This window comes from Coturnix japonica, chromosome 3 (genome assembly GCF_001577835.2).
Source record: "Coturnix japonica isolate 7356 chromosome 3, Coturnix japonica 2.1, whole genome shotgun sequence".
Taxonomy (NCBI): Eukaryota; Metazoa; Chordata; class Aves; order Galliformes; family Phasianidae; genus Coturnix; species Coturnix japonica.
This window is the reverse complement of record NC_029518.1, coordinates 42,365,586-42,509,764: the sequence shown is the minus strand read 5'-3', so window position 1 is coordinate 42,509,764 and position 144,179 is coordinate 42,365,586. Positions and strand designations below refer to the sequence as shown.

At 37.6% G+C, this 144,179-nt stretch overlaps 2 protein-coding genes across 10 annotated transcripts in view; both read right to left on the bottom strand.

Moving 5' to 3' along the window:
• SASH1 (SAM and SH3 domain containing 1) overlaps positions 1-8,968 on the bottom strand; it is a 490,601-nt gene extending 481,633 nt beyond the window's left edge. The window contains exons 1-2 of one of the 2 annotated variants that reach the window (XM_032443944.1): positions 8,862-8,968; positions 7,519-8,535 (exon numbers count right to left, since the gene is read on the bottom strand). In XM_032443944.1, coding sequence (XP_032299835.1) covers positions 7,519-7,932 — 414 coding nt within the window. In that variant the 5' untranslated portion in view covers positions 7,933-8,535; positions 8,862-8,968. Of the gene's footprint in view, positions 1-7,518; positions 8,536-8,861 lie in introns of those variants that run through there. The other variant, XM_032443945.1, reaches the window with a different exon arrangement.
• A 25,491-nt stretch (positions 8,969-34,459) lies between these two features.
• On the bottom strand, positions 34,460-131,989 carry STXBP5 (syntaxin binding protein 5). Of its 8 annotated transcripts, none has more exons than XM_015858119.2 (29): positions 131,897-131,989; positions 131,185-131,546; positions 129,427-129,524; positions 103,027-103,108; positions 102,130-102,230; positions 91,462-91,596; positions 90,323-90,386; positions 86,775-86,858; positions 83,579-83,702; positions 82,145-82,223; positions 80,379-80,533; positions 79,258-79,330; positions 77,498-77,645; positions 76,988-77,055; positions 76,133-76,173; positions 74,076-74,296; positions 72,491-72,669; positions 71,131-71,256; positions 70,515-70,666; positions 63,363-63,425; positions 60,484-60,543; positions 60,326-60,373; positions 53,365-53,415; positions 48,386-48,625; positions 46,696-47,065; positions 44,715-44,880; positions 43,803-43,914; positions 40,783-41,003; positions 34,460-40,143 (listed from the first exon to the last, which is right to left on the bottom strand). In XM_015858119.2, exons 2-29 carry the CDS (start codon positions 131,335-131,337, stop codon positions 40,102-40,104), a joined length of 3,456 nt encoding a protein of 1,151 aa, XP_015713605.1. In that variant the 5' UTR covers positions 131,338-131,546; positions 131,897-131,989; the 3' UTR covers positions 34,460-40,101. The 8 variants fall into 8 exon arrangements, with proteins under 8 accessions (XP_015713605.1, XP_015713610.1, XP_032299173.1 ...); XM_015858124.2 differs by having other exon boundaries at positions 63,363-63,428; positions 131,897-131,988; XM_032443282.1 differs by lacking the exon at positions 60,326-60,373 and having other exon boundaries at positions 63,363-63,428; positions 131,897-131,988.
• Positions 131,990-144,179: the final 12,190 nt, after the last annotated feature.

The window sequence follows — 144,179 nt, the reverse complement described above, 5'->3', positions numbered from 1 at the left end:
TCATGTCATCACTTGTTGACAGTACACACATTTGTGAACAATTATTTTCAAGGATGAAGTACAGGAAGAGTAAAATTTCATCAAAAATCTCTACTGAGCACCATGAGAGCTCACTAAGAACTGCAACCATTGCCATCAAACCCCAGACCGGTGTGTTAGTATAACAAAAACAGAGTCACACCCCACTTTTTTTATGGTTTTGTTGCCCTCTTTTACATATTTTAATAAAAAACACTTACTTTATATATATTAACAATATATAATATGATAATATATAATACGTTACTAATGCCTACTAGACAACCAGGCTGGGAAATGTGGAGCCTAAAGGATGAGAGTTTGACAGTACAAAGAGTCACTCCTGGCAAAAACCTCTATCAAAAACCAAGGGCACTGATGCAGAATCGTTGTCCACTTCTAGATATTTACTTTTTGTTGCTCTATGGAGTATTGAGATCATGGCCACTTAGCCAACCTTGGGGAAAAAAAAATACTTAAGCTGTTCTTTATCCAGGATGGAAAGACAATCTTTTTTTTCAGGCTTTTTAATTGTTTTCTGAAACACACCAAAGTTACAAGATGCTTTTTGAGGCACAGACATCAAAACAGGACTTACTTTCTCCACAATGTTCCCACTGATGTCATATGCAGCACGATAACATCACATCCCTACCTTGAGGGTGTGAGTGCTCATGACAAATGTAGTTCATCTAGAGAAAAAAAAGAAACTTGTGGAAGACTTACATTTGCGTGCAGTTTTACCTTATATACACCATTTGTTCCTAATTTATAGCTATTGACAGGACAATTGTAAACGATTGTTTACTGGACTGCAGCCAAAATCCATGAATGTGGATTTCAGATATTATTTACCAAACATTAATTCCCACGTAAAGATCTATATTCATAAGTCAGCATTGCTGCTGTTCAATCTGCTAATGGTGATATTTAAAGCTCTGAAACATTTTGGCCTCTTTTTGCGTGCTATTGCTATATTTTCTGTCGCCATCTCCTGTTGTACAGCTCTTACCCATCACAATTACAGCTGGTAAGGGCAGGCTTGTTAGCTGACTTAAACTTGAACACTTCAAGCCAAAGTTGGCATAAAAAAAAAAGAAATCCCTGGCAAAACCCCCACTGACTTCACTGGGATTGAAACCAAGCGGAGGAGCAAGACTCCGTCAAGAGGCATGTATCACCACAATTCACATACTGCTGAGCTCGTGAGAACAAGGACAAGGCGTTATTTGAAAGCAGTTACAGTTGTGTTTCATTTGACAAACCACTCCTCTTCTGCTTTGCAAAACACTCAGAGGCGTTTGTTACTCTCTGCAAGTGGCAAAGCTAGCAGACTCCATGACTCGGTGCAGCGTCGGGGAAGGTTCAGCAGTTCTGCACCTCCTGCTGCAGAGCTGCACCCAAAATAACGCAGCACTGCTAAACAAAGCGCCGCAAGTACTTTTAAGACATGACAATTCCTGCAGCGCTTACAAGCAACCACGTTTGTCAAGATAAGCACATCAACATGAGATGTTGTGTTAGGCTAGACAAAGAGATTGAACTAGATAGCTTTGTCAAACACAAAGCAAAGTGTCTCATTCAAACTGACAAAGCAAGAAATGTAGAAGTTCCACCTACCAACGCAACCCATCCTGCCCTGCTTTGGGACAATCTCAAGACAGGAAGTGATCTCCTGCATCCGATGCAATAAATTCTCTGCTAACCTGCGCTAACATTACTCCTGTCACTTCAGACCACACGATGGCATTTTACATGGGTTCTATAGTACCTGTGGGTAGCCTCTGATCATACAGATGGATTTATATACCTTACTGGGTAAGGACTGTTCGTTACAATATATGCATATGAGGTATAATTAACAGGCAAAATTAACAGCATAATTGATTGTCATTATATCCAAGCTACTGTTTATTCTGATACTGCTTTTCTTACTTAGATCGTGGGGGAGTTTACATTTAATATTAACATACGGGCAAAGACCCTGCAGTAGTTGGTCCCAGCACTTCGCCTGTCTACAATTTTTTCATGTGACTTTAGCAACACTCTTCAACTTTCCTTCCACGAGGAAAATTCTTCAATCTAAAATGAGGGACATTGCTGCCCATATACACATATGGCAAATATGGTATGCTGGTATTGGCTATAAATAGAATGAACAGAACTAAAAACATGGCTCACGAGATTACTTTGTGAGATTTTGGCATTCCATAAACACGGTTGTGTAACAGCATGGGCTCAGTCACCCTACATATGGAGAAGACAGAAGCTCTGGGGGCGGCATCAACAAAAATCTTCCCGAGAAGTGTTTTCTCCTCAGAAAGGTTCACAACCACCAAACATAGATAAAACAAGACAATTATATGGATATTCAGGAGTGAAACTTGAGGTTTGACTTTCGCCCCAGTGGTGGTGCCCCTGTTGATGTGCAGCACATGCACGCACACATACCGGCACACATTCCTTTTTTGCCAGGGAATATTAGCTTAGCTTCTCCTCAAATATAAAGCCATATGGAGGCTGGCTGAAGGTGTTGCTGGTTGCAGGGGAAGGCAGCTCTTCCACCAAGCTCAGGACCACTAACTCCCCTTCTCCCCTGTCCAGCCCCCTGTGAAAATACACTAGAGGGCTGAATGCGCTATAAAAGGAGAGAAAATTATGCAAAGCTGATAGGGGCTTCTCTCAGGACTCCACCTTTAATACACCCTAATGGGATCTTCCTCCTCTCAAAAGCGAAACATAATGAAGCCCAGGAAAATTCGCATTCAACATTTTCAGAGGAGATTGAATACATGTTAAAATATTCAGGAACAATTCAAATGCAAATACAGCACAGTGCTGTGTTATCCATATTCTGCAACAATTTGCCTTAATCCTCTTGTTAGGGAGAAGTCCCTTTCCGGTTGTTTTTTTGTGAGTTTAATAAATCAGGACTTTGAAACAACTGCCCAATATATGAGGTGCCATATTTTCTTTAAAAATATATATATTATAATAATGGTACAAAATCAAAGGCAAATTCATTCTTTCTAATATAAAATTCCTTTTCACTCCCTGAATATCGCCTGTAGCTTTGCTAATTTATTGCCATGAAAATATTGTTACTACTTAATGCACTAGTACTTTTGTCAATAGGCAGCTTTCCCCAAGGCATATTTGAGAACGCTCTGCTAATCAGGGTTGATGCAGTTATTTCAAAGCAGCCAGGTCTTTAGAAAAAGGTTCATGTTTAATTCCAGTATGGGTGAGCGTTGCCATTTCTTCAAAGCACAATATTTTTAATTCACTGCATTCATTTCTGTATCTATCTGAATCACTAACTAAATTATCCAGCCACAGACTCAGTTTGAATCAGCGTGCTACAAAGCAGTACTGCTGGCATCTTCACCTCTTAGCAAATAACTTATACAAGATATTCCACATTTTGTAATGGTGAGGATTAAACAAAGATTTAATCAGAAACACAAATATGTGCTATACCATCAGCACGGAACTTAAAAATATATAGTTGGGCTTTTGGTGAGATAACTCACTTGGATCTGACTCCTTCCTTTTCTACATCTGCTTTAGCTCTTGAGATTATGACCTCAAATGCAGCTGAATTTCCAGTGCTTGTTTTCCAAGCATGCTGATAACCACAAACAGCACAGTGAGTGACAATGAAGTCACACACCCCTGCACACATCCCACCAGGGTTTTTATTCTCTCTAATAAATATGGAAATCTACATCAGTATAACTACATTGAAGCTAAGCAAATCATTTTAATTGGCGTGGGACCTTTTAATGAATGTATATTTTCACTCATTTTTAATATATTTGCAATTCTCTGCAGATTAAAATTGAATAAAATTCTTCAAGAATGGATCAGGCCATTTATTTCAATTAGAAATAGTAATGAAATTCTAGTAAACTATTAAATGTCACTTAATCTGTATTCAAGACAAATAGAATACTTAATTTCTCCTGACGTGTTCCACAACGAGGTACCCTCCTTGTCTTTATATTGACTAAAGCGTCGCTCCTCCGCTTTCCAAACACCACAATGACATTTAGTGACATTATTCCTGCTCAAAACCAGCACAGACAACCTGTTTTGCAACTAGCCCACCAAGATAAGAGTGCCTGCATGGGGTTGAAGGCTCCACTGCCTTTGTCCTGCTGGTTCAGGTCAGTGCTGAGCTCTCCTTTGTTAATCTTAATGGAAAAGCTGAGGGTTTGCTTTCTTTTTTTCCCTTCTCCCATCAGACCCATCCAGAAAATGTCTACATGTCAAAAGTACACTAGGAGTATTCCTACACCAGGCATAATTAGTTTCCTAATTAAAGACAGAATTACAACACCCAAGGAGAAAATGTTTGGGGATGACACAGACATTTCATTTGACTCTGGGTTGTTGTGTGAAAGGCATTGGAGCCCACCACTTCCACGCAAGGTTCCTTACATTCATGAAGCTTCTAAGCTGAACAGAGACAGCCAGCTTGAAACTGAAACAGAAGGCTTGGAGTATTAATGAACATTACCAACCTCGAACAAAATCCAGCTTCAGTGGAGTTCAACTCTGTAGCAACTCTATTCCTCGGTTTATATTTGCAAAACATAGAAGACTCAGTTTGAGGAAGTGAGGTCTTGTTATAATTCTCATGGAAATAATCAAGATGGCTTGCGATAATTCTCCCCATCTGAAGTCACCCACACACATGGCTTGAATTCAAAGCCTGCACATCTTTAAGAGATTTGTATTAGGCTGCGCTAAGTAGGTGTTACTCATTTCTTCTGGGTGTGATCAGGCTAAGTCAAGCTAAAGTTTACCTTGCCAATGCTTTCCTATCCCCCATGCTCTGTAGTTTTCATCAGAAAATACAGCGACAGCACCGGAAGAACAGCAAAAGGATGCTTTCAACATCTCAGCATCCACACCTAAAACCCATTTTCAGTCTTTTGACAAGCACACAGAAGGTTTCAAACAAGACAGAGGGTCAGCAGCACTTCCAGTTCTCAGGGACATTTTCAGATAAAACATCAAAATTGTCTGAGAACTACATAACTGAATGCAGTGAGCATTCTTCAGGAAACAAGGGGAATACATCTACGTACATATGCAGCCATTAACATACATATACACATGAGCATGCATCTCTTTTTTATGTTCCAGTCATAAACATCAGAAGGCTGTATGTCCATATAAGCCATGCAAGAAAGGAGAAGGCTGGTTAGCTGTGCAGTGGCACAAATTAAATCCATCTTCAGAAGTTCTATGTCTGGTGTCCTACTCCACACTATCCACATGACCATCTGTAGACAGATGTGCCCTTTAACAAATACATACAAAGAACTTAAGCTAAACCTCAAAACTATTCTTAATCTGATGTAGGGGAGAATCTACTTTCTTCTGACATGCAGAATTCCGTACAATGCATATTCTATATAAAAATCACAGAATTGTAGGGGTTGGAAGGGACCTCCAGAGATCATCGAGTCCAACCCCCATAAAATATATCATACGGGTTGAGGAAATTATAGCCACAATCTTCTAAAGGATTTTCTTTTAGAAAGACATGGTTACAATACAGTGCTTTCCCAAGTGAAAGAATAAAATATTTCATTTTTCTTGTTCTGCACATGAATAATGCACAGTGACGTGATCTTTTGGTATTCCCTTTAAGCCATTTTCAAGATGGATTGCTACAGTGGGTGGCATTCCCAATAACACATGTTGAGCAATGCACATTCAGATCTTGCCAGCCTTATGGTTTCTTACAACACGCTACAATGTGAAGTGCTTCACACCAAGAAGACGGAGAAAGTTTTTCTATTACTGCAAATAAAAATGATGTTTATATGCATTTACCATCCAAAATATATTGACACTGCAAGATGAACTAAAACAAGGAAATTAAGCTTAGTTCCTCCTTCTACTACAAAATGTTCCATTTAGGTTTAAAAAAGCTTTTTAGCGTTAAAGCTGAGTGACAATTTCTGTGTAAGATGAGCTTGCCCTGACAGCTCACCTGCACTACTATCAAAGCCATCAAATTAAAACAAGGTGAGCTAAAGAAGAAAGCAGTGCCTAAGATTTTAATTTCCTTGATGTCATACACTGGCATCTCTGGAATTTTATAATTCCTATAGAGAAGAAAGAAGGTAGTGAAGACAGGTAAAGGATTCCTCTGATGGTGAGAAGGAACTGGCGACTCTGAGCACACAAAGTTTGAAAGGAAGAATCGAAGCATAGTTCCAAAGGTGGGTGATGAGCCGTGGCTTCATTAATAAGCAAAAACTTTCACAGAAGTTTGTTTATGTAAGACAGGTAATGGCGATTTCAGTCAGACGTCCATCCAAGCAAGTATCACTTGAAAGGGAAAAGAAATCTCTTTGAAATGACACAGGAAGTTTCAGAAGATGCTGTACTTGGACTTCAAACATGCCTTCAAGAATGCTTTTATTAGACTTGACCACTGTCCTATCAGATTTGATTCACTGTTTCTGACAATGTCATCAGACAGATGTTTCAGGAAAAGGTGAACACAAATATCTCAGACCAGCTGGCTGCTTGAGAAGCGACCATTGGCCCTCTATCAATAAGCCCATAAAAATACAAGTCCTGAGAGCCTTTTTACGCTGTATGACTTATTATGTGCACCTCTACATTGTTAACTATGTTGGATTTCACTCATTATTCTTACATTCAGGTCCCCTGCTGCTAGTATTAATTCTCAATTTTAATTTATCGCAATCATCTCCACCAGAAACCAGGATCTGCAGACCTCTCCATCACTTTCCTTCCTTAATTTCTATTCTGAGGTTAAAAGTACCTACAATCTCAAGGTCAACCAAAGAATCAGACTTCAAATCATCAAAGGCAGCTTGGGTCACACAACAATTTGCTGACACGCTTCATTCTGAACTTTGAAGCAACTATATATCATAATACCTTGTGTTCTTTCTCAAACTGCTTTCTCATTCATGGCATTGCCTGTTTAATTTTATAGATACATGCCTTCCAGACCATGTTATTATTATGTTTTAAACTTTTCAAACATAACAACTAAATGAACATTGGGGTTTCATCGAACAGGGACATAGACTTTGGAGACCTCCACTTCTTTGCCTTCCAGCAGAACACGTCCTTGACATAAACCAACTTGCACCCAGAGTGTCTGACAAATGGTTTTGACATTCAGCAGTCACTACCACTCTTCAGTCAATAAATACAGGACGAGAAGTTGTTCCACAGGCCACATCACTGCTTCCTTCGAGAGCCACTTTTCCAACAAGAACCGACAGCACAGCGCTACCTTTATCAAAATACAGGAGACGCTATCGCTCACCAACACAGTGGAAAACTTTCAGAGGGAAAAACCAAAAACACCCAGAAGCTTATCCTGTCCATCCCTGCCCTCATGCCCCAGACCAGACTGGACCGGTGCCACGCTGGTGGGGATGCCCTGAGGTGCAGGCATCCAGCCGCCACCACCTCCCTTCAAGAGCCCCTTCTTACCTTGTTGGAGTAGGGGGGCTTGCTCAGGTTGATGCCGTCGCGGACCAGCTTGTCCCGGATCATGATCTTCAGTTTCAGCCTGGGGTAGACCACCGGACCCCCACGGCCAGGCCGGTGCCGGGGGGCCGCCCCGTCCTGCCCCGGTGGGCGGCGGGGCCCCTTAGCGGGAGGAGCGGGCGGCGGCTCCAAGGTGAAGTAGAGCCCGGCCGCTCTCTCGTCCGCCTCCCGCAGCCGCCGCACGGCTTCGTGGATGCGGCGGCGGTGCTGGGGCACGGCCACGCCGATGGCATCCAGGTCCGGGTCGCCGATCTGTTTGCAGACCTCCAGGTCGTCGTAGCCATTGTCGACAAAGGACTCGGCGTACTGGGGGAGCTGCAGGGTTTTCAGCCACTCGTACACTATGTTGGTGCACATGCTGCCTCCAAAAGAAGGACGAGCTTAACTTTCAGCACCGAAGCCAGCCTCCCTCTCGCCTCTCCTCACCGAAGGTAATAAAAACACCAACCAGAAACTGCGACGCGAGTCAAAGGACTCAGAATTAAGGTCAAGAAATCGACATCCACCGGGGGGAAATAAAAAATAACATCAAAACCTTAAAGCAGATCGGCAGGGCACTGCAAGCACCGCTCAGCGAAGCCCTCGCGCTTATTCCTCCTCTCCTCCTGTCGCCAAGTACCGCCGCTGCCTTCTTGCCACCGGAGACGGGCGGCTCGGGCGAAGGAGAAGCCAAGTGCAAGAGTGCATCCCCTAAATCCCAAATCGCTGCCGCACCACATCCACCCACTCGCACTGTAATTCGCAGCCGCCGTCTTTTTCCCCCTCTTCTTTTCGGTGTTAGTTTCTGTTCTCGTCCTCCCGTCTCACCTTCCTGCGCTCCCTGATCCCCGCTGTCGCTGTCTGGCCGCACGCTCACACCGGGGGAACCCCGCGTCGGATCGCGCACCCTCCCCCGCAGTGCAGGGTGCCGGCTGCCTCCAGTCAGCACACGGCGGCCGTCGCTTCCCTTTCAAACGGGTCCTTTCGGATCAGGAAGAAAAAGAAGGAGGGGTGGGGGGTTAAAGATAAGGAGGAATCGCTCTCACTTTCCCGAGTTACTTTCCCGCTGCCCTCCACCCCCTGGATACCGGGGAGAGACGCTCCGCCCGCAATCTGCCCCCCCAGCCCCGCTCCCGGCGCTGCCCAGCTCCATGCGGGGCGCGCACAACTTTCCCCGCTCTGCTCATGGTTGGGCTGGGGGCAGTGCTGGTGCTGCGGGCATCCTCCGGCACCGCCGGCGGCTCGGTGCTGCTCGCGGCAGGTCGCCGCCTTCCCCGTCCTCCCGCACGCCGCCCGTCCTCCCGTACCCCTCGGGCTCCCGCCTCGCCGCCAGCCGCTTTCCTCCGGCTCTTCCCGGCGCTCCGTTGCGCTGCCCGCCCCGCTGCCCTTCCAACTTTCCCGCTGCCTCCGGCGGGTGCCTGTCACGCCGCTCCCTCGGCACCGGCGCAGCCCTCGGGGGCGGCCGTGCCGGGACCGGGGCAGGGCGGGGGCCGCCCGCGCTCCGCTCTCCCCGCGCTCGCCGCGTACCCCCCGGAGCCAGAGGCTGGGTTGGCGCCGGGGCGGCCGCGGGACCACACGGCCGGCAGCGGCACCGGGTCCCGTCGCAGCCGAAGGCGGAGAGGAGCGTCGGGCGCGGGCTCTGCCAGGAGCCGCGGGAGGCGCTGCCCCCGCTCCGCCGACCCGGGGCTGCCCGCGGCCGGCGGAGGCGCCGCACGGCCCCGCCACGCTCCGCCCGCAATGCCGGGCTCGCAGCTCCCCCGCCAGGCCGACGCGAGAAGCGCGACTTGCCGCCCGCTGCCGGCACAGCGCTCCCGGCCAGAGCCGAGCCAGGCGAACTTACGGCGGGCAGCGGTCTGTGGGCGCTGTAGATCCTGCAGCCAGAACACAACGGGCAGAGAGATGCAGGGGATGGGCGGCTGGCCATCAGCGCCCCGGCCCTGTCAGGCTGTGCCACTGACACGGGACCATGGCTGGAGGTCAGCCGTCATGGCACCCATCCTGTCTCTCCACACCACAGGTGCCACGACACCGCTGTCATGTGGGAAGTTTTATTTGTTACTTATTTCATGTACAGCAGGTGGGCCCACACCTGTGCTCTGGCATTCATCGCAGTTCACCACGGATTTATTCAGCTCAGCAGCGTTCTCAGGCTAAGCATTACCACTGCACGGTGTTTTGAGAAAGTTAGATACTTACAAGTGGTTAAAATGCAGCCTCTGGGTATAAAGTATATGGCTTCGTGCTTTCATATGCTAAAAGGCGAGAAAGAGAGGAACGGCCTTTTATTCCTTTTGAAGCCTCCTTCCATAAGTCTTCTCATTCAGTACCTTATTTTCTTTCCAGGCCACACAATATTTCAAACCCTTTTCTCCTCCCAGAGCCGAAGATTGAAGCAGCAATTATCTTCTTTTCACAGACCCTGCCAAACTGACAGGAGCAGAGAAGTTAGCAGGGAGGTTCTGAGGACAGGAGCCGGAGCCGGTGGTGTGGGAGGAAGATAGGAAAACCGACTGCTACTGCCCCTATTTATTAGGCTTACTGGCATTGCATAGTGAATTATAGTGCTTCTGCATGCATTTTAGAAGGGTTTTAGAAGGCATTTAAGGTATTGCAAATGTTGTGCTTTGTCTGTGGCTTGGTAAACTGCGTGTCTCTGTCTGTAACAAGATCTTGAGCTCCTCTCAGAGCCTGTGTACACCCACAGGGCTGGAGAGATCAGCCCCAGGTTACAGCGTTATCAGGCTGTCTCTGGTTGTGTTTGTTATTGACTTTGATTTCACAAAATGAGTTTCTCTCATATTAAATGCAGCAGAGCTTCAGGAAAAAAATAAAATAATAATAATAAAAAAAAAAAAGTATGTCCAATCAAACATTTGGGGAACAAATAATGAGTCCTCTTTATATCAGTCCCTGGGAATGCTTTGGGCCTCATGAAATCTAACATGAAGGTTGATGTCCTCAGTGGCAAGGGGGAGGGCATCCTCAGCGAGTTCCCAGGCAGCACCAAGCACTGAACTACAGCATTGATCCAGCTGAAAGCTGAGAGTGTGCTAATTTCAAGGCCCTACCTGCCATTTGTATCGTATATATGGAAGTATTAAAATCAATAGGGTAGTAACACATTTAACAATATTTCTTCTAATATTTGCAGATTAATTTCAGTAGTGAATGTAGATGCTGTATTCCAGCTTACATGTAGCTTTTGGTTTCTGTCTGCAGTATACTATTTATATTTGTGCTATATACGCATGCTAATCAATATGTTTATATATTACAGGATGAGAGAATCTTTCCTCAATACATAAGGTTTCCTGACATACATTGGAGTTAGATTGTGCCTAAAGAAAGAGCTGAAACACAAGCACTTTCTAAATGAAAGGAGCACTGACTACTAGAAGGAATGAGATAAAGCAAACACGGGTAAATTTGCCTTGAAGTTCCAGGATAAACAACAGGGAGCAACTAGCACTTCACATCCTGGATTCTTTCATTAGGCATCATACCCAACTCTCATGCAAACACCCCTCTCTGGGCTATGAAATGCTCTGTGGTATCTACTTTCCAATGGATGAAGTGAGAGAGGATGAACCTCCCAGAGAAAATCTCAGCCGTGTTGTCCTAGGAAAGATGCTTAGCAAGTCAGATTTTCTTATCTGCCATGAGCAGGTGAGAACAGGGCACTCCTCCCACTTCTCATACTTTACCATTCAAATAAAGGCCTCTGCTTTCTGATCAAAGTTAGTCAAACCGCAATCTGACTGGAATGTATTAGAATTGTGTGGGCCACGGAATATGTGACGCAATGAGTTTAACTTCTGTAGTGCCTCATGTGACTGGATCATCTCCAGCACTTACAAACTCAGTCTTAACTTTGTTTTTCAAATTCAGTAGACAGTAAAGGTGGGAAGATATATTACAATTCACATTGATCATACAGGATTGCAGTGTTGCAGCCAGTATCTACATAAGCACATTTGGGGGGCAAGTCCAGAAATGTTTACTATCACGTTGCTAGCCGAATTTTTCTCATATAGCTAATTGGGTACTGGAGGGTAGGGACCAGATTTTTGCTTTTCAGTGTGAGTTTGTAATAGCTTCCAGAAAAATGGATAGAAAGATATTTCAGTCTTGTATCCAGAAGAATCAAGTCCAGATGAGATACACAGCAGGAAAATACTATTCTTTCTGATAATGCATTTTTGCAGGTCCACTATGAGGGGAAAAAAATGAGAATCCTCACAGGTTTCAGCATGTCAGATTGTATTGTTCATGTAGTACAACATAAACTCAATCAATGCCACAAAAAAAACCCATCATAGTTACTATAGTTTTGTTTAGCAAATGTAAAGGGTATTTTACCTTTACAACCAAATCATTGTTTTAGGTACCTTTTGAACAGAGGACACCCCATATTCATTCACTGGGTATGTTTTCATGTAATAAATGAAAATGGTTTCACCCGTGAGCATTTGTTCTGGAGTGTGTGCTATCAGAGTATATACTTAGCTGATAGATTACATTAGCAGGTAGATAATAATAATATTTGGTGGACTTTGCAAAGCCATCGTCAACCACTTTCTATGCCATGAGATGTTGTATATAGTCATTTTGCTTGGAGGCCACAAAGATGATGAGGGGTCTGGAGCGTCTCCTGTATGAGGAGGGACTGAGAGACATGGGGCTGTTCAGCCTGGGGAAGACTAAGATCTTACCAGTGCTCATTAACATCTAATGTGTGGGAGTCAAGTGGATGGGGTCTTGCTCTTTTCAGCGGTGCCCAAAGACATAACAAGGGACAATAGGCATAAACTGAAACATAAGAAGTTCCATAAGAACCATGAGGAAAAACTTTACTGTAAGTGTGTGACAGAGCACTGGAACAAGCTGCCCAAATTGGTTTTGGAGTCTCCTCTGGAGATGCTCAAAACCTGTCTGGACCCTTTCCTATGTAACCTGCTATAGGGATCCTGCTTTAGCAGGGAGTTTGATTAGCTCATCTCCAGAGGTTGAAGTCCCTTCCAACCCCTGTGATTCTGTGATTCTGTGAAATAAGAATGCAGCTGAAAGCTAACACACAGCTAGCTTACAAATATACTCAGAAATCCTTAGACATATTTATTTTTTCAGTATCTTTATCAACACTCACTCAATTTTTGACACATCAAAGAAGCAGTATAGGCCTTTGCTCCCTATAGCTAAGTACTTCATAGTGTTTTGAACCACCAACCGATGTATTTGATGGTTGAACCAAAACTAGAGCCAGACACAAGTATCTTGAAGAATAATACCCGTACAGAAGAACTAGAAGAATTTGTCTGAAAAGAATAAAGTGTAGCTCAGATATTTGCAAAGTTGTTCATCTACAAAAGTAAGCTCAGATTCACATACAGCGCAAGGGAATAGCACACGATTGGGTTGCAGTGAATGATGCATCGAGTGTGAGCTAATACTTCTGTAATTTTCTAAAACAACAGAAGCAAATTCTCAAATACTTTTCTAAGGTTTCCACTAGGACAGAAGGTGAATAATTCACTGCAATGAATGGAACTAACTGCTCATATACAAAGGTAAATATTTGAGGAACTGGGCTATTAGTTAAGGTAAATAGAGCCCTTTAGACTTCTGTGTGAAATAATGCAATTAATTGACAGTATTTGGAGTACACTGGCAAAAAGTCCAAAGGAGTGTAATGGTGAAAGTTTGGAAATACTCTGTGACTTTCTCTGAAGTACTGATCTTGAAGAACATAGAGCAAAAAAATGCTGTGTTCAAAGGACAAATTGCTTGTGCAAATTCAGCAAAGAAATGAGCTTAAGTATAAATGTTAGAAATTCAAATCTTAGTGTATCTCCCACCAGCTCTCATGAACTGCACTAACTAATGAATACTGACTGTCAAATACTCTGAAGATTGAATTGTCCTCATTAACAAAATAAATAAAAATAAGTCAGATGACCATTATTTTAAGTACCATTTTGAGGAAGGATGGAACTTTAGGATTAGAAGAGATGCCTGGAAGTCATACCCTGCTGAGAGCAGGACTAGCTTCAAAGCCGGATCATGTTGCATATGGTTTTGCCCGGCTGACTTCTGAAATCTGCAGGGACGGAGATTCCCCTTTCTCTCACTGGACAGTCTCTTCCAGTGCTGACCCGCTCTTGCCAGGAAGAATGCTGTTGTCCTTTCTGGTCAGAGTAATTGTGACCTTTGTCTCGTGTCCTTTCGCTGAGCACTTCTAAGAAGGGCTTGGCTCTACTTTCCCTGTTGCTTTTCCCCTAGGTACTGAAAGTCTGCAGTTTGGTTCCCTTTGCTCTCTTATGTCTAGCCTAAGCTTCCTCTCTTGTATTCTGTCAGTAGACAGACGTTTACAAAGATGCTGTTTGTGAGAAATGAAGATGTATTTAAGCAAAAGCTACATCGCAAGGGAAACAAATAGAAAAAGGGGACTGATGAAAACATTGCAATAAGGAATTTCATGTGAAATCTAAATGCAAGAAATGCATTGTTCAGGGAAACAGATGTATCAATACTTCACCTAAACAAAGCAGTCTTTTTATTTTAAAGGACCCCTTAAATATATAAAACCATAACCTCCTGTTATGAGCCTCTGATATACTCGTGATACCTACCTTTGTAATAATTTAATGCTCACTGAGTCAATCTAACCGGAATAAAAGAGAATCTATCTGAATGAAGCATTCCTGTTCTTTTTCAGTCATGAAAAGAAAGTTATTTTGTCTTTGAAACTGCATTTGAAACCAAGCAGCTACTTTGTTTACTGTTGTGCTCTCGTCTCCTTTCCCATAAAGATATGAAGACATTAATTTAAGATCAGGGCTATGATAACTAGATGACTTCATGAATGCAATAGAGAATCAAATTTAATAGGGATGGGAATAAATGTCTAAATCAAGGCTGTTGTTTCCCTTAGACCAAGTAACCAGAATTAAATCAAGCATTTAGCTTCTTTTTCCTCTTTCTTGCACAGAGCAGCCCATCCTGCAGTAAGTCTCTAACATATTTTTTGCATGCCACTTTCAACAGAGTTAAAACCGATCTGCACAAATAAGATCTTCCTGACCTTTCATGGCAAAGTCTCTAAAACAACAAAAAAGACTTTGTCTCTAGAAATGCATAGCGACTGCAATTTGTGCTGTATTCACAGTGCACTACAATAATTCAGAGTGAGTTTATATTTACAAATCTTCAACAGCGATCGATGTTCATTGCTGTTGGCCTTCAGGTAGGAAACAAGACTGGTGTGAATTTTACATTTACCTGCAATGTTTTACCCCATGCTGAATGGAATTTAAATTTAATACTTACTACATGTAAATAGAAAAAAGGAATGCTACATTATTACAAATAGTAGAGATCCTACTACTGCTTATGTTGTAGCAGTCCCTGGAAACAGCGGCACAGTAGATAAAAACTTAATGAACATAAACATCCTCACAACTTGCAGTATAGCACTTCCACATGGCACAGCCTTGGAATCGTAATGAACAAAAAGCTGAAAGCTTTGGTTTCTTGGATATTTACCGTGAGTTTCGGTCTCCTTTTCTGTACAGATGTTTGCATACCTCTCTTCATCAAGAAGAGCTCCTTCATCAGAGGCTTGTGCAGACCTTGAAACAGCAGTTTTTGTGCAGCTTTCAAGTTGTTTGCTTGCTTTTGTTCTGTTCTCCAATGAGAAATTGAATTTAGAGCGTACTGTTACCATCTAATAAAATTGGACTCACAGTCAGCAGAGTTATATGTCTTATACAAAATCATTCTGAAAACCCACGAACATCAGGCACCAGCTTTCCAGGACAAAAAGCATTCTGTGGAGAAAAGAAAAAGAGTTGAATAAAATGAACAGAAATGGATCCATCATTTCCAACTAGGCTGTACAGTTTGCCTTAAAAATTTTTGCACAGCTGTAATTGTTGTGGGGCAGGAAATGTGTACCATGGAGGGAGAAAACTTTCAACCCTTTGGAAATCATCCTGTCTTTCACAGAGGTTCCCCCAGTGCCCTAGGGTTGTAATGCAGTATTCTGATCCCAGGGGGAATTAGGAAAAACACCTGAGTTTAACATATGACTGTGTGAAGGGTGGAAGGGTGGAAGCACTGTTCCATCTTTCCCTTTTTATCTCAGGCTCAGCTGCTGTAGATGGATGGCACCAACACACAGAGCTTCCTGAATAGCACTTGAGATGCAAGACATGAGAGCTGGAGCTAAATGAGGTAGATGTCATCAAGAGCAAGGCAGAATTCTGTTTCTTGAGGCTTACTCAAAGTACCTCACATAGGAAGAAGTCAAATTGTTATTTGGTGGTTATAAGATAAAGGTCCCTGGAGCCAAGCTGTGCTGCAATTGCAGTCACAGCTTTTCTACTCACAGGCCTGAGCCCAGCATGTCAGCAGGACCTCTAAGCACCAGAACACTTGAGGAGGACAAGGAGAGTGAGGAGGAACCTTTGGATGTCAAAGGGTTCAGCATAAGCTGAGTAAGTCAGACCCTCTGAGGTGCCTCAGGTAGTGGTTTCTGGCTTTGAATGAAGGAGCCCTGATAGTGCTGAGATTCTGAAGAGGCTCCACCTGGGAATCAGAAAGCTCCTGCTGTGCCAGTTCAAAACAAAGATGGTAAAAAAAAATGCTTGGATTTACGCAAAAGCTCCTCTTCAAATAATCAATGTTTGAAAGAATCAAACATTTCCCTGAATTCCCCTCAGACAGTCACATTCTGGATGAGTAATGAGAAATTAATCATCCTGTCAGAGTAAACGCTGTGAGACCTTTTAGTCATGCTCGCCCCTTCCTCCATAATAGATTTTTGTCATTCATTCAGCTAAGTCTCCCTGAAGGCAGCCCCACATCCCAGTTCCAGCCTTTGATGGGGTCTCTTTTCCAGCTGAGCCCCCTCCCCAGCTCCCTGGCTTGTCAGACATTCATCAGGCATTGCAGGGACCCGGCCCACCGTGCCCACCTCACTTCTGCTGCCTGCACCCCACAGCACTGTGCTTTTGCTCTGTGAAGTCAGGCTGATCCTCTTCTTCCTGCATCTGATACCCTGCATCTTCCTGACACAGGCAGCTGAAGCTGGTACATCTAGAGGGGAGCTCAGTTGTTTAGCTATATAAATACAAAACTAGCAGAATATTACAAGATTGGGGGATTAACAAACAAATGTTCTCCCAATCATGAATTCATTTACATCAGGCATATTTTTGCTACAGTTGATCTAACAGTCTAATTAAAAATATAAAGAAGAAAAAGGAAGAAGCAATATGTGTTTACTATCCTTCTGAATGCTTTTTCCTTGCTTATAAAGCATCGTGCCAGATAAAAGAACCCTGAGTTTTTTCAGTTGTTCTGATACAAAATCTGTATGGGGTTTTATCTCCAAGGAACACATCCCATGTTATATCTTTGATGTACTATTCCTTAGTTTGTTTTTGCACAAACAGCAGCTCAGCAGAATGTTAATCTGTGCATTATTGTTTTTTCATTTCTCTGCATCACACATGTAATATCCACACACTTACAAACACTTCAGTTTGAGTGGATTCTCACCCATCTTTCATTATCAGCTTATTTGGAAGTGAATTTGGGTAAACTGCTGAGGTGCACAGACTCTTAGTTGCAGTGACACAGACAGACCTGAAAGGTTAACAGGTTAACGCCTGAACCTTTGATGGGGTAACACAGGAGAAAGAAGAGTTACAAAAGAAAGAACTTCTGAATTCAAAAAAATACAATCTTGGCAGAGAGACACTAGTTGTTAACCTTGGAAGTGTTGGTAGGGGGACAGAAGAAATAGTTTTTCCCTTCCAATCTTCTGTAAGCTTTCATATCAGTGGAACACGCACATTGGGAGTGGACTGTTATGTTTGTATATAAATTTGTACCTGAAAAGGGCTACATATTTGAGATGATCTTCATGTGTATTTCAGAAATGGCCTCACTGGCACCATGTTGGCATTTGTCAACATCCTCTTTTATATCACCGTGTCAAGTCAGAAAGATGCACTTTTAAGTGTCTGTCTCTGTCTTCAAAGCGTCAGACAAAGACTGTTTCTCAGCTGGGTGGACCAAGGATATTTCTGAGTTCCCAGTTGTCCAGGTGCATTCTTCAGCTGTGTCACAACCTCTTACCAGATCAAATTTTTGGAGCCTGGGGAGTTATCTGTGCATGGGTTCATAAGCTAAGAACAAGAGCCACACAAAGTGAGGACACTGACTGGAATGGCTGAGAGACCAGGACAGAGAAGCATGCCATAAAGCACACTCATCTTTTCATCTAACTGCACCTTTTGTGTTCCGGCCTTGCTAATGATTCAAGACAGGTTAAATCATGTTCTCAACAAGTTCAAGACTAAACTGGAATGAAGAGCAAAGGTTTGGTTTAAATCTAATATTAAGAAAATAAGATGTATTAGCTTAATTTGGATTAGTCAAATAGTAGGTTAATTCCTGTTTCATTCAGAACCAATTAAAGAGTTGCATAGAAGTTTAATGTATCTTTATCTCTGGCCATTCATAAAATCAGCATTGGTTCAGACTGGTCAGGTGAAGTATAAGAATTATTCCATGGAGATGTGCGTCTACTGTAACAGTAGATCTTTGGAAATGGCATTTTTTGAAGTCAAGTGAAACCATGATAGGTGCTAGAGATCAATCTTTGTGAACCAGAACAAACACAAAGGTGGGGGGTGGGGGTATCAGTGTTAGGAAAGAAAACTGTACATCTCTGGTCTGCCTAGAAATTCAGCCTTAATGCATATAAATGCAATTTGTTACAAATAATGAATTTGATAAATATTTTTAAATGAAATTTTGAAGGTGATTTTTGCAATGCTAGTTCATGAACTGTGGCTATCTTAGAAGCTGCCACTGAAATTCTGGAAGAGAACAGATTAAAACCCTATCTATCTTGCTCCTAATTGCAGTGTAAAACACTGATGGCTATTTATAGATGCCAGACTGAAGAAGATAGGACATTCAGATCTCTAAAGAGTAATGATGGAATGCCACATGGTCTTCATTTTGCCTCTGTCCAAAGTATAAATAGAAAACAGCGTCTGTTCCACTGGAAACCAAAGGCTGCTCTTTTAATATTGGCTGATGTGACATATGCTCCAATATGCTCTGCAGTTCCCCTGCTAAGACATTGCAGCAGTTATCGGTGAAATACTTGTTTTTCTGAAGTGCTAATTCTGATCACGGCTTAGAGAGAGCTTACTCTGTTAAAATACCACAACTGCTTGTGAGACATGGATTTTTTTTGTTTATTTGTTTTATATTGTAAAATAATGATGAAGAATAACTTAGCACTTTATTTACTTACTTTCTCTTCAAGGTGTGATGTCTGAAAACATGGGGAGTTGTACCCGTATTGGAAATATTCCCTCAGAGATGGCAGCAGTATAAGCAGTACCTGTCTACTTGCATTTAGTTTAATTGGGATGGTTAAATAGGGTTGGGATGGTTTAATTGGGATGGTTTAATTGGGAATAGTTAAAAGGGATGGCTATAGTCAGGTCTTATTACAAAAATAAAAGAGAAACCAACAACAACAAAGAAAAGCAAACAAAGAAATAAAAAACAACAGTACTTTGAAAGGGAATATTTACTCTAATTTTGGAGATATTTATTTCATGAGGGGGAGAGGCAAAGCTTCCAGATTTCCTCCTAGAAAGAACTGAAAGTGAGAAGACTTGCAGTAATCTTTCTTGATAGCGGTGCAGAATAAAAATGATGAGTACAAACTTCAGTGGCAATGTTGTTTTCAGTCCTTATTCCCGTAAGAAACAACCACAAATACCTCCACCGATTAATATTCAGCTATGCTAATGGATCAAAGGAGGTGACTGAGATGTGTAGTATTCTGAAAATCACGGAAATCAATGGATATCAGAAGTTCTATTCTTCCAGATTTTCAAGTGGGAATCTGACAGTTTGGTTAATTTATTTTCCTCTCTAATTTGCAAAACTAGCTCTTGCAAACAAAGCTGCTTGGCCCAATGTCGTCAGCAAATTATCTCAAGTACATCTTGAGCAGTTGTGCATATTTCAGCACAATTTTTCTTTGACATGAATCTGCAAGAAGAGACTTCTTCTGAGAGCTGTTCTTTAACAGGCACTAAAATATCTCTTGAAATAGAGGCAGACTTTTAGCCCGAGAAGTTCCTTTCAAAATGGTGCTAGAGGATTGCTACTGAGAGCAGGAAGAGGGGAGGCAACGTACACCTGGGAAACGTTAATGCACGTCCCTGCTCTGGAGTATTTTGAGAAGGATTTGCTTGCTCATTTAAGCAGATCTTTTTCTCCAAGTATTCCAGAGATAATATTGTTTTTAAACACTTTCTCGTCAAGTATTTCTCTCTGTTTAGCCATTATTTCAACATAGTCACACGGCTGCATATAGCATTACCAGAGAACACAGCTGATTGTTATTTGTGGTTTTAACAAGTTGAAGAGTAATTACACAAGAGATTTAAATCATTCCTAAGCGAACTCCATAATATCCCTCACTTATGTAGCAACCAATATGTTTTCAATCCAGAATATTCTGAAATCATCAGTATCTGATGTTTGAGGACACTTAATTTCATTTTCATGACAGATGGCTGTTTGAATGAAGGGGTAGCCGAGAGTGGGTAGTGGGATGTTGTTTTTGTTGTGGTAGTTTTAGTTGAGTGGGGGGGCTTAGTGTGGGCTTTAAAGAAATATGACACATCTGGTAGAAACTGACAACTGAATTTCTTGTTGCTCACTTGGAAAAGGTTAATGTTATCAGAGTCATTGTCACCCTGTTCAAATGGGAAGAAGAGACATAAGACTTAGAGTGGTCAGGTGCTAGAGTGGCTGCCCAGGGAGGTGGAGGAGTCGCTGTCCCTGTCAGTGCTCAAAAAGCATATGAATGAGGAACTATGAGATACGGTTTAGTGGCTTGTGGTAGCAATGGTAATGGGAGGACCGTTGGACTAGATCATCTTGTAGGTCCTCTCCAACCTTGATTTCCAAGTTTCCAACCTGATTTCCAAGCTTATATATGATTAGATTAGCAATTGTTTCTGCACTTCATTGACTTCTTTTTGAATGCCAGAACAAGTACCCAGAGATCCAAAAAAGCTACAGGAGTTGCTGTGTCTGTGGACACTTGATCCTGCCTATTGCCATGGAAGGCTACACAAAGCCAAGCCTTCCCCCTTCAGCTCTCCTCCTACGGGTGCTCAACGTTAGCATGGCTGTTTCTGGGAAAGTATAGAAACAGACATTACTGCTCCCCTGCCTTCCTGCTACCACAGACAGCCCCAAAGCCCTCTGAAAAGCAAGGGCTTGTCATGCCTTCATTCATCAATAATGACAAGGAAGTCCTGCTTGCCATTAAAGAACCTTTTTTATATTCTCGCTGGGCTGTAACAAGCATTTCAACTGTTCGTTTATGTTAACGTTGCAAGATAGGGTGTAACCTGGAGACTAACTAATTAAATGCTCTTTGATTTTGAGTGAAGTGTTTGGTGCAGTTTAGACAACAGAGTCTAATTAGCGCTGGATGTTTAATGGAACTCAAGACCCATGAAAAGCAAAAGGTGCTGAGATAAAGTCAGCAAGAGAGATGCGAAGATAAATGAGAGTAAAATAAACAAAGTAAAATAACCCTTTGCTGTGTTAGAAAAATCATTCCCACAGAACAATCCTATTTTAATTATGGAAAATTGATAAAATCTCAACAACTCAAATGTCCAGCTGCCCAAGGGAATATATTGGAAAGCTATCCAAAACACATGATGTCAGCATGCAACAGATTAGAAGTCTCACACTATCTCAGTGCATTTAATTTCTTCCAGGCAAACAATCTCCCTCAGTATTCTTACAAGGGAGTAAATACTCAGTTTGAGTTGCTTTGTGTATTATGACTCAGGGCATCTCAGCAGGAAATCAAATGCTTGCTACAGCAGCACCTTTTTCTGACAGTAAATGCAGCCAGTTGGTGGTCTTCCTTGCTGAGAAAAACAGGTATCTGACTTTCTACCTGTGTGCAGTTAAATCTTTAAAGTAATTGAATAAATAATCTCAGATGAGTCTAAAGTGTAGCTTGAAAACAATGAACTCTCCTCTCTAGGAGGGGATTAAGCTGAATTGTTTGGGAGTAAGAAAGTCTGGGTTGCCTCCCCAGCTACTATCTTCTGCCGAAGACCTGGGAGCAAGATATGCCAAAATCAGCACAAAAAGCCACAGCCAATCCAATTTTCCAGCACCTCAGGTTCCCAGGCACCACAGAGATAGTAGTCATGACCTCTTTACGCAGTGAGTTCATTTTTGTTCTAGTTTTTGTTTAGCTTTGCTTTGGTGGGGGAACTGTGTTTTCTTTTTCTCTTCTTTTAGGGCTTTTCAGTGTGTTTTTTTCCCCAATTTATTTCTACTGATTGGAAGAAAAATCAGCAGTGAGGTTGGGAGGCTGGCAATACATTATATGTTTACACTACCAACACCAGTCCTTGAATAGAAGCAATTAAAAAAACCCAAAACAATGCAGGGTAATTGTAGTACAACCACAGTTGCATTGATCCGACACCAGCAGCATGTCAGTAAGTGTGGAATTCAGCAACTGCTTTCTAAGAAATAACATTTGTATGGTGATCTGCAGTACCCTATCTGGTGGCATATTGTTCTCCATGGCCTTCCTTTGACTCAAAGCATAGAAAGCAGAATGAGGCATATGCCAAGCTGGACACCTGTGTGCAGGGGGCCATGCTTCTTGGAAAAGGCCTCAGTATGGTATGGCCAAGATTGCTAGGCAGAACTGGCCCTCCATTCCCAGGAGTGAGCTGCTCCAGTTGCTGATAAACTTGCAGCAGGGTTTCAGAGCTTAGCCTCACATGTGCTTGTACAAAGACCATGTCCCAACCCCAGTGTTCATGACCCAGGCCTCAGCTCCAACGTGTTGCAACCAGAACCTCTGGCACACCAAAGATCATCATGCCAAAATAAGGACAACTTTTTTTCTGCTGCACTGTGGATGTGTTTTCCTTCATGGGCTTCAGGTAAGCTGCTTCTTTGTGTTTGGACTGGCACCTTACGCTGTTACTGTGAAAGCCAACATCAAGCATTTGCTGAGCTGCCTTCTTATATCGCTGTCTGAAGCAAAGCATGAGTCACAACATCTGCAAGCCAGCATTTTGAAGTCACCAAGCTCCATGTCCTTTGGCCATTGGTACAGAAATGACTGACTGCCTCACAGCCCACCATAGGCAACTTTTACAATCTGATTTCCATGCACGTCATGTCAAGATGTGTGCAGATTTCCATCTGTGAAAGAGGCAAAAAAGATTGCTGGGATATTTTTGGAAGATTTTGTCAGATTTAGAAAGTCAGTTTTGTTTACATCTGCACTTTGTCTACAGGCATGGAACGTGGAATTCAGTTCAGCCCACTTCAAAGCCAGGGCATGAACTAACAGTTTACAGACTGGACATCTGTAAGGAAATGAAAGGCTAGCATATGTTAAATGAAACATATATATCATTGGTGCTACAAATGAGAAGCTCGGCATGCATAGAGTGTGCTTATATTTGTGTTTCAGTTTGTATCAGGAGTGTTCAGACTGAAGCAACTTGTACAGCTTATGATTTTAATTAACATGACTATTTAGTAATTGCTTGGCGGGCAGCACAGCACACCCTTGAAATGAAGGAGCTCGTTTCATTCTGTTTCATACTGAACCGAAATAGGTGCTCCAGAAATATGTGTAATGTGCTTTATTTGCTTACTGGAGTTCAGCCTAGGGGGTTAAAATGGATCTGGTACTGACTTGGGTATGGTCCGTTAGTTGGGTCTGTACTATACCACTGAATGTTTCTCTCTGCAGACATCTTTCTGGTGGGTAAGGCTATTATCTAATGCAGCTGTATGCTCAGTGGTTTTTCTCTCAGACAGTATTTTCACTTTCTGCACTCATCAGACTTGAAGCTACTACCATTGCAGAGAACACCAATTCAGCAGTTACAGCAGCAGGGTTTCATATGGAATGGTACAGAACACAACGTGGCACCATATGTTCCTGCCCTTCAGCGTCTCACAAGTATCAGTTAATTCTAGAAGGCATCAACACAGAAGCAAATGCTAATTAGAGACCTAGAGAAAGGCATGATATTAGCAGTCTAAATATTGGGGATAATTCATGCTATGTTTAGATGTACACGAAGGAGGACAAACTGAAGGTCATTTCACATTTAAGTAAAAAAGTGGTGATAGAATTCAGCCCTCTGCTTCCCCTCAGCTTGCTATGCTAGAGATTGCATGGTCAGAGCTAAATCACAGGAGATTTGGAAAAGAAGCTCATATTCAGTGCAGTGAACCATAAATCAGTGAAGATTCTCACATTAGGGGCTCATGAGCAAAACACTGAGCTGGAAGGAAGATACCTTCCCTCTGGAGTTTTGGGAATGAAAAAGAGCTTCATAATGTCACTGCAACATAAATAACACGTTAAGAAAAATATTTATGTATTTATGTAATTCCAATTATTTGGGAGAATATACCATTCTTTGTAAGTACACTAAATTTTGACTCAGATTTACCAGTCTTATAGGTTATTCATTCATAACTGCAAAACTTCTGTGACCACAAGGAAGAAGGATCTGATTTTAGGCTTAAGTGACCTTATGTTAAGTGGATAAATGACAAAAGAAAAGAGCAGAATTTGCTGATTTTCTTAAAGACTCTGAAGTACAGTGACTTGATGACAGGATCATACCACCAGCAGGAGAGTGAAAGTTGCAGTTGGGTCTCTACCTATGTAAGTCTGCAGTGAATGTAAACAACATAAGGTTGTTTACTACATTAGGACTAGAGGGAATAGTTTCAAGCTGCAGCAGGGGAGATTCAGGCTGGACATTAGGAAATATTACTTCTCAGAAAGGGTGGTCATGCACTGGAATGGGCTGCCCAGGGAGATGGTGGAGTCACCGACCCTGGGGGTGTTCAAGGGATGATTGGATGTTGTGTTGAGGGACATGGTTTAGTGGGAGCTATTGGTAATAGATTGGTAATGGATGATCCCTTAGGTCTTTTCCAACCTTGGTGATTCTATGATTCTAAGGTGCAAAAACAAAGTGCAGCTTTAGGAGTTTGGGTGTACAAAATTGTTCAAAGATCCCAGGCTCCCAGACAGAGCATTAGAACACCAGCAATAACATCCTCTCTAATTTCTGCAGTTGATTAAAAGAAAACAAAACAACAACAACAACAACAAACCAACGAAACCAAAACCAAACACAAACATAACTGCAAGTCTGCATTTTGAAAGGCAGTAAGATGAAGAATGATAAGAGTGCTTGAAGTCATGGAAGTCCTAAGTGATCATATCTTATCAAAATCTCTTGAGAACTTCAATCCTGTCAATTGCAACCTGTCAGGCCACTTCTACTGAAATACACAAAGCAAACATAATTCATATCCTGTGAACAAAAACAACAACAACAAAAGAGTAAAAAAATACCTACTGAATTTCCAGCTCCATTTGCAGAATTCAGCAGTTTTCTTTTTCTTCAATGCCAGTGAAGTCTGTAGAGACAATACAAGTGTTTCTCTTGGAGCAGGAAGTTGTGCCACTGGTGGCATGTCCTTGTCCATCAGCTCTCCTTTGTTTTCTGAAGTGGGTTAATACAGTACTTTAATTTTCTGTTTTTTCTCTGTCTGTGAATCTTTGTTGATGCTAGAGGGGAAATGCTGAAGAGCTAGTTCAAGCTGAGAAGATGAGAAATGCTGAAAACTTTAAGACTGGTTTTCATGAAAGATTAAATAAAAACAACTGGAACAACAAGACTACTGCTAGGTCTGCATTTCATCTGCTATTGACATGGATTAGTGCTGAGAATGAAGAAATTAAATGGATGAAGCTCAGAAATGTAGACAGGACCCTGGAACGCTGCTTGTGTAATTAGTTCAAATGAAACATGAGTTAATATCTGGTGCTGTGTGTTGTTTTTGAAGTCACAGCTGCTGCCTTATGAGGAGGGAGGTGAAGAAAGAGAGAATTAAGTATTGTTGTTTGTGCTTAATTTTCTGCAATAACACCAGTACTGTGAAATCGAATCCCAGCCCTAAAGCATGGCCTTTTCTATTCATATTATTTCAAAGACTGGGAATGGCACAAGGTCACCAAATCTCAAAAGGTATACAGAAAGCCCTTTAAGACCTTAAGAGAGAGAAAACATCAAAGTTTAGGTGCATCAAGTAGAGTATTCCCAAAGAATGCATCACCTCCCAGTTCTAAAATACTGAAAGCCACATGAACCTGTTTTGTTCCAAGATAAAAACTGAGGAATATTACCTGAACAAATACATAGCCACTATAACCAAAATGGAATACAATTTCCGTTGATTTTTGTTGTTGTTGTTGCTGCTGTTGTTGGTTGCTTGGTTATTTTGGGCTTTCTTTGAGCATGCTTTCTTGCTTTTCTCAATCCAGTGGCTTTTTGAAGACTTCACACCTCAAATCATCTAACTGAAAGACACACACAGCCTCATAGTGTCTAATTGTTGCCAATGGCAGTTTTACTGTTCACCCTAGACATCCAGGACTAATTTTCTTCCTTCTAAGTCATTTCCTTTGATCCAAGGACTCTAAAATTCCCTACACTAAGATTTATTGGTCTTCCGAAAAGGCAGATAATCTTCAGCAGTTTATTGACCACAGCCCTACTGTCCAGAAGAGAAGTGAATAGTCACAAAATGTCCAGATTTCACCTTCTCTTTTATTCATGGCCCAGCACAAAAGAAATGCCGAAAACTTTGGGGAAGGTTGAGCAAATTAGGCTTAGAGGTAGTTCTGCACAACATATGAAAACAAATCTAGGAGAGAGTAACACATACTGACCATGCAGTACAAAACAATGCAGATGCTCACAGTAATGTATTTCTGTGTTCTGTGTTTTGTCTTTGGAGGAAGACACTGGTTGTTCTTGAATGTTAGACAGCTCTTAAGCAATGAACACTAAAAATTTATTTGTGAGGATATCCTGCCCTGAGGAAGGTGAAATTCAATAGGAAGTAAGCATTTCATATTCTTTTCTTTCTGAAAAGACTGAGTTATTTATGGTAGAAACTCTGAAATGCTTAATCCCGACTAAGACGAGACTATCATATTTGACGAATGTTTGAAATGTTAAGAAATGGCACGAGTGGATTACTTGTCCATCAGAACTCTTAAGGTATTCTTCAGCCTTCAGTCTCACGGGAGAGTTTGTTAGAAAGGAGAGTAATGCCCCTCTGATCTGACTGACAGCTGGAAATGCAGCAGCAATTTTCCTGTCTAATTCAGACGGCTGCATGATAAACACTGTTTTAAAGTGAAATCTTTGCGTTAAATTCAGGATTACTGACCAAAGGAAACATGGTAGGCCCTGCCATTTTTATTTTATTTTTTAACAATTCTATGTCTCACAACAACTCAAAGCAAAAGTTTGATTGATCTTGTTTCATGAACATGCTGCAGTTTGTATTTGTCCAACATTTGTACGGTCCAACTGAAAACAGAATTGGAATTTGTATCCAAACAACAGTCCTAGCAATCCTAGCGAAGATATAGATGCCAGAGATAGGGGATAAGCCCGCAAAGCATGGTTAATAGGGCCCTGTCTGGAACTTCTAATCTTCCTGGCATGAGGACAGGAGAGATGAGGGTGTGACTCGAAGGTGTGAAGTACTGCAGAGAAAGCTACTGAGGTGAGCTGCAGGCAGAAGGAGGAGGATGGGTATGGCAGGAACAAACCTCTGGTCCTGTGGAGTTAATGGGCCTCAGCAGCACCTGGGGCACTGGGGCGAGCTGGGACAGCAGTGGTGGGTACAGGCACTGGCAGAAGACCGTGTGTGCATGGACAGGCAAGGAGAAAATACAGTGCACACAAATCAAACCTATTTTGTCTTAAGTGGCCTCGATTTTCACAATCCAAAACAGAAACTCCATCTGCTCCGACTTATTTGCGATGTTGCAGGCTAGCATAAAAATGTATAAGTCTTTTATGCATAAAACATAAAGGATTAGCATAAATTAACATCTGAACTTCAACATTCCTTCATAGCTGACTGTATTTCTGTTCTGGATTTGAAAGAAAAAAAACCAAACAACACTCTTTGTTTTAAGCCAAACTGTATTCCCTTAAAGGGTTTCTTACAGAATAAGTCTTGCTGACTCATCTGCCCCAAATCTCTGTGGCCTGAAGTAGATTAACTTTCCATTATGACATTAACTGCCATTATGTCTGCACTTACTGAATTTCCTAGAAACTTTTAAGTGCATGAAAAAAAGAAACGGTAAGTAGGAAACCTCCTACCTCTGATCTTGGATTAACAGATTTTGGGGGGAATATGATGGAAAATGGACAGCAGGCTGAGCTTGTCTATCAACGTACATGGGGTTTTATTTCCCTGGCTTTTAATTTGTTACAAACTTTGGTACACAATAGTTGCCATTAATTTAGGCATTCACAAATGGATGTGCACTTCTAATAGTCGAATGAATAATTGTCAGCCTTCCTGAGAGCACATAGGCGAGGGTGCAGTAGCCAGGATATGATAACATAGACTGGTAACAACTGTTTGTCAGTGGGCTGCCAACAAACCCTTCAGCCTGACACAGCAGAGACTCCACTGGTGTGTGTGATGAGAGTGGCAGTGCGTGAAGTGGACTGGAACCAGAACGGCTGCCTCTGTTTTGTAGAAATCAGAAGTAGCGTGGCAGACTGAAAACATTATGAGGCGTAAGGATCATAACGCAGCTTTGAGGAACAGCTCTAAGAAATAAAATTCTCCTCAGACAATTAACACGTCCAATTCTTGGACTGTTGCTCACAAATACTCAGCGCAAAGCAGCTGTAACGAGAGCCCACACACTGCCATTATCATGGATAGACAAACTGGGGAAAACTGTTGTTTTTTTTCATTCTTGCCCTACCGGGGTTGTATGGTCTAGCACAGAGTAGAGCATATATAACACCATGCCACAGAGGTCTGGCTCCAAACTACAAGGAGAATTCCAATAAAAACATAAAATGCCTGCACAGTCATTTTCTTGAGGTCACAAATGATCACTCTGCTTGATGTGAAGACATAATGCAGAGCCTCAAATCCTGGGGAAGGGAAAAATGGAGGTTACATAAAGTTATTGCTGTAATTGGCCTCTGAAAACAGATCCTGATTCTGTTTTTGCTTTTCAGTAATGATCTTTGATTGAGTTACTGCATGGTTTTGGTTTCTTTGCAGTGACTATGCCATGATGGAGGAAAACAAGCACTGAGGAGCATGGGCTGGTGGAGAAGGAAGAAGGAATGGAGCCAAGCTGGTGGTGACCCTGCCATTCCTTCCCTGTCCCCTGCCCACCTCCTCCTCTCACAGAGAGGGAGATGGAGCAGCTGTGATAACATTTAACTTCTAGGATTTAATGAGATCATAGCTCCATAGACAGGAGTCTTCACTACAGGTACATATTGAAGCATAGCGTCAGGAAGCCAAAAGCTGTGCTCTAAAGCTTAGCTCTCACTAATTTCAAAGAGCATCAAGCAGCCACATATTTGAGGACCTGGTCCAAACTGCGTTATGACATGGACCACAGCATAAGATGGAGCCAAACCCTAGGACTGTGCTGTTTTAAGCAGTGACTGTTTTAGTATACCAAAAAAGGACTGCTAACTAATTACTTCATAGTTGCTTATAATTAATCCACATCCTTTTTGCCTTATGCCAGATAAAAGCTCTCCATCAAGCCCAAAATTATGGAAATGCAGTTGGGTTTGCAAAGGGACATCCTGAAATGAAGCTTCAAGCTTTACAGAGTGTTGTACCTCAAGTATAATGCCCAGGCAGGCTGAAGTGGCAATGGAACACGTTATGAATTCTACTGGGCTCCAGCCATCACAGGGGACAAGATGTGATTTGTTAACATCTGCAGGAGCTGCTGTGGGAGAAACATGTCCGTGAGCTGCGCTCATACAGAAAGTTGGCAGAACTCCTGTCTCAGCAAAACCGCTTGAGAATAGAGTTTATCATAAGCTGCTGATGTTATATGCTATCATACCAAGGCACTGAAAGCCATTCATTTCTTCTTGAGAACAACTGCGGGAGATGCACCCGATGGCTGGACAGCCTTGCTGTGTAGGAGGGAAAAAAGTCATGTGCCTCTTTGTCAGGAACACAGAAGTAATTATTTGCACTTGTTCATTCTGGAGGAGAAAAACTGATTGTGAAATAACGAAACTAACGCATTTTAAATACTCGGTCCTCTGCAGCCAGAAAAAACGCTATTGCAAAAGCAGTTTCCAGTAGCTGAGATTTGTGAAAGACATTCAAGCCCTTTGTGAGAAAGTCCTTGGATTTACGCATCTAATCTTTTTCTTTAGTGAAAGAATAAGTAAGAACATTGCCTATTTAGCTGGATCTACATGCTTAGTAAAAACTTTATAGGTTTTTCAACTGGCTATTAGATTTAGAATGAACCCATTTAGGCATTGTTATTCTTCCCTTATCCTTGGCTGAAATACTGCATTTTGTTAATGCACGTGGCTGTTTGATAGGGTCACCACAACACTGAAAGAATAATTGTCAGAAACAGGGTGAATTATTTTCTCTGTGGTTTATTGTCACCATTACTGTTCTGAGAAGTGTATCAAACAAAGTTACCTAAATTGCCTCTGAGAACCTCATTGGAATGTGATGGATTTCTACAATTTAGCTGGCAGAACAGATTGCCTTGTGCTCCTAACACACTGCTGTGCTTCCTCCACCACTCAACTCTATAGACATCAGTTTTAATAAAGAGTTACAGTTGGGCTGCTTTGCCTTCATCACGGTCTAGAAATGGGCCCGTCAAGCACACTTGAAGTGATTTCTAGGTTTTTTTCTCAATAATTTTCCAGATCGAGAATAAAGATTATGCAGATGATTATTGCAATTTCTAAAAATGCTTTATAGTAACCCTCTGGAAGGGTTAAAATCGAATGAAAACAAAGGTATGTGAACAAAGTATACAAGTTAATTAAGTCCTGCAGTAAAAACTTAAAGAATATTCCCTCTGGGATGCAGTCATGTAAAAATGACTTTTGATTTTTACTGAATATCTTCTCTCAATATCCTGCCACATCCGCTCTCATTTGACTTGAGCACCTTTTAATGCCTTTTCCCCTTGAGATGCACCGCGTACGGATGCCATCTAAAAGTCTCCTTTCAGAGGGAGCAGAACCACATCTCATGACTGGAAAGGGACGTCTTCAGCGATCCTACCAGACCTGCACAGCCCTGCTCTCCCCACACTCAGTCACACGGGCTTCCTCTGAATTCGTTCTGCTGTTGTACAACATGTAATTTACTGTTGGTATTCAGAGAGGTAAGCTGACAGGCAGCCGCATGGAAGGGTGATATTTCTCCTCTGACAACACCAGGTGGAGTCCAGCACAGGAAACAACGTGGTATCATGAGATTTTTTTTCTGAATATGATGACTTCAGTTAAGTATCTTCCAGGCTCTTTTGGCTTTAAATCTGAATTTACCAAATGCAGCAGGGATACGACATTGACCCTTCACCTGTCAGTAATACATTTTTTTTTATCTTTTAATAACATACAGCATTGCCATGCTGCGATTTCAGGAAGCTCTTTGAGTAAACAAATCATATTCATTGCCTAGAGGTTAACGCAGCTTCCCGGAGTCTACACAGATTACAGATAAGCTAAAAAATAGGGTGGGAAAAGTTCTCAGCAGCAGCATTTAAGGGTACAAACACATGCTGGTTAGTACTAAGATTTAGAACTGTTTTGCTTTTTTCAAGGTTCAGTTGTTTATAGAATTTCTAGCACTGATTTCTTGACACCATTTGATCCAAACAGGGCAGGGTCACAGCGCATGGAAAGCAATCCCCTACAAATTCTGATTCCTTCTCTTTCCATCAGGAGATAGGAGGAGGTACACAGACCCAGCAGCAGCACCTCTCCCCATCCTGTGTCAGACACGCTGTAGCACTGACAGCTTTTGGTCTGGGCTGATTCTACGCTGCCGTGGGCAATCAGAATGAAAATTAGCCTTTTTCAGTTGAATTAATTGTCTCTATTTATTCTGCCTCCAATTCAGTTTTTAGTTATTATTTACGGGCTATTTAAGAAAGATTGCATCTCTTCTGCAAAACCACTGTCTTCAGCAAAACCGCTGTCAGAAATAAGAGCAGTCGTACAAAAACCTGAAATAATGCAGCATTTCTCATTGCAGTTGGATGTGCCTTCCATACTTAGTTTTTGGCTTGAAAAGAAAGCCATTATATTCAGATAATAGCTTTCCCAGCCAAAAGCACGCACTCATATGGAAAAGATTGACTGTTAAACTCTAGCAAAATCTGTAATCTCCACACAATGATATTTTATAACAGCAGCCTACTATAAGGCAGTTTGGTTTTGTTTTTAAAAACTCCTGAGAAAACATCGTGTTGAGGTGTCTGAAAACAACCCAGGAGTCCAAAGGCTTCTGACAAAAGCAGACTTGTTGAGTGCTAGAAAAGGTGGGGAAGAACGTATCAGAGTTGTGGCGATGTAGAAAACACTGTCATCTATGAAATCCTAATGTAGAGGAGCAGGGTAATCTCATTTTGTGCCATCCTTACTACTGGTTGTCCATAATAATTGCTAAATAATCCAGGGCTCCACTCTTTAAAGTCAGGTTTAGGTAAAAAGCCACATTACTTACTGCCTTAGTGATACATCTTGATGAATGCTTTCCCCTTTGCTACAACTCTCAGCCCCCCACTTGAGCAGCCCCTGTAAAAAGCATCCTCGAATAAACCTGAATTTTCCCACAAACACAAGTTAGCAATGAGGAGGATTATATGGTGCACAGTATTTCCAAGGGTTGGGTTCACCCAGGTTTTGATGGACCTACACGATGGTGTTGCTCCTCCTGATCCTGGGGATTTTCTCAAAGCTCAAGATGTGAGAGGCTGTGAGCAGCTCTGCCAAGATGGCCCTTGTATTGTGCACTGTTGCTAAGTTTAAATGGAAAACTAACAGTATGAGCTGGAGTGGTCAGAGAAAACAAGGTGCTTCTCAGGACTCTCCAGTGATGCTTCATATTTGCAAAACTTCAAGACCCAGCAAGCAAACCCAGGTTCCACTGTACTGTCAGAGCATCAGCTCTGTCCTCAGAAACCTCTTCCCATTGCCCTTGGCCAGTGCAGCCATATCCCTCCCTAGGTCCTCCCACTGCTTCTCACAATGCAGTTTCCTGCTCCCCTTCTCCCCCCTGCACCCCAGGATCTTAAGCCAGCCCAAGCCATGACTTGCCAGGCCTTCCCATTGTCCAGCCTGATGCCTCCCAACCTCCTCTTTCCTCTTGGCACCAGCCCTGCACAAAGGCCCACCTGTGTCCCTTGGAGGCAGAGGCTCTGGTCCAGATGTAGTGGAGGAGGCAGCAATGCCAGACTCTTTGCTCTGTCTCCTTGTGCCACACAGTTCATGAAGAGTATTTTGGAGATCTGCTGTATCTTCTCCTCCTGTGCTGTCCTTCTTTTCTTTTGTTCTTCTCAGCAGGAAGCATGAGCTGGTTGTCTCCATGTTGATTGCCTGTGCAGCACCCTGTGCCCCATTGGAGCTATAGCAGCATGCCAGATCTCATGTTGGTGCATAGCTATGCTAAACACCAGCATGGTATATATCTGAGTGCTTATTTTTTGGAAGCTTATACATAATTTTCTTGATCTGTATCACAGACGGTATGCATGTGCATGTCTGAAGATGGTAAATATAAACGAAGTTTCACATGCACAGTTTAGCCCAAAGTACCATGCACTCCTTGATCTCAGAAAACCAAAAAGCACACTAGTTGGTAGACGACCTGCTGACATTCAGACATCACCACAGCAGCCAGCAAACTGGAATTCTTATCTGGTGCATTGCTGGCTACATCAGTACTTGCCCCTCAGCACTGGACCCTCAGTTGTCCATTGCCATGTTGATACAGGAATTCCCAGCCTTGTCCCATTAAAGTCTCATGCAGAGTTATCCAGGGACTATTGCTAATAAAGAACCTGCATCTGCAATGCATCTGGAGTGGCACAGCTCAATACTAACGGGCATATCCTCTCATGTCAGCAGGGCCCAGATGCATTTCATTTAAAGTTATTAGCAGAACTGTCATAACATTTCAGAGAAGGACCAAGTTTTACACAACACTCATCAGAACCTGACTTTCTTTGCATCAAAGTGTTTTACTCTGCAGTAAAACAGAGTATTACTGCAGCCTCAGCTGGCCAATGCCCTTCCTTCTGTTGTCACTCCATTGATGCCATCTGCAGTCACACAGCTTCAGGAGGAAGTTACTCTTGCCCTGGTGATGGTGAAGGCAGAAAATTACTACAATTACTTCTGCGTAATTGGGCTGCTGCTAAAATAGATATACATATATTTAAATCTTATAACTCCATGCCCTATGCAGTTTAAGGTTCAGGCACTGGAGGGGAAGAAAAAGAGGGAGGCAAACCTTTGGCATCAGCAGACTTTTGACAAAGATGGCATTTTGTGTCCTCACTACATTAATTCATACAAAATCCACCAGCACTGAAGTATTTTATTACTTGAAGAGACATCATGAGATTAAAATAATTCCACTGAGGTGCAGCAACAGGTGGAATCTCAGGATGCATTTCAGAATTACTGTCCCAGTCTCCCTTCAGATTCAGCATCACCCAGAGCACATTTACAAAGTTCCTCCCCAAAATGGCAGACAAAATGTAACAGGGTTGCAAGCTGTCCTTGCAAGATGTTCCTATTATAAGGGATATTAAAACCTTAAGCAAAATTAAGACTTCTGGCAAGTCCAGAGTTACTGCACGCTCCTGACAGCTAGAGGGAAAAAGAAAAAGATTAAGTTAAACTCATTTCAGGAGAGATTTGAATAGTTTATTTTTGCCCAATCAGAGCCCTTCAGCATAATGACACATTCATATACACATATATGAACATTTTTTTTTTTCTTTCTGAAACATTAATGTATAATACATTTTAAATTTAAAATACCAGCTGCACAGGTATTTTTATTTACAAAAATATTCCATACTTAATTTTTTTTATTTTTATTTTTTTTTAACTTTCTTACGATGACATAGTTCAGTTCAAGTACATGTAAGTAAAATAACTCTATGCGATCTAACATAGTTGTGTTTGTAACAGTACAGTTTGCAGTTCATATGAAACTATATTTGTAGACAGATGGATTTGCAACCCTACCTAAAAATGCATATTCCAGTAATCACCCTCAGAAGAGCTAGTGGGGGCTCAGCAAGATTCAAAGGAAAATAAGTTGCAATGAACAAAGAAAAAAACATACATGTACACACTAAGATATACATAAACGAGAACTGCTACACTTCAAGCATGCTTACCCACAGGAGGGCAACGTTAGAAAAATTTACTGATTCTTCCCCTCCCCCCCCATGATGCTGGTACAATGAAGCAGTAGCATAACTAGAAAGCAGCATGTTTTCCTAGTTCTAACCACTACAGATAGCAGAGCTCAGGTCTAAAATAACGTAGTACTGCTTATTTACAGTTCTTTTTTTTTTTTTTTTTAAAGGGAATATTTAAAACATGTTCCCACACCCCACGCCCTTTGCGTCACCTATTAACTGAACGGTAGTGGTAATCCACATACAACTCCTTACGTATTTTCAACTGAAACAGTTTAACTTCTTGTTGTATTTTTTTGCCTGGTAATATGTAACTTAAGTACTAATGAAAACAAAAGCAAGTGTCAAAAAAACCTATGTCTGTATGACCTAAACATTTCTAGGTACATTACATGAAAAACCAAAAGGAATGCGGATTGACTCCTTTCTTTTGACTGCTGAATGTTTCCCTCATTTCTTCTTTGCTTAGACCAACATCTTTCAGCACATATCTTAAAGACTGTAAAAGGACACAGAAACGCAGTACACCCATTGGCTTGGAACAGTAATTAAAACAGATTATAGATAGCACATCTTCATAACATGCAAAAGAAAGGGAAACTGGCCCAGCTTAAACTGGCTTCTCAATGACAACTCAAATAAGACTAATGTGCTTGATCCACCTACCCCATACATATTGTTTTACTCCCTCCCCTCCAAATATCATTCCTTTTGTCTAGAAAGTATGCAAAAATATGCAGCATAGTCATCAACATCTGCCCAGAAAGACTTCAGTACGTCATGCAAGAAATTAGCTAGAATGAAGTAAATCCCACTGACAAATTACTCTGTAAACTTGCAGAGCTTGGCATGTCCTTATGTATCTTTCCCCTGTGCTGAACTTCAGCGGCCATCAGTATCTCTACGGGGTATGTGGAACTACGATGAGAAAAGGGCAGGGGGCACATCAGTCACAGGCTATAGGTTTGTTTGACACACGTTTGGAATACAAAAAAAAAAGTGATTTACGTGTAAAAAGCTGAAGTATAAAAGAAGACTTGTACGTGTCAAATGAAAGCTGTAGTGGACAAACCTCATGTCGATCTTTGGGAACTTAAGGAGTCCAAAGAATATAGCTGAAAATTCTTGCATGTAATTATTCAGAATTAAAAAAATTGATGTTCCGTTGGTTATCCGAATGCACCATCTTCCCCCTTTGTACTTAGGGAAATTTTTAAGCATGTTTGAAATGGGAAATAAAAATAGGTATGATCATTTTCTGCAAAGCAAAATGGGCTATTGGTTTTCATTGCTTAGTAGTTGTATCATCTCGATATGAGATATGAATGTATTCATAAGCTTAAAACAACTTCTTCTATGGATAATATACACACTTTAAGTACTTTGACTTAAAAATTGAACATAAGTCTTTTTAAAATTAAAGGTAGAAGTGTACATATAAAAATTATTTAAAACTAAAAGTATATTCTTAAGCAGTATGTATAAATATAACAGATTTTTATTGTATTATCTAGTAACAAATCTGAAAGTGTTGCAGTAATTTATAAACTCAATGCTGACACAGGATAAGTGCTTTTCATTAGATTCTATGTTGTATATACTTGTATATACATATTTGCTAAGAAAACACACATTCTAAATTATAGTCACATAATTAGCAAAGGTGCCCAAAAGTAATCTGCTCCAAACTCTTCATCGAATGTGTGTACTTATATACAAATAATGAACCTGAACTCCACAACTGTAGAAACAAAATTAAGGAATAAAATACCATGACTGAATTAAAGTGCAGGAAAAATTCAAGTTTAAATGTTCAGGTCAGATCAGTGCTATTCATTAAGCAAAAAGGAAATTAAAAGAAAAAAAAAAAGGAAAAGATTAAAGGAGAACAAAAAGGAAAAAGGAGATGAACTTGCTTCCAAAATCCTCCTTTGGATGTAGCTTTCTAACATCACCTGTCATGTAAATACCACCTCAGGCAAAAATCTTGGTATATAGACAGACAAAGAGCACAAGTATATATTACTACATATTATAACTGTTTGCCAAAGAACAAATCACTGGAGATGCCTGTGGTGTAACACTTTCAGACTTATTTGGAATACACACATATTTACACATATCAACATTCAGAAGTTACAATTTGGCAGGACTAAGGTGAAGAAAAAGCTTCTTCAGTTTACAGTTCCTAATGAGACACACTACATATAAACAGATAGGTAGCAGCAGTTTCTTACAGTTCCATCAAATAAAAATAAAAATAAAAAAGTAATAGCTCAATTGCATCTTGTAATTTTCCAGACACTCTAAAAAAGGTTTCACACAACTAAAATGCTAGCAAAAAAAAATAAATCAGGGGTGCTTCCGCCCCAAAAAGGATTTTAATGTACTTTGCTGTACAAAAGGTGCACCACCAAGAGCAGAATAAGATACGTCTATGATCAACTTCCTTCCACAGAGAAGGAGAAGGAAACATTTTACACTGAGATTGTATATAGCCCCTGTTATTGACCAAGAACCATTTCTGCATTCATCTCACGAGCTATCCTTTCTTTAGTTTTCATTGCCAGAAACATGTGCAACAAAAGATTCAACCACGATAGATTCTATAATTCCAAACAGACCTCTACTCTCCTCTGGCACGTGGTCTCTCACTGCCTCATTTTTTGCTTGCTGGTGGTCAACAAATGTATCTCAATGGGAGAAAGTTCAGTATGCTTTTCTTCCAAGCCAGGGCCATCTTCCTTTGAACTTACAAGACAATTTGCTTTTTTTATTCCATCTTCTCCCCCCAGAGATTAATCAGACTAATTTTCCAGGATGATTCTGTTGTTCTGAAATACAGTTTTATCTTCACCAAGTTAAATAATAATCAGTCATCCCAATTTACAAATGTGAGAAAAGGAAGGATGCAAAACATCAGGTAGGGTGTTCTATTTTTGTAAATGGTATGACCATATTTTACCTGGACTTTAAACAAAATGGCATTGTTTTAAATATACACTGGACATAAAGTAGGCAGAGGCAAAAAAAAAATGTGTGGAAAGCAGAATTATTTAACCAGAGCTAACACTGCCTCAATAGATATAGTAGAGAGACATCAAGAAATCATAATGCTGCATGTTCAAATGGTGATGTTCAAATATGTTACGGTCCTTGAACAGCTCACATGGTATCGTATGCCCTCATACTGACAACAAAAATTCACTTACTTTTACCAAATGCCCTGATAGATCCTGATCTGTTGTGTGGCAACCCTGCCCACAGCAGGAGTGGTGATCAGATGATCCTTAAGGTCTCTTCCAACTCAAGCTATTCAGTGAAAGATAAAATCATAACCTTCATCAATTTGTGCTACAAAACCCAAAGTGCACTTGCTTGGATGAGTGACAAACTTTAAAAATGAATTAAGAACCACCATTAACTTTACTATTTGGCATCTTTTTATGTGTATTGTAAGAATCACATATCTGCAAACCTGAAAAATAGCTTTAAAATACAAACTATAGCCCATGTTTGGCTTGAGCAACATTTGGAATGTGTGTGAGGAAAAGCACACATAGAATGTGGTACTCGGACAAGCAGACTCAAATGATTTCAGACCATATTGCAAGGAATGACCTATGGAGTGATCTACCAGCTTCTAAGCATTCCCTTTTGTAAAATAAAAACAGTCAGTAACTGCCTCCTGCCTTTTTGAGGAAAACAAAGGCCGAATTCATTTTTGAAATGCAAACATTTATTTTAAAAGACCTCTGGTCAGCCCCACTGCTGCAGCTTCAGTTCAGCAGCCACTAACATGTTCACTCAGCTAAATTATTTACCTCACCCGACTCGATGATTATTTCACCAATTTCTGAAGTTTTAGTGGACACTTATTATTTGCCACATAACTAAAAACACTGCTTCAGAGACTAAATCCACACTTCAGGCAAGCTGCCTTTAGCATTTGGTGGGGCTGAGATAGGTACTTGTAAAATAGCTCTACAAGCAGGATTTAGAAATTGGCTGAACAATATCCTGACAATTATTAAATATTAGATGCTTGCCATTATTCATGCATCAGCACCTCCATGGTGTGTAAAAATGATTGAAAACCTGAGTACAAGATTATCTGATTTAACAGTAAAGGATTAAAGGGGCATCCAGAACTTATGTTTTAAGCAAAACTATCCCAGGTATTTTAATTAATGGCTGTAAAGATACATTCTGTTAAAGTTCTATAAAAATTCACAGCATGAATGGAACCCACAGCCAATTCTAAACATTACACAAACTGAACCAATAACTATTTTTGGCAAAAAGTAATATGTAACTAAACTAAAGTATTCTTACCACAATGAATATGTTACCACATTTCACAATGCACATCCATAACACAAATGAAAACTCCCAGCATGACACATTCCAGTCATATTCACTTGACTTCTTTTAATGCAAAAAAGGTGTATTCTCTTGTTTTGCACTTCACAGAATATGATGTGAATACAAGAATACTAGATCGGGGTCCAAGAAAAGACTATGCACAGGTCAACTATGTATACAATTTTCAACATGAAATCTTCCAAGCTTCCAGCTTTTCTGATGAAAGAAATGACAGCAAGCTTCCACTCTTCTTCAACGATAACAGTAAATATAGTGAGTCTTAGAGAGGGTAAGCCTAAGTCAGCTACTGTCCAGCAAGACAAACAACTTTATTCCAGCTCTTGGACCCCTGATTTATTGCCTCTCCTCACAGGGAGGGTGTAACACTGGCAGCAAGTACAACAGCACAAAAACTTTTGGCATGAGATATTAACACAGGATTGACCCTGAATTGCCCCTGCCCATCACACTACATTCTTCCTTTACCTCTTTTCCTCACATTTCAATTACCTGCTCTGTATTCCAACTCTCAGTTATCCAACAGTGAAGAAACGCTCAGGTTTTCTTTCTCATATATAAAGCTCCTCAGTTAAAGCCATGACTGAGGTAAAACAGTGTGTGATTTGTGCTAGGAAACAACATTATCCAATGTTGAATACTCCTTTAAATTTCAATGTTCCTGTCAAAATTAATGAAAACCAATATTTCTTCATCAGGACAAAATCAAACAACGTAATCAGTGAGCATCATCAGAATTGGTACCACTTCTTGTCTTTGTACTTCAACATCATCTAAAAAAAAAACCACAAAAAACACAACAATTTCTAATTAATGTTTCTATTATGCACCAAAAAGTGCAGTGATACAAACAAATTAGACATTTACAAAGCAGCATTACTGAACAGTGAGCATTTGGCATGACAAATTTCCTAATGCTAACATCACTGCTGATCTTCTGGCCCCTGAGAGAAAAACAATTTGGGGAGAACAGGAAGGTTTCACAGGAGTTGGGGGCATGGAAAGAGATCTGCATAAACACTCAATAGAGTAGCTGCTCTTTTTACTAACTGAGGGAAAAACAAACTTGGATTCATAGAATCTACATACAACTGGATCTTTCTTAGGAACCACAGGAATCCCACATGGAGCATTAGTTATCTAATTCAGTGGCAAATTCTTTCAGTGATGGGAAACAAGCAGCTCTTTTGGAAGTTTACACACTACTCAGATAGATGGCGTACTCTAGGCCACTGTGTCAAAAGACAAAGTTGATTACCTTAACACTTATTAGGAGAAATAGCTATAAATAAAATGACACTGTATCCCCTTTAGAGTTCTTTAAAATGCCTTTAAAGCAGATGTCAGTTACTTGTAAAGCTTACAGTAGTCAATCAGTGTAATGCTGTCAGTACAACATGCAGTGAAATTACCTCATGAGCATGTTTCGAGAAAGAATCAGCACTGTAAAGCATAGCTGCAGTTTTTTCTTCCAGTTCTCCTAGTTTCTGTCCTCTTTCATCCAGCGCCAACCGGGCTCGTGCTAATTCTCCGACTACACCAGATGCTGCTCCTTTGACGCCCTCAATACCTCCAGGCCCTGGAATATGCTGGGCAAGACTTCTTGATGCCTTCCCAGATGCTGATTCTCCAACTGGAGGCATTTTCAAGGCAGCAAAAAGAGAGAAGAAATGTTTCTTATCATTATTACATAAACATTAATGTAAATAATTTATTAAAAAGCTGTTTTTTTATGCATGTACCTCATCATAAGCATGTATATGAGCAATATTCATTACTCCGTTACTATTTAATCACATTGAGATTTTAAAGCACATTTCAGACCTTCCAGGCATGTTATATAATTTTTAATCTCATCGATACTCAAGTGTGAATTTACAGTGCTCACAAGAGCGGTGGCATCACTGTCAGTAACAGAATTGTATTTGCAAAACAGTTTTTAAATAATATAGTGTTTTAAACAGGGAGGGTGTTGTGAATTCAGCAAAGCAGCAGAACTTTGCTAATAAAAGCTGTGGTCAATTCTCTAAGTGCTCCACTGGTACAGTCAGAGAATATGACTCTACCAGCATAAGTTCCCTTTGGTGGAAGTTCAGTTTTAGATTCAGACACGGAACAATCACGTATTATGGCTCCATGTTATTAAAAAGAAAGTAACATACATAAGGAAAAGATCAGTTCATCGAAAAGTAAACACATAAATAGTAAACTGAACAGCTACCACTTTTGTGACTGTACTGACTACATCTCCTCTGCTGGAACATCAGCCACCTTGCTCAGTTTAGACACGTAATGGAGGTATCAATCTCTCTCAAGCTGAAATGTATACTCTACAGAAATTCTAGGAAAGGCCCCAAATCATCTTCTTGGGTGCTAAACTAAAACAACAAGATTTATTTTGTAATTTTGTCTCTTAAACAATGGAATTATAGTTTTTGTTTGTTTGTTTGTTTCCCCCCCCCCCCCAAAATCTAATAAGGCATGTTTTAACAAATCTTATTGAAGAAATTTCAGGTTTCTGATTTTATGCTTCTAAAAAGAAAATAAATTCTTTTCAACTAACTTTTCTGTTCTTGAGAAACATATCTAAAGAAATTTCATTTATTACAGGCAGATTCTGCAGTGATCCTCATGTTAAGTACTAATACTTTAAAGACATTTTCAGATGTCTCAGTTGTCATTAAACTCACTTTCAGGTCACAATTCATCCAACTTTTCTCCCTGTTCAGTATTTTCCTTCCGACAACTTGAACCAAAACAGATTTTGCTACTGAAAACCACTAAGCCTAAAATGGTTATGAAACCCATTTGAGATCTCCTTAAAAATAGATCAGAAGAGTCAACGAAATATGGTGAAAACTTGTAGTGATACAAAAAGGTAACTCTTAAGTGTGGTTTTCTTTGTCCACAAATGGGCAGTTTTTTCCTGTCCCAGTTATACTAATTAGATGTGTAACTTCTATATGTGGGTTTCTCTAATCGAATAACTTGATCAACCTTTCAAAGTATTACACATATACATTTATAAATGTAATATTTAAATTGGAAAATGTCTCTAACTATTTTATATATACAGACATACTCAAAATATACAGACATTAGAAATAAAGATTAATTTGTATCAGTTATTTTGATCTAAGAGGAAGAGGAGAGGAAGAGGAGAGGAAGAGGAGAGGAAGAGGAGAGGAAGAGGAGAGGAAGAGGAGAGGAAGAGGAGAGGAAGAGGAGAGGAAGAGGAGAGGAAGAGGAGAGGAAGAGGAGAAGGAAGAGGAGAGGAAGAGGAGAGGAAGAGGAGAAAGGAAAGGAGAGGAAGAGAGAGGAGAGAGGAGAGAGGAAGAAGAGGGGAAGAAGAGAGGAAAAAGAGAGGAAGAACAGGGGAAGATGAGAAGAAGAGGAAGAGGCGAGGAAGAGGAGAGGAAGGGAAGAGGAGAGGAAGAAAGGAGAGGAAGAGAGAGAGGAAGGAGGAGAGAGGAAGAGGAGAGGAAGAGGAGAGGAGAGAGAGGAAGAGGAGAGGAAGAGGAGAAGGGAAGAGGAGAGGAAGAGAGAGGAAGAGAGAGGAAGCGGAGAGAAGAGGAGAAGAAGGAGAGGAAAGGAAGAAAGAGGAGAGGAAAGGAAGAAAGAGGAGAGGAGAGGAAGAAAGAGGAGAGGAGAGGAAGGAAGAGGAGAGGAAGAGGAGAGGAAGAGGAGAGGAAGAGGAGAGGAAGAGGAGAGATTGCCAGGAATCTTGTTTGTTTAATAACAATATTTCATGCTGAAAAGGGGACAGTTCTATAAACCAATAGAAATTACATTATATAATGTTTAATCTGGCAAATATATGATTTAGTAAAAGTTCATTCACTTTTCCTTGAATGTAAGCAGATATTGCATACAACCACAACAAAAAGTTTATTAAATCTGTATTCAAAAAGTAATGAGAAAACGACAAAGCAATACAATTTTGGGCGCGTGTGAAATGTATCATACTGTGAATGGAGATCTAAATGAAATAACATACAATGAAAAATCATCTCTTTCAGTCCTGACACAAGTCAAACGATGAAAAAGAATCTAGGAAATTAACTGAAGTACATAATAGAGTTAATTTTTTTACTGTCCAAAACAGTGCTCTCTATAAACAGTTTATTTCCATTTAGCAGCATTAAAAGAATGACAGACAGTGCTATACACTTAAGATAAATAAGACTGGTTGTCCCGTTTATTGCCTTATCATCCAATTCTGAGTAAATGAGGTAAGGCAGTCTTGTGAGAAAACAGTAACAAATTTTCTACTATTGCTGGTAAGTTGTAGAATATCTAAAGCTTTAGAAAAGTATTAAAGTATTTCTCCTCATTTAATTTCTCAATTTCCTCTTTGAAAACTGAATGTCCAGTTAACACAGGCAATATCTGGATGGAAATAACAGATTAATAAAGAATTCAAAAGACTTACAGAGTTCTTCTCTGTCAAGTGACTGCGCCCCACCTCCAAAGAGGCCTTTGAAGAACCCCCTGTTTGGTGCTTCTGGTGTTTCAACAGGAGTGAAGAGCTCACCTAACATTTCCTTGGCAATGAAGAGATACAAGAAGGCATACATCATTTCACATACAAATTAATGGAATACTTTGTCACTATGGACATTTATTTTGTGGATCTGAATTTCAAAATGAATATGCTTTAATGCGCATCTGCCTTTGCAGTAGATAGTTAACACTGCTTAGGAAGTAAAAATAAAAAACTGTTAGGAAATCTGTCCAAACCATCTGTCCTGACATTTGCAAGCTTATAGCTCAGGAATATTTGCAAAGAAATGTGATCGAGCAAAGCTGTATTTTCACCTCAAATTGGGCAGCACTCTTGATCTTGTTCAGTTGAAACTGCATCTACAAATAGTAATATGCACAGGTAGCATCAAAGCAGAGCTGGCAGACTAATTCTGTTATATCCACCTTCTATACAACTTGCAGGCCGAAGCAGTGTTGAGAATCTGTTCAAATTGTTAGTATCCTGGCAACTTAATAGCTTCCTTGTATCTTAGTAATCCCAAATTATGTCCGTATACACCTCCAACAAAATTATTTGAACAAGATTTCTATTAACTGTGCATATTAAACAAAGATACATACAGACTAAAAAGGAAACTAAGTAAGACACATTCCAAATACAAGAGGATGGATAACAGTACAATGTAAGAGTGGGGGAAATGATTCACTCTGATTAAGACTTGGCAGTGAGCAAAATCAAACCATAAAAGCTGAAGCACTTAGTTTATGGCAAATATAATAATAAGCACTGTAAACTTAAAACTGAACTACTTGGACAACAGCTACGCTTGAAGACAGCAGATTTGGTTTTATTCATTACCTGAAGATTTTCACATGTTTCTTGACTGTAGGTGAGCCTCTGTATTTCAGTTGGTGAGACAAGATAGAGGGCTTGTCCATTATTGGTGAAGCAGAACGTTCTGGCTATTCGCATATTAGTGAGTGGCAGGTAATACACATCCAACAGTGGCCTTAAGCTTGGCAAACTTAAGAATTAAAAAAAAAAAAAAAGAAATGTAACAGGATGTTGCATTATTTTTCTCTTCATGGTCATACAAGTACTGTATAAAGAGGGCATCATTTAATACAACTAGGAAATCTGCAAACATAAATATGCAGTACTTAAAGGAAGAACCTCAAAAGAGAAACTCAGACATCTGTATCACAAATGCATTTCAAAGCATTATTTAAATGATACTCTGAGTACATAAATCTCAGGCACACTTAAAGCATTATTCAGTAATTACTAATGAAATTCTTTAATAAATATCTACTTTTTTCCCCCTTCATATACAGTTGCCTCTTCTCTCAGGTGACAAGTTTCTTCTTGACTAAAACTGAAACCCAAGAGTTGTCCTCAGGAACCCAGGGAAATATGCAAAGACAGCGCTTCCAAAGGAACAGAAAATTCAGTAAACTCAAACAGCATTCTTGTGAAGTTATGCCTGCCCTTTTTCATCTGACTGTATAAATAGAAAATGTATAAATATACGGTTTCTTTAAATAAAATGAAATCAGCTTAAAGCATTGTTTTGCTTACCTTGTTTGTTCTGTTTTCTGCATACATTACTGAAGTACTTAGTGCATTAAGCTACTGAAGAACAGATGCTACACATTCATTCTGTAATAACGCTCAAGCTGCCAAACATTTCTCTCCCTCAAAGAAATACTAAACGCAACTAAGAAGTGACTGAATGCCTTATGTCTTGATAAACAGAACCTTAAATGAACCCATACCTCAAAAATACTCCCTAGGAAATTTTTGTAAAAATAGAATTTACACACTAGCTGCAAATTTATCATCAATATATTAAGCAGCTTCTGCTGCTAAGATTCTTATTTCAAAAGACTAAAAAAGCAATAAAGGGGAATACTGAAACTGAAACTAATGATACAGAAAAAAATACCATACAAGCTAAACTAAGTTTCTTGTCTTCTGCTCTACTTCATAGTGATATTGAAATTTCTAAATGTTAGGCTGGCATTTTACAGACTGGGTGTTGTCCGATAGCAGGAGATTCACAAAGAAAAGGAAGAAGAATAGATAACATGACTTTAGTGGCAAGCTCTATGGGTAAGAAATAAAAAGCATAAAAAGCAACATTCTTCTGTAAGCACGCTACCAGTGATGACACATTTGCCCAGCATAAATCTAAAATAGGAATATTCCTAGGATTAAACTATGAAGAGTGAACTGCTTTGCCACAGGTCCCTCCCCCCACACCCTCCATCACTACTCAGAATGAAAAGAGCATTTGTAAACCCTTAAGAAGAAGGACAGGTAAAAATTAAATAAATGACACAAGTACCCTCAAAATTACTTCTTCACACATTTATACATTTATGGATTTTTTAATACTAGAATTGCTATAAATTAATCTCACTTTCGAGACATGAGCAAGCTACAGAACAAAACAGAAAGCTCAAGACATGACTGAGAAGCAGACAGGACTGCAGTAGCTGCACAAAAATATGCAGAGCTGTGGTCAGCTAAAGGTCTGATTCAGGACAGGTTTTTCCAACAAGGAGTAAATTCCTTGTTGAGACAATTTTCAACAGTTATATCATGTTTGGAATTATTTGTTGAATTATAGTAATGACTTAAAATGATAAACTTGTTCACGTGCTAAGGGCAAAATTAATAGGAATATGTAATCAAAATATTCAGCTGCAGATGCTAGAAGTTTATCAACACTGAACTGGATGCCCGTTTTATTCGTATTCTTCTGGAAAGAAATTCATCTAGCAGGAGACTCATATCATATATATATTCATATACATTACTATCTATTAGGTCTTACCTAAAAGCCATAATATGTCCATTGGCACAGAAACATGCAAGGCAAATACTGTTACTCAATGATACTATATCTCCACGAAGAACAAAAGAAGTCTCTGTTATGTTATGCTTATAAATACAGTTTTGGGATGGCAGTGAGATAACTTTTGCTTGCTTTTCAGAACATATCACTGCATATTGGTTTTCACTGATTTCCTGAGAGGATGAGGGGGACACTGAGACTGGTCGTCTCTTTTTCGATTTATCTTTTTCATCTTTATCTTCAGGAACATTATGTTCTCTCCAGGGTTCATGAGCAGGTGGGACTAAAGATCCAGTAGTATCCAGAAAAGCCATTCTCAAGATTGCCCCTTTTAGCCTCAGGATGGTTCCTAGGAAATATAAATTGAGAACATTTCTAAAACAGTCCTAAATTGTCATTCAAACTAAAAAAAAATACTCCCTTAACAAGCTAGAAGAATGAAAACTAAACTAGAGCTTAGGGTTATCTCTACCAAAATAGACTTAAAATCTCTGGACTTGAAGCATGTACAAGTGCATGTACATTCAGTAAATTATTAAAACAGTTTTCAAAGTTTAAATACATACATGCATACACTCCATTAACACCAACATAAATGTATACATTTATTAGGAGAACCAAGCCAGAATGCATATTTATATTGAATTCCAGTGTCAAGCACAATTCATTTTATTATCTCGAGGAGCGCACTGTGCACTCAGTATCTACCATAAATGCAATTAACAAGAATTTTTCCTTCAAAATGGGTTCAGAAACTGGCAACTTGTTTTCTTTTTCTTTTTTCCTATAGTTAACATTTGAATCCACTTCTCTCTAGCATAAAGCAAAAATGTTTTCCTTCTCAACTGCTTGTGTTTAATTGTAGGCTGATATATTTCTTTTTTCACTCATTTAGTCACACACAAGTAGTAACAGAAAAATTTATTAAATGCATAATAAATAATACGTATTGCAGCAGATCTGATGATTCAACACACTGTCCAGTCTGTTGCCTTGCCTTCAACATAAAACATTACCAAATCTGAATACTGTTAATGCAAACATGGTCTAGTGACCATATTGTTCACACCGTTTCTTCAAACAGGAGTGCAATTTTTCTGTAAAGCAGACCCATCATGCTCTGTAATGAAACTGTGGTAGTAAGAAAGGCAAAACTATTCCTAACAGTGTATTATTCAGTTTTTATTTTTGTTAAGGTATCACTGAAAAAAAAGAGTAATATATAATTATAACAAAATCAGTTGCTGTGTACCAGCAAAACAAAACAAGGTATTTCAGTAATTCAAAGGAACATTTCATCACTAATATTTGAAGTATTAAAATATATAGCTCTTATTTTTTCCACTATTCACTAAAATCTTATGTTGCAATTAGAAAATACTTAAAATGCACATCTCCATTGATCAATAATAGTCATCGGCTACACAAAAGCTAGAAGGTCTGCTTTTGTCAGCATATATAGTTCTATATTTTTATACTTTATGAGATCATATTATCAACTTGGCAACTTTAAAATTCTGGTTATAAAGCAAGCAACCTAGATTGTTAAACCTATTAGCCAGTACATACTAATTTCCAATTAATCCATAATTGAGAACAAGTTTATTAAAAAAAGCATGAATAACAACAATACTTGGCATTCTTGAGTGCCCATCTGCTTTGTACTCACCACTAGGAGAAACAATTACTGGCTGAAGAAGTCTTTGCTCTCCTCCTGGGGGTAGGTTCAGTACAATGACAAGCACTGTACCCAGGGTGGTACCGACCCACAGGCACGGAGAAGGTGATGTATCAGCTTTTCTTGTGAAAGTCTCACAGAAATGAAGAGCTGAAATTGCCTCACGTGACTCTTTGTCAATGCTAGTTACACTAGAACTCCTGGATCGACTGAAAGAGTTGTCTTTAACATCTGAAAATAAATCAGTATTAATTAGAAGAACTAAATATAGGAATTAAGAAAATTAAGATTTTATTTTGGTTTTGTTGTTTAGCATAGAATACATATATTATGTATCAGTCTATTGATTTTTATAACTATTTTATTTTCCCTTAATGATAGCTCCTTCTAATTCAGTTTCCACTATTTTATCCTGAACAAGGCATCCCAGATTTGCAGAGATAGCAATCAGGTTATTTCATGAATGACTTATCATAGAATGGACTATAGAAGGGACCTTAAAGATCACCTAGTTCCAACCCTCTGATGTAGGCAGGGCTGCCACCAACTAGTTCAGGATGCCCAGGGCCCCATCCAACTTGGCCTTGAATGCCTCCAGGGATGGGGCATCCACATTGTGGGCAATCTGTTCCAGTGCCTCACCACCCTCATGGTGAAGTTTCTAATAGCTAATCTAAATCTACCCTTTATTTATTTATTTATTTAAATATAGTTTAAACTCTCATCCTTTGTCCTGTCACTACATTCCCTAGAAAAGTACATGACATTTCTTATCTCAAGATAGAAGGAGCAGTTATCAATCATTAAGAGTTCTTAGAAAAACTCAAACAAGTGAATTACATACCTGTCTGTAATTTCCTAATTGACCAAGTTAAAAACCACTGGCTTCCACAAAGCATGATTTAATGATTTAATGAAGATATAACTACATTAAGACCTACAAAACATCCAGACAGACTGACAGTCTGTAATGATTCAGTATTGTCCCACTTCAGGAAACTGCCCAGAGGAGGTCTTGGGTTATTAACATACACCTGAATTTTCAATCAGAGAAACACTCAAGGCCACCAAACACAATTGGAACTGTCATGCAAAGCTGAAGATTTCTGTTTTGAATATAGTACAAGGTGGCACCAAAACTTTTCAGGATGTCTTATTCTTTGCTTAGCAAATAAGTTTCTCTTAACAGAGTGAATTCATATACTAACAAAAATCATCGAATTAGAAATCACGCTGCTCTATTATAGACATGTGCTGTGTGCACACGTGGCAATGCTTAATATATCAGCACGTCTGAAGCTATCTGTGCACTCTCCAATTAATGCTTGACTTTCTCAATGCATAATTCCAAAATTTTAGCACAATGCAATCCTTATCAGCACAAGTCTGATGCATATCACATAATGACTTCCTAAAACTAAGTTACTGTTTTGGATCTTTGGTTGGAGAATGGAGGCAAGCGACATTTCATAAGCAGGACTAATAAAGAACAACACTAAACTACATACCTAAAGTATCAAAATAGTAATTTCATTGAATGATTGCAGAAATTTCTACAAGAAATATCTAACTTACATTTGAAAAAGCATAGAACTTGATTTCAACTGACTGAATACAGACATCTAAACAAAAAACAGTGAATATCTCAGGAGAGACCCATCTTACTCCAACAGTGACAGAAAAACTCTTGTCCTGCTTACTTTTACATAGTTCAAATATAAAATACCAAGCATTAAGAAGGTCAACACTCAGATACTGATGCAAAGTTTACATATTTAAAACCAATGTCCAGAAAAAGAAGTCAAATCAAGTTAGAAATGGTGAAAAAGATAATTTGTGTTTTATAATTTTTCTGATGACCACAGCCTCTTAAGATGCTTCTTTAAGGTTTTATTTTTTTTAATTTTTTTTATTTTTAAACTTTAACAGATTAGTCACTCTGAATACACTAAACATCAGAATTTTGCTTACATTAAAATACACATTTTGAAAAGATTAAAAAAGCTTAGGTGGTCTCCAAATTAAGGTAAAAAACAAAAGCTGGAACATATTGATACATTCAGAATCAGAAATGCAACTCAACTGTAAACTTTTTGTGTAAAGAAAAGCTAACCCAAATCCTAGCAGCTTACTAGAACTTCAGGGTACCTGTGGTTTCTCTAATTCTATTCCTTTGACTTAAGATCTGGGAACACACTTTCTGTATGCCTTATTTCAGGTAAGATCCTTCCCCCTTTCCCAAGAAAAATACAATTAATGCAACAGGCATAACTTGCACATTTCTTCAGTTACAGCTGCTTTAACATCTGAAAAGTATGCATACAAATTCCAGGTGTATTGAAAAAAAACAACAACAAAAACGAACTGGCCAGACAATACAGGCATTGTGGAGAGTGAACAACCGATTCACAGAAGATAACGGAGTAAAAGGTTTGACTGCTTTAATGTGTATTTATTTACCCTGAGGTCACGGAAGGATCTATGGTTTGTTAATGGAATATTTTCAAATGAAGAGGAAGGAACAATGGTGCAATGGCTCACTACACACCACTTCATCAGAAGGAAGGAAAGATGAGGATCTTCTGAGCAAATAAACCAAAGGATAGGATTTAGTGGTAATGACAGTAACCAGCTGGGTTACAGCAGTGAAAAGGAGTGGTATAATGCAGACTGGAGTATGATGAAGACAACTTCTATTTTAAAAATTGGAGCATAAATGCAGAAGCACGTTTTGTTTTAGCCACGTAGGGAGGTAAGGAGTAGTTTAAAGATCTAGACAGAAAAGTGATTTCAAAGAAAGCACTCATGAAGGAGTGAAAGTGGTCAAGGTTCAAGAAGTCATGTAAAGAAACGAGAGAAAATGATGAAGATATTAAACTTGGGAGAAAGGCATTTCAGCTGTTTCCTTGAGCCAGTAGATATGGTCACATAATTAACCAAAAAGCAAAAGATATAATCAAGTTGAGAGTTACTGAAGAACACTATTGAAAAGTTATTCCACTAGGAGAAAAAAATACCGAATAAAATCAGACTATCATCATCTCAGGTTGTTATTTACAGACTTAAAGACTAGAAAATAAAACTTTTACAAGAACAAAAAGTGTTACTTAAGTGTATATAGCCACACGTGGGTATAGTCAAGCAAAAACAGTCAAATATCATTACAGTTAGATGTTAAAAGATACTTTATAAATACTCAATAAGTGAGTTGATCAAATAAAGGTTCCATTATATTATTAGAAAAAATCAGCAACAATCACACATAAAACACTGAATTCTATTTCTAGTCACTTACATTTACTGAAGAATTTCAAATAAAAACAAACAAACAAAAAAATAGCATTCAATAACATTTTTGTGCAAACATATCCCAGTTTGCAAAGTCTGACAAAATTAAACTGAAATCATCCCTAACCTGTCAGTGATGGGAGTGAGGAAGAACAGACACTGAAAAGACAAATAGAATTTCTGTGCTCATTGGTGTCAACAAAGCCATGGTTAAATCCTTCTAGATCCAGGCACAAGAGTTTCAGAAAGATGAAAAAAATTATATTGTCCAGAAGAATTATCAGAAGACTAGATTTAGTCAAGGTAAATTGGCAAAGGAGAGGGAGCTTAATTTCATAAAAACAAATAAATAAACAAACAAAAAAAAGCAACAAAACCAAGCACTTCAAACCTAACTGCAAAAATGAAGATTAGTGATATGATAGTAGGTAGCTTTCAGCATCTACAAAGATGTCTACCAAACAAATGGAGTAACAGTTATCTGTGTTCCTCGTGGAAAGGACAAGAAAAAAATCTGAATTAGTATGGGAATAAGGGAGACAGTCTGACTAACAGAAAATTTATTTAACTGGATATAAACCATAAACTTCATCTGGTATTTTTTTAGGAACTTATTTATTGGAGACCCATGAATCAATGAGAGGTTAAACTGTCAGACACTTGGATCTTTGCCACAGCAGTGGATTAAATGATCTCTGAGGGTTCCTTACAGCTTCACATTTCTATGAGTGGAGCAAGCTGTAACGTAAATCATGGTGGTCCAAATCTGAAGTTTCAGGATATTCCAATATCATCAACTGTTCTCTTGCTGATAGTGGTAATTTTCAAATGCATGTTTCTGCACCTACCAGTTTGAACCTGATCTGTATTCTACAGGGGCTGTGGAAAGGATTCTGCTGCAGAAGCAGCAGGAGGGAGATGTGAGAGGCAAAATGAAGCTTTCCTACTCAGGCTGCATCTACTGCTGCGGGTCTACAGCTGTCCCTGATCATCTCCAGAGAAAAAAGCTGAGGAGCTGCATCTGATCTACAAGCTGGCAGTCAACTTTTGATGACAAAGTAATAAAAATGTCTATTTGTTTGTATGTTTTAGTTATGCAATATCACGACCTTTAGCAATACAAGCTTCATAAATGAAATGCTTACTATGTAAAAAGAGTAATTAAAAAAAAAAAAAGAAATTCTCAGACTGGTCATCCATCCAGCAAACAGTTGTACACCATTTTCATTGATAGAAATGATCTTAATGCCATTAACACTTGTAAAAACATGTCCAACCTTTTAATGGACCTCAGTATATCCTCATTCCTAAATACTGTATAGTTTCAATTTGAAAAGTATTGGACGGCTTCAAATTGGCAAGCAATTTTCCTTACAATAAATTACCTGCTTATTCACACTTTTTCTATCACAGCACTACCATAAGAGTGACAGATGCCTAATAAAAAAAATCACCAAAACGCGCTAAGCCACATACAAGATTTGCAGGCTTACCTTACAATGACAGCAATGATGCTTTGTGCCAGGGAACCCCCCAAATGAGTGGAATTAAAATTTAAGTTCTACAGTTCAAATAAAGCAACCCAGTCACGACATTTTACATGCTCAAGGATTCTTACTTAAATGTATTCACATTCTGTAAAACAATTTCAGTAAATATAAAATACAACTCTGTAAACTTACCTAAATCAGGCTTTAACTCAGTTGGCAAACTTAGCTTCCTGGACATCTTTGCTGAAAAGTGAAGTATAGCCTTTTTTTAAAAAGAATAAACACAATTCTGCTGGCCTTCATTTGCCTCTTCCCAATTATTTAATGTATCATTGTTTATAACGTTAACTGCAGTACTTAACCGGATTTCTGCTAAAGCAGAACCTCACTTTCACAAGTGAGGCATGCAAAGTAGAACATGGAAACTACTGTAATCCCCAAATATAGCATTTTATTACTTTTGCCAAACTTCATTTCCCCTTAGGCATCTGAAATAACTTGATATATTGGATAAATTTTGCTTTGGCTCAAACTCAAGATTTATCTCTTCAGGTAAAAGGAGATAATGCAGCTCCTACAAGAATGTGCGCCGAAACTTTCATCAAGTTCACATCCCATCCACACTTCTGCCCTACTTCTTGATCAAACCTGAGATACTTAAAATGGAGAAAATAATACATTTTAATTACTCTAACATGTACACGTGTAAAATAAGCTAGTAATCTGAGATGCAATCTGCAATCTTAGAAGAACGAAGAAGTTATGAAGAATTTTAAAATGAGTGGCATGCAAACTCCTGTCACACTCAAAAAGAGCCACGTTCTGACAATACTGTGTGGAGATAAAGCATGTATCCAACATGCTGCTAAAACAGAGTCACTAGCAATCTTAATGCCATACGCCCCCCTTTCATCTTTACACCAATAACTACTGGAGAATGGAAAAAAATGATGTAGTCCAACAATAGAACTTGAATTTATTTCTTAGCCACATGCCTGAATTTTGATTCATTGTTTAGTTCTTCACTATCTTATAAGGGAAACACTTTTCTACCTAAAACAGATGTTGAGGATAGTCTCAGTTTAAGGAGTACCTTGTAATGTTTATCAGTCATAAGGCAGGATTGAATCTTTTTGCTCCTCTCATTTAAAAGTGGAATTCACTCATTCTATCTACCTGTTTAAACAAAAATAATTGTTTTCCACAAATTCCAAAAAGGAGTGTATGTTTCGAAGTTATTTCCACTCCATCATTAATGAAAGTATTTCACTGTATCATCAACTGTGCTCATCAATACTGCAAAGTCTAGTTAACTGAATAGTTGAACAGTTTTATTCCTGTCATATGTAATAAAAATTTGAGAGTAAGTCTCCAGAAATAACCTTCTCATTTCCTTCATGTGTCACTGTTACAAAGCACATCCTGGTCAAATTAAATTGAACTCAGACCACAGCGCTAGGCACATCAACATATTCTATCTAATGCAGTCAGAAACTGAAAAGAGCACTGCAGCTACATACATACTTCCTACCCTTATCCTTGCATTGGCTGCTGCCCAGCTTAATGATGAGCCCAAAACTTATCTTAATGAAGTTTCTGACAAGGATTGTTCTCAACAAGATTAAGTTCTGCTTCAGATCAGTGCTCAGCTGTGCATACAGAAAACTGTGGTACAATGCAGCAATAACGACAAGGAATCTTTCTTCCTGCTGTCAGCTATAACTTGCATCAGCTTGAAGAAAGATCAAGAAACCTCATCTGGAATCGTGAATTACAAGATGAGTGTTCCTCATCTTATGTCTTGTTTTGGACAAGTAAATTATAAAAGGCTGAGATACATAACAAAAGCTTAAGCACGCACACAAATTGAGCTACTTTTGTGCTCTTTGTTTTTGTTTTTTTTCCCCATGTGTGAATATAAGCAACCATTTAATCAGTTTGAAGACAACAGTGGTTGCTTCTGGCTTCTCAAATTCAATGATTTTAACAACTTGGGGGGGGGGCGTTGGCAAAAAATAAGCTACTTAGGCAAAAGGTAACATGGAATACAGGCTGGTAGCATTGTATTCCAAGACTCAGTCCTCACTTTTAGCATTCTACTCATTAGTGAAAAGCCAGCTACATGAACTAGGTTGAGGAGATAAAATAAATCTGCCCTTCAAATTTTTTTTTAGCAAGCACTAAAAAATGCTTTTTTTGCATTTTTTATATTTATGCTAATAGAACAAGAAAATAAATGAGTTTTTAAAAGATCATCACGGCTAGAAATTGTGAATATGTTATGCAGAGAAGTTACATTTAAAAACTCGTTAAAAACCTCAATTATTCAAACGTAAATATTACTACTTAAACCAGACCCTATTTAAATAGCAGTACTGCCATCTTGTGTTTAGACAGAAAAGTGCCTCAAAAAGCAATAAGAAAATACAAGTATTTCACCAGCTAAATCATTTTTTAACTAGCATTACTTGGTGTAACAAGTACCTTGAATGCATATATGTCTTACAGTTCACAAGTTTCAGAAAATTCAGTTTTTCCATGCCACAGATGGAAAAACAATATTGCCAGACATCACAGACATCATCTACATGAATGATACTTTTCAGGTGATGGAAAAAAAAACCAAAAACAACAGGATTGAGATCTACAGAGAACATTCTTAACATTGGTTGTTTCATTCCAGTTGTACAACAGGGCAGTGGTGATGGTGGCTGCTCCTGCTGGGTGCAACTGACTTCAAGCAGTAGATGTAACGCCACAGTTAAATACCTCGGCAGTGACAGTGATTGCTGCCCCATTTACAGCCACGGTTGCCTTTCTGCAACCAGGGCAAGACAAGGAGATGGACTAAGGAATCATTTTGCTGCTCTTGACAGATGGCTGCTCCAGGCAACAACCATTTTGCTTTGTGCTTAGATCTACATTTTATAATCTTTAATATACAAACCCTAAGATCATACGTAGGCACATACCTACACTTTCTTTTGCTGATTTATATAACCAAATATGTATCCTATGAAAAGGAGATTAGACAACTGTCCAAAAACAACATACAGGATTCTTAAATATTTCTCATGTTTGTCTTGAGGGGAGAAAATGCGGAATGTTACATTGGCATAAGTAGGCTCAATCAATTCAATGAAAAAAACCTGCTGACTATCTGAAAAACACCTGAATAGGAGACTGTGGCTTAAAAGTAATATTTGTATCTTATGTGCAGCAGGTTATCCCAAACTATTTTACAAAGCGTTACTTGTAGAGCACAATAATTTGACAGCTGTGTACTATTTTTCTAAAATATTTGCTGAAAAGCCCTCTAAAAACTGTTAGGGAGACAAGTGTACTGATGCCTTGACAGACAAGAGAATTGTTTACATAGAACATAAAGCATTCAAAATTTCATAAGAAATATTTTAGCAGCATAGAATTTTTCCTTCTTCAAGGTATTTTTAGAAACTACAAAGTCCCCAAATGATTCAGTGTTTGACAGCTACATAGAATGAAATTTCTCAACATAACTAATTCTGTGATGACTGAACAATCAAATATTGTACTGCTGACAGTTAAAAGAAATACATCATCAGTGCTGAAATCTCAAAGCTTGGTATGACTTATCAAGTCATTTTACAAGAGATGTATGAAAATAGACCAACTTTGTATACCCACACTAAATCAGACAAAATGTTAAAAATGCTGGAAGAATCTGATATTGGGGTAACTAAGAATTCTAGAATGCTCTTAAGCTTTGATGTTATGAAAACAGAGTTAAAAGCTAATGATTTCAGCATAGCTTGGCAAATTTGGCTGTACATTTAGAATGTAGAAAATGTGGGAAATTGTGTTAATAACAGCAGAAGAGTATAGAAATTAGGAATTTCAACTACTCTGCATGTCTGCCTAGTGGTATCATTTGCAATTGTTTTTCAACTTAAAAATTCCAGAAAAGAAATAAAAACAATTTTTTGCTGAAAAATAACATCTCCTGGGACAGTTATAAAGAGAGATGCTGGAGTATACAATATTTTGCGTACACCTTTATTAAAGATGCTCACAGGAATGGATGTAAAAACACCTCATGTTATGACCTGAATCAGTGAATGTATTTTAATCACATAAAGCTCATTGTACCAAATACATAACTGACTAAAACATATAATACAGCAAAAGACTTTTTCTTCAGCTGAAATCACATCACAGTGGCCTTTCTACTAAAATGACATGGCCTTAGGAGTTGGCACTCTCTAAAATATTTCTGCCTGCAAATTCATCTACGTATGGCACATTTTTTGTTTTAATTCATAGCACATTATTTATACTTTCAAATTTTTGCTGCTCTTAAGAAAAGGGGCTGTGTTATGTAATAGCTTTAGTATTTGCTATAGTCCCTAGAAACAATTGGTTACAACAGATATTTCTATGTACATTAGGTAACTGTAACTATTCTAAACTTCACCCAGATTCAAACGAAGGGGAAGCATGACCCAAAAATAGTATACACATGAGAGGCCTGTCCTGGAACATATAAAATTCTGGGTATTTAGAGAAAAAAAAAAAAAAAAGACCATGGTCTTAAGTGTATATATATGGCAAAACAGAAGTGTTGGTTTCTGAAAAATTTGCACTTTGATTTATACTACTATAGTAATCTCCGATGTTTTTTGATCTTTTAATAAATCAAGAATCCTTACCTAATAACTTCACTGCAGATAAAAATGAACACAAATTAAGAACACTCTATATAAATTATTTTATAAAATGACAATGGTTTTGTTCTTCTAAATGGATATGTATTATGTTACCAGATTACAGATCCATCACTGACACAAAACTACTTCTCATCCTATATGGAGTAGTCTTCTCTTATGTTCCCATAGACAAAAACCACAGGTAAGACATTAACAAGAACTAAAATTAACTATTTCAATAATCCTTGATTTTTGTAACCTATTAAAGAGGTTATGTTTCCACACATGCACAAAGAGCTTGAAGAACTGAAATAATTGCACCATATGCCAGCACAAAGAGCTACAACCATGACCATGCTACATACAAATTTATCTACAAGAAAAGAGTTGATGATAAATGGTGTTTGTTTCAGTGTAAAATTAATGACAAAGTGGCACTCACATTTTACAAAACTCACTGTCCACTCACACATTCCATTTAAAATAACAAAAATGCAAAACATGCAATCATTAAAACCAAAGAGGGGGCAAAGCATTTTGCCTTATTTACATATACAGAAAACCTTACAAGTTCAGAAAATCATGCAGAGGAAAGATACGAGGCATAGAAAACACGGCAGTGGAGAAAAACTAGGAAGACATTCTTTGCATGGCATTCAGCTACTTCAAACTCTAAACGTGGATTAAAGAATTGCATTCTTTACACTTCCAATTAATTGCACAAAACACATTACAAACTGTCTGGGAAAGTTATGAATTACATACGAAATACATTTTTGTCTCAACTCTGTCTTGAACTTACACACTGAAAAAGACTTTGCTTGTAGATCTTACATTATTTTAGTTGTGAAAAACATTCACAGCATTTACAGTTGTAAGGCTGAAACAGATGTCAATAGTCCTACAGAATTACTATTAGCATGCTTTATTATTCTGGGATATTACTCTTTAAAAAAAGGGAAAATTAAAATCAGTCAAATTAAAAGACCTCCTATTCTGTGCAAAAAGAGGTAAGTTCAGGAAACTGCTTCTGGACAAAAGGAAAATATTTCATCAACAGGCAGATACTATGCACAAAATTAAGCCTTGTTTTTCACATTGAATGAGATGAACATAAGTTTCCAGTTAGCCTGAATCCTTTCGGAGAACACATTAATGAATATTAATGTAAACAATACTCAAGTTTTTCCAATCATATAATTGGATTGACATAATGATATATTATTGAGAGAGATTTGCTTTCTTTAATTATGCCTGAGTTTCCACTATCTGAGCTCCTCTTCCTTAACCTGTTATCACTGTGCTCAACTTAGTACTGAGCAAATGGCACATTCCTCATGTTGTGCCTCAGATAGCAAATGAAGTTTCATCAGTCACATTTAGCTTGTTGAATTCTGAACCATTTTTGGTGGCTGAACTGTGATAAAATTGGATTAGTAGATTAAGATTAAAAGTTAAGTTGTCAAACAGCAAATCAGAGAAGAATACTGAAAAAAATCTCTTCCTCCATTGCTGTAAATTAAAGTTCATCACAATCTATGAAGTAGTACTTCAGAAAACATGTTCACTATATAAAGCAATCATATGTTTTTGATCTCACAAAAGGATTAAAACTGAACCTTACTGCAGCAATTTACTAATGTAACAAATGAAAACATAATGAAAAATTAATAGTGATTCTGAAATGAAAGTATATCCCAAGTAAGAAAAAAGAATACTTTTCCCAAAATCACACAGCCTCTAGCTTTCATTTATTTAATGACCAAACAGCTATAAGCAAAGCTCGTTTTCATTCCAATCACAAAAGGGTTCAATCTATAGCCTGCATACAACATATTCCAAGGCAGTCTGTTACTAAATTTTTAAGGCACATCTGGAGCTGGTAGGCAATTGTGTCACTGTTGGATGTAGAAAAATAAAAACATTCTGGAACAGTAATGGAGCATACTGGTACACGTGACCATATCATTTTTCAAATGATTACATAAAAACATGATACTATTTCTTATCTTGATGACTGTAATATACAAATCTGAACATATGGCTAGGAATGTAACACAAAAGAAATAAAATTAGCCACATGTACCTTTGCATAAGTAGTGGAATAATGTTGTGACTTGCATAGACTGAACTCCTAGTACAGATTAGAATCTTACCCATCCAGAAAATAGAAAAATGCATGTGCAAAAGGAAAAAACAACAACCAAAAAACCCAAACCAAACAGAAAAACAGAAGAACAAACAGAATTTAAGCCACCAGCATCCTTGATTTTTTAAAAATTATTCTGCCCAGTATATTTAGTGTAGAAACAGCCCACAGAATTACCAAGTAGAATAAAGAATGAAAAAATATTAATTGAATTTGCATTGAAATTTGATTTTTAAAAATTGTTATTTACTTTTTGCTGCTGGGTTAATGGTGCATAGAGCAAGACATAGGAACAGAAGAGAATCTTTCTAGTTCCTACCTATGTCATTGGCTACCATCTTGGAAAACTGTCTGCTTTTGGTCTTCACTGCAAATAATATTTTAATTAAAAAAAAAAAAAAAAAAAAAAAGTCAATCTGTGTATCAAAGGATGAACTGAAAAAAATAAAAAAAAGACTGAAGAAAAAAATACTGTACCCTTCTCTATAAAATTATTCATTTTTTGCTCATCATCATCAGAATTTGGTGAACCAGAACCTACGGGTAAAGACAGAATGAAATAGATATACATTTATTTTTGATGCATACCCAATGTAGTAATAAAAGCTTTCAGTTTAAGGTAGAAAAGAAGATGAGTTGAAATATCAAAAACTGATACTCTTGCAGCTGTGCTAGCTACTGTGAATTCCAAATTATTTTTGAGAGTCAGGAATTCTGCTATATTGAGGTTAACCACAAAAAACTGTACTGCAAGGTTCTATTCTGTGCAGGGCAGAAATTACATTGCTAGAAATATTTCCCTCACTGAATAAATGTCCACATTAAATAACTGGATTGATCTTGTAATCATGGCTCCAGACAAAAATTCATCTGAAGTATGATTCACAGAACAAACTAGTAGCGATAAATTAGAAAGTTTTTCAAACCTGTTTCTTTTCAATGCAATAAATCATTTTGAAGCCACAGTTGTTTTCTGCCAACAGGGATTTCTCAAAATTCTTAATACTGCAAAGTCAGCAGTGGTGGCTGTAAGGCCACTGTTTGAAGTTTCCTATTGCCATGAAATAAAAACTAAATTCAACAACATAATAGAAAATTTCACTGGATATTCTTTTGTGAAAGTGTAGAAATAAGATACAGTGACATTTATGAACACAAAAACATGGTGGTTTACAATGAGATGTTTTATGGTCAGATTAGTGTCCTCAGAGTCCTCACTTTGTTATTACTTAATTTCAGTTAAATAAACAAAACAAAACAGGGAGATAAAGCTACTACCCACCCTTTCTCCCACTACACCTCCCCCACTAGTATTTCTGTATTATTAGAATAGTAGAACACAACCGACAGTCCATTTTGCAGGCCTCTACAATTTATAAACGCTCCCTGGAGAAAATTAAATGCAACTTAGTTTCCTCTTCACCTGTATAATGGAAGGTGGAAGAGAATCATAGAATGGCCTTGCTTGAAAAGGCCCACAATGATCATGTAGTTTCAACCCCTCTGCTAAGTGCAGGGTCGTCAACCACCAGACCAGGCTGCCCAGAGCCACATCCAGCCTGGCCTTGAATGCCTCCAGGGATGGGGCATCCACAACCTCCTTGGGCAACCTGTTCCAGTGTGTCACCACCCTCTGAGTGAAGAACTTCCTCCTAATATCTAACCCAAACCTTCCCTGTTTCAGTTTAAAACCATTCCCCCTTGCCCTGTCACTATCCACAGCCATTCCCCCTCCTGTTTATATGCTCCCTTCAAGTACTGAAAGGCCACAGTGAGGTCCCCCAAAGAGCCTTCTCTCTGGGCTAAGCAAGCCCAGTTTCCTCAACATTTCCTAATTGCAGAGGTTCTCCAGCCCTGAACAATTGCAGACTTCAACCTGAATAGTGACTGATTTGCTTTATAGGTCATACTGTGTAACAGTCAAAGCTAACAGTGCAGTCAACCCACTCTGCCAAAGTAGCTTACAAGTAAACCTAATATAAATACATATTTCTTTCTTCAGTGGCCAACTCTGTTCTGGAAAAAGCTCATTTAAATCTGGCCTCTGTTCTGCATCCTAAACTAAACAATACTGTGCAACTGATTGATCCAAACTCTCTTATCTCTGTAGCAGAACGTCCAGTTTTGTGACCATATCCCAAAAACTCACTAAACTTAGAAACTAAACCTAAGGAACTGTAGTTCTCATCATTTCCATAATGGCTGGCCTTCCCCAGAACACACAGACTTCTAAGCAGTGAGCTTTTCAGTCTCCCTCCCTAATTTCAAGTACCTTTTTCAAAGGAAATATTGGAGAAGTCTGCCATGAATATTTCTCATTCGTGAAAAACTGAGAGCTAGAAGTAAGATGAAGTTCAACCTCTCTACTTCAAAAATCTACTTCACAGAGCTTCCAACCGTGGCTTCTCAACTCTTTTGTCCATTCACCATTTTTGAATTCAGAATTATTTTTTAAGAATTGCATGTGCACCTAGAAAGAAATATCCTAACCGCTTGACATTTTAACCTACTCCATCTACTACAATGCAAACAGGAGGGAGGGAGAGTAGGAAAATTGTTAAATTTAAGATTTTTCCATGCAAACCTTGATTCTTGTCCCACTACACATCTTACAACAGGTAAATCTGCAACTTTGACCTTTACTCTAAATTCAGAGTAAAGCTTTGAATGAAACAGAATAAGTGACACAGTCCTACTTTAAAAATTCAGCATTGTTCTAACAAAAATTTGACGGACTACAACAAATATTCATCTCTAATACTGTATATTGACATGCAGTATTTACATAGTTATAGCCTCAATTAGACAACATTAAAAAACAACAACAAAATAATATAACATTACTGCAGCTTTCCTTTAGGATAGTCAAATACAGGAGTAGTAACTGAATTTTTTTTTAATTTTTTTTTTTTAAGCAGAGAAATCCTACTTTGTAAGGATTTAAGGTTCTGAAGACTTCTGATTCCAAAGGAAAAAAAACCCAACTAGCTCCTTTGCTTCTTTTGCAGACTTTTCTTAAACCATTTTTGAGGACTCTGAGATACCAGACACATGTACTCTTAAAGGAATTAGTGCATCTTTTATCAGTTTCAAAATTCAGTTGTGCAGTGGAGTATGTTCCTTGCAACAAATATTATGGATTTTTATCTCTTCATTTATCTTTATGAAATTTCTATTGCATCTATTACATTATTATTATTATTATTTTAAAACACAGTGGTGCAACACAGGAACATCATTCAGGAACACTACAAGAACTTGTGCGAAGGCTACAGGTTTTATGTAACTAGTTTGTGTTAAAGTACGTCATCTTCCATGCAAGTAAGAAGCTGAAAATCAGACTAAGTTATGAGTACCTGAAGTGGGTGATTTGCAGCGATCTTCTGGCGCCACTGTACCCTCATTTATATCACAAAGACCTGCTGGAACACAAAAATAGCGTCTGATAAACATGGCTGCTATTTTATTCTTTCTTCCATTGCAGTTAGGAACAGGATATTTAAGTAGAAACAATCTAGATGGTTGTGGTAGAATTTGCTAGTATTACATTGTTGGTTCTTTTCGTTTGTTTTAAATTTAGACATCAGCCGCAGTGACTGTAAAGCTGCTCACTTCATCCTACTAAAAAGATTTCTTACTGGATTTTACAAAATATACTTCCACATTAAATTTCAGTGAAAAAGTACCCTCTTTTAAGTATGAGAATTATCTGAGCAGTTAATTCCACACCACAGATGCATATTAAGTATACATTTCTGCTTCGAAAAAAAATTACATATATATATATATACATATATATGCGTGTGTGTGTATTTAAATTTATTTGCAAAAGAAAGTAAGGTAAAAGAGGATCTTGAAGACTACAACCACACTCAGATTAGATGTGTAACCAGTGTTTTTTCACAATTTGCCTACTATCTGCTGAAGTAGTGAGCTCTATTTTTAACGCTGCATTGCAGAGGTCAGTATGGAGCTCTGCCAGAAAATGTCACTTTAAGATTTTACAGTATTTGGGTGCTTCCTAAAGTCCATTCTTTACATTCTTTACATTTCAGTAATGCAATTACATTTCAGGAAGGAAATAAAACATAGAAGTTCAGCATCTGATGCAAAAGATGGAGTAGTTTTTAAGACCATAAAGACCAGCTTTCACAACATCAACCAGGAGCTTAAAGAAATGTTACCATTTTCCTTTTTGATAGGAAATTGCCAGCAAAATAGCCCAGGAAAAGGAAAAGTATTTTATTAATATATTAAGGCTAATTATGCACCTTAAGATCTATATAATCTTATTTTCCTTCAGCGATATTGTATGTGGTACTAATGTAAACAAAAATGCAATACAGTAATAGTAAAACAAGTACTTGTTAAATAAGAGGTTTTTCCACACAAACTAGCATTTAAAATAAAATAAGGTTAATTATTTAAAGGAAAAAAAAGACATTCTATCACTGTGGAATCCGTTGAAATTATGCTACATTCATACATAGTTATATTTACCCAATATAGCTTTTTGGTTCACTTATGATTAAGAGCACGGGCAATTTGCACAACAAAAACCTCAGTGATGATAATGATGTGCAAATGACCCCATGAACTGGTTAAGCCTGCACTTATCAAAGGTCCAAGAAATTTGAAAACATATGGGGATATCCCAGGTAGAAGCTATACCTTTTCTTTCTCCTGCTTAGTGGTAAACGATTAAGTATTTTTTTGCAAATCATTGAGTACTATGGGATAATCATGGGGCATATTCTCCTGCAAAGCACATGTTCACTTCCAAAATCACCCATTTAAAACACACTCCAGAGTCTATATGTTCTGTTCTACATTGGGCTGTGTTGTATATAAATATATATATAATTTATTTATTTTTTCAAAAAGCCATATGCTGCTCTCCCAACAAGCAATACAAGTTTCAGATAGGAGCAAAGGTGAGCTATATATTTGCTTCTTTCACAAAGTTGCTTTGGATGCCCTGAACCCTTGAGCTGGACTCTTTTTGTAGTAGCCACTGAAGAAACTGCTTCACCCACAGAGAACAAATATCACTTCTGTATTTTAATATTCTTTCATCAGTGACTGCTTGTTCTTGTCACCTCCTACTTTCACTTCAGTAATCCAACAAAAATCTTTGCCAGAGCTGCTGAGAGGGACTTGAAAATGAACAGTTCTTAAGTGTGAGGGGAAGCAGTTCTTGCCAACATGATAAAGGAATATCTACAAAGTTTGCAGGCCTTCAGTCTGAAGTCAAGGTTCTGAAGAATGCCCATTAATATCCCAGTAGCAACAAATGCAACTAAAATGCATGTTTCTAGTGATGGCAATAATTAGATCTGGTTGTCAACAATCATGCCTAGAAAGAGCAGAGTGCACACTAGTTTTTGTGTGAAGACGGCTGCTCAGAGGAAATCACTTATGCTTTAGCCATGCGATTTACAAGACCATGTCCTCTGACTTAGCTGAGAGCTACTCACTACTGTATCCCTTGTGAGAGTGGTATATCTACCATACCTGTACACAGCAGGCCTGGAGCAGTGAAGTAACTGCATGGGTAGCACAGCTTGTGTATGTACAATAATTCAGACATTTTTCTAACAGGTCTGAAATAGGTGGAAAGAAAATAGCTACAAAGCAATTCATCCAGCCTACTAACATTATGAGTTTGTTCTAGATCTAGGTCAGAAACAGGCTAGAAGAACTACTCAGAAAATTAAAACAGTTTACCATAAAACATACTCCCTGAGACCTTCTGGAGTTTGTTACCAAAGTCTAACAGCTTAGACCTGGTGCCATGCTCATACATGCCTCACACATACCTAATGTGTATGAAATTCTATTACAAAACACAGAAACATGAGCACTTATTATTCCAGGTCAAAGTATAGCTTCAATTCTGACTTGCCAGGACAACAACAAACAGTGCAGTGTCATATTATGTGGATTTGCTCAATACTGAAGATAGCAGGTTTAAACAACGCTCTTTTGAGGAAATCCTCACAGTAGCAATACTGAGAGGACAAAACTGTGCTGTGCTTTTTAGAAACAGTCATGGCCCAAATCTTTGGCTCTTAGGGAGCCAAACTATTTAAATTCAAAGTCTTAGTTTAGGAATTTAACTTCCCATATCCTTGTAAATATTTTAATTCTTCAGAAGAAGAGCTGAACTTCTCATACTAGTTTCCTATGAAAAGTGTAATCCTGCTTTGACAGGAGTAGTATTTAGCCAAGAATAGTCATATACCTACATGCTTGCTTCCTCTATAATAAGTACTGAGGTTACAAGTCAATACACATCTTAATGAATAACTCACATCAATTGATCCAACAGAAAGCCTCAAAATTTTCTTACCATAAAACTACTCACTAATTGTATGCATAAGATTTACAACATTAAATTATGGCATTATGATCATTATTCTTGTGCATAAATCTTGGAAATCTAATTATAGCCATCACTGCTATTATTTGACAGAGAGAAGGAAGAGACTGAAAAAGTAATTTTATGCAGTGGTTACTATAAATAGCACTAATTACTGTTGCTCAACATGAGCCGAGTTGAGTCTATGAAATAGTAAGGTCTGTACACTTCATAGTATCAAGAATCCTGATATAAACAGTTTGTGCACTAAATTCTGGATTAAGTTTTATGATTTCAGGCTAACAAATGAACAATTCGTAAGGGATTTTAAAGCCAATTGGTCCTAAGCTTTCCATTTCAGAACTGAAGCCTAATTAGAAGACTAAGGAAAACTAATCTTCCAATAAGCTCTCAGCTTCTTCCTGAACTCTAGTAATAAGAAACTTGAAATAAACACAAAAATGAATTTTAAAAAATCGAATAATGTTATTAAAGATTGAAAAGATATTGTGCTGCATTACAAACTCCCTAGAATTACAATAAAAATTAACTAATGTAGTAATTTTAGTGAGTATTAAGTTTAGGCTCGTGAAGGGCTTGGAGAATCAGCCCTACGAGGAGAGGCTAAGGAAGCTGGGGCAGTTTAGTCTGGGGAAAAGGAGGCTGAGGGGGGACCTTACTGCTGTCTTCCAGTACCTGAAAGGTTCTTACAGTGAGAGTGGGACTTCTCACTAGTGACAACTGACAGGACGAGGGGAAATGGCCTCAAGTTGCGCCAGAGCAAGTTTAGGTTGGATATTAGGAAGAACTTCTTTACAGAAAGGGTACTTAGGTACTGGAATAGGCTCCCCAGGGAGGTGGTTGAATCGCCATCCCTGGTTGTGTTTAAGAGCCGTTTGGATGTATACTCAGGGATATGATTTAGTGGAAGGTTTTTAGAGTTAGGGTACTGGTCAGGCTGTGGTTGGACTTGATGATCTTCAAGGTCTTTTCCAACCTGTGTAATTCTATGATTCTATGAGTTCATATATATGTCATTCAGGCACTTCTATATACCAAATTCACTGGAAACAAGTCTAATTAAAAATTTGAACTAGCTTGATGTGAAAACACAAACATCTTAAAGAACTGACTTGAAAGAGTCAAAAAAGCCCTCCCTAATCCAAAAACAAACTTTATGATTCAGTACTATATTTGGCTTAGTCACAGCTGACATGGTTCTAGTTTAGTTCAAGCATAAGTTTAAAAAAGGAGCGTTGAGGTCTAGGTTCAGATCCTATGATCCTGTCATATTTCAGAAGCATTTTATCAAGAAAAGATCTCAAACTGGGAGGACAGCATCAAGGACTTGGCTAAGAAATCAACGCTTACAAAAACCAGTTCCAACATATTAGATATTCCAGGTAGAATCAGTTTTTCAATTGCTGGCTTTGAAGAGTAATTCTGGGACCACTGTCCACCTTTTCCTTCCCATTCAAAATGACAAAGGAGCAGCAGACCTTGCCTTTCAGTTCTGCACAATCTCAAAGCAGAAGCATTTCTTTTAAACATAACTTTCTCCCTTGGCAACAGATGATGGAAGCCAGCCTACCATCCCTGAAATGTATTTTCTCTCTCTTTTTGGGAAAACAAAACAAACAAACAAACAACAACAAAAAAAAAAACCAACAAAAAAAAAACCCACCAAAAATCAAACAGCAGAACTAAGAGAATTGGACCACAGTCTTAAGTGTTGATTTCACCACCACCACCCAGGTTCCTTGGATTTTGTTTTATTCTACTCCCTGTTTAGAAAGGGGGTCAGATTTCAAACTGCTGCCCAAGGACTGGAGAAAAATGACATGCTAGGGAAAGGAATCACGTTACGCTTTTTAAGTCAACCCTATATGCTCTGAATTCTTTGATGCTGTGAATGCTAGAATAAAACCCTGAGTTAACTCGCAGGGAAAAACCCTGAGATGACTCGCATTTCTGATGGGCTACTACTCTACTGTGGCACTCTTGAACATCAAAAGTGCTTGGAAATCTTACAGGGCTGCACAATATGCCAACACCTCCACTCAACCTCTGTGAGCAACACCTTAGAAGAAGGAACATTTAACTTTAATAGACAGATGATTGTCTTTTACATTGTTAAAAAGTAAATTAATAATAATAACCGTAATCTAACATGAATGCTTAAACTTTTTCTGCCAGTACAGAGAACAAGCAAAGGAAGGTTCTAGCCTTGACCCTCAGAGGACTATCAGATTTGATGGGTAAGATTTTGGGACCACATCAGTAGCTTCTAAGACAGGATCTTGCTTTCCTTCTCCCTCCCATCCTTGCCCATAATACACAGACTGTTATGGTCACTCTTTTTCTCCTTCCCGTTTCTATTCAGGATGTCAGGAACAAGAATATGATAGATGTATGATTCAAAACAGTTTCTGAAAGTAAAACAATTATTTAAAATGGTATAACAAAAGTATTTATGGTAAGTGAACAGCAAGTAAAAAAAAAATCAAATTCAGATGTTCAAAAATATTTTCTGTTTGTCATGAGATGACTTACTTATATAAGAGGTGCGAAGCTTTTTCACAGACTCTGAATATAAGTTAGAAAGGCCGCACATGCAAGAAGCCACAGTCAGCATACCTTTACGCAGCAATGAGAAAAGGAAAGATGGAGACACTAACAGTACAGTTGAGACAGAAAAGCCAGCTGAATAACTTGTATAACGAGGTTAATAAAATGCTCTTGCCATGCAGATCATTAGTATTAAAATGTAAGATGAAAAATATACTATTTCATTTAACAGTTACATTCATGAACAAAAAGGACTCCATTCAGGAGTATCTTAAAAACACAGTTGTAACACAGTTATGCTGATCATTAAACAATAAAAAAGCAAGAAAACAAAGTGATTAATGTTTGGCACTACAAAAATGCAGAAGCAGGAGGTAAGCTCCTTACTACCATATGACATTAACAGAGTGAACCAGTGAAGTTATTTCTTTCTCTCTGAATGTTTTCTCATTGTTTTTTAAAACTTTCTCTGCAGTAGAAAAAGACATCTGTCCCCAGCTAAGAACTGTGTATGTTCTAAGCTAATTATTTTTTAAAGCAGCTTCCCCAGTTGAAGTAATCTGACAGATGGTAATAAGATCTTTCTCGAACCAAAGATTTATTAAAATATGTCTAAGAGCATCCATTTTCCCTTCAGTATAATATTACCTGAACCCAAAGATTTACTAAAATATGTCTAGAAGCATCCATTTTCACTTCAGTATAATATTACCTGAACTTTATTCTGAATCACTTAAAAGAAACCAACCATGAAGTTTTTTAGAAGTGTATTTCCCATTTAATAATAATCATTTGGAGGCAACAGTGATGTTGTTGATCATTCCATTGTACTGTTTTAAAAATTAGCTTAAAAATATCAACTAAAACCATTTTCTCCTTACTATTTACAATTTTAACTTCTCATTTTGTCAATAAAAATGTTTGGGATTTTGACTGAAAGATTACTTTCCTTCTCAGCTGCAAACCACCACCTTTTTTCAGTATCTTTTCAAAACACAGTCATTTTTTAATCAAGAAAGTTTAATTGGTTCATTCATATCAAAAGCTTCCTCTAATACTAATAAAACAGTACAAGCAGTATGACAAGCTTTCTGGACAAAGGCTGAAATAAGACAGAAAACGTTCCCAGCAAATAAACTGGCTATCCGCCAAAATTAATGGGCTCATATAAGCTTGTGATCTGGATACTAGGATTATCAGAAATACCAAAATATTAAGTCTCCTTCCAGCTGTGCTAGTAAGTTAACAGCATAAATCTACTGAGTTTTTATAGCTTACATTTATACACAAAATTTCTTCCCTACTGCTTTTTTTTTTTTTAAAATACATTATATAATATATATAATGTATATTATATATAATACCATACATTACACTAATAAAAATGTAAGAAATTATATCAGGCATCAGTAGATTTCATTAAGCAATGTTTTTGAAGTACCAAACCTGCAATGTTGACATTCACAAACAATGAAATTGCAATGGCAAAAGCCTACATGCATTCAAAGAACAGACACTATTAACCCAGATAAAGTCAGAAGACAGGTAAGTTGTTTTTCGCAAGCTGTGGGTTACTCACCTCCAGATGGCTGACGAGTTTTTCGGGGAGATCGTGGTTCCCTACGATAAGGATCGTTGGAACCATACAGTTCAATAGTGCCAAGATTCAAAAGGACTGTCTTCTGGAGGTAATCAACCATGGCAATACCATTACAGTTTCCAAAAACTACTCTGGAAAAAGAAAAGTGGAAGGAAAGATAACGGTAATGCGAGTATAATTTTATAGTGATATTTCTTGCTATACAGAAATTTCTATTTCAATTTTGTTTATATTTTATTATTAGCTTTTAATAAATTGCTCTAAATTAAGAGCACATATGAATTACTATTTTAGATTGTAGCACTTTTGAAGCATTCACTTTTAAAAACACTTAATGTTGAGTAAAGCTGATCACTGTACACACCAACCTATCCAACAGGGCCTCAATTGACACATATTCTTAGCTCTACAGTGACAGCACACATGAGCGATATTGACTTGTTTGATGTTTACATCATCAGGAACTGCCACAAGCCACCAAAAGGTACTATCAAGAAACACAAAACTAATTGCATCTCTTTCGTTGCTGTATACTGCACAAGAACAGCAAACGCTTTTGAAAGAATACTGAAAAAGCTGCACAGAATATACTTACAGGCCATACGCTGAATTGACTGCTAAGCTGGTTATTTGCTGAGGAGGTTCTCCACTCACCCACACCAGTTGGATAACCAGCTCAATTTGGTAGCCCGGAGACTGCTTAAGAGGAGAATTTTTAACTCTGCAAAGTATACAAAACATCATATTTTTGTGACTCTCTGAAGTGTTCTTCCTTAAACACGCATTATTCACTGACTTTGGTATCACTCTGAACTTTGACAAGATTGGAAAATTGTAAAGAAAATAATGGTATATCAGTTTTGTGGAAGAAGCATGAGATGGTTGGGTAGGACTGAATGTCTTGCAAATACTTTGCGTATTGATGCACAAACTTACAGAAAGTATTAACACTCTCTCATCTTCTGAATTAAAAAAAAACCAACTATATAGAACATAAAGTCCTCCTGAGTTTCTTATTTTATCCGTTCAATATTTTGATTTGCCAATATTTTACAAAACCCACTTATGTCTTTCCAACTTCATTTAGAATTTACTGTCTTCAAAACACCTATATAAGTCAGTATAATCAAGAAGATACAAAAATGAACCCTCAGAACAAAATAAACCTGTCAGAGTTAACTATTTACTAGATGGATGAATTCAAGGAATTGAAATCCAGGACTGGAGTTTAAATTTTCAGAGAAAAAGTAAGCACATGTGTTAATTCATAACTGAAAATGAAGAGCAACATACATCCTATAACAAAAGTTGATAGTTTTGAAAAGTCTCAAGATGAACTCTTGTAAAAAAGAGTTTTAAAAAAAAGTAAAAAAAGCAAGTCAGTTCTTTTGTTAACTGTAATTTCTCAGCAGAATAAATACACAGAAACACACCAAAAACTCTTAAGAGATATATCTCCCAATTTATAACCTGTAAACAGTTAAAAAACTGAGCAGAACAATATGAGGCACCTTGAAGATGAAGATTTATGAGAATGGACTGTAGGTACGTACAAATAATTGACAAGTGAAGTCTATTGAAAAATATTCAGTCTGAAGTTAAGGATAGCTAAAGCGTTAAGGGGCCTCTTCATTGCAGTGGACACTAAGATTTCACAGTAACAATACTGTTCCCTTTTAAAAGTTTGATCTAAAGCATGAGCATCTGTAACTATACTAACCTATGTTAGTAAAGATTTCCTAAAGCAGGCTGAATCATATGGTAATTGTCTTCTGATTAATTTTTTTAGATCACCGAGAATTATGACATTTATATAAATTAAGATTAAAATTGTAATTTTTTGAAACAGAACTCAATTTACAGATATTTGGAGAATGTTGTTTTCAAAATGACAGTTTCACATACAATAGCATAGAAGTTTCACCCATAACAAAAGCACAGCAGAATACACTTACTTTAAACATGGGACATTATCACGAAGGCCATCTGATGAACTGCTACTAGTAGATGGATGAGACTGGGGAACAATGGACTGAGGATTGGAACTTGTGCCAGGAGTTGGTAATGGTGGTATCTGCTCACCATCGGGAGTTTCAATGTCATTTATTTCATATAACAGACGCACTTCCAGCATCTACAATGTAAAAATAAAGCAAATTAGTAATAATTAGAAAAAAAAGTTAGTCTTTCAGAAAAAGTGTATGATTAAGCACAATTAAGATACTAGTCCTAAGGAAGACACCCAGGACGTCTCTATCTTTGCACTGTAATATTTAAGTTACTGTTATCTTTTTAAACACACACACAGTCTTCAGAAAAACAATCATTCCAGCCACTTAAAACAGAATATATGATTCTTAAATTTTGAAAATTAACTCATTTTAAGTTTCCTGCTTATTACGGAAAAGAAATAAAATACTGGATACAAAGCCCATTTAATCATCACTCCATGCATGTATTACAGTTATGAAGAGGGCTTATTTTATGTTGTTTGAGAGTGGTAAAACTAAGAAGTGACATAGGACTTGGCTGGTCTACTACTGTAGCACTACTTAATTCATTGCTTAATGTTGCATCAAAATAGGTCATACATTTAAAATAATAAATTCAAAATGATTTTAGATTAGCATTAATTGTCTTCTACTGTGTTAATCTCATCATTTGCAAAACAGAACTTAACTCAGACTGAAAGGTCTATACAGTTGTTTTAAAAACACTCCAAGTATTGAATCAGCTTGCTAACTACTGATTTCTAAAAAACCATTTGAAAAAACAATATTCCCTTAGGAGGGAATGAGCATGAATACAAGTAAATACTAGAAGGAAAAACCAAGCAGTCTTATCTCCTTTACCGATATTTGTCCGGAGTGGAAAAGAGGAAAAAGAACTGCATTATCATTAAGGCAGTACTCAGAACACAGCGTATTTGATAACTAACCAGCTTCAAGTTAACTTTCAACTCATTCATTCCAGATAAGTGAAGCTGCATATTTGTGTTTGATTTAAGAAAGGATCTGAAGTCTTGTAATAGAATTTATCATTGGATCTTACAATCAAACATGACAGCAAAGTCCTAGACAGAACTTATGGCATGTACAGTATACTTCTCTTTTTCTTTATCTGTATACTGCTGAATTGTTGCCAACAAAGATTATAATGATTAGGAATCAAGAAAAACAGTCATTGACTCCCTCACTGAAGTCTTTGAAAATTCTCTGACTATACCTCACTCGTTTAAATCGTCTCTGATGCAACCAAGTTTTGACCCACACTTTGCATCGGAAGTTAGAAAAAAGACTTACTATTGGCAGCAAACCTGAAAGAGGCAATGAAAGCCAAAATAGCGATGTGTAATTTTCATTTTTGCTGAATTTGGTAATTTACTACTTTTCTTCCACAGAAAAAGAAATTTGCTAGCTTTGAGGTGATTTTTTGGTACATTTGAGAAACACAATGAAAAACAATGAAAAGCTAAATTGCTACAATAGTCTTATTATAGATAAAACCTATACGGTTAAAAAAGATTTTTATATAAATTACCGGAATGACTTCTGTTGTCACTTCCTGCTTGCTGAACCTGTAGATAATAACATGTGCAGAAACTCCAGCTACACACAGCATTCTACTTTCTGGACACCACGAGATGATCTGAATAGCATATGGATCTTCATCTACTATATCTGTATTCGGCCTGTCATCTTTATTCCGTGATTTTTCAAATACTTTGGCTGTTTTTAGCTTATAGAGTACTTGCAGCGTTACTAGGAACAATTCAAAAGAAATCAAAATAAATTTCTGTTTAAACATATATTTACCTCAATAACTTTTCTCATTTAGAAATTTAGCTTGATAGAGTATGTCAGTTTGTTTAGCAAAAGAGGGCAAAATATATCTGTGCTGATACCACCCATCACAATTTGCCCAATGAAGGATCAGCTAGTTTGTAAAAAATTTCCTATTTGAAAGAGATGCATGTTATGTCTAAGCTAAAAACTAAATCCTCAGAGCTTCACAAGTTTAAATATAGTTAGGTTCTCTAATAATAATAACAACATTTAGTGACATTTACCACACCTCGGCTTAGCTGATAACACAAAAAGTAAAGCTCCTTTCCTTTCTCTTTGTAATATTTCAAATCCATGGCCTCTTTCCCACATTCCACCAATTTTTAGAATGACCAGAGATCAGAATTCAAAATGCTACCTTCTGATGAATCCACATTTTTCTTGAGAGTACAGTTTCCAGAACTGTCCTGATGAATCCTTACCACAGTTTAAAACTATGTAAAAATTACTTGATCTTAATTTTACTGATATTCCAATTTATTCATCCTGATGATTATTACTTATGCAAACACTATACTGCATTCCGATAGGCGTCCAATTTTTTATATAGATTAAATTCTGAGTAGCATTATTCTCAGTTGGAATTCTTTCTTCCAACAGTCTTGAAACTGCCGTAGTGTTGCTTTCAAACTTCACTGGCATAGTTTGTAGTCAATCATCCAAATACTTGACATCGATACTAATCACAGCCTTATGAAAATCTAACTTATCCTTTCTTCTCTTCTGTAGTTTCATCAGAATCAAGCCTCCCTAGTTCATGTATAAGGCTGTACTGCTGTTAAAAATTAAGATAGAGGACACCTGTAGCTTCTCCCTTAACAGGATTATTTTGTTATTAAAAGGATAACAAAAGGCTTTTACAGAATTTGCTTCAGGCAGATGCATGCTGAATATTGCTTTTAACTACAGATAATCAATTTCTTTTTTCCAAGTTCCACCCTCAGTTCAAGCAAATTAAGGGTCTAGAACAGTCCAAATACATCTCTGCCCAGTTTTTAAACACACATTTCATCTGTTCTCTCCCACACCCATGTACTCCTTTTGGAATCTCACGAGTATTCCACAAGTTTTCAAGGAAAACTGGTCAGGATTCCAAGATTGTTTCGGACAGCTTTTAAGTCCTGGTGGTAAATTTAGTCAGATTCAGATGATTTAAAAACATTTAACACAGAGTCCATCCCAACTTGAATTCTTACTGCATTTCTCACTGTTAGCTCTGTAGATCATTAGATGCAATTGACCCTTTAACTGACAAGACAGGTAAAATGGTTTGTTCTGTGGTCAAAAGAAGACTTTACTATTTTCCCACCTTACTTCACAAACGCTTAAATGATTTTACTAGTACAAATTACAACTGATTCCAATTCTCATTTCTAGATACTGTAAGTTACAGCAACTTGCTGCTATATAAACACAACTTTCTCCTTTTAGACTGCAACAAACAACTTGAATTTCCTTGTACTAAAAATGAATACGTGTCTATCACTCACCTGCATGTTCAATAAGCTACTCTGGGAATTAAACTACTTGCTAGCTCTTGGACAACTAGTGCATTTTCAGTGAGATGAAATAACTGAGAAACTATGTTAGCATTATTTGAATTTAATTTGATTCAAAGTTTCACAAGGAGTTGACTGCACATGGGGCAGGAGTTATGAGAGTGACTGGATCACAATTACATTTCATTAGACAAATCTGTAAATTTAGAAATCTCCTGTTTGATAGAAAAAAATCTCTTCTGAAAAAACTTACTTGCTGAGGCATCCCAAAACTTGATTGACCCATCAGCATGCCTATGAAATATTTAAAAATTCATTAGATCAGAAAATTGTTAATTAGAGCATTAGACCTCTTTGCTATTAACCGATTAAAAATATGACGAACATTTCATTTTTATTAGTTATTATACTGACACACCCTTTTAATAACATACTGAAAACTAGTATTTTACAAACATTTGCCCCAGTTAGTCAGAAATGATAAATTTATTTCACTGATTATTTCACTGAATTCCACTGCACTAATATTAATTTACCATTTTAAACTTACTTGAGTTATGCACATTTGTTCTAAGTAGTTCAGAATAATTCATTACATTTTTTTGAAATTAACTATTTCAGAGCAAACGTCACCTAACTTATTTATTCTTGAAACTAGATTTGTCAGAATTTACTCTCAACGTCTCTAAGGTGTAGTACAAAGTAACATTAATCTGCAGGAGGACTAATAAGTTGTTTGGAAAAAAAACCCCACAAAATGTAGCAGGGCTCCTGATTCATACTCCTTGCAGAAAAGCTAGAAGGATCCATCTCAAATCAAGAAATCAATAACAAGTCAATGGATGTCCTATGCTTTAAAACAACTTAAATATTTTCCAGACGTTAAGCGCAAAGGAGGGATTTCTTCCAGGATATATTGACTGCAGGCGGACACTACATGACTCATAACACTACATAAGAATAATAATTTATTACTTACTCTCATAGTGCTGCTGCTTTCTTTCCCACGCTTTGCTTGACTTTCTTATCAAGGTTGTGCAAATGAATTGTCTAGTGAAAATCACCTCTTCGATCATTACACATATTACTGCACTGTTGTGTCACTTACCCTGTAATGATTATCTCTGGATAGCTCTGAGTAATCAAACCCCAGTTGCCTCCACTGATAGGCCATTCCTAGAAGATTAACAGATGCAGTAAAGGGAATAAATATGGAAATATAGGAAAATAATATGAACATCAAAACAAATACACTGAGGACGAAAATATCATGCAGTGCAGAGTTTTGTCACCGAAATGACTACAGATACTGCAGATTTCAGAATTTCAAAATTTCAAAATTTATTAGGCACATCTAGTGCAAAGACAAGTCAACAAGGACTATAAGAAAATACCCCTGCACCAAGAAGTCCCTTAGCTTCCAGTGATTTGGCTATCAATGGGAGCGCGTCAGGAAAGAATGACTATAGCATGGCATATGCTATAAACTGCTCCAGACATCTGCTATTAGCTAAAGACAGGATAACTTAATCAGGTGAAGCTTTGGCCATGCTTATCCTATTTAGAGCAGTTGATTTTTCGTAATATCGAATACATGTGTATGTACTAGATGTTGTACCTTCTTACTGTAACCCTGACGTTTCTGTCGAGCGCCAACTGAATAAAGAGCAGGTATGAGGTCAACAGGACAATCAGCAAAATATTCACAACAGGTAACTGGAGACTCGTGTATTGTCAAAGGATAGGGATTCTCAAATATAGGATACCTGTAACAGGTGAAAGAGGAAGATCATTACTCTGGAAAAAACAGTTCATTTTAAATGCAAGAATAGTGGAACACTGAAGAATTTTTGTACAGAGGACAGCAAATTATGCATGAATGTATTAAGCAACTTCACAGCTCATCAATACACTATCAATATACTGTAGATCTCTAAACAGAACCAGCAGCTTTTACTCTTTCTAGAATATGTTTAGGACACTGATATTCCCTTAAGTTTCCTATTTTAAAAACTTTACTATATTAATAGCCTATGGAAGAATTTAAGTTAACAACTCTTAAGAGTAATAACATGAAGCTATGAACTTACTTCTACTGTTCAGTCTATTCTTTGAACAGGAAAAGTCTAATTTTTACTTTGTATTATTATCCTGTTTCTAGACAGGAATTTGTCTGACACATTTCATAACCTGCCTGCAACTCCAAGGTCACTTTCTGAAAGTCAAAGATAGTGACTTTTGGTTACCAATTAGAAATAAAAAAGCACACACATGACTCAACTCCAACTGGGGAGTTATAGAACCTTCATGAGGAAAAAAAGGCAGTAAAAATAACCAGTTATATGTAACTGTGTTCAAAGCACATTTCTTTCCAGTGAAATGCAGACCATGCTTTTCTTGTTTGTCTGAGAGAGAGCAGTCACAACTATTTAATTCCTTCAACAGAAATGTTAGCAACAACAGATGAAAAAAATCATGCATAGAAATAATTTCACATTAAGCTAGGTTGGAAACTAAAGCAATCTTCTTAAACAGAATGAAAAACATGTCCATTTTTAACAGGATATACTAAATCATATAACAGCACAGGACAAAAGGAAAAATCTCGTAGCATTAATCTGTGCATTCTATTGCTTTTCCACATGGAAAACAATGAATATTTTTCAAGTGAAACAAAGACCATACAGGTCTTTTGTAAAACATAGCTGCTGAGGATTAGTATTATTATTTTTTTTTTTATTTTTATTTTTTAAACATGAAAGAGAAGACGACTTAAATTCAAATTTCAGGCACTGTCAACTAATTCACTTAAGGAAAACAAGACAAGTCTTTTTATTTCAAGACTATTTATCCTGTCTCATGTATCTTCCAAAATAAAAACGTTAGAAGCGTAACACCATGAGTTTATGAGAAAGAAGTTTTGGCTACAGCATACAGCCATGTAATGGTGGGGAAATCTGAATAGAATTGCTCAGAAGTTCCGATTCCCATTAAGACTGTGAGCTAAACTAATTTCAGACATTAGAATTAAGCTTGACCTTGTTCCAAATTTTATAGTGTCCTTTTTGTCTAAAGGTATCAACACAGATTTAAGGATACTTTTACAAGTTTTTGTTGTGCCCTAGTGGGATGTTCTTCACACAACTCAGGAAGACCTCAAAGTTCTTATCTTAACCAAGTTCTCTGCTACTAACATATAGACAGATAGATAAATAGATAGATATCTAAAAGGATACTCTGTTCTACTGAAAGAGATTTACACATAGTATTCAAAATTATAAGTTCAGGACATGAGAGTCATTATGGTGGATTAGAAATCTGAAGATATGAATAACAGGCCGATCACTTCAGACAAAAATACATATACAAGATTCTTACCCATTTTGTGCGAGGTCAATCAGCACTAAATCTTTTTCCAGGAGAACAACTACAGCATATGGTTCCTGAAAATCTAAAAACAAGAAAAAATGTTAGATATAGGGATACAGGTAAACATAGCTCTTTGCATGCACAGTCTCAAGCATATGTTTGGTTCTTGCAGTTTATCAGTTGAAAGTAGAAAAGTGAACTAGATGACTACATAGTTTGTAAATACATTCAAACAATCACTCCCCTGAACACTCCAAGTTAAGATTAGAAAAGTCATATTCCACCTTTATCTAACTGTCCTCAGTTCTCACCCAGTTTGCTAAAACCATTTGATTGTCTCAAATAATAGGAAAAGGACTGTGCAGACGAACTTGCATAAGCACAAGAGATACAATTATCTAACAGTAACATTTCTCCAACTTTGAATTGTTTTTCCCAATTCAACATCAGTAAAATTAATCACGTGCAGTAACAAGTGAAAGACAGACCATAAAACATTAAAATAAGAAAATCACAAGTTTTCAAAGTTTGGTGGCTTGCTGTCTTTCAGAAAGACCAAATTCCGAGCTATGGATTTCTAAATACTCAGATGGAAATTGACAGCTAACAACATAGGAATCAGAAATCATAGCAGTAATGTGAGACAGTTGCCTAAACTATGACAAAAAACAATCCCCTTCTGCAGGAGAGAGATAAGTTAGTTAAGAACATAATGCAAATATTGGAAAGAATAATGCAGACACTAAAGTTAAGAGTATTCCACAATAGATAATCAAGATTTAGCAGTGCCTGGAAAGGTCTTATGTACACTAATATTGACGAACACATCTGCTGCAATAACTGAAGCTTAAAATTGTAATGATGCTGTGTTTACATATGCGTTAGTTTATTGGAAAAGAAAAAAAACATGTAACCATCAATCAGTATTCATCTAGAAATAGATTTTATTCTAAACTACTCCGATGCTGTGGAAAGAAAAACAGATCTCATATAATAGGGATATCAGATGTTGCTGCTGCACTCTGATTCCCAAAGGTAAAACAGAAAAGCAATAATGAGGAATATTATGATGGGATAAATGTCCAGAGAGAAGAGGTTGAAGTACTAAGAAAAATCTTCACAAAGCCTACCATTAGGATACGGTGTTTCACAGAGAGTTAGAAAATCAACAATAGAATAATCCATTTCTAGCACAGCAGTACTTTTCCCATGCATAACTGTTAAACAGGGTCTTCTTCCTACGGTATCATATGACAAGCCTCCTGAGAGAATGATGAAAGGCTCCCTGGAATAAAACAGAGGCATATATCATCAAACCAAGGCAACATGTAAATAAAAGAGATTGGTCAGTTTTTGAATTTTAATTTAAGGTTACAATGAGATATCACTATGCAGAGATGCATTAAGAATAACCTACTAAGTACTTGTGTGTCCTGTAACAATTATATCACATTTTCACCCAACCTATTTTCATTGGTAAGGAGAAAAACTAAAAATACAGGAAGGACTGAAAGGCAGTTAGCCAAGTTTGAAAATTTTCATAATAAGATTACAACTGGAACTGAGAGCTCAAAGTGTGAACTTTGATTAAAGTTCTGTAAGACAATCAAAACACACTTGTTGTCACAGATTTAAAAGTACACCGAAGATACTAAAGAGCATTGAAATTGAAATTCATCCAAACTGAATATTTTAACACATACCAGAAGATGAGAGGCGTAGTAGAAAAAAGTCCACACTAGGAAAATTGGTCTCACCGGACAAGTACAAATTGTAAGAAACTGAACTAGATTGAGTGCCTGTTTAAAACTGTTTGGAAAGTCATCCAGGCTTTTGACTGCAATAATTGTCATTTTCTGCAGTTTAGACTGTTTTAGTTTGCTCATATCGTTAATTATGTCAACTTTTGACTGTTCAGTTGAGAAAAATACATATACTTCTGCTGGCAAAATGCGACTTTTCAACTGCTCATGGATATTCAGATATCTAAAGCCTTAGGTTACTATTTACTTCTCTTTTAGCAAACAAAATGACATGCAACCACTGATATTGTCTGTGTAGGTATACTGAAATATCTTTGAAATTAGTATTACATCAGTTAACGATGTTCTACAGATTTGAATACATGGAAAGCAAACAAAATACATCAACCTTCAAAATCAAAGGAAAAATAAAGTCAACATTTGTAAATAGCTAGGCAGTCTCCAAATACATTTTATCATTACGTTGCACCTTTTACTCAATCATTTTAAAGCACTTTTGAACCATAAAGAAAAGAAATCCCACGCAGTTCATGAAATCCTTCAATCCTAATTGAAGTCTTGGTAACAAACCATTCTACTCAAGACACTGTAAATTCCATCTGAGCCTTGTGTTGCATTTACTGCTTTGTTACATTTTCAATGTGCATAATTAGGCACAATTCACTGCATAAATTACTGTACTCTCCCAGAACAGCTCCATCAGTAACATTTTAGGAGAATGTGGGGGGAGGAATGTGTATTAAGCATTTAGAGCATCTGCAACAGACCAAAGTTCAGCTTTTGAAGTCTCTGCATTTCAGTGTGTTCTGTGCTTTGTCAGTCTTATTTTTTTTTCTTTAATAATACATGTTCTTGGAAGACTGAGCAAAAATACCTAGGAGTGACTTCTAATAACATAGAAGAAACATGCAAACAGTAAATCAGCAGTATCTTCACATAAGTTTTATGTAATGTGTTCACATTTGTTTTGACAGTTTATTTGGCACTATCCGATCTACCAGAACAATTTCAGCTATTTTTAACCGTAGCTCAGTGCCACCAGGATGCATATCCCAGCAACTGGCAAGAAAAGGACATTCTTAGAGAGAATTTATTTTATGTTATGTTAGCTTCACATACAAAACAAGTCTTACCCAGCTCTAGTTGTTTTATATTCCACCTTAAGAATAGGTTTGCAGGGCTCTGGCTTCTTTCCATCCTTCAGCTGCTTTCCTAAAAAAAAAAAATCTCTTTATTATATTAATCTTACTGCTCCGTATCATGATGACAAATTACGAAATTCACTTTGCAACTGACAAAGTAGAACATTCATATAAGCATATATTAAACACCTGACAGTTATAGAATATCCCTTGAAATGCCATAAAAAGATTGTTAAAACTCTCACATAGCATAATATTTTTTTTTCTTAGCTTTTGAGTGTTGTGAAATACTGATTTTCAAAAATATAATCCTCATAGTAATTTTATAGCAATTTGAAATAGCAGAGTGATATATCTCATGTTTACTGCTTTGCAATTAAAATTACTCAGCTTGAAAGTAAGTTGACGTTTATTATGAGCGTTACCCTTAAGAGCTAATACTTGAGTTTTAAAATGAAGGGTCATTCTTTCCGCACTTCACATTATTAGCAACTAAAGCTTTATATTTAATTTCTACTAACACCATGGAACATTTTAAGTATGGTGTAAATATGCCCCAGTTCTAACTGTGCATTGATAAAAGTTGATGCAGCTGCAAAATTCTGTAGAAGATTTAATTTGTAGCCCAATATAAAAATAATATAGGATAACAAGGAAACTAAAAGCTAAAGCATCTTTTCTCTACTCTGATCCTCAGGTACACTGACTCCAGCAGGGACTTGCTGGAGTCTCTGACAAGTAAACCAGGATGCACCTTACAACAACTAAACTCAAACATATCTCCATCATTGCATTCGCACTTATGAGTCTGAGGTAGATAAGTTAATAAAACGTGACTTAAGCATGTACAACTGGCAGACCTCACATTTGCATACAGCATCTTTAAAGAGCAGAAGCATATTTCACAGAACACCACAATGTTAACTTCCTAGACTAAAATTAATGCAGCGTTACCTGTGAAGTGTGAACAAATTACCAGGTGCTAATCTTACTCTGTTACAAACATTTCAAAGAATTTCTATCATTAGCTATACATTTAATCATGTAACAGATGCTTATTTATTTTAATAATTGCACATTGTAAACATCTGGACTTGCAATGTCAACCAAAAAATAAACTGTTTCATACTTTGGAGAGCTATCTTTAAGATCAGTGTCACTGAGTAAAAAAACAACCTAAAATGTGGATACTCAGATATCCTTGCATTGATTTGAACTCCCATTTCACAAAAACTAGTTTTTTTTTTCTAGTTGTTTTTTTTTTTTTTTCATATGAAATCTATCAGAACTTGATATGACAAAAAATTACTTTCACTGCAAAAGTAGACTTTTAATACATGTTTTTTTTAAATGTTTTGATTGAAGTTAAGAACTCATTGTGCCTTAAGAGCTGTCAAGTAGAGTAGGAAGCATTTTCAGTCTTACCATGTGGAGTGATTGTCTGGAATGGTTTGGTGGGAGACTTTACATTCCATATTGTCAAGGTACCATCCGAGTGACTACAAATAAACTGTTTTCCTTCATGATGCCAAGCCACAGAGTGGATAGCCTATGCAAGAAAAAAAGATAGAAAACAAAACACTGTACGACTAGTATTTTAGTATTTACTCTTACTTCTTCCTTGATGACATTATACAGCAGAACAAAATTAGAGAAAGCATTAATCAAATCATATTGTTTAGTATATTCTAAATTACCCATAGTGAGATTTCACTGCTAAAGTAATTCTTTCAGATGTTCTCCATCATGTAAGCAGCCTTCACTGTAATGACATGTTTAAGTATTGAGCAAAATACCCTGCCTATACTAAGATCATCTCAGTGAGATGATTAACTTAAAGCTTTACATACCATTTTGAGATTTCTATATGGATGNACAACAGTTGAAAACACAAATAAAACAAGAACTGAAGTAATGATTTTTCAGAAGAAATTAAACATTTCAGCTTCAGATGATGAAAACAAAATATTAGCTTGAGTAAGCATTCTGATATAGCTATTTTGAGGAAGCTAACAGTAAATCTTATCACAAATACAGAAATGTCTTTATATACATAAAATTAAGAAGGGAACAATTAGCCATGCCACAGGAAATCTTACTGCAGAAAAACCTGATAAAGTCAAAACTAGTTGCTGCCTTTAGGTGAGAGAAAAATAAACAATAAAGCTGAGCTCAGATAAAGCAAAGAGATTAACTCATAAGATTAAATGACTGTTGCCATTTCTGCTTCCAAAAACACTGCTAGTAAATGAAGGCATTATGAAATCATTTAGTGATATTCTATCTTACTTACTGCATGAAAATATCAATAAACAATGAAAATCTCAAGTATTTCTCTATTACTCAAATGGCACAGAAAGAAGTATTTCCTGATAAGAAACATGGAACTTTGGTTCTGTTGAGAAAATAGAATTGCTTAATACTTTTGGCAGAGACAACACTCTAGGTAAACAGAAAGCAGGAGCTGAACAGGTGAATGCTAATATGCTGCACAATACCATCTTTTGGATGCATACCCTCAGTAGAGAATCTGTCTGTAAATGTAAGCAGGCCTTAGATTCACTCCATTTCCTACGTACATATGGATTTCCTCTGCAAGGAATCCTACCAACCAACAGAAGCGTAGGCAGTAAATTACTTAGTGAAGAGCAAATCACAGAAGACAGATGTAAGATTGTTTCGCCTAAAGTGATTATACAGAGATTAGATCATCACATTTAGTAATGTTATACAGAAGAACAAGATAGCTTCCAGCAACATGATATGGAGAATCCAAAGACTCAATGAAAGACAAAAGTGACTGCATTATATGAGTGTGGAGTCTTCAATAAAAACTGATTCAATTGAAAATTGTAATAGGTCTGGATAGCTGCAGATTAAGTCGAGCATTTCTCACTCAAATTTAATCTTATTGCCTGTTTTGGGTGGAATCACTGTGGAAGACAGATGCAGTATATGAATATCATATCTGCACACATTTAGCTTTGAAACTTACACATCTTATACGAATTTACTTAGAGACAAAATCTTGGTCATTCTGTCCGCAAGGCAAGAATTTAGTTAGCAAATAAAAACAGGAATTATAAAAGAGATATAATGTAATCTTGAAAATAAAATTATTTACCAACAGAGTACCAAAGATAGGGATTAGGAAGTTTGAAGTTATAGAGTATCTAAAGACAGCATTTGAAAAATCTCTCCTTACTAGGAAGTTGCACAATATAATAAATAAGAATGATTCCTACATGGAGTCAAGCACCGAAGTGTAAGCCATTCTTGACGCATTTGTGCATTAATAGATCTTTAGAACCAATAGGATAACTGAGAAATAGAAACACTATTCCTGAAAAAAGGTCAAGATAAAGGGATCTACAACAATCTATTACTGTGTAAGCGGTATTAATGTTTATGAACATAGGAGATTGAATAAACTGAGCACGAAGAAATAATTGCTAGCATATTTTCTGCAAGGAACCTGATAAGATGGAAAGAATTCTGAAAATGAGTAATGGTGCCTTGGCTCTAAGACCTCGTTGACTAATTTTAAAGAACATCTGGTTAAATCTAATGATGCAGATAATATTACTTAGCACATAATAGATGCCTTACGTATTTTAAAAATAATTCAAATAAATTACCTGGGCAGAATGTGAAAAACTTTTGTACAGAACACTATCTTTTACTATTATACAATTCACAACTTTTGCAAACCTGAAATGCAATAGCAAGATGTCAAAGCTGAGAGAATTACAACTGTTTAACCTGGAGAAGAGAGATATCCTTTCTTAAAGGATAATCTGAATTCATAGAAAGGCCACACTTCAACTTTTAAGAAAAACTTCAAGGGCTGTTGAATTACTATTATTTTTTATTACTGTTATTTTAACTAAGGCAATAACACCATACGTTGATTCCCACTAACGAGGACTAATTAAGCATAAGATCTGACCTCAGGTTTTTCATTTCCTCTTTGTTGGAGAAAAAAAAACAAACATCAAATTGAGCAAGCAGATGTATTCACTTAGACATCCTCAAGTCAGAATCACAGAAGGAATCTTAAAAACAGTCCAGTTCGAACCCACTGCTGTGGGCAGAGTGGCCACCATCTACGTCAGGCTGCCCAAGGCCCCATTCACCCCAGTCTGGATGGCCTCCAGGAATGGGGTGTCCACAGCTTCTCTGGGCAGCTTGTGCTAGTGCCTCACCACTGTCTCAGTGAAAGAAATTCAGTGCTTTCTTTTCTTCCCACTTTTCAAAATATGAAAGAAGTTCTAAATTACAACAATTGCAAAGCCATTTTATTTTAACCGAAGACTCAGGCACTTTAACGTAGGAGAAAGTTACACTTTTTCAACTAAAAAAAATGGAGCTGGAAGGTCCACCCCCTTAGACAATGGCAGAGAAAAGTAATCCATGCCACCATTAATTGCAACAAACTTCCGATAGCAAACACTTCTTCAGACAGAAGATTCCTTTAAATAAATCCTGTGTCTCTTATACAGAAAGCTTCAAGTATTTACCATTTCAAAGAGACCTATTTGTTAATTCACTGGCTACAGAATAATTGTTAGAACTCTGAATGATGTTCTCTTATCATGCAGTGCAGACAAAAAAAAGTTACCTCATCATGTGTGTATCTGTAATCAGCCTTCTTTGACTTCAGATCCCATAATACCACTGTTCCTGACTCAAAGCCAATCAGGAGCTGCAATAATAAGCAAAAATATCAAGTCTTTATAGGTATAAGCAAAGTACTATTTATATAACCTGTAGATCTTGTCCAAAAGAGATGAAGCATAACACTAAACGAAGTAACTGCAAATGATTATGATGACAGAAATTAGTGACAAGCTGTGAAGACATTTGACATGCACCTTGTGCTGGATTTCACTCTCCTAAATTTTCAGTTAATGCAATTCTAATACAACTGGCATTCATTCAACATAAAATAAATAAATAAATTTCCAAGTAGTCTTTGGAAATCCCTTTGAGTTCCAGAAAGCTCAACATTAACATCCTTCCTAAATGTACTTCTTTCAAAATGAAAATCACAACTGAAGGGAGCACTTTTTCTTCATTAATGTATGTCTTCCTCTGTGGAATTTCTAATGCTTAGATTTACAGGAAGAACACATTGTCCCTCCTGAAGTTCTAGGTAATAGTTCATTGTCTCTAAGAAAAACAATACTATAAACTTTCTCCAGCTGTTAATCAAAATAGAGATAATAGGTTAAAGAAAGAGATAATTGGCTAAAGAAACAAAACGAATATTAGTTACTTGAGAGGAAAGTTAGAGAGAAATTAAAGAAAACCATTTCCACAAGGAACAAAGATCCAAATTGCTCTTAATGATTGCTCTAACACACTGAGTATTTAAGTGTTTTGTTTTCCTATCTTAAGTGACACTTCTCTTAATGAAAACAAACCAAGGTCAACATCAGGCAGTAGCAACGGGCCTGGCACTCATTATATAGTAGAAGAATGTAATGCAGTTTGCTATTACATAGTAGCTAGATCTACTCTGAGAGCCTTTCTTTCTACTGTACTGTTAAGTGGTTCCAAGCATCAAGTAGCAGGCCTTCAATTCAACCTTTTTTTTTCCCCTCAGTGTGACATACAGAAACCAAATAATGTCGACAGAGATGTATTCAGTATCAAAGAAATTTATCTCATGCGTGCAGAGGTGCCCAGTGGAGCATCCTTCACATTATAAGAAAACACTCTCTTCCCAATACTTGCCATTGTAGTCAGAGAGATCTACATCAATATGGTTTATTGCTGTACCAAGACATTTTACATGGATAGTTTTTGCAGTATTAGGATTTTCAAAGCTGGCAATCCTTTCAAAAAGAAAGTAACAGAGTATCTCCAAACTTTATTGATGATTTATTTGCTCTATTTCATTGCAATATAGCACCAAAATGCCCTAAAATACTAAACACGTTTGATCCAGTGAAAGTGAGTATATATTTTTTCCTCACTACAGTGAGGAAATATACTATTAATTTAAATCATCTTGCTTACCATAAGCCATATTTTATAGTTTGTCTATTTTAACTTTAAACTTCAGCCTTCTCTTTATCATGGTTTTTCTACCTGAAAAAGTTTTAAGAAATGAGTACACAGGAAGTACTTGCAACTACACAGGCATTTTATTTTTATGGATATTTTTCATATTAGAAAGAGGACAGTTAGGTCATTCTGAAAGTCTGACCTACATTTTGATGGATAAAACAATAAGCCTTTAACGTTAATTGAAAATATTTAAGCATTAAAATGTGGGTACAATACACCAGACTGAACCAGTCACTAGTCTTTTCTAAAGTTACATAGTTTCATTACTTTTATGTTCTGTGGTCCATGATTTTGGAATGTGATTCAGACCTAACCCTGCAGAGAAACCCAGTAGCTACACATGCTAATTTTAATGAGTTTCAGCTGAATGGAAAAGCTGTACTCATGAAATTCTTTTTACAGCAAATCTGTGTGTTTAGGTTAGAATCTTACAATTACCGTGTTATTAGAATACTCAAACCACTGTTGAGACAATACTGTTATTGCCTAATGTCTTCACTTTTATCCACCGCGAACTTGTCAAATCAACTGAACATAAGCAGAAAAACAGTATTTCTACTGCACGCATGGAACAGAAGGAAAATATTTGCACTTTCTCATTCAAGGTTCTTCTCACTTGCAAGTTCAACACACTTTGATATGCCTGAGCCATTACGCTGACAGAAACAGACATTCAGAAATTAATTCCTCAATACATTCAATCACTTATGTCTGAGTACTCCAGAGGGTAGTCATTAATCAATCTATTTCAAGTGGCATCAAGGTCTCTATGGTATATCTGGCTAAATTATAACCATACTCGTCAGGGGCCCACACACTTTTGGAAGAGATGTGTACTGACTAATTTTCAAATTCCTTTGGCAAATTCTACTTTACTCTCATTAAAGTTAAGAAAGTTAAGAAAAAGCCTTCCCATTTATTCTTCATTGTGAACCAAAGGACCCAAGCAGAATCTGCAGTTTGATTTGCTAAATAATTTAATAAGCCAGAAAAGCTAAACAAGCCCAAGATCCTCCAAAGGGTAGAAGGGTTATATGATTGCTTCCTGAAGGCTTAGAGAAGATGTCTTACACGTGAAGCACAGGCTCAGTCTTGCAATCATGACTGAAGTATAGAGTGAATTACAGCATAATACTTGGTCATGTATAAGTGATTTTATAACATGCAACAAGACAAAAGAAACACTGCACTTGGGAAATAGATAACACAAATGGATAATACAAAAACAGAGAATACGTTCTAGTACAAATAGAAGCATATCTTTATACAGATTCCTGAGGATTACCAAGAATTCACTGTTTTCTAGCACAAGGGCGTCATCCCAGTATAAAGAAAGAAACAAAGTAGAACAGACCTTGGCTACACAGCCAAAAAAGCACTGAATTAAGATATCTAGCAGAACAACCCTTTTTTATAAAGAAAGTGCAGTACTATAGTAATTGCTGTTGCACAGAAAATAAGAGTTTAAATTTAATCTCCTTGACTTCTATTTTATTTACTTAAACCTTCATTGTGAACTTAAGTTATCCATTCTATTTCATTTTTGCATGCGCCCTGTAAGAGATCTTCCAGAGAAAAGAGTAATATCTGAAGTTTTATTCTAGTAATACGGAAGAAACTTCTGCATTTAGGTTACAGGCATTTTTTGTTTTGTTTGTTCAGTAAGATTTTAATTTTTATCAGAGTAATTAACATGCCTTGGTTGTGATTTCAAGCATTTTTTTCAATTAAACATTTTTAGCTGTGTTTTCAAACATTTCTGATTAAAGGATGCATTCAACTATTACAGTAATACTTCCTACGGTCATATCTGCATCTTGCTTCATGCTATTTTGAAAGCCTAAAACCTTGATTTAGGCTTTCCTTCATGTATCCAATATGACCCTCAGCTATGTAATCCTTTCTTTTTAAACAAGTTGCACTTATATTTGGAAAATATTATATAGATACAGATATATACATACATACATATATACATACACATATATATATGTGTATGTATGTATGTGTATGTATATATATATATATATATATATATATATATAAATCTTAATTGAAAAATAGTATAGTGAGTAGTATACAGTTATACCCTACCTTTCCTTCATCCATTGGATTGTCACTAATGTGGACAATAGGACCTGGGTGAGATTTGGATGACCTAAACGATAAAAAAATCTAATTAAAAGAAAAGAAATAGGTATGTCCAAAATAGCATTTCATAAGATGACTGCAAGCAATGTAAAAAGGATATATGTACTCTCACAGTGAAACAAGATTACCCCTACTACTACAGCCTCCTGAAGTTGAACATGGAAAATACCATACTAATTAAAAAACCACATCAGTAGTTTTTCATTCAGTATGTACTCTAAATGCCTCTTTTCTTCAAAAACTAGGATACAGCAGACTTCCATCTTGTTGTATTTCTGTATACTCACAGTAGATTATCTAAACATAATCTAACTCCAAAACCAATAGCTATTACAGGCAGGACCAAACCCGTGCTATTATTTCTATAAAGCTGTGCTTCCTATAATTGTATATTATCTAGAAAGCTACATTTTTGTTTTCTTCTTTCTTCCACCTTTGAAAGACAAGATAGAACACATTTTCTAAACCATTAATTCTTCACTGAAAAGAAATTAAAAAAGTAAAGCTATTTCTTAAACTTAATATTATATTCTTATAATTGCTGTAAAAAATTACACTTATTTGAATTTATATTTTAAATGAGTAATGTCACAATGCACATTTTTTACACTCTAGAAGATATTATAAGGATTACTAAAGCCAATTATTCATGAAGACACACTGATGTTATACAGAGTTCTGGGCATCACAGCATGAAATCAAATCAGAAAGAGTTTTCACAAATATCAGAACAAATCTACATATGGACTTAACTTCCCCTCCAATTGCAGAAAGTGACTTGCAAACCCTAATATAAGCCACAACATTCCTAACATATGTAATTTTTCCTAATTCTTTAATAATTGCAGATTTTTATGTCTATTCCAGGCACTATGGTAAGAGCATTACAGACTTAATGGTTATGTTAACATTATCACTTCATTTTTATGAGAATAAAAGTTACTTACATGTTTATGTACTTTTCCCATACATTTGTCGTACAGAGAATATTAGGTAAGAATATAATTTCTGCATCTGATATTAACAACAATTAGGACATTTCTGTTCTGTCCCCTCAATAGACAATACTTGATTACACTCACAGTTCAATGGCTTTATTCCACATGATGACATAGCCTGAGAGAGTAAATGATTCCACATTGACAATGTGAATGTTTCCTCTTTCAGTGCCCACATACAGCCATTTACTTTGGAAAGGCAGATGACAAAATGTTATCCTGAAAAAAGAACACAACCAGAAAAAGGAATTAAAAGTCCACATTTCCAAAGGGTAGAAGAAATGCAGCAAGCAGTACGCAGGTAGACATTTTAGTAGAATCAGTATGCGATGAAAGAGATTAACAGACAAGGTAAACCTTAGAAACAACACAAAATATAAACCAAAATATTCTAAGACTGCTAAGTCATTCAGATATAAAACACACAGCCACCTTTGAAAATTATCACATTGAATGTTATTCCTCAAGACTGCTATCATTTTAAACTTAGAATACAATATTGCTATGTTATAATCTATAAATCTCCCTTCAGAATCTAATTCCAGGTGTTGAAGAACAGAGGATTTTTAGAATTAACCCACTACTACTTTTTTAAGCTGGTTTTGTGTGAGTAGACAGAGAAAAAATAGAACCTAATAAATTTAAGTTTAAATGTGAGCCAAAGCATTCCACAAAGAGGAAACCTAAAAAAAACAAAAACAACATGAGACCTAAGCAATTCTGAAAGTTATTTAAAATTTCGTTTAAAGTTGGTGATATCATTTTACTCAAACTACATTTTAATTTCCTACCTTGTACTTCTTATTTATTTCCTCTGTTGCTAGGTGGAAATAACTGAACAAAATCCACATGCTTATTGCTGCCGATACCAGCAGAGAACTTTTTATTTATTTACTTAATTGTTTATATATTAACTGTACCTCCAGTTAAAATGTTATTAAAGTTTGGTTATTCCTAGCTTCTGCAATCCTGCTTATTTTTTTACATTGTAGTCAAAACTGATATGGCAATGAAGTTTGCTTAGGAACTGCAGATTCTAAAGTATTTGAGTTTTCCACATAACAAAAATACAAAAGTTAGAGTCTAAAAAATTTTCAGAAGACGTTTTAGAGTCTATGATAAGGTAATGATAATGATAAGGTAAAATAACTATGAAATGGAATTTTTTTCTGTCAGCTCTAATCCTAAGCTTTACAGATTTATTCTTATTTTCTCCCAGTTGGACTCCCTTCTTGTCAAATGCATGCATCATTTCACAGGCCTCTTAATAATTATTTATGCAAAGTACAGAATTATATCTTTTGCATTATATGTTCTATATACATATTTAACTTCAGCACTAAAGCAAATGCTAAAAGCAGGAATGGAAAAGCCTAACATTTGAATAGACATTACTTCGTATCACAGACTTCAAAAGTTATAGCTTTTCTTGCAGTGTTACCTGGATCTTTTTTATATCACTAATTTACTTCTACTTAGGAAATGTAGTTTGCTCGGGCAAAACACTTCAGTTTACCCATTTTCAAAGTTTTTTTATTTCTTATGCTTTAAAATTTAAGCAAAAAGGTTGTACTAGAATTTTGCACTGATGTTTTACAGAAAAAAGGGCTATATACAAGATCTAAAGAGCTTCTATTTGTTAAGTATGCAAACCTTTTTACAATATATACTAATTTGCAAGCACTGCTGCTTAAACACATCATTATAATCAACTTGCTTGAAAGACACAAATGATTTTAAGTTAAATCACACACATGTACATCTATCTTCCCAAATACCACTGTAACATATTCGCCCCCACTATGAACACGTAATGGGGTAGAAGAAGCAAGGCAGCATGAGACAAGATAAAGAAACCCTCAGCAATTTGCAACACTGTAGCTTTTTTTCTCTCCCTTTTTTCCTTTTTTTTTTTTTTTTGCCAGGATTGCATCTGCCAGAAGAAGCTGGCAGCCACATCAGCTGGATCTAAAACTGTGGTCTAGCAGCCAGAAAGAATATTCAGGAGTAGGGTCTTGGGTATATCTGTATTGATTTGTAAGTTAATATTATCACCTATAGGCATCCAACACTCGGTATAAAAAACTAATCTATTTTGTGTCATTTAAAGGTGGACCAAATTATAAGTTGAGGCAGCAACTCTGATTACCACAGCAAAAGGGCACCAATTGAAGGAAAAGGTGTTCATCTCAATACTTTTGATGCCTTTATGGAATAGTTCTACATTATGCAGCTGTATTCAATTTACTGTCTTCTCTGTGCAGCAGAGATTAGTTTTGTCAACAGTCAGCAAGCAATGAAATGCTTCCACACCAAGAGTACATTAAATTCGACCAAGTAGCTTTTACAAAATCTCAAAGTTGGGAGCTTGACAAGACTTCAGAATTGTAAGTACAAAGCAGTGTTCCCAGCCTTATCGTTCCAAGTGTGCTTCTACCAGCCTTCTATAATCAGTCTTGTATGATGCCTATATAACTATAAAATATTCCTTTAGAATTTGCATGGTTCACAGACCTGATGACTAGCTAAATCCAAGAGGAATTCATCATGCCAATCATGTTATGATGAAAGAATCACTGTTTCACAGAATGGTTTGGGTTTTAAGGGACCATTTAAGATCATCTAGTTCCATCCTGGACAGAGACTGAAAGCATCACAGATACACTGAACTCAAGGAAAATTTTTTTCCAAGCCTTTTTTAGCATACAAATCTAGCAATCAGTCAAGAGCAGAGTACCAGATGTTTTCTTTCCTGCATTGATCTGCTTTGACAAAAAACACCAGGAGAGAGGCATCCATTAAAAAAATAGGCCAGTCTTGCACTTCTGAAGAAGCACCTTAAGTGGGACCGCATGAGCAAGTGATGACAGAAGGCAAGCTTTTGCTGACAGATCTTCCATGGCACAACAAATTCATCATAGTATCTCCCCAGAAATTTCTGTTACCTCATTATTTGTGATGCTGATGTCATAATGCTAGTATTGTGCACAGTACTTCATTCCAAATATTTTGCTTCTCCATCCCTGTGCAAACAATTGTCCCTTCATAGAATAAAGCAATCTCTCCAAGAATTTTTTTAATCTAAAATTTACACTATGATTTAAATATACGCTAATGTTACTGCTAAAATGAGGTACTGTTATGCAACCCCAAAACAGTCAGCATAGTTCTGAAGTAGCTGTTCTTCTCCAAAAGCGCAAATTCTTCCTCCTCACTGCAAACACATTCACAATGCCACTTCTCCACAACACCCCTAAAAAGCCCAAACACAACAACAGAAGCCAAGAAAAAGTTTAACTGTGAAATATGTTTGCCAGAGTTTGACCAGCAGTTTTCAGGAAAATGATTACATACAGAAAATCCAGAGTTACATTAGCAGTGGAAAATATTGATAAAAGTCCTAAACTTCACAAAAAATATATATACATTTTAATGTACTTAGAATATAATTTGTGCTACTGCTTATGGGAAAGTATTAGAAATGATGGAAGTCTTTAAGCAGCCATTTGGAAATCTACAGAAAATATTTTCTTTCTTTATTGCAGACAATACCTTTTCTAATAATCTGTTCAAATTAGATAAGAAAATTCTTGATTGCGGTTGTGTCACAACATACAACAAAATAGTAATTATAGCAAATTATAGTATTCCCTAGTGGAACTTAATTATGGAAAACTCAAAGAATAAAGTTTATTACATTAATATGTAAGCAGGTTAACTGTTCCAATTAAGGGAAATATTAAGTAAAAAAGGACTGTTATCTTCAGCATATTATTATGACAACAAACATCCTTCTAAATGAATCTTTACCTTCCCTTAGTCTGCTGCATTGTGAAGTATTACATTCTTCAGAATTTTGCACAGCTTTAACAAAGCACAGCATCAAATGCTTAGATGAATGACAAATGCTGATAACAGGTTTACTTCTTAAGTAATTAAAACTATTTCTACAACCTCACACTACCATTATAGGTCAGTAGCTACTGTAATTACATTAGCTGATCAAATCATTACCAGAAATGCAAATTTTTTTTTTTAAATTAAATTTTTTTTCTGTCTCTCTTCAAGCTTTCCTATATAGGATAGCCACCATATAAAACACAAAAACTTCTAAGTCCTATGGTAGACTAGATTTTATATCCATGGTCCCCATGTCAAGTCTTCAAAGGGCACAAAGTGAAAAGCCAGTGTCAGAATGACATTCTGATGGAACTAAGCAGCATCTGTGTTTTTCCCATGCTGCTGTAAATGAACTAGTTCCAGATTACTGGTAACAACAATAACTTAAAATATCTACTTGTATAAAGAAAGGGCCTGAAGAGACAGGAGACACATGTAGAGAATTCTCCAATGACTCCCAAAATTGTCTCTAGAAAGACCATGTGGATAAAGGCACCGTATCATACAAACAGTTCCCAGGTTGCTGCAGGTTTTGTGGCCTTTGTTTTGTTGTTTTGGTGTTCCAGTTGTTTTTTTTAATTGGTTGCTTTTACAATATATAATATCCCTAACACATTCCACATTTTATATGTTTATACACAAAGAAAAAAAGGTTGATTCATTGCTTGTCGTGTTGACAAAAGACCAAGAAGTTTGCCTTTTCCAGCACTGAAGAAATTCACACCAAACACTAAGGATTTGAGGATCCCAGCCACTGATAAAATCCTCTTAAGTAGATTCATGGGCTCCTGTCAGACATCTGTTAGGACTCAAGGAATAACCATCATCCTTTGGCATCAGAAGACACACAAGTAGATTGCTCTAATACAAGTAGAATCATAGAAGCCTTAGAGTTGGAAGAGACTTTTAAAAGTGATCAAATCCAACTCCGTTGCAATGAACAGGGACATGCACAGCTAAGCCAGACTGCCCAGGGCTTGATCCAGCCTTGCCTTTAAGTAGTTCAGGCTGAATGTTTGGTCCTGGAAGCTAGGTAACAGGACTTAATAAATATCAACAGATGAAAATATCCCATAGGAGAAAAATAAATTATGATCATCACTAAAGTGTAAAGTGAGAAGGCTTAAGAATTAGAGGTTGAACTCTGCCCATGGATGCAACACTTGGCCATTATGTGGCTCATAGCTCTGTAATAATCACTGATGTACAGAGAAAACAGCTAATTAGACAATAGAGACAGGTTTCATAGTAACCTGAAGTCCCAGGGTAGTAGGACTCTGCACTTCAATTTTCTCTCAACATCAAATGCAGCAGCAGAAAACACGCAATTGTATCTCCATAAACCACATGTAAGTGTGGGACTCAGAGTGCACCGTACAGCATCAGTGAAAAAATTTTTAAAGGAAACAAATCATGCATGAATGAAGTATTCACTTCTGCAGAAAAGAAAACTGAAAAGGCTTTTTTTCTCTTGCTAACTAATCAAAACAAAATAGAACTCCTAAACATGCCGGCTAGTTAATCACCACTGAATAACATTTTCAAGCCATGAGGGGAAGGTTTTATATGAAATTATAAAGGCAAATAGATCAGATTACTTCATTTTGATCTTCAAAAATAAGCCATTTTTCAATATAAGATAGCTAAGTGCCATATGTTAAAGGTGTACTCAGTGTATTATTGACTCTACAAAAACTGAACTATTTAACCTTTCAGAAGTATCACTAGGACACGTGTCTGTTCTTTGTTAGCTATACAATAATCCCACCCCAAAACATACAGAGTAAAGTGGGGAAAGAAAGAGCTCTCTAAATAAAAGTTGGAAATGAAACAGTGGTATTGGTACACAAAAAAGGGAAACGAGAAGTTGATGATCGTCTGCTCTCAAAGCAGGAAAAAAAAAAAAGAACAAAAAAACCCATATCCTGTACGTCTTTCCATTATCCACAAAGTGGCAGAATTGGTCAGTTTATAAATTCAGTTATGTGGAAGGAGGAAGTCTCCTTCCAACAAATGCCTGCTAATATGTAGTGCGGGTAGATTTACAGAATCTAACCAAGTGAGGTATGTGTCATAAAAGTAAAAAATCCTATGTGCTAGTAAGAACTAAATACAAAGGGGATTTCTCCACATGTACTGCAGGGTTTGTTTGAAATGCAATGCCCAAGTTGCTGTTGACATCAGGGTATAAAACCAACAATACTTAAAATAATTTTGTCACTCCAAGTTATGCAGTTTCATCCTGAGGAAGACTATTTAAATCCCACAGCATAAGAGTCGACATATTAAAAATTAAACTGCTATCAATGCATTCAGTGATCAATATGCAAAGCACTAGTACAAAAAACACTTGATTCTATTTTTACACTGTGGTTCTTGTTTTTGTCTTCAGGCTATGTCACAAAGCAAGTAAAACATTCATTTTGGCGTTAAGACAGAATCACAACCATCTCAGGAAAGATACAAGTCTTTAATCACAGGACAAGTTTTCCATATTCTACATAAAGCTGAGGTATTTTCAAGTCTATTCAAGTGACAGAAACTGCACTGTCATTCACTGAAAAAACATCTTAGCAATGAACAAAATCTAGTTCACAAACTGAACTGTATATTTAGCAATAAGACACTAACTTGTATAGCAAGTCACACAAACACAAACCCCATGCATATATCATTTTGCATTCTTTTTTGGGCCCCTACGCACTGCTTCTCTACCTCCTTCCCACAGTTAAGAAGCAGTGGCCAAGCTCATCATTACATTGGTTTAATATCTTCTAACTTCTGTTTAGTAACTAGAACATGGAGCAGCTGTGAAACCCACACAAATGCGACAAGAACAAAAGGCTAGAAAACTTACAAAACTAGCTTGTTTTGTGCTGCACTTCTGACATCTGCCATTCATTTCAACAGATTTGTTATACATTGACATGTTCGCCAGTCACCAGGTCAAAAAAAAACTTGTTTAAAATTATTCACTATCACTGGTACAAAAGGCAGTAAACATCTCTGTATCTATTAAACTGCAAATTTTTTTTGTCAGCTAATGAAAGACTCAACATAAGCTGGCAACATGAGCTTACAAGAGAAGGGAGATGATTCTTCCCCTCTACTCTGCTCTCATTAAGCTCCATTTGGAGCACTGCATGCAATTCTGGAGCCTCCAACACAAGAAGTACATGGGGCTGCTTGAGCAGGTCAATGAAATTGATCAGAGGGCTGGAGCACCTCCCCAGTAGTGACAGGTTGAGAGAGTAGGGGCTCTTCAGCTTGGAGATAAGAAGGCTCTGTGGGGGAACCTTATAGTGACCTTCCAGTACCTGAAGAGGGCCTACAGGAAAGCTGAGGTGGGACTTTTTATAAGGGCAGCTAGCGACAGGATGAGGTGAAATAGTTTTAGACTGGAAGAGGGCAGATTTAGACTAGATATTAGGAAGAAATTTTTACTGTGAAGGTGATGAGACACTGGAACAAATTGTCCAGAGAGGCTGTGAATGCCCCCTCCCCTGGAAACATTAAAGGTCAGGCTGGATGGGGCTTTGAGCAACCTGGTGTAGTGGGAGGTGTCCCTGCTTACAGCAAAGGAGTTGAAACTAGATGATTTTAAAGGTCCCTTCCAATCCAAACTATTTTAGGATTGGATTTGAAAACAAAATCTTGAGAAAAATTGCTCTGACATTTTTACTTCAACTTTTATGTAGAAAATAAATACTGCTTTTCTTTTCTATCAAGACATTTCCAGGCATTTCTAGTTGGGTATGTAATTTTAAACCCTTGCACACAGAGTTCTAGAGCAAATACTGATAAAACATACATAATTTCTTCAGTCCTTTAGTAAATTTTTACTTCATTTCTCCACAAAGAACACTTTTTTAGTTCGTCCATTTGTTTATTTTCTTTTACCCAAACTAATATGCAAGATATTGAAAGTCCTTACAAAGTAGAAGTTGGCAAATTGAAGTATCATTACTACATCTTATTACTGCAAGGCTCAATTTCAGTACTTATTATTTTAATAATTCATGTTTTATTAGTAATTCTTGTGAGAATGTCCTAACCACAAATCATAAGTTATTTAAGATATTATTAATAAGGTACCTAAAATCCTTATACTATTCAAGAATACTTATCTCCTTAAATTTAGTAGTTAATGTACAACATAAAACTGATCCGAAGTTAACTACTTCAAATTCAAGTAACATCAAACCCATTAGAAGCAGTTAACACTAAGATCTCTAAGCTATTAAAAGCAGCTAAACTGGATTATTGAGCAATGAACTTGTTCAATTCTCTTAGGTTCAAAATAAAAACTACTGCCTTCTAATGATATCACACTTTATTTTATAAAGCTTTATGTTATAAATTAGTCAAAGGAACAATGACTTGACTATTTGAAAACACAGGTGACGGGCATCAAGTATGACATAAACAGCTATGGCAACGTATGGCTCTGGGATCTTAAGTGTTCTGGCTACTTCTATAAGTTATATGATAGATATTTTAAAATTACTAAAAGAATAAACCTTTCTCTCAGAAACTTAACTTCCATTGATCTTGATAATTGTGATGCTTCCACCATGTATTTTAGCAAGCCACAATTATACATGGAAATACAGTAGTCAAATTAACAAGTAGTACTTCCACTGAAGTGATGTGAGCTAAATAAGCTATTTCCTGACCCTTTTCCTGCTAAGAACACACATGGTTCAACTCCCTGCAACAGGTTTTGGCAGTGAGAGCACCATATTTCACAAAAATCTCAGAACTGCTAAGGCTGAAAGGGAAATCTAGATGTCATCTGGTCCCATCACACTGTTCAAGCAGTGCCATCTACAGAAGGCTGCTCAGGACCATGTTCATGTGGCTTCTGGAGATCTCCAAGTAGAGAAACTCCATAAACTCTCTAGGCAACCTGTGCCAAAACTCAGTCACCCTCACAGAAAAGAAATTTTTCCTTGTGTTCAATCAGAAGTTCCTGCATTTCACTTTGCGTCAGCTCCTTCTCATCCTGGGCACCAGTGAGAAGTCTGGCTCTACCCTCTTTAAATTATCTCTTCAGATACTTGAACACACTGATCCGGTGGCGCAGTGGTAGGAATGCCACTTTGCAACACTAGAGGCCCAGGTTCAAATCCCCCCTGTGGCGCAAGTGGTAGAAGTGCCGCTTTGCTACACAGGAGGCTCGAATCCCGAGGGGTTGGACTCGATGATCTCTAAGGTCCCTTCCAACCCGCATGAGATTGTGAGACTGTGAGATGCCCCCTGGACCTTCTCTTAACCAGACAGAAGAGGCCCAGTTCATTCAACATTTCCTCATATGAGAGATGCTCCAGTCCCTCAATCATTCTTGGTGCTCCTGAAGAGTATCTGGTGAAGGGCTGCATGCTCTCTTGTTCTGCAGAATATAGATGGGGCCTCAGTGGGATTGACTAAAGGAGGAAAAGAACCTCCCTCAGTCTGCTGGCATCACTCTTCTTAGTAAAGCCCAGTATATGTACTGGCCTTCTGGACTGCAAGTGTACATTGCTAGCTTACAGTCAATTGCCAGTGAGGACCCTCACATCCTTCTTCATGGTGCTACATTCCAACACATCAGTCCCCAAGCTTGTTCTGGTACATGGAGTTATTACTCCCCAGGTGCAGGACCTTGTGCCTTTCTTTGTTGAGTTTCAAGAGGTTCTTTCTCTGCCCATCTTCCCAACCTGTCAAGATGTGGCAGTCAGGTTTGCCCAAATGATCACTGAGCTTATTTTTCTCAAGAAAGGAAAAGTATTCCTTAAACCAGAAAGCAGAAAGATGCATTCAGAGCAAAATGATGGTTTCAAAATTCCTCTTGGTTTAAACAAAGATATTTTTACATCTCAGAATCTAAACCAGCTTCCAAAAGATTTACATATAATCAGAATTACCTCTTCAGATACTCATTTTAAGGCATTAGTTAGAAACTGCCATCCAATGCTTTACTTTAGGCTGTAATGACAAATTTTATCTTTACCCTTTACAAGGAGCTACGGAGGTAAGAGAAAAGTCATTTAAGAAACAAGAAGAAAGATGAGGGGGAGAATTATGTTTGGATACATCACTGTACCTAATAAGGATGGACAACTCTTCTTAAACTAGAGGTGAATTTCATTCCTCTCTATTGACTTTTATACTGCATACGCCCTGATACCTCCTTGGTGTGTAGAATGTGTTTTGTGCTCAATAGTTTACACATAGTAATCGCAAAAACAGCTTGAAGAGAGACTTGGAATTACTTGGTCTTCTACCCCATGAAAACAATCTCCGTCTATGTCAGTCCTTACAAATATGTTTGTGACCTGCTCTTTTTTTTAAAGTCTAAGGTTACTCCATAATTGACCCAGCAGTCTGTTCAAGCACTTGTATGATATCACATTAGAAGGTTTTATGTAAATATTTAAGCTTTCCTCCTTACTTTCTATTACTTAAAGCCAATTCCTGCCCTATTCAACAGAGGTGCAAGTCATAGACTATTCTGTGCTCTTGCTAGACATCTCTGAGCTCTGAGAAGTTCAGCTCAGAAACACGCTGCTTAAAAGCTGGCACAGCGTTCCAGTTCAAATTGTACTGAAAGGACTATTTCCAAAAAGTTGTTAACAAGAAGCAAATGAGCAAAAAACGCCAAAAAAACAATTCACCTCAGTTTAGCAGAGATATGCTGCATCTACTCATAAGCACTTTTGATCATAACAGTAACTGTAACTTGAGTCCAGTGTACATCCCATCCCATTCCAATCATTTAACAATTCATTAATTGTACCAAGCCAATAAATCCAATCTTTCATTTTCACGGTGTGATAGTAACATGCAAAGCAATCATTATCCAACCCTTACCGTTCTCTGTTAAATTTGAGTGAATGGAGTATAGCAGGTCTCTTCTGACGTAAGTTCCACAGGTGTAAGGTATCATCAGCCAAGGCACTCACAAGAGCTCCCTGTTAAAAATAAAGTTTTACTAAATTTATTCACTTGAACTCTAGAAATAGTATTAATAACATCATAGAGGAAATATTGCAATCTGCTACGAATATTAAAATATTTACAAGTATGTATGTTTAAATCATAGCACAGATAAGTTTCATGCAGTAGTAATGGGATAACTGATTTGATCACAGCATTCAGCCCGGCAGCATTTCATTCTCTGCTATACTGAGGAGTAATAGGGAAGAAGCTTTTTCTGGACTGCACGAGTTCCCTCGTGCACATATCTGTAGAGAAATAAAGTAATAAATTCAGCAGCTAACATCTACATGTTGACAAATTTAGTGATAGTTGACTTCAGCATCACACTGAGCTAGAGATCCCTCTAAAAATCTGGTCCCTAAGTAGCTCAAGAACAGCATTGCTGTCAGATCTCAGCTGTTATGTCTTTCAAAACAAATGTGAAATTGCTGAGAGTTCAGATCAGAGATCTTTCCTCAGCTCACATCTAAAACAATAGCTGTCAAAGTAAAGTTAACAATCCACTGAAACTGTTGGTATTATTAAAAGTGTACTTTACTTCAAGGGATGACTTGCAATATTCACTGACAGGAACAGGTATACTACTAGCTAAAAAGTACTCCAAAGATGAAGTAATTTTAGTCAAGAGATGTCAACAATTTTAAAAGTTACCTTGTTATTAGTGTTACAAGTGATGGTATCTGTATTTTGATGTTTGCTTAGTGAAAAATCGAAGAATACACAGTGCATCTTCTCTAAATTACAGAATACAGACATCATTTTACTAACCTCATTAATCAGGAACTGAAGCTGGATTACTGCAGCTCCACTGTCATGCTGGCAGTAACATTCAACTCCTGGCCGACCAAAGCTGAATTGTTAATATTAAGGAAAAATTGATGCATGCAATGCAGGAGAAAGAAAACATTGTCAACAACAGTAATACCATATTTAAACAGGCTAATATCCTGTTTCTAGGTCATACACTAAAACCATTTAACCACATAGATCTTAATGATCAAGAAAAAAAAAAACATTTATAAACATGGTAACATAAGGAGTTGAAAGGTCCATTCTATTTATTCCTGTGGAATAAGAAAATTATGCATAACAGCTCAACTTATATTTATCTAAAGGATCCTTTGTCAAGGAGAACACAATGGAGAATGATGAGGCAGTTATTTTAGGAGTGTTAAATATCAGGACTAGTATAAAAGAAAGTTATTTAAATAAACATCATAACCAAGCGATCAAATTCTTCAAGTGCTAAAGGAGATTTCTCTGCTTTTTAAATGCTACTGACAGAAGAAAGAAGAGATGAATAATGCAAGGAATAATAAAAGAAAATGTGGTATGGCAGAGATTAAAAAAAAAAAAAATTAATAAAAAAAAGAATCAGGAGCCAAAATATGGAGGAGTCAGTGGTAAATTATGTAAAATATAAATTTCCAGGATCTCTGTATCAAGATTTCCTGGCCTCACACCAACTATGAGATAACAAAAGCGTGCTCGTTTTCCCTCCCATGCATAAATTAGTGCTCTACTTTTATAATGAACACCAAATAGAAGAAGTAGCAACACAGATTCTTTCAAATCTCCATAGTTGATTTGTTGCAAATACTCAGTTTTTTTCAATTTCGTTATCCTCTTTCTGCAGACATCAAATTAAGGCAGTTCTCCAACCTCTAGGTGAGAGAACAGAAATAACACGAGTCCAAATGAATTATGTAAAAAAGTATATCATCATTACAACACAAACAGGGTTCCGAGAGAATATTTTGCCAAAGAGCTGAACACCTGCAGTTTTAAGCAGGTATCTTGGGAAGAACGTAAACCATTTCAAAGATATATGCAAATCAATGAGAATATACAATTTATTCTGTTAATATACACCAGAAATTAACAAATCATTACAATTTTCATTCAGCCTTCAAGTCTTCCATTTACTGAGAAATCGTTGATCAAATTGAAGTGGATACAAATACCCTTTATAAAGGTATTTGTTACATATTTCATTTATATACATGAGTGTATGCATATCTATCCATCTATACATATATCTATCTACATATATCTATCTATACATATATACATGTATGTATACATATATATACACGTATATACATGTATGCGAATACACCCATCAATAGATCTATATATGCTATAGACAGATAGATGCCCTTCATACTAGAGACAGTGGAAAAGCAAAAGTAACCATTAGGTAAGATGGAAGTTAAAAATCACAAGCATTTCCTGCTTAGTGCCTGAACAGTGAGACAAAATGAAGGCAGAACTACAGTGGGAAGAAGTCTACTTTAACACACCTCAGCATTTCACTTTTTAAACTTCAATCACTTTCTTCTCCTAACCTAATGAATCTGTGTAACATCCAGCCAAGTGATGAGAGAGATACTAAACAGATGTTGAATAATCCAGTAAACTTAATTCCAGCTTTCTTCCCTAAATAGAAGTAGTAATTTAATTTTGTTTTGGAGTGGAAAGGCTTAAAGAGTCAGCTTGCATCACCTGCTTTTTCCCCTTATGTATTCTTCATTCTTATCAATTTGGATCCTGTACTAAGAAGTCAATTGTGTTCCACTGCCAGTTTATAGCACTTAAAATAAGCTTAAAATTCACACTTCCTCCTCCCCAAAAGGATACCTTTTCTTTACAATCTCAGAATACTTTTAATGTACAAATAGTGCTTTTGCAAATTGCTAGACTGGGAAAAAAAAAAATCCCCAAAAGGCAGAATGAAATTTTCAGACTCTATTTACTTCAGCCTTGTTCACGCTTCTGCATTCACTTGAATTGACAACCACTTGCAGAAAAAGACAAGCAATTTCTAAAGGTAAAATCCAAATGTATACAGGAACTGAATATTTTAAGATCTGTCAATTATTTATCTGTACTGACACAGTTTTCCCAAATATCTCCCTAGAAATTAGTTTCCAACTTAAATATGTAACACTTACTCTTTCACCACCCACAATTTATTTGAAGTTGAACCTTCATTGCTACCTTGCCTCATGACAAGAGGATCCTGACCCAGAAAAACACAGAAATCCAGAGATTTTTTTAGTTACTGCAGCCTACACAAATTCTATCCTTCATACGCTGGCTTCAAGAATTGTCTGCTGCAAGTATTTCAAGAAGCATTGTTACCAGCTAATATAATTTTCAATATTAAGAGTACTTGAGCTTTTGACCAAAAATCTTTTAGTACTTTCCAGGGCATATGAACCAGTTTCCTCTCCAAAAATCAATACATTTGCAACATTACAAGTACGTTTACAAAAGTTTAAACATACAAAGGAAGATTTCCTTTTTGATAAGTGAGTGAAAGCCACATAAACAGATCTGAAAAATTGAGTTTGATCTCCTATCCTACTTATGGTTATGAAAAAAAATAAACAGTCCTTGAAGCTCATCCATTTAGTGCTTTCAACCAAGGATTACACTGTCTTCACTTCTTCACCTGGCAGCTAGAATTACTATTCACATCTTGAATTAATATCATCATCCTAACCATCATTAATCTTCTTTTCTAAAGCAATGTAAAGTCTCCCAGTTTTTTCGATTCACTTCAATGCTGGTTGTAGAAGGATAAGAGAACAGAGAAGTTCAGTTGGAAGGGACCTCCAGAGATTAAGTCTGTCCAGTTCCTCCATATCTTTGTGTGCGCGCTCAAGGCACAAGTGCTCACTGCACTAAGCAGTCCTTGAAACAGGTAGAGATTGTAATGGATAAAGACAAGATAGACAAAGCATTTTCATTCTACACACAGGAAAAATTCACAGCCAAAGGCCTAGGGTTGCTGTAGAGAAAAACAGTGTGCTCTGAGCAGATATGTTTTGTTTTGTTGGTTTTTTGTTGTTTTTTTTTTTAATATTTTTTTTTATTTTAAATTCAAATACCAATCCTATCTCCTTTACTTCCAAGCACTTCTTCCCACTATTGCTATTCTGTCTCTTCATCTAAATACAAACAAAAAAGTTTAAGAGCTTCTCAGCTGTAGCTACGACAGTTGCTTCTGTACTCCCTAACGTGATGAGGAAATTGACACCAGCAAACACTAGCATTTGTCTCTTGTGCACGTTTTAAGAGAAAACAAACAAAAGGCAAAAGACAAAAGCCATGGCCAAGTGAAGGAAGTAACAAAGTGCTCATGAATTAATATCAGTGTTCACTTTCCAAACAGCTAGCACAGGTCATATATTAGAAAAGCATAGGCTCACACAAATATAACCTTACCAACCTTAACTTGTGGCAAGAGTTGCAAAATGTATTTTTGCCACCATTTTACAGAGCTGCCCTTGCTTTTTCCAATTTTCCTCAGAGATGAAGTATTTGAGTTTGCTATGTTACTGTGTTTTAATGCTGCAAAATTCTGTTTAAACAACAACAAACTTAGTATTTATAGCTTATCTTCATGGGAACAACTCAGTGCACATCTGCTTAAATAGCAATTTTTTAAAAATGAAAACAAATTCCAGATTACATATGAAAGCCTCAGAAGGCTTTTCACTTCTTACTTCTGCCGTACATATTTGTTTAGATATTGGGCTGCTTCTTCATACGTGGTTGACCTGTCTGACATTGGAAACAGTTACAAAAGCTGTAGCTATCAACTCAATCCCTAGCATAAGCCACTTATGAATACTGAATCATATTTATAACATGATTCCCTTTCAAGCTATTCTCACCTTACACTGCAATAAAGTTTTGATAGTACAGCACAAGATACGGAATGTATCCCTGTATCAGATTTGTCACCATTACAATAGCTTGGGATTGACATGACAAACACAAAACTAGCAACTTTTAAAATTGGTTACCAAATAATTCTCAAAACTCTAGCTGTAACACTTCACAGTATATACACATTTAGTAACTGTGATACAAAATACAGATCTACTACTAGCGAAAGATACACACCACTGATCCGAATTATGTGCATATTGCTAAGGTAGCTTATTTTTTCATATACCAGTCTGAATCATACAGCTTTACAGCATAGCAGATTACACCTGCATATTTTAAAGCAGTCATTGCTAAACAATGTTTTACCACTTTGCTTAGTTTGCCCACCAATTCTTTTTCTAGACAGTAAAACCATCGCTTAATTCACACACACAGTGTTGTATGCACCTCAACTGTGGCCCCCAAGAATTACCATCACAGAAAAATATGAAGATGGTGAGATTTCCAAACTGTTCTGAGCATGTAACTACAAGCCAGTCTGGTATTACTCATCATTGCCAGTGTCTTGATGCAATCCAACTACACACAAAAAACAAACAGTTCATTTATGGTACTCTGAAATTCAATGTACATTGCTGGGGATGTACAGTCATTCAAGCAGTAGAAGATCAGCTTTGATTCATTCAACTTAACCGTTAGATGACCCTACCTGCACCTACATCTGATCAGTACTATTGCTTTCTCAGTATAGAAGTATGATTTCTCACAGAAACAGTCTTAAAGAAAAGCATATTGATACAGCCAGTAAAAGAGTTATTTGCAAAGTGGTAAAGTACCACAGTTGACAACGTCTACAAAACTGGTTTTGACTTTACATGTTCATTTAATACCAATAAACATGACAGAATAAAAAGTTTCAAAACATGTTGGAGAGAGTTTTAGACTTCACATCAAATTGCATGTGAGAGCATACCACCATTTTTCAAGAACAGAATTTCTTTCCAAAACCTTAGCTCTCCATAACTGCTCAGGCCTGCTGTGCTCACACCTCTCAGATAAGCAGGTCTTTTTTCTTTCCTATGTTTCACTATTTATGCTTGAAAAAGCATAAAATATTCAGTAATACTTCACATCCACTTTCCTAATGTAAATGGCAACATCAGGCAAACAAACAAAAACAAAACAGGAACAAGTAAGGGCCTCTTTGAAATTTATGTAAACAGAGCTACAGCTTAAAATGCACCCAAATCAGGAAAATAAACAGCAACATCTCCAAAAGACAGAGCTCACTTTCACATACCCAGGGATGCTAAAGCTTTTAGCTAGAATTACAGCACTTACTGCATATACAGAGTCCATTTCCTGCACATATTTCATTTTTCTTTTTATAAAACAAGTCCCCAAAGTGCTCCAGATTTGATGTTTTTGTCCTCTAACTTCAATGGCAGACCAACAGCTACATGCCATTTGCTGGGTTAGTGTAGTGGGGGAAAGGTGCAAACAGTACAACTTCATTAAGAAACTGAAGTATAATGAAAGTGCATTTTTGAAAGGTACAGGCCGGCTTTCATAAATTTGAGGTCAGATACAGCTCCAAAAAGAACCTTAAAACTTCCTAGATTTCTTCATCTTGCAGAACATTTATCTTGGTCCAATTTGCAGCCTTACTGTGAAAATTGATGAGATGTCCCCTTTCCTATAAGCGTCTGCGTTGCCCAGGTAACAAGCTCTAAGAATGCAGTTTTAGCAGCAGACTGAAGAACTGAGGCAGGATGCCCTTTCTGATCCAGTCAGTATTCTTCTGCCCCTTCCTCACATCAGACTTCCTTGCAAATGACAAAATGGCATTTATCCCAGAGGATGGGTGGAGGACAGCTCCGATCATTGATATGTGTGATTAAAAACCTTCCCCTCTCAAATTTTGTTTAAACCTTACATTCCTGGGAGGTACTAACAAAGTAAACCCAAGGCAGTACTTTTATTATTATTATTATTTTAAATAGTAGTAGGTTGGTTGGTTTTTTTTTCGTGGCATATAAAAACAACTGTGCAATTAAGAAAAGTGCCATAAAATTAACTCTGTAACATATAAAGGTGCAACACAGGATAACAGTTCTGTAATCTGAAAAAGTAATCATGTGTTAATGGGCGTCTCTCATTTTCTTCAGTTTTAAAGCATATGGCTGCCTTCCAAAATTCAATGAAGGACAAAAGCACAACAGTACTCAACTTTACTAACACTTCTGACATTCAAGAGAAGCTGAACTTGCATCTGCAGACATTTTTCCCTCTCTAAGTGGAGCCACACACCAGCTTTCCCTAGGTACTCCCCTTCAGTTACACTAAGAGCACCTCACCTCTGCTCCCATGGACGTCCCCAGCACAAACCAAAGCTTTAAGGGGAGGAAGCGGGCACCAGAAATGGCAGCAGGACACAGTTCAAGAGTCCACACAATTCAGGCTATGTTAGATCACGCTTTCTTCCTCAGAAGAGCCACACCTCATAGCCACCATCGGAAGTTCCACAATTCACTGCTTTGTTATGAGAAGTACGGTACCATCATCTACGTCACAGTACTAAGTACAATTAGCTTTTAAAACTGAGATTGAAGTTAGTCAGATGGAAATACTATCAAATTAAGAGCAACAGCTTACTGTGAGGATTCCAGGTGGATGATTACAATGCATTCTCCTTTTGCCAGTGAAGGAAAAAGAGAGGGCAAGAAAACTGACTTCAGAGAAAGGGGATAAGGAAAAGGAAGACTGACAGATACAGCCAGCCAGAAGACACTGTCTGCAATACTTGTATATCAAAAATAGCTCTTGCTGAATGAGCTGATATCTGCAGTTTGACCTCATTACTTGCACAGAAAAAGAGCCAACACTACATATAGTATTTGGAAGCCATCACATGTGTCCCTAGAGAGTAGGGAAACATAACTTCCAGGCAATGAAAAAATCTACATTCAGCTTCTTTCTGTTAGTTGTAAGGGTGAAAAACAAATGCAAGACACCTAATTCAAGATGAGACTAGAAGCTCAGTCCTGATTTTTCCAAACATGGAAAAGTAAGAATGGAAAATAACAATAATACTAATAAAAACACAAATAAAGGTATGTTCCATACATTTATGGACTCCGAAGAGACCATTTACACACTGATAAGACTGATAAATGCAATACATTTTTCTCAATTAGATTGTAATTAGTAAAATAAATTTTCCTCCCTAGATCGTTGCCGCTTCTCTGTTTGTTTCCCTGAGCCCAGCTCCCATCTCCCTACCCCTTTCCCTTTTTCCCTTCCCATTAGTCAGGGGCAGGGGGACCCACAGGCCTAGTGCCCCCCTCACAGACATAGACTGATCTAGATAACACCATGACAACAACTAGTCTACATAGAAACTGATCAGCAGCGGGTATTCAGCAGTTACTTCAGATTTTTTTTCTAGCAAAAACAAACAAACAAGGCCAAGAGTCAAAACAGACCCTAAGCTTCAAAGCTGCTTATATAAACAAGCATAAACACAGTATTTTCCAAATAGCAAGTTTCCTATAAAGGTTGTGTTCAGCTGATCTTTCTCGGAGCTGACATATTACAGGCCTTTCTTGATTTTACTCATTTTATTTTCCTAAAGAATGTCATCCAAGACCTATTGCTCAAGTCTAAAAGCTGTATTTCAGCAATAACAAGACACAAAATAGGAGATTAATCTGACCTTTTTTGTTGTTTTTATCCAAGTAGGATAAGAGAGAGGGAGAATAACAGATCACAAGGGGAGAGAGAACAAAATTACTACAAATATATTTGCATAATGGTTCCTTTGACTATACAAGATGTACTGAAATGGCTTGTAACTGCTAACTCCACTAGTCAAGTTGTTTTTTTTTTTTTTTTTAGAAAGACTATGTACAGGAGAATAAAACTAGGAAATAATTACATACTTTAAAAAAACTTCACCAAAATTCAGGGGCAAATACCTTCACATTCTGTTGCATGCTTCCAAGTCTTATTCATCCACCATCCACTTAAACCAGTTCATTTTTAATGTCAAATTTTAATGTATTATGAACATTCCACCTCCTCCTTCCTTCTGATTGTATATACTATATCACAAAATTAATAATTAGCCAGGCTGTTTTTTCTTCTGTCTATAGCTTCTTGGCCACAACTAAAGGTAGAGCCATTTTTTTGCTCTTAGAACTAAGCAGTATATTGGAGAAGAATGAATTCTCTCCTGGTGTGCAAATATTTCATACAGAATTGCCAACAGCACCATTAACAAATGTAATGTGCTGAACTAGATGTTAAGTGATTTATCATATTCCTATTTAATTAAACTTACAAAAGCATAAGGAACCTTATATTATCTAATAAGACAGACAATTAAATGATTTTAAAGGACATAGCCAGCCCTTCCCTATCAATTACTGTCAATTAATGCCAGTTTCTGACTATAAAGCCACTGTTAGGTCTAGAAACGTCTCTTATTCCCTACATTTGGGGAGACAGAAAGATCTAAAATAATTCTCAACTCCTGCATGCTAAACAAATCTTCTGTTACTTTTAAGCCACAAAATATGGAATATTTATGGCAGACAGCAAACTGTAATTAGTAACTGCAACATCTTCAGTTTTTTCAAACATAAGCCTATCCTTCCAAAGTGAGGTGAAGTTAGTCCAGCCTGCTGAGTCCCGCTATCATTTGTGCCTCATTAACCCTTTAAATCTTTTGTCCCAGAATAAGACCACAGATTTTATTACAAATTCCACATTGCCATAATGTCTAGTTTTGCAAATCACCAAAAGATGGAAAAAATTGTAATCTTTTGCTACTGTCAAAGTAGTAGTGACAGTTTTATAGAAGGTTAACTCAATATTACCATCACAAACAAAAAGGTAAGGTACAATTCAAACCATTCAGTAGATGGCACTCTTCCACCAAAATAAAAAGGAAACTGTCATAATATAAACAAATTATTACCTTTGGGCTGCAGTGCTTACTTTTAACGTGTGAGAAATACATCAACTTGTAGGCTTTTAATGTTTCCTTTTATTTTATTTTTCATAAAGTTTAGAAAAATAATTTTCTTACACGCAAATATACTGAAGCATTACAAATACTTTGTCATAATGTAATTCCACCTTTCCTTTTTTCCCACTTTTTTCCTCATGCCATGAAAGTAGCTGTATACCATTTTTTACAATAAGCTTATGCAGCATTTTAACTTCATTAGTGAACACTTTTCTTTATCTAAAATTGTATTAATAAATAGCGTCAAATAATAGGTGATCATTAGAACAATCTAAATTAAGCTCCAAGATAAAAATTAGTGTTAAGCACGCAATTCTTTAATATTGCTTAAATATAGGCCCGTCATTAAAAATAAAGCTTCTTTTTTCATCTCAGCTCTTTGTTTGTGGGTGGCACCTTAAATCCTGCTCTCATACTTGAAGACTTCAGATGGGTCCTACAGCTGCAAGAAATGCATCACTCTTCATTGAACAGAATTTCAGTGAGAGCATGAACCCAGCAGTACAGCTCTGTACAGGCCACGGATGATAAACAACGAGCTTCTTTAAGGTTAGGGACCACAATGTACATGAAAGTCCCCACTGCCAGTTTAAGACCACAAAAGGATGGAAACCAGAACATTAACAGAAAAGCACAATCCAAGGTAGCTTTCCAAAGTACATTTCCTGCTGTTCTTTCTAGGCTGCATTTTACTGGAAGGACGCATGCTACTACCTTGCAAATCAGGCTTGGTGGAATGAGGTGGTTTTTGATACTTTTGAGAATCTGCTCATCTTTTAGCCTTGTGTACATCCTTTCCCAGATTCCAAGCAATACCTAATACTTAAACAAGCACTCATCTGCCCTGATATTACAAGTGTTTGACTTGCTTGTAATCTGCTCACACTTTCTGTGACAGAAGAGCTGTTTTGTTCAACAGAGAGAAAGAAGTCCTGCAGATAACATTTTGCTGTAAGCTTTACAAAAATAGGAAGCTGAGAAGAGGAGAAACCCAGATTAGACATATCCCACCAAAAGGGACAGCATTACCTCAACACCCTAAAATAGAGTCTCCGCATAAAGTGGTGCAGTCACAGAAAACACTGCTATAGTTACCACACCGGGTAATTCTACTACAAGAGGGAGTCATATGATTCCAGGGTTCACAGATGAAGTGTCTCAGCTTCCTTTCTCCAGATAAATATAAATGAATATCCACATCCTTTAGCTCACTTCCTATAACTGAAACTGTTTCAGTAAAAAAGGACTCCTCTCTTCGTAAGATGGCCCAAAGAAAAACATTATATAAGGTGATCTATGCTTTTGAGCCCTTCCAAGATGCAGTTATACCTGTTTGTGCTTCCTGGCACTTCCATGATTCTTCCATAATCCTGCAGCTTAACTGAAGCGTGAGTTCTGCAAGAATGAGGTTGTCTTCAAACAAGTCTGCGCTGAAATTTGATAGTTTGAAATCTGATTTATTTTAAGACTAGAGCTTTCCCTTTCCACACAGAGTGCTGTTGTGTCCTTTGCTACCACTCAGCTCCCCAAAAGATCAAAACAATCCTTGCTTAGTTACAAGTTATTACAAAAATTAGCAATGCCAAAAAAGAGTAATTGCTGTTGTTGTCACTCACCCCAGCACTAATATGCACAAAATTAAACGCTTGCTGTTTGTGGTAGACTATCAAAATAGTTCAGAACTTTACTGAAATTACAAATGCTAAACTAAGAGGGTTTTCCAGCCTTACTGAGGAAATTTCCAGATGTGGAAAGCAGGGGTGTGCAAATGTCATAACAGGAAAATATCCAGGGATCCAGATAAGAGAAATACATTTTCTAGAACAAAACTCCCCATTCAAATACAAAACTGTTTCTAAGCAGTAAACTCAAACAGAATCACACAGAATCACAGAATGACCCGGGTTGGAAGGGACCTCAAGGATCATGTAGTTCCAACCCCCCCTGGCTAGCAGGGCCACCAAACAAAAACAAAACCTTTAAACTGAACGTGGTAATCTAATCTAGTCAGTTCTCCTACTTCGATTCAGGACAATGTGCGCTGATATTGTAATTTACTGCTTAAAATGTTTTGAATGTTTTTAGTGTTACATTATTTTCACTACTTATTAATGAGTAATGAGAAAGAGAGATTAATTAGTTTTCACTTCTGTAACACTTCCCACCAAAAAATACAGTACAAAACTGCTGATGCAACTCTTAGCTAACTACAGAAATCTCCAGAGGTTGCAACATGTAGATGTTTTACATGGGCTTTGCATGATAAGGAGTAAAAACCACAGGAGGCTCCGATATAAACTCAGGAAGTACATATTTAATTGATATCTGTCATACTAAATCACCCGTGATTAGTCTTTAACATGTTATAATGAAACAAAAGCAAACAAGAGGTGAAACTGTTCTTCCACATGGTGGGTAGAATATCTCAGAGAATAAGCATTATCTATAAAAGATATTTACAGAATGTAGCAGTTACCTTAATGTAACTCTTTCTAATCAGGGTAATTTCTAAATCAAGGAAAAAATTATAAAAGAATGCCTGTTGCCTACCTACAGGCCTTCATAACTTGGTTAAGGTGGGATTTTCCTTTACAAATGTAGTCATCTTCTATTTTCAAGACTCTTTATTACTTTTTCAGATACTAACATAGTAGAGTGGCAACCATTTAAGCAGAAACAGATAACCTCATTGTACATGTATGATACTTAGCAGCTCTATGTGAACTGACAAACTGATTCATGAAAAAGATTGGCCTACCTGACAGTAAAGAATTCCAACAGAACTAATAAGAAAAAAACTAATTCTTTTCCCCTACAGAAAGAAACTTCCTTGGGGCAGCTGCATGCAGATTAACGCACAAGCTCCACAAATTAGGAAGTGTTTTGCTTGCAGTCAAAATATTCCAACTACTTTTGCATCCAAGGACAAACAAAACCTGTTTGATACGTTAGCACAACATGTCTGATTACTTCTAGTTTTCCCATGAGTGGCCAAGGTCCCAGCTCCAGCTTCTGAGAATGGTTGTTTAATCAAGAATCATCAACAATCCCCCACCCCTCCCACACACATTTTTCCGGGTCTGCATGACTAAACCTGGGAAGCTTACAGAGAGTAAAGTCACTTATAAAATGACTCTGTCGGAAACAAGGCTGCCTAGACAGGAAAAAAGAGTTTCAATAGAGTCAAGCCCCCTCTCTTTTCACAAACTGCATGAATACACAAATTCGATCCTCTTGAACTAGAAAAGGTTTAAGAAAGTTTGATTATTACACCTAAACTACTTAAAATAAGAAGCCAAGAACGTACCTGCATTGCATTCACAAAAAGGTTCTACAATTAACTTGACAGAAGCAGCACAGCACCAATGCACACTTGAAAACTGAAACAGTATTTTTGAGGTAATTTCACCTCAAAAAACAAAAGATGGCCCAGAAACACTGAAATCCATGCACATTTAAGAGAAAGACAGTCTATTTTTTTTAAAGATAAATGAGGTGTTTCCATTAACCAAAATTTTCCCCCGCCATTCAAAATAGCAACTATTTAATAGGAAGATTCTAATCTCATCAAATACAAGTGAAAAAAGACCCTTGGGTTGAGCTGACACATGCCTTGCAGTCAAACAGGAACAAAAACAACATATCAAATGGCAGTTTTATAAAATGGCTACACAAAAAGGCAACCAGATAAGTAACACAAGTAAGAAATGCCCAATATTGAGTTGTCAAGATATTTTAGACAGCTTCATATTTCAGAAAGTTCTTATTCGGAAATGAGTCTATTTATAAAGACTACCATTTACAGCATATTTACATTGATAATCTTTACAGGTTCTCTAACAATACTGTTAAAAAAAAAACAACAACACCAACACAACACAAAATACTAACAAAAAATACCCCAACTGACATTAATTTCATAAGGAATAAACTCCTCCAAAATTAAGCACATTTGTATCAGCTATAATTGTAACCAAAACGTGCTAATTAAGTTTGACACCAAACATTATTTCGTGAATCTTTTCTAAGAACTGTCTTTGATTGAGATTTCCTACATCAGGCAAGACTGGATGCCTAAAAACATTAATAATTTTTTTCTGTACATTAGAACAGCAAGTCTTACTAAAGTCTTCATGTTATATTAGGATACAACTGCTATAATAAGATAAGATGGTGTTTAAGAATAATAGCTTAAGAAATTTTTCCCTTCTAGTCTTACTCAAAACCACTGGTTTCTGACCTTGCTTAACCCTCAATCTAATTGCAATAACTTCAGCTACAGATAGAAAAGTGAAGGCAGGAACATTATCAGATTGCAATGTGATTATCACACTCCAGTTTTCATGCCAGCTTTTTTGACATCGAAACTCACCAGCACACCACAACACCCTTAGTATTTTGTCACGCCATACAACAGAAATTGTCTCATCAGCTCTTCAGGCATGAGATAAACTTTGCTTAAGCAGCAAGGGCTATTTTCTTGCTAATGAACAAGAGATGTTTACAGAATTCTAAAATGCACTTATAAAAATTATTATTATTGTGTGAAGCACTGAGCAGAAATGAAGTTTACGTAACCATACTGTTGAACGACACCACACCCACTGACATCTTGCCTCTGAGTCGGTTAAGATCAGAGAGCCAACGTACCAACTGGGACCAGAGGAGCACCCAGCCTAGCTCCATCCCCTACAACATCAATCTGTACTATCTAAGAGCACACAAGCCTGGTCACTTCTTGCAGCCTATTCCCTTTACATTCTCAACCAACCACTACTAATGCATTAGGTACATTATAGAGAAATCTTTGTATAGTCCCTATAGCATCAGATTACAGTTTGGTACAACTTGTCTCTACCAACTTCCATACCAATAAACTCCACTGCATGTCATATTCATACTCTGATGATCAGAGGGCTGGAGCACCTCTCCTGTGAAGAAAGGTTGAAAGAACTGCGTTTGTTTTGCTTGGAGAAGAGAAAGCTCTGGGGAAAGGGGGGGGCACTTCATTGTGGCTTTCCAATACTTGAAGGGAGCATATAAACAGGAGGGGAATGGCTATTTACAAGGGTGGATAATGATAGGACAAGGGGGAATGGTTTCAAACTGAGATAGGAGAGATTTAGGTTAGAGATTAGGAGGAGGTTTTTCACACAGAAGGTGGTGACGCACTGGAACAGGTTGCCCAATGAGGTTGTGGATGTCCCATCCCTGGAGGCATTCAAGGCCAGGCTGGATGTGGCTCTGGGCAGCCTGGGCTGGTGGTAAATGACCCTGCACATAGCAGGGGGGTTGAAATGAGATAATCATCGCGGTCCTTTTCAACCCAGGCCAGTCTATGGTTCTTGCATCTCTTTCTAATGCCAAATATTACGTCAGTGAATGCACCCTAGTTTATGTATCATGGAAATGAAAGACAGTTAACGCACATTTTATCCACTCTCCTCCTCATGTTACAAACCTTGATAATACTCCCTTCTCCTCTCCTCTAAACTGAAGAGACGAAGCATTTTTTAAAATCTTCTTGCAAAATGGTCACTCTGAATTCAGTCATTTCAGTTTTCCAACCCCTAAACCCATGTCAGCTTATAACACAGATATCAGAGAAACACAGGACTCAAAACATGGGCACACCACTGTTTTATACAACAACCAAATAATGCTTTGTCCCATTCACCATACTCCTCTGAGCGTGCGCATTGAGCAGATTGAGTAACAACAAACCCAAAAAACTTGTACAGGTAAAATATATTGATTTAGAGCTTTATACTACAACTTCTGCAAGTAGAATACATCAGCAAAGCCCTGATAATGCAACCCTATTTTACTTTAGCATCTTAGTGTATTGTATGTTTCTAAACATATAGAATGTAATATGTTATATTCGAGTAAACAATGGTTTGAATTCAGACAGGCAGGTGAATTACTATTGAATTATCACAGAATCACAGAATTGTAGGGGTTGGAAGGGACCTCTAGAGATCATCGAGTCCGACCCCCCTGCCAAAGCAGGTAAATTATATCCAATACTTAAGAATTAAACATTTAAGTAACATTCTTGGAATTGAAGTAGAGTCTCTCAAGTTTCTGCAGTCTCACCAGGAATTTATTGCTTGGCTTTTTTTGTTTGTTTTTGTTTTTCCCCTCCTCCCCCAACTCTGGCCAATCTTGAAAAAAGAGGTAGACTAAAAGGACAGTCTTAAGGTAGACTAAAAAGGACAATGCAACTTCAACAAGTTTTGGAAGCCTATAGTTGGCAGAAACATGCCTTTATTTTTTTCTTGCTTTAGAAACTGGCCTGATTAAAAAGAGTCACACTAAGGTAACACCTACATTCTCTATTCTGTCTAGGTCAGGGTTCACTAAGGAAGATGAGGCCATTCTTGAGCACTTCAGGGAGAAGAGGCTGCTCATAACTTTAACAGAGTTGCAAGGACCTCAACAGTTTCTGTAGTCTGAAGTGAATTGCAGCAGGTACTTCTCTTGCAACCAGTTCCTGTTGTCTAGAGGAAATTGCGCTGGACATGGTGATGATCCTTGAATAGTTCTCTACCAGCTTGTGACGTTCTATGATTTTGTGAACTGTTTACAGCGATCACCCACAGTGCTTACGATATCAAGGTAGATGACGACTCTCAGGAGCAATAGCAATAATGCTATTTTTAGCTACCTTAAATAATAGCATTTTTAGCTACCTTAGAATGGAGCAAACTTGTTAAAATTACAACTGTTAGTGCCTAACAAATACTCATGCTTAAACGACACAATACCAGATTTCTGACAACTCTGAAATTGTAATTGCAGATATTAAAATGAGCTAGCTTTAAATCAAAAGTCCACTGTAAGCACAGATCTGATCCACAAAGTATGAGATCAAACAGATACATGTTCAAATTTTTATTGGTGGATAGGCTTTTTTTTTTTTTTAAGATATTGGTGTAGAGTTCTGTTTTCACACTGAAGTAACAAAAGCCTTTATGGCTGTTAGCACTAATAGTACACTGCACGCATTACAAGTCACTTCACTGCATTCCACAGGTGTCTTTGCCAAGTTTCAGTCCATTTTCTCTGTAGAAAACTACAGGAGGTAAAGAGGCTGCACAAATGCCATCAAAAATGGCCTGGAAATTACAAAGTTCACCACTACACTCAAGGCCATCACAAAGTAGTGGAACAACTTCAGGTTATATGCTAAAATGCAAGAACTGCAGGTCCAAAAAATATTTATTTTTTCAAGGGAACTCTCTGTTAACACCTGTTGAGATATTTCTCCCACAGGGAATTGCCAGCAGAAAGAATGTATCATCAAAAGTCAGGACTGTTTGCTCAACAAATGCCAGTGTTCTCCACAATTTACCTCCATCTACTTCCTGAGAGCAGCATCTATTTAATCTAGAATTTGTTGACAGAATGCTCATATGGAAAACAAAACAAATGGTTCCTTTAAACTGCCATCATTCTAAAGTTAAAAAGTTTCTGATCTTTGCTACTCAAGTAAAGGAGGAAAGGTAAAGAAGTTAACTCCTTCCTCAACCATCTTCTGCAGCATGTATAAATTCCACTCTACATTACTTTCAGCATCCACCCCTTCCATTTTTTTTTCCTTACAATCCCTTCAACTACTCAAGTAACTCACAATAATTTATACTTCCACTGGCAATGCTTGAAAGAAAACAGGTAGAGAGTAGGTTCAAATTCAATTTCAAGACCACCAGAAACAGAAAATTTAAGAGTTTGGAACTTAAGTTTTTCTTCTCTTTTTTCCAGTTTATGTGGCTGTGGGTGTTTATGTTTTTTTAACAGAAAGTACAAAGCAAGGTGCTTTGTTTTGTTTTAAAAAGCAGTATTCTAAATGAATGTCATTAGTATTTCAGTCCTTTACTTTAGAGAGGTAGGCTATTTAATCTCTTTTTCTCCAGCTTAGCAACTCATTGGGATTTCTTCCAGAAATGTTGCATTTCTTACCTAATTATTTTAACAAATGAGTGGACATTCATCCTACCAGCAAGAAATCTCTTTATATTAGTCACTTAAATGGAAATGTATTATGGTTGAGGTGGTAAAAGGGGTTGCAGAGAAGAGGGAGAGAGAGAGAAAGGCAGAGGGAAGAGCAGCATTTTGCTGATTTTTGTGGTTTTCCTTTTTATCTGACATTTAAAGGTGGCAGTGAAGTGAATTTCTCTCAAACTTACTATGTAAGTTTGGTACACTTACAAAGGGAATGTTGTGCAAATTATTGTTATGCAGCTCGCCATACATTAATAAGCATCACTAAAGCTTTGGTACCAACACTACAAAGTTCAGTCAAGAATGTTTTTCAACTGTGAAGATGAACATCTGTTCTGTTTAACGAGGTACTAAGACTGGATAGAGCATATATTAAACAAATACAAGCATGTTAATCCTGTCAATTTAACATTAAGTTATCACCAAAATTTAGCATTCTATTCTTCTTCCCTAAAGAGCAAGCAGAAAAAAAATCAAATTGCATTTGTCCATCTGCTGCTGCTGACTGAGTTGGTTTTACTAGGCCAGAAAGAGGCAGGATCAGCTGAATCATCCTTTTAGTTGGCTTTTCTATTAAATATTTCATTTTAATATAAACCAAAGATCTAGTATTAATCAAACACACACAGAGTACATGCCTGGAAGCAGCCTCAAGAGGTTATGCAATGCACTTGTCTGCTCAAAACAGCACAAAACACATGAACTAAGATAGTAGCTCACCAAGCAGAGGCCTTGCTTGCTCTGCATACCTTCATCAGTTACCTGCTTTCCCAAAGCTCTTTTCAAGAGAATATGGATACAGAACAAGATGATTCAATCTTAGAAAATCCACTGGAAAAGTTTCACTAAAGGGTGAGCTACAGCCTTCTTGGTGGAGAACCTAAGAGCACCTCTCTTACTCCTCTTCACCTGTGTTGCCCTTACGAACACAGTCTAGTTTGAGGCTCATTAAGAATTGTTCTGGACACAGAACGGCCAATTATCTGAATTATAAAAAGAAAATAAGCTTCAAGTTGCTAGAAAAAAGGACAGAATTTCTACTCTCAGGGCATTTATGAAATAAAGATCCAGTGGCATTCAATAAAATTAAGAGATAAAGATATCAAGTAGACATTAGTTGTTCCTATCAAAGTAATCTTCTCTATAGAACAGAGATCAGGTAAAAGATTTTGCGAACAGCAACACTTCAGGCTACACAGTACTTTGTCAAGTATTTCAAGACCAGCCTGGCTTAAAACAAAAAATGCTTTTCATACATTTCAATTAGCTCAGTCAGCATAACTTAACAACCTTCAGAACATTTAATCTTGTACTTTGTTCTCTGTGCTATCAGAGGACACATTTGAAGTTTCACCTGCCTTCAATGCTCTTGACATTTAAAACAAAGCTTGAAGTGAATGAAAAATCCTTAAGTATGGGAGTACCAATGCAGGGCATAGTTAGCATGGACAAATGACTAGTGAAAACTGTATTTAATGTTTAAGAATTGATCTAATCCATCAACTGATATAGCTACCTTAATAAAAGCACTAATACCTGGTGTAATTTTTAATAAAGGAGAAGCTTATGGATTCACAATAGATTAGGTATTTGAAGGAAATGATGAAGTCAGAATTATTATTACACAGACCAAAGTTTTCACCAAGCTGCACAGAACTCAGACAGAAAAGCAAGCATACCTTACCAGGAGAGATTTTGTGTAAGACTAAACAGTTCTCATTTACAGCAGAGAGTCTTAAACAGGACATCAATGTCAGATCAGGCTAAGCGATAGCCACAGAAAAAGTACTTTCAAGAAAGCAATGTAAAAATCAAGATGAATCAGGATGCAGTACAAATCCCTAGAAGACAGAATTGCTACATACTTTATAAATCATCTCAATGAAATATTTTAGTTGTAGCTACTTACAAAAATCATTTCACTATGCATCTAAATTCAGTGATGCAAATATCACTGCCAGAAGTTTAAATTGTATCAGTAGAACTTCATTGTATCTGCACTGGAAGTCAAAACAAGTAGTAACTTAGTATTCTCTTTGATAAACTCACAAGTTGCATTATTATCAAGTGCATAGGACAGACGTGTCAACACTTCTAAGGCCACTAAAGTACTATCAGTTGAATACTAAGAGGCTACGCAGCATTCAAGTATCAACTATGATACAGCCATTCAAAGCTAGGTTCAGTAAATCACCTTCTGAAGTTGACTGAATGGGTATTGCCTGCTGGTAACACAAACCAAGACTGTGTCTGAGTGCAGGTGCCATAAACTTATTTTTCAGACCAGCAAACAGAAATACACTTTGTCAAAGAATTAGATCTCCAGAGAATTTAGTCTTGTTTACTTAACCAGATGTACTTCACAGACATGAGCAGCAGCATTTTTCAAAGGAATTAGAATGATCGATGCACTCCAAGATAGCCCACATCAAGAACAGCAAGTAGAAAAGAGGAGACCCAAGAGATTAAAGATACCGACTTAGCGCAACATTTATTCTCTCAGAGCTGCTTAGGATTCTTTTTTTTCCCCCCCTCCATATGCAAAACCATTACCAGATAGCTAAAGTTAAGGACAAAGTTCCTAAAATATAAGTTTTCCAGTTTTCTTTAACTTAATTTAGAATGTAATAATTTACAAGTTCGATTCTTTTTTTTTCTTTCCACTGAGATGATAGAGAGATAACCCTACAAAAATAAATGTGCTATGGAACTCTCATAAGTAATGTGTTTCACTGCTCCATTGTGTGATTCTGCAACCCTAGAGGAGCAAAAAAGATATGTAGAAAGTAATAACTGCATGAATCTCTGATCAGTCTAGAGGCACTCTGGAAGAACATTCAGCTTTGCCTTGTGAAGCCTTTATAAAAATACAGAGCACTGGGCTCTTAAAAGATATCTAATGCAGTTACATTTTTCTGCAGAACAGGAAGTTTTGTTAGGGAAGGCTTACAATCTTAATTTGTACTTTCAAGCTTTATCACATATCAAATCATGAGCCACTTCTATTTTTCCAGCCATGACTCTACCGCAACTGCTCATTTCTTCTCCTGCCACAGTGATGCTACTTCAGTTCTAAAAGCCCTCCCACAGTGAGTGAGAAACAACAAATCCAGTGAAATGCTGAATTAAGAGTCTAGTACACTGGGTGCTGCACCAGAAACCTGAAAGCCTAAGCCGGGTCCCAGCTGTCCAGTTTCTTATTACATTTTACCCTAACATTCTGCTTCAATTCTGTAATGATAGCAAATATCATATCACGAAGTTGTATCACCTCAGTGATACATCTATCAATAGGACAGAAGGAAAGAAACTTCACTAACGCCACAGTAAAAACTAGTTTCTAGCTCTATCAGCTTTCCACCTTGTCAGCTACAACAGGGAAGAAAAGGTTTAATTCTAAGATTCATTTTCATAATTTATAGTATGATATTCAATGCAATTATACTTTAGGTACTCAGGAACAATAATGGTTATACCATAGTTTATTGCTTTGTTGGAATACAATACAAGATAATGCTTCAAAAACAGGTGACACACGCAATTTACTTGCTTTCATGAATTAACACTAAGTGTAACTATTAATTTAAGAAGTACACTATCCTTCATGTTATGAAGAATTCAGACAGCTTTATCTGTATAGGATTAACTTGCTATAAGTCCTAAGTCCTTGCCTTTTTAAGAGTTGCGCATCACATTGTAACATCATTTTGGCCTCACTTCATTCCAGCATATTCAGAGGTTGGATGATTTTCTTCAATAAAAAGAAGGAGATTTCTCCCCATTTAAATCAAACTGTAAGTGCTAATGATACCCATGTGAAATAAGTGCTGAAAGAGGTGATAAGAAACATGGTGTATTTATAGAAACGGAAATGCGATAAGATTGACTTATGCTACAACCAAAGTACATTTCATTTTTAAACTACTCTTCTATGTGAACTGGATGGTAAGGTAGTCAATGAATGTTTTCTTATGAATAGTTAATCACAGTGTTGTTCTGGCGTGATACTACTATAAAATATTTGGTGGTTTTATTGATGCACCCTTCTCAAAACAGGAAAAATTGTTCAAATTCCAGAAGTGTACACACATAAATTGAAACTACAAGCCTACAAGTGCAAAACAAACAAACAAAATGCCTGTTACTCAAAAAATAGCACAGTTGGAGTTCAGTGGGTTCACAGAATAGATACAAATCAGAATCATTTACGTTGGACAGGATCTCTCAAGTTCAACTGCTCTAGTCTCTCACCTAAAGCACTGTCAACTGTACAGTCTGATATTTGGTCAGGAAAACTGAAATCTTTGCTCTGAATAATGCAAGCAGAACTCCAGGCATTGCTCGGGTGCCCTGCATTCAGCAGGAAAAAAGGTAAAGAAGTACTTGAAAAAAAAACAACAACAAAAAAAAACAACAACAAAAAACACAAAAAAACACCAATCAAATAAAAACAACTCGATATTTCAGTAGGAAGGGAAAGAAAATGGAAACCAATCAATTCGACTTCCTTCTGTGTTTGAACAATTCAAAGGAAAAAGTATTTTTAATGGATATAATGTCACCCGTTTAAAACAGAATTTTGTTACAGCTTCAGAGATTTCACTGAATTGCTTGAATTTTATGGTATACATCTACAGCAAAACTATCCAGATGCTCTAACAAACATTTCATCAGAAACTGCATGGGCTCACATATTCAGGCTTTGAGCTATTTTGATCGAAGAATAACAGTTGCAAGCTCTTCTCACAAAGGCCAGAGAATAGAAGTTAGAAAAAGCAAGTTTTACAAGCCTCATGTGAAAATTTCAGCCATTTGCTTATATAACCGTCTTCTTTACTGCTGAAAAGAATGGGGGGAAATGAACAGATGCTGACATTCAGAATGACTGAAATTTTCAGATATTTACTGACAGAATGACAAACAACTCAATTTTTCTCCTTCCTGTGAACTGAGTTTGCAACATGAAAATAAAACCCAGCACAAATAACAAACAAACAAGATTATAGCCCTTTGTGTTTGAGAATAAAATGTCCTAGCCATAGTTTAGTCAGCACGGAAGGCACCTAACACGCTACTACTATCCCCTTTATTTTCAAGGCCTTCTAGTGGAAGCAGTCTTACTGTTAGAATTCTTACCATCATGAGAGAAACCGAGAGGTAAGCTGAGAATGACTTTTTTTTTTTTTCCTAAGATACGAAGCACCAATAAAAATACCACGTTGATGCTGGCAGGCAACCAAAACATGACTTACTTGATACACTGTCTTAGTTTTGCTGTCGAGAAATTGAAGCACAGAAAACTAAGTATCAAGTTTAAGATGGAGTAGTTAAACAGCAGGTTTCCTTAGAATCATCTGCTTTAGCTTCAAAGCTTATCCTACTTCCTATCATAGTCATCTGAGCTTATCTGTTTGCTTTCAAGTCCAGAGCCCTGTAAAATCAGTCATGTAAAATTTGAGAAGATAACATCCTAAAGACAGAAAAATCCTGAAAAGGTTTTTTTTCACCTTTATCAAACTTGTTTACAGTTTAAATGCTCCTGCGTTCAGGTCACGCTTGACTTCCACAGGGACTCTTAAATGAAAGAGCAAAAGTAACTGACTGCATAGAAGCAGATGCCATTGTCCATTGACACTAAAAGCTATCAGGGTGCAATGCAGTGGTGTCTGCCCAATTGCACTGTGCTGTACGTTAGACTTAGAGCCTCATTAGGAGGCTTTGAGTATGTGCTGGGGAAACAAAGTACAAACGATTATTATGGATGAAACTTCTTAAATACTCTGGACTATGTGTCCCGCTGTCATGGTTCAAATGCATCCAGGAAAGAAACATAGATGAACATTCTGCAGCTCTATATCTAACATATTTGGAACCGGAGACTAAAAGGTGATAGCAACACTAAAAACAGCCAAATGGTTTACATACGGAGAATTTGATATCTACAGCGATGAGCACTGCTATCAAAACCTTATGCTGACCATTGAAATTTGACATGGATAAACAGTGAGAAAGTTGTTCCTTGCAGGGAATATGAGCACAAAAGAATAAAAAAGCCTGAGACTGAAATGCCACACAAAGACCAGGCCACCAGCCAAGACTCAAAGCACTTCAACCATACGGAATGAGTGTCCTTCAGTCAACACAGTGAGCTCAGAAGAACAAGCAGATCACAGTGAGCAGATAATTGCGTTTGTAAGATAAGTAAATTTAAGTTTTTAATGTCACTCAAGTGTGCTTCTACTCTTGTTCCTATCTCATCATTCAATCTTCTCTGCAATACAGAAAACAAAATCAAGCTCTTCAATTACTTTTGAGGGATTCTAATATCAGAGAGAATGGTAACGCTGGCTGAGTATTCTATGTCAAGTGCAGTGGGTCCAATATCTGATAGCTCTTCAGATTTGTATTCTACAAAGCTACACACTAACATTTCTCAACATATAACAAATGAACCAAGATTTTCCTTTATAGCTGAAAACAGAATTAAAGGAAGAACAATCATATCAATAGCTCAAAATGTTCCTTTCTGTTAAAGATAATATTCAACTAACAGCAGACTGTTTCAGAAACATTTGCTTTCAGGCCTCCTGCCTGAATTAGAAATATTTGTAAGTAACTTGGGAAGTGAAATCAAGACAGAGAGCGAGTACTCAGACTATCACCTTGATGACACACAAGCTTAAGTGCTCCATTAGAAGTAGTCTCTTCCTGGTGCATTTAGGGACTTCTCTGCCCCTTAAAACCGTTGTTTATGGGCATGCAATGGCAAAAGTTCCATCTTCACTACATTAATTCAGCAACTCCACAATGTTCTCATCTGAATTTAACTGGTTAAGATCAGAGGCAGAATGTTAACAAAGTGATAATTGTCATTCCAGTCTGGCTGGTTAAAAACACATCCTGCACTTCAGCATTTCCACTTGCACAATTACATTATGGATTCAGAGAACTTAATACTACATTGACGTTTTTTTGTCTTTTATTTGCCTCTGTTTGACAAATACACACAATCAGTGAATTCTCAATGTATGTCTATCAACAGATTTTCGTTCTTTAGAAAAGGTTTTAGTTCTGATGTTGCAAGTCTTTGTACCAATAGTAGAGATAAGGGTATTAGCGGAAGAAAAATGCATTTTAATGTACAAATACTTGCAGAATCCTCATAATTATGAATAAGATGGGAGCATGATTCACGTGAATCTTTTTCAAACAATATTGGTTTTGAAGTTAAAATAACACTGATCATACCACCTCTTTGAAAGCCTGATGTGTCTATACTTGATGATGCAAGGAAAACATAAATACCCAACTCCCATCTGCTGGTAGGCAAAGAAGGAAGCATTATTCTTCCTTTACTCATATACGCTCATAACAGAAGAAAATAAAGATTGACTTTCCTTCCACTTTTAGGATTTAGTTCCCAGTGAGTATCTCCTTAGTGACTCAGTCTTTCTACTCTACATCTCATTTCATAAGACACGCTTTTACAGCTCTAAAAAAGTAAGTGGCTCCCACTGTAATGAATCCTTGTACAAAAGGTATTGTCAGTAAAAACCTAAGTGAATAAATTACCCTATGGGTCAACAAGAACTCTGTAGTTGTTTTTATCCACAATCACTAGGGGGAAAATCAACTTCTGCAAGTTTCACACCTTCACAAAGGCTGTTCTTTCCAGGTTTCATTAGGCAGAAACTGAGAGGCTGGTTTTACATTTCAAGTTTATCTGAATCCATCCCACTGACAACACCTTTCCCCAAAGGTGTTTCTCCCAAAGCATTAAGTGATCACAGGAGATACAACTTCCACAGCACTGATGGCTTCCTATGCTAACCCATCAGGTTAAACTATGAGCTTTAAAACATTTCTTCCAAGTCTAAAAGTCAGTACTGAGGACACTTATCTACAACAAGGAACTCAAATATTTCAACCTGTGCAAAACTTCTTCCCTTCAGAAATAATTTTTTCTGTTACTGTTGTGCTGTTTTCTCTCACAGTAACTCTGCTGCTTCCCCCACAGTCCTGATGGACTTATCTTGATTATCTGAAACACAATTCACACTCAGGGAAATCACGAGTCATAGCAAAGTGCCAGTAAATAGGTTTTTAATCAAGCCATCATTAGCCAACCTGCAATCACTACCTGCAAGCAAGCTATAAATCCTCACATTTTGTTCTCTTCCAATGACCCCAGTCTTCTATGTTTCTTTTTGTTCTCTTATCTATTCTATCAATATGACAATAGCTAACAACTCTAACACCACCTACCCTCCCTTCTTCATTTAAATGGAATACCTCACCTTTTAAAGAATTAAAATTTATTAACCATTGTTACAAAAACAGTATTGAGAGCAATGCATGGTCACTACAGTTGTATGTTGAGACCTTGAGAGTTCATAACATTTTAATATCATATAAAATACTTCAGTTCAGCCTCTGATTTAATCCTGAAGTTCTACTTTTTCAACTTATAAAAGACAACCCTTTTAAATACAATTAACCTTAGACAGGATGGTGATGTTACAGAAGGAAACAAACAAAACAATATCTACTTGCAGAGAAATATAAGTACCAGGAATAAGGGAATTATGAGATTTACCTGCAGTTTAGAGAGGATTAACTCAATTTTTCTAGCAAGATGGCCTAAGCCTCTTCCAAAAAGGTCAGATTTTATGCAGCTTCAGGGCAGCAGAGATTTCAATTCATTCTTCTCTGCTGAGAAGTAAAGTTTAAGCAATGGCAATGTAGATTAATGAGTCTACAAGGCGCCTTCTTTTAAAATGAAGCTGAAATACATCTGTTATTATGTGGCTTGGATAGTACCATATGGATATGATACCATATGGCTACAAACATATGGGCAGTTCACTTTTTAGTGTACAAAAAGAAGTGGGGTTACTGTTGGTTTATTCCATAAATTCAGTCTGCTCACCTCAGCTGCTTGCAAAGCATCAGTGAAATACCACTCCTTCACCTGGTAGCATCCCACTTGAAGCCAACCTTTGCAACACAGAAGTAGTAACAAGTCACCACAGTATTGTGACACTTCTCTCAAGAGTAAGTCCAACAAAACACACACACACACAAAAAAAAAAAAAAAAAAAAAAAAAAAGCAATGTGGAATTTTAGAATTCCACTGTATAAAGCAATACAATGAAAAAGATCTCAGACCAGGCCTCTCTTTAGATGCACAGTCAGCTGCCATGAATCATCAGCACATATTAGCTTGAGATGATGGGAACTAAGCAGCCATACCTCTCATAACACAAACACAACTCGAACTGATACGGAATAAGCAGAAGAGCCAAGCCACCTGCCAACAGCACACAGGCCTTCTTCCCCTCCTGCAAACCTGATTCCCACAATGTGTTTGAGCAGCTCCAGCAACTGAATGAAGACATCTCTTGTGTGAGGTACACTGTTCTCCTTTTCAGAACAGGAAAGGATACAGTCTTAACGCTCCAGTCTGGGTCCCGATGGCCAGTATTTTCTGAACAGGATCAAATGCCAGGGCTGAAGGTTGATAAGGGAAACCGTGGCGTACAGTCTAATAAGTCAGTGCACCGTAGTGATGATGGAACAAGCAGTAGACCAAAAATAAACAGAATCAATATCGTATGTTAGGGAACGAGATTCAGTGTCAATGACAATTAAGGAACCAAAGCATTCTGATAACAGAAGAACAGCTGTCTTATAAGAAAAAAATATAAAAGATACACATATATTTATGCCAGTCCAGTCATTCACTTGCTGAAACTTAATGTGAATTTTGCATTATCACTGTACAAAGACATATCATTTAATTTTTTCAACTATTTTCTTTTCTGACTATTCTGATTTTCCATCCCTAACAAAGGCAGCGAACAATTAAAGCCTGAGTTGTTCCTAGGAAGTTTGGAAACAAAGCCAGATCTGCCATCAGAACTGCTACAAATTCCCACCCTCGCTTTTCAGAGAACTGCCTCAATCTCATTCCAACAGGCCCCATATGACAGTGCAACCTCTCAACACCTTCCCAAAAAAAACCCAGCAACTCAGCCTCCACACATCTCTCAACCTCTGTTCCCATCCAAAATTAATGAATCCAAAGAAAAAAACTCCTGAAATCAGACAAAAACAAAACCCTCACACCTCTCAAAATGAAGCAAGAACCCTTTAACCAAGAATTCAAAATAAATAAGTAAAAACGAGACTATTCGCACATTCAGGTTTCTGATTGGTCAACTCTAATTCGGTAATTAACCGAGCAGTAACTCCATTGCAGTTCTCTGGCTGCATCAATCACAATCAAGAACAATAGGAACACCACCTATTCTTCCTTCCTTTACAGGTGTGCGGCGTGAGCCACACAAACGGCAGCTTTTCCATTTCAAAACCTTCATTGAAAGCGGGGTTATTTAGGAGCTCATCAATGCATAGCAAACTTCTGCTATGCTCCTTTCCTTCAGTCAAGTTGCAGATATAGCCCACAACTCCTAGTATTTCACACAACGAATAAGGCCTGTGTGGTTAATAGCTCTGCTCTTTTCCACGTCCTTCAAGACCAACTTGTAAAAGTGGCAGCAGCGCCTGCAATACCACAGAAAGCAAGGAGGAGAAACCGCAAACAAGCTCAGCCATATCACGCTTGGCCAAGGGTGCACCGTGAAGATAAAAAAGCGGCTATTGATATTCAAATCAGTTCTTATTCCTCTAGGTACAGCTGCTGGATTAATTCGCTGCATCATTTTCCAAAGCGTGCAGCCACCAACTGCAGTTCTTGTATCGCACACAAGCAAATAAAGGAGAGGNAATAATAAGAAAAAGAAAAAAAAAAGAGGAACTTTTCTTCCGCCTCAGGAGAACACTTGCAACAACAGCATCAGCCGCTCGGCAACGCTCTGCAGAGAATCATCCACAGCCTTTTCCAGGCGCGAAGGAACGGGATGAAAGCATTTCCAAACAGCACCGAGCTACACAGCCTCGGGGCCCATCGGCAGCGCCTTCCACCGAGCGCACTCAGCTGGGCAGCGCTGCTACCCGCAGCCATCCCGCGGTAACACCGACACCACACGCATCACGCAGCCAGGAAGGCGACGGCCCCCGGAGCTCTCGGGGAGCGACGAGCCCCGCACACACGCACCCGCCGCCCCTTCCCTCCCTCCCTCCCTCCCTCCCGGCGTCGGGATCTCGGCACCCGGCCGGGCCCGCGGAGTCTCGCCGTTCACCTTGCAGAGCTGGAAGTGCTCGGACTGGAGCGTCTCCTGGATGTCGCTCTCCCGGTTCCCCGCCTGCTGCTGCTGCGAGGCGGACGACGCCGAGGCGGCGGACGAGACCGCCGTCAGCCCGTCCAGCACCTTCCTGATGTTAAATTTCCTCATGGCTCTCGGCGGCGGCGCTCCCCGCTCCCCGCTCCGCTGGCCTCGCCGCTCCCGGCGCCGCCGCCCGCCCCGCAGGCGGCAGACGAGCCCCCGGCGGGAGGGAGGCGGTGCGGGGGCGGCCGCGCTGCTGCTCTCCCGCCCGCGGGGAGGGCGGCGGGCCCAGACGCTAGTCCGGCAACGCGGGGCCACTCCGCATCGGGGGACGGAGGCTGAAGCCAAGCAGATACGAGCCCGTCAGCCCACCGGCGCCGCCCGCCCGTCCGCACCCCCCCGCCTCACATGGTGGCGGCCGCGGCCGCCGCTGTCACCCGTCCCTGCGTGTGTGTGTGTGTGTGTGTGTGTGTGTGTGCGCGCGTCGTCCGTGCGCTGCGTGTGCCGGTTCCCTCCCGCCGCAGTCTCGTTCCCCTCCCCTCGGCTCGGGTACCCTCCGCCTCCTCGGAGCTGCGTGTGCCGCCAGCCAGTCACCGGCGGGATGCTGCCGACGGCCGCCCCCACAGCAGCCGCCACCGCCGTCCTCCTCCTCCTCCCCCCCCACCCATCCCGCGCTCGCCCCCCTTGCCTGACAACGCGGAAGCGCAGCGCCCCGGGGAGGAGCGGCGGCGGCGGCAGCTCCCAACCTGACAGCGGCGGGGCGGCCGCACATGCGCGCAGAGAGGCCGGCACCCGGATGTGGCGATGCGCCGTGTCCCCCGCAGCGCCGCGGAGTCACCGGGACGGATCCGGAGCCTCCGTGTCGGTCCGGGACACGAAGAGACGCGGACACGGTGCTGAGGAGCCGGGAGTTGCTCCCCGGGGGTCAGGTTGTGCTGTCCATATTCAGAATCACAGAATTGTAGGGGTTGGAAGGGACCTCTAGGGATCATCGAGTCCAGCCCCCCTGCCAAAGCAGGCTCCCTACACCATGTCACACAGGTAGGCGTCCAGGCGGGTCTTGAATATCTCCAGAGAAGGAGACTCCACCACCTCCCTGGTCTTTGCATTTAGTATTCGGGTGCGTTTGTTTGTAATCTGTTCAGTTGTTCCTGTAACAGTTATTTTCTCACCTCAGTCACAATGTTTCTGAAGGTATTGTTTGTTTCCTGAACTTTCTTTTCAAGTAAAACCAACTAGACCTAATTCACACTGTTGGAGGAAGCTGGTTTAGGTGTGATTCAGGACACCGGCCTAGGGAAGCCAAGGCTGTGTTTACAAGGGGTGTTTCAGCCTGGTAGCTGGGCGTGCTTTGTTAGCACTGTCAGCATAACAGTGCACAGATGGATAACTGCAATCAGAACGCTGCAACATAGCCACGATAATAACCTGAAAAGTCAAACTTCCACAGGCTTACACCTGTAAATCCCACACCAGTTTAAAGCTGAACTGCACACAGACGTGTGATGTATGGATGCTGGAAGGCAATCAGGACAGCTTACATGTTCCTGTGAAGTGACTGCTTGATGAACTCATGGAGCTGTCCACCTGTGTTACCAGGTCTCTTGGGCACTCGTCGTGGTGACCATGTGAAGGCATGCCTCCAGAGATGGCAAAAATCCTGTAAATAAATAAAAGTAGACTTAAGAATGGCTCGGTAAATATCTCATATAAGAATTAACTTCATATTAAGAGAAATTTCAGTGTCTTCAATTATCCAACATATATTTAATCTAACAGTTCGTAAGTTCTAGTGTGTAATTTTTAGTCTATTCATTGCAATACTGAGCTGTAAAAAATGCAGTATTGAGCTGAGAAAAAAATTACTGAAACTCAACTACGCTGGACTAAATGGGAAACACTGATTGTAACAGGTAAATATAACCCATACACTTAGAACTTTAAGATTGCAAATAACAGGCCATCTAAATCTTGTTATCAGTAAATGTCAGGTCAGGTCCTTCACGAACTCCTAGCTGTAACATTCATATCACAACTGGTTTCATTAATTATGGTAATATTAATCACAGACACGACAAACTTCAGAACTTGGTGATGGATTAAAGGCCTTAATAAGCACTCCTTGCATACTTCAGTCAAATTCATTTATTTTTTTTTATCTCCTGTGTGCTCAGCCCTTGAATCCATTCTTTACCTCAATTATACATATTTAGAGAAGAAACTGAACACTTTCTGTTTAGATCAGCAGTGAACACAAGGAGGACCTCGTTCATTGTTGTTATCTTGTACCAATACTTGCAAAAATTTATGCTATATATATATTACAATATATGCAGTGTTGATAGAGCAGCATTTCTCGTCCTTCATGCTTTTTAGCTGATACCATGCAACAAATCAACTCCTGTAAAAAATGAGTGGCAACCTTCTCTCACTCTGGGCCATCAGTGAGAGCAGTAGTAGGGCCTTCATTTTGTAATTCAGCAAGTATCACCATTATTTCTGGATTTAGTTGCTGTATTTCAGAGCTTCTGTGAGGCCTCCTCCTCTTACCCAATAAACCACATCCTGTTTACCAATGAGTCTGATTCTGTGTAACCTCTGTACTTCATGTTGCCTGCTTGGACCTTCTGGACTCTGACATTTGAAATCTCTTCCCAGTGTTTTATATGCCAGTCCATAGCTTACGTGTCTTGCACAACTGAGGAAGAAGAAAGCAAGCTCTAGTTTGCAACATCTTTGTGTTCAATTGTGACAGGGTTTAGTTGTGGGAGAGTTAGTTAAATGTTCATGAGTCAGCCTCCAGTGGCATACCTTCGAGGACTACACAAATCCCTGCTACTAGATTAGTCTTTAGTCTTCTTTGCTTGCCTTTTCTTCCTGATTCTGTAATTTACTGCTTAAAATGAGGAGAAAAATGCACTTGCTCATTTCTTGATCCACTTTCTACAGGTGCTACATATGTAACCACTATCCTTTGAAGTGTTTGATGCACTGTGCACGTAGGGCTGGGGCACGTGCCAGTGCGCAATCCCATGGACTGCAGCTGGTGTAGGTCTGACTTCATTTGGCAGGTCTTTATCCTCAAGATAATCACAAAACCTCACTTGGTTATAATGTATGCTCAGATTTGGTGGAATGATCTCAAAGGATTGGGTACATAGTAAAGGGACAGGTCCACTCACAATATTTGTTATTAATTCATATATATGCCCAGAAGTGTTATTGGTTGTATTCAGAGAAAGTCACGTAGGGGTAACTGGCACGCCATAGTACTCTACTCAGTATGGAAGATGAAAGAACCATCAGAAGTCCCTGGAGGTGTTCAAGGCCAGGTGGGATGGGGCCCTGGGCAGCCTGGTCTTGTGTTAGATATGGAGGTTGGTGGCCCTGCATGCAGCAGGGGGTTTGGAGCTTGATGATCCTTGAGGTCCCTTCCAACCCAAGCCATTCTATGGTTTTATGAAGTGGCCTCAAGACCTCTGCTTAGCCTGTAACTTCCCTAAAACTTTTGACAGTCAGTCAATCCAGGCTTTGAAGACTAATGAAGATGCTTAGCTTTCCTGAAAACTTCTTAATGGTGCTTAGTCACTCACTGCAGAGTCAGAATTGACTGAGACCTAGCCAAACATTTCCTTGCCATAAATAGAAAGAAGCTGGGAAACATATTTGAACTAATCTTATTCACATTGTTCTTCTTAAAGTCATTGGATAGGACATTGTAGCTACAGCTTCAAGTGAGTTTTGGAGTCTTTCCTGGCTGCTGGGAAACTGCTTGCTCTGTAGACCATGAATTGCTGCCAGACAAACATCTGCAACATTTTTTTCTTCCTATTAACCTGAACTGGTGACAAAACAAAGGAGAACTTCCACCTACAGATGAACTTTTTGATATTTCTGCAGCTTACTTGAAATATGCTATAAACAAGAAGGAAATCGGGAGAATGCAGCTAGTCAGCCCCTAGAAAAAAAGCTGTAACAACACATGCCACAACCCCATCTGGAAATAAGCTGTCTACTCTTTGTAGAATCAGAATTGCAAAGGTTGGAAAAGACTTTAAAGATCATCGAGTCCAACCACAACCTAACCACGCTACCCTAACTAACAACCCTCTTCTAAATCATGTCCCTGAGCACCACATCCAAATGGTTTTTAAATACATCCAGGGATGGTGACTCAACCGTGTCCCTGGGGAGCTTACTGCAGTGCTTAACAAACCTTCATGTGAAGAACTGTTTCCTGATATCTAGCCTAAACTTCCCCTGGCACAACTTGAGGCCATTTCCCCTCATCCTGTCACCAGTGAGAAGAGACCAACCCCGCTCTTGCTGTAAGCACCTTTCAGGTATTGGAAGAGAGCAATAAGGTCCCCCCTCAGACTTCTTTTCCCCAGACTAAACAGCCCCAGTTCCTTTAGTCTCTGAAATTCATCTCTTTCAGAAACATCCTAATTGACCAAGCCTGCATACGTGTGAAGCGTTCCTCCTGCATCTGGAAGCCACCGTGGTTTTTGTCAGGTTCACAGATTACATGTCCATTTTATTAAAGACCTATGGAACAGCATGACTAACACTTTGTGTATGGATGCCACTATGCTGTATGGGTGCAAGGCAGAAAGAGAACACATCCTACCTCTGAAGGGACTGCATGAGTATTCCTGCATTCTCAGCTCTGATCAGCCATTATGGTGATAAACGTATACGTTGGTTGTTGGAACACAAACCAGGAGGACTCCTCAACATTAATCTGCATTACTAGTAGAGGTAGTAGTATACAGGTGCTAATGTAGTTGTGTGTTGAGCTAGAGTGTGGCAAAAGAAAAAGGTACGTCAGTCTTATGAAACATTCTAGAATATTGTTACCAGTTAATCAGAGTGAATCTGCCTGCTGGCAGATACCAATGATCTGTGATGCAAGGCAAATAGCTACTTACAGTACACTACCAAGGAGGAGCACAGAAGACGTAAGAATGAATGACAACAGCCCTATGCAATAGAAGCACAAGACATGCAGGAGAGATCATACATTGTCTTCAGTAACTCATACACCTTTGTTTTACTGTTTTCACCTTGGACTTGACAAAGACATTGTCAGTTATTCAAATGTATATAAAAATGTACTGTTTCTAATGAAAACACATTAAATGAGTATTATCAATGGACATATTTACATATTATTTTACATCTTCACTAAAGATACACAGTTCTTTCACAATATGTTGTAATTAAGCATCCATCTATCATTCTTTAAATAATAAAGTAAATTATGCCAAAGAAATCACTGAGGAGGATGTTAACACTAATGCTAACTGTTTTGTTTTCAAATTTAATTCCATTACTTTTAGTTATGTCTTCACTACCTGAGGTTGGGTCATCCTAACTGCATAGTCTGACTGGTTTGGCACCAGCCAATCCTTTCCTTTTATTACTGTCTTCTGAAATAGTAATTTATTTTTCTGCTCATCCAAATCTTCTTTGGCCAATGCAAGCACTTAATTTTGTTCTTACGTTGTATTAAAGATGCACAGTTCTTTTTTGTTCATCCAGTCTGTCAATTTCCTCTGCTCTCTATATCACATTTCACTTGAACCTCAGCCAGCTCATTGTTTAGAATAGAAGTATTTTAGTCCCTGTCACCTACTCTAGTCTCCTGTTCTTAGTTATAACAGTTTCCTCAGTTTTCCTTAACTCTCTAAATTAATATTGTGTGCACTCAAAACAAGAAACTTTAATGGTATAATATATATATTTTTTTTGTTTATGATTTTTGAATTTAAGGAGCACAAAGAATCCTAGGAGCAGGGCTGAAAATTTCTTCCTTCCAAGAGGCTACTCTGCAAGCTGCAGAGATCATCTCCTTTTAGCACCCACATTCTTTTTGAAAAAATAAAAATAAAAATAAATAAAAAACACTTATTAGATGATTGGTTCACTTTACCTGATATCTTTCTCTGGATTGTATCTACTAATTAGGTGGAAGGCAGAGTTCTTGAATTAAAATTCTCATTTTCTTGTCACAACTAAGCACCACCAGGGCTAGGTTCCTAAGATGTGTTGTTTAAAGTACTGTATTGTGCTTAGGCTCCTAAAATCCATATATGTCATACTTTGGATCTGATTCTTTGTCTTCTTTTTTTTCCCCCATTCCTTATTTTATTTTTATACATACTCTGATTCTGTGATACTTTCTTGTGTAGGAGTTCAATCACATAGTGTTTATCTCTCACTTGAACTGGAGCATCTTGGAGTTCTTGATCTCTGCATATTTATCATAAAATCTTTTTTCAGATACTTCTAGTGACTGAGTTTTTTATGGGAAGAATATGTAATATATGCATTCAATATTTTAGTCAACTCAGGATGCTTCAGTTTTATCCTTAGTTGTCAAATGAGACTACATATAATGATACTGAGGAATTTCTAATTTTAACTTGACTTAGGCCATCACTTCAACACATAATTAACCTTATGCTCCCTTCAGTTCCATCTGTGCACTTTCCTTACCCAGAGAAGATATGATTACACAATCACCTACAAAACTTGCATTATTACTTGCATTAGGTTGTATTTCTTCTGTAACTGGATCTATTTTGAGAAGTACTTGAAACATATTAATGCAGAACCATACAAACACAGAATAACAAGGTTGGAAGGAACCTCTCATGGTCACCTTGTCCAGCTGTCCTCCTGGTTTTAAGCTAAATACAATTCCAAAGTTAGATCATGTTTCTCATTATCATGTCCATTTTTTTTTTTTTTTAGCATCTCCAAAGATGGAGAGTCTTGTAACCTCTGCTTTTGCCTTATTACAAAAAGAGTACACCGTTTCATGTTGCATGTGCTTCATTTCTCATTTTTATGCTAATACACTCCAGACAGGTTTTATACGTGGCACAGCATCTGGATAGACAAACTATGGACTAATACTCTACCGAGTAAGGAAAATTGCTTTGTATATATTTATCATACACTTTCTATGGTATCCAGTCAATTATAATACGAGTACTTCTTATTACAGTGCGACTTTGAGACCTGCATAAAAGAGTAAAGCAAAATATGAAATACAGTCTGTCTCCATTAAAAGGCAGCAAAATATTGCAAGTGAAATCAACACAAGCTTTATAAAATAGTTAAATTAAGATGAAGTATGAGTGTCTGCCAAGAGAAAAAGGATTTTCTTGCACTAAATGAATTAAAGCTAAAATATAATGGACAAAACTAATTTATCCATTCTTAAACAGAATGATTGTGCTGCAATTTCAAAAAAATGTCCTTCAAATTTAATGATCTGTTTATATACAATATTTTGTACAAAGTGTAGCATTTCAGACAGGATCTTTCATCAATGAGTCATTTTAAGTGACTACCCTCTACAAGGAAAAAAAAAAACCCACATATTTTATTACTGTCATTGTAATTACAACACATTAGTCAGGAGGAGATTCCTATTGTACAGTAGTTTAGCAGTCTAGACAAGTACTTGTTAAGACTTCAGTAGCATTAATCTTTGATTAAAAAGACTAGTATTTTGCTGATAGTTTTCTTCTTATTTAAAAGTAAAATAAAATTATATAAACTGCAAGGCTTAAAAGCAAGCAACAGGCTATTCTTAATGATGTTGAAGCTAGAGGATCCTAAATGTGCAACCGCTTTGTTGAATTTCAGGCTTTTTATTTCTTTTGCATTTATTTTCATTCATGTTACCATTTTTTTCTGTGAATATACATACATTATTAACACCAGTTCAGAAATAATAATGCCAGATATGTAATTAAATGATCTGATTAGCTTACATGTGAAATAAAGTTCCAGATGTCAAGACAACTGGAAAATTTCCCATAAGAATTAGAGTGCTCTCTGTGGTTTTGACTTCATTCTGGTATAGTAGAAGAACCTCTATCTGTGCTTTCCTCCATCCCACTCAGTCAATGAAACAGGAGATGAAATGTAATGACAGCTGAGACTTTCCAAAGAAAACGCTAGTACCCTCCAATTTAAGATGAACATTATAATTTAAGATAAATAATTTTTCAACAAAAAGTAAAGTGTGTACAAGGCAAATGGGTAGGAAAAGCATAGAATATACAGGACAGGTTAAAACACATTAGTCACCATGCTTGACAATTCTCATTTCAGACATGTCTGTACTTTGAAATTCTGTCCCTGACCTAGACTGAATTTTGGGTGTTACAGCTGCCCGTGGTTCCACCCCTGCATTCACCAGGATTATGGAACCAGGAGCACCAGGCTCCCCATCTGGGGAGGGGAATAAAGCTGAGGCCAGGCCATGGGCCTGCAGTGGCAGAACGGTGGGGAGCTGGAGCCTGGTACTGCTGCAGCTTCACTGGGAGAACAGGCTGGCAGCCTGGAGCTGGCATGGGGGAATGGGCCTGGGGGTGGGCAGTCAAGGCTGGCAGTGCACCTGAGGCCCTGACATTTTCTTGCCAGCATCAAAAATAGCTATTCATATCTGAAGGGCAGTCTTAATTTATGTCACGTGGAATTTTTTTTTTATATGTTATGACTATTTTTGTCTGAAAGTTTAACAAAGGCAATTTTTTAAAAAGAAAAAAAATTTATGTGTCTCATAAGTGATCCTTATATCAAATTTAATTGAGTTATTAACTTACTGCATACAGTCATATATATTCTCAAATACAAAAGTGGAAATTCTGGAAACGTTTATTGCCAGATAGTATTGCATGTGATATTTTTAAAGCTATTTATTTTGTTTCACTTAATATGAGCATGAACTTATGGTTTATATTGTGCAATGTCAGTTACATTCAGGTGTGGAAGTAAATTTAAAGCTTTGTTTTAGAAGTCTCTTAGAATCACTATATACAGGAAGCCACCAAATACATAGAAGAGTATTTTTTGAAATATTTTTTGACCAGTCATTCCCACTTGCTACCCAAAACCTTCAGGATGGCTCAACCAGTGAAAATCATGCATAGGAAAAGTATATGTTCTGAAATATAACAAGAGCAATAATCATTCCTTTGTTTTTATTCTGAAAATACTAGAACTAATTAAAGAAAAAAAGAAATGAGAAAAAAAAAAGCATGTTCCTGCTTTTTTTTCCCATGTATTTAGAAAAAGATAATAAACTACCAATTCATAATAATATTTTATTTCTGGAGTAATTGTGTGCATTGTGTAGTGTTTGTGAAATAAACAGTGCTAGGGTATGACATTCTCCCCACTCAGAACAAGCTGGACATCTCTTTTACATATATTACAGATTATGCAGTTGAGGAAAAAAATACCATAACTTGGAAGGTCAGTGACTTCCATCTCCAGTGAATTAACAGGAAAACATGTACCAAGAGTGAAGATCCTTTGGCAGAAGTCTGTGCCTTCAATTCCTGTCAGTATGAATAGGAATTGTAAATTTGAGTGCTTCAGCTGACTTCATCTTTTTAGAATATTACATGAGTGAGAACTATGCAAAGGATCATGTAACTTCCCACTTTTATATCTTTACGCATTTTCCTCTTAATTTTTTTACTCAACACTCGTGCTCCCCAACTGTTATTTTTATTGCTGTAGTGTAAAATATAGACATGGTACTTGGAAATCCAAATGTAAAGTATTAACGCTTAAAGTTTTATGCAAAATTTGGACTATTTGAAAAAAAATATTGAAAGAATTTACTGTGTAGATTTGCATAAAATCTGAGCACTTTCCAATAACAGGTAACTAAAGGTTCAAAAACGTTTGCTACTGTGCCACTAGATATCAGGTAATCATCAAGAGCAATATCAGATGTTACCCACTCTTGGTTGGCAGGTCTCTTATTTTCTTACTTATCCAGCTGTCCCTTCTATTTTTTACCTCTCCTTGAGGTTTGTTGTTCTTTTGGATTTATTGTGGTGCATTCTGGAGGAATTCTGAAAGTAACAGTTCTTGTGACCTACCTCATCACAGTGGGTATTGTCTCTTGATACTAATAGTTAAGTCTGTCACCACCATTCATAAAAGACCTGGACTATCTCTTAACTCTATTTTGAATATACCATTGCTTGCCTTCAGTAAACACAGAATCAGACTCCTTGGTTTTCCTACCAGGACATGATGTTATTCATACATCTGGCACAGCTCACACAAGCACTAAAAGTAGCATATTTGAGTTTTGCACATTCCCCTTCCACAACACAACCAGCCACAATTTTACTTTGTCTTTCTCAGTGTCACTGCAGTAGTTTAAAACTGGTATGTGACTGAGTTTCTTTCTGCTTAGAATGTTTATAACCATTTCATTTTATTTATTGTTAACCGGGACTGAACCCCTGTGAAGGAGCTTTTTCAGATCTTGAAATTCTGGTCTGAATTCTGAAATTTACTTTCGTCTACGAAAGCAAGAATTTACCAACCTCTGAAAAATGATAGTAAGAAGACTCATCAATTCACAAGTAATATAAACAATAGAAATTCCCTGTATAGTTTTATGTGCTTGAGAGACTACGTTAAACTTTGCCCATATTTGACAAACATGGTAACTGACATTGAAAAACATGTTAAAATCTGGATGAGAGTCCTGAAAAACACTTGTAATTCAAGTAGCATATAGTAAAGTAGAATGATACAAAGATGGTAACAGATATTCAAAAGGTTATTTATGAGGAAAAACTCACCAATACAGATGCCTTCACTGGGAAATGCTGAGGCAATCTCCACCAGGGAGCAATCTCCAAGAGAGATGCTGCCTTAGTGGTGGTCAGCCCTTAAATGAGGTCTAGAGGAGGTGGAGTCAAGCTCCACCCCTTACACAGCTAAATTACTCTCACCTGTGCTCCCACAGCTGACCCAACACTTGCCTCAGCTGATTAATCAGAGGTTCAGGCTGTGATTACCAATTTCCCATACACATATATTCCTGGATATTTTTTGGACATTTTCACTGGGTCCAAAGAAGCTGAATTATGTGAAACATTTCCAGTGTTTCAAGACTGAATTACAAAGAACTTCTAAGTCTATGAGTTTTTTTTTTTGTTTTTTTTTTTAAACTGTTCATACACAGATTTCTTTAAATATTCTTTACTGTATAACAGATTTAACAGGAATATTCACATTCATAACTTTAATTATGTGTCTGCTCTGCAGATGTGTTGAGCCTTCAGAGTGAATACTGGACTGTTCTCTCAGAACTCTGTTTGTTTGTTTTTATCATAATGCTCTCTTAGCCTGAAATATTGCATTACTGATAATTTTTTCCCAAACATGCAAATACTATTGTGTTATATGTATGCATTTGTTTTTAAAATGTGTTTTATGAGTATTGGGTTTGGTGAAAATTTTCACTGCAGAGATTGTAAATCAAAACAAGAAAGAAAAGAGTGAATCAAATGCTACTCTGAAAAATCAGAGCATTGTGTCCTGGAGGATATGAGATTCAGGCCTTCAAGGGCTACACATCCCAATGCTATGATTGCTCAAGTGAGAAATTCCTGCCACTGGATATGACTAAATTCAAAATATAAATTAAGGAGGACTAACTCTGCAATTGCTCAAATTTGAGAGTTGCAGGAACTCCCTTACTAGAGAGAGAGAAAGCTTGCTCTATGCATGTGTTTCTTGCAGCTGGCTCAACAATTGTGCTGGGGTGCCCTCTGGCTACCCTGTAAGCCATGCTGTCCTAGGCTTCCCAGGGCCTTGATCGTTCTCAACATCAACTTCTTAAAAGCAGCTCCTCTCTTACCTTGCAAGCAAAACACAGTGCAGAAATAAAAGGCAATATACTGTCAAGGAATAGGGCAGAAACAACTACCTGCTCTTCCAAATGCCTTTCCACCACTAAACTTTAGTTCAGGAAAGAACTGTCCTTTGCTGTCAGATCTGGAAAAGGCATAAGAAACTAGGAATTTGTATTTAATGAAAAAGAATTAGAAACATGAAATTGACTGTAACTGAAAGGAATTCCCTTGAGTTCTTTGTGTAACTCACCAGACAAGAAAAGGGTCAAAAGAGAGTACCGTCAGTTCTTCTGGAAATAATAAATTCTCTTGCAGTCTGGAATCCCCTGTCAAAGAGAAATCCCTGAAATACATCTGTGTAGGTCAGAAATACTATATGGTTAATGGTGAGAAGACTTAAAAAATCTGGACAATTACTTCTGGAGAACTTCCATCAAGCTTAATGTTCTGTTAGTCTCTACAGTCTGATAAAGAGAATATAAAATGAAATCTGTATATTGTGTACTTAGTCACCTAGCACTGTTTCAGATAACTCTCCAAAAAGAACAAGGTTGAGGCAGAACAATAATTTGTGAATCTGCTGGTATACACAGACGGCTAGAAAGAAGATACAGCCACTGAATGCTTGGACATGATCAGCATGTTTTCCTCATCCAGAAGAAGTATTAGCAATCCTCAACAGTAATAACTCCCCAATTATTAGTATGTCTCTGCTAACTTTAGTCACCCATAAAGAACATAATTATGATGAGAGGATACATAATGATGTAGGTCTGAAATTTTTAATAGAAAACTTATGTATGACAAATGATGAATTCACTTTAAGTTGTACTCTGCCATAATACTCCATGCAGTGAAAGAATTTCAGCAGTCCTATGGGTAAGTGCAATATTATAGCCAGATTTCTCATTAAATGAAAAAGAAAATACTTTATGTTCAGAGTTTCCTGAATTTGGTCTTGCATTCAGTAAGGAAATGAGTTAATTTTGAGGCTGAACAGCCTCCCAGATCTGTGTGCATACGTTTTATATTTCTAAACATACCAAGAGACTAGTGTAATTTCTACACTCACTGCACTATAAATTCTACTTCACACTGTGTGTTGAAAGGAAGGAAGGGAAGGAATGGAAACTTCCTTTCCTTATATTAAATACTAGAAGGATACACTTCTTAAACGTACAACTTGTACTTTACAAAAGCCATGAAGATGATCTAAGGATTTGAGTGCCTCTTCTGTGAAGTAGGCTGAAGTGGGCTTGTTCTCCCCTGGAAATGAGA

Excerpts from the sequence above, each read along its gene's own strand:
- STXBP5 (XM_015858124.2), bottom strand. The coding sequence starts at position 131,337 with ATGAGGAAATTTAACATCAGGAAGGTGCTGGACGGGCTGACGGCGGTC. Across the intron at positions 90,387-91,461 it reads TGGAATAAAGCCATTGAACT|GTCATCCAAATCTCACCCAG; the intron begins GTGAGTGTAATC and ends TTTATCGTTTAG. Across the intron at positions 53,416-60,325 it reads GATGGTAGCCAATGACATAG|CAAAGATGTCCAGGAAGCTA; the intron begins GTAGGAACTAGA and ends TTCACTTTTCAG.